Here is a 116,806-nt window from a genome sequence, read left to right as displayed (position 1 = left end):
GCACTTAACACTTCATTCACGTCTGGTGTGAACGCACCATTAGAAGCTCCGGTTCCAGTCCTGCGCATGCGCATTAGCTTGATCCAGCCTGAAAAATGCTGGGGTTTTTTTTCATGATTTGAGCGTTTAGAAACAAAATTTATGAGACAGTTGTTATCAAATTTCACTGGTGATTTCAAATATGAAATTTAATTGTAAGCTTGGCGAACAACTTTGAAGAATTTGATGTTTTCCCATTTAAAGAGGTAGGAGCTGCACTTGCATGCCAGAGAGGCGTTTCAAAGATGGCCGCCGATTGAAATGACTTGTCTGGTATCGTTAATGCAGTGAGCATAAAATTCCCGATATGAGAAGGGATTTGGAATGGTCTTATGTCAATCTAGCTTTACTATTTACAATGACAGATGTTGCAAGATTTCATAGTACAAAGAAGTTTGGTATAAACATTTGTCTGATTTTGTTAACTGTTGTACATAAACATATAAAACTGAACTGTGTTTCACTGTCAACACTGAACTCCTAATTTACTACTTTTTAATAGTAGGTAGTTGTTGTAGTGTTTAAGTTTAGGTATTGAGTAGGATTAAGGGATGTAGAATATGGTCATGCAGAATAAGGCATTAATATGTGCTTTATAATTACTAATAAACAGACAATATTCTAGTAAAATCTAAGCTAATAAGCAACTAGTTAAAAGTGAGAATTGGACCCTAAACTAAAGTGTTACCCAGAACACTTCTTTTTTCTTTTTTTCTTTTTTCTTTTTTTAAACAAGGAGAATTGTGCAAGAGTAGTATCACAGACAGCAACTGAACTTTAGCCTACATGATCTGAAGTATAGGCCTATGCGTACAATCAGCTCTATCCTTATCTCTGGCTTTTGCTCCTGCACACTTCCTAATATCAATATTGAAGAACACATTTGTAATGTACGCTAGCTTGAATGAAGTTAAGCATATTGACAAGCTATAGCTTGATTTTCCTCTGAGGATGGAGAAGCTGAATTTTCTTTTGATATTTTGGTTAATGAAACTGGTTAACTAATTGATATTTACACAGTACTAATTCAGCCTACAAATGATGAATTATATTTTTCTCAGTATGTTTTTGATCAGTGCCTTGAAATGTTCCTCTTTCAGTAAGTGCGTTAGGTTTCAAACTGGTCTTTGATCACATTGTAAAGATGAGATTTTGCTGATGGGATCAGAATTGCTTGGTGGTTTTGAGGACTAACTGAAAAACTCTAACTCTCATAAGTTTTTAATACACTGAAGAGAATGATGTGACGAGAACACTTGCCCTAAATTATATTTCTCAAGCAATACGACCTTCTGCTCTATTTTTTTTTAAAACCTTGCAACATTTATTGCTTAGGATTATTTATAGGGCAAAATGCCAAAATTGTTTGTTCTTTTTCACCTTCAGATATTTGGGCCACTCTCATGAAAAACTCAAAAATCCATACTTTAAAAATTTCTACTTATTAAAACTTTTAAAAAGTTTCAGTTGTAATTAGCATTTCAACTTAAATTAGTCTATATTAAACTGACTTTTAAAAAGGCGAGTTGAATCTCGTGTAATTTAGGCTATATAAAAAAGTTGAAATTGTTTAAATTAATTTGATGAGTTAAAGTAGGCTAACGTAAAAACATGTTGGCATGAATTATTGATTAGGCTATATCATTTTTAGGTCATATAATTTACCTCAAAACCAGAAAAAGCTGCATGATTAATCGTTGATCTCGCGATGTTGATTCAAACACCCACGTGATCTCATTCGATCCCAACTTTTGACCAGTACGACAGTGTTGCCAAGTCTGCGGTTTTCCTGCGGAATTGGGCTACTTTTACACTGTTGCTACGGGATGTTTTTCATGTCCGCGGGTTGAAGCGACCCCAAATAACATGATATTTAGCCCCTGGAATGCGAATTTAACCCCACCAAAATGTGGATTTTACCCCCCTGAATGCGATTTTTACCAGGAGACCACCCTGAAATGTAACAGGGCTAGTTTTGAGTATCAATTGGGCGGGTTTTGTTGTGAAAACCTGGCAACCCTCATCAGTGTTGATATCTGAACTTTTATTCCAGTACTGTGATAATGTGAATTATTGTAACACAGAAATAAGAATAGCCTATACTGTTATGATAGCTACTCTCTCTGGATCAATGGCAGCGCAAATGCAGATGAATGTGATCGTACTGCAGGGTTGCCAGGGTTGTTGTTTCACAACAAAACCCGCCCAATTGATACTCAAAACTAGCCCAAAACTAGCCCAATCACATTTCAGGGTGGTCTCCTGGTTAAAATCGCGTTCAGGGGGTAAAATCCATGTTTTGGCGGGGTTACCCTTGTTAAATTCGCATTCCAGGGGCTAAATATCATGTTATTTGGGGTCGCGGACATGAAAAACAACCCACGGCAACAGTGTAAAAGTAGCCCAATTCCGTGGGAAAACCACGGACTTGGCAACACTGACACTGATATAAATGGTAGCGATCAAAAGAATAAATCACCTTCTGAAAGTAACACTTTAAATAAAGATTGTATTAATTGCATCGTTTCACCAGTAGGTGGCGACAAGTGACTGTTAAAAATGTATTTGTCATTAAATCATTCAAGAGATATGTACAAAAACGCTGATTCAACTTTTTATAAGCGAGTCATTGAATCATTCATTCAAACAATTCTTTTAAAATAATTAATTCAAATTAATTAAAACATTTTTAAACAGACTGCAGCAATTAACATTTTGTCAGAACCTCTAGTAAATTACATGTTATTTTGTTTAGTTTTCTATTCAGAGTCTTGGCAGAAATTTGGTCTCTATTAAAAAAAAAAAAAAAAAAAAAAAAAAAAAATCGTGATTCTCAGTTTATCCAGAATAGTGCAGCTCTAATTTACATTAAGACAATGAAAATGTTTTAGGTCCATTATTATCGTCATAAATACCATTAAATTGAAACCATTAATAATAGTTTCTTAAAATAGTTTTTAACTGTATTACAACAATAAATATGAGATTTGTTATTTATTATTTATTTTATAGTTTATTTATTCATGTATTTTTGCTCTGATTTCTTTATATTAAACTCAAGTGTTGTCCGAGGGTCATATTTCACTCTTGATCATGGTTTATTAACTATTAAGACTTCTGCAATGGGTTATGGTAAAACTCATAGACATGCAACAAATCGTCTAATCCAGTTTTAAATAACTTTAATCAAACTTACAGTAATACATTGTTATTGCAATGTAATTCATTACCAGTATGTGTTAAGAATGTCAATACATTTGTGAAATCTGAAAGTGATTGCATTAACGTGATGACCGCTGATACTTCATGATCAAAGACAGTGGTTTACATGCCTGAACTGATATTGAGAGTGATTTGTGTCATGGTGACAGAGATCAAGTGCAGTATAAGTTATCTTAACTTATCCTTGTGTGCCCCATACTTTCACCAGAGTTACAAACCCACGAATGCAAGTGACACATTATTACTGACGCCTCATTGTCATACACTAAAAATGCTGGGTTAAAAATAACCCAAGTTGGGTTAAATGTTTGAGTAACCTGCTGGGTAGTTTTATTTAACTCGATTATTATTTAAAAATGACTATATGGCTGGCTTAAAATGAACCCAAAATAGGTTGGAAATTAAAAATCAGACATAATTACTAGAGGCAACAATAATAATCAAAAGATGAACATTTATTAATAAGCAATTTAATTATTAAATAATGTTAATTTATTAAGCATATTAATAAACGTTAATTTCCAACATACTTCGGGTTCATTTTAAGCAAGCAATACAGTAATTTTTATTGTCACAGCTTTAAAATTTCATGACAACTGCAATATCTGCACAGCTTGTCTCTCAGACCATATTAAAAGCCGACACAAGTACATCCCCTTTCTAAAGCCCAGCCCTTCACTTAATGAAGATAAAAGTTCTTATCAGAAGAACTCTGTCCCTATGGTTCATTTGATCACACACACACACACGGCTATAAAAGGCTGTGGCTCTCCTCATCCTATTCTCCTTACACACATACACACACAACATCCAGCTTCACAATGCCGGCTGATTACAATGGAACGTGGGAGATGGTCAGCAATGAGAACTTTGAAGATGTCATGAAGGCTTTGGGTAAGTGATTTTCTTTTACTGTATGCCTAAACAGAAACATAAAGTTATCAACACGACACCAGAAATGCAGATATATCTATATACAGGTTATGTTGTTCTTAGTGGATCGAGCTCCCTGTAATCCTGCATAATTGACAGAGCAGTTGTTGCAAAATCTCAATTTTAAGAAGACGATTTAGTGCAAAGTAATAGAGTAAGATGTTTCGTGCATCATGCCTGCACTAGGGAGGCAAATTATTCAGTCTTACATGAGCAATATTTATTTTGCAACATATTTGAATGCATGTATTCATTTTGCTTAATATGTAAGACTTGATCAGACTTTATATAGGCAACTTAAAGGGATAGTTCACCCGAAAATGAAAATTCTGTCATCATTTATTCACCCTCAAGTTGTTCCAAACCTGTATGAATTTCTGATAACACTTTATTTTAGGGTCTTTTAACTAGTTGCTTATTAGCATGCATATTACTAGAATATTGGCTATTTATTAGTACTTATTAAGCACATATTAATGCCTTATTCCACATGACCTTATTCTAATCCTACCCAATACCTAAACTTAACAACTACCTTACTAACTATTACTAAGCAGTAAATTAAGAGTTTATTTGAGGGAAAAGTCGTAGTTAATAGTTTATATGTGTTCCCTATACTAAAGTGTTACCGAATTTCTTTGTTCTGCTGTACACAAAGGAAGATATTTGGAATAATGTCTGTAACGAAGCAGATCTTGCCCCTCATTGACTACCATAGTATTTTTTTTCCTACTCTGGTAAATGGGGTGCGAGATCTGCTTAGTAACCAACATTCTTCCAAACATCTTCCTTTGTGTTCAGCAGAACAATGAAATTCATACAGGTTTGGAACAACTTGAGTAAAAGCTGACAGAATTTTTCATTTTTGGGTGAACTATTCCTTTAAGGACAATTATCATTAGGGTGACCAGATGCCCTGTTTTTCCCAGTCCCGACTTATTCTGAAAAAACAAAAACAAAAAAAAACAACATGTTTTGTCCTGTATTTCTTCTTTCCTAAATGGTCTTTGCTAGGTGATCATATTAAAAGCGAGTATCAGTCTTCTGTCACGTGAGAATAGCCTAATCAAAGGTAGCTAATCTCGTCATAGTCCCAGACAGAAATATAGTGTGGCCCAGATCCGGCCCACATCTGGTACATGTGGATTACACACGGACCAGATGTGGGCCAGATCTGGGCCAACACTATGTTGCTGTCAGGAGTAAATACAGTCGATTATGGCTTAAGATGTTATGGCTTAAGTGAACGTATACAGCTCGGAGAAAACCGGATATGTGTCAGTAAATTCTAGCATTCGGTTTTAAAGGGACAGCAGCCTAAAATACATGTCCTTAATCAAACAACAAAAGATGTTGAATAAATATATACATTTTAAATAAACCCACTCTAGCCTACCTGAAAAATGTAGTTTATTTAATTTGGAACTCGTATTTGTCCGATTGTTTGTAATTTGCTTCCTAGTTCTTTTATATATATATATATATAAAATAATTAATGATATCCTTATTATGAAATACAATTTCTCAAAATAAAATGAAATATATGAAATGAGAAATCTGGTCACCTCACTTATAGTAAAATAAATAATTAAATAAATGTTAATTCATTACTAATTAATAAATTAATTGAATTAAATATTGATGAGTTGTAGTGCTTGTTCCAGGGTCAAAGTTCATGCCAGGTCACAGTATCTTATCAGTGGCTTTGATAAATGTGAGAGATGAGCGAACCTGAACACATCTGTCACCTTTGTCCCAGTGTGTGAGGTCGTTCTGTTGCATCATGGGATGAAATATGGCCCTTTTTCTCCACTGATTCCAAAGCGCCCTTTCTCTAGTTTCACACATTCATACTTAAACAATCAAGGTTTTAATATATGATTCTGTTCCTGCCCTACAGACATCGACTTTGCCACCCGTAAGATCGCAGTGCATCTCAAACAGACTAAGGTCATTGTGCAGAATGGAGACAAATTTGAGACCAAAACTCTCAGCACCTTCAGAAACTATGAGGTCAACTTTGTCATCGGGGAGGAGTTTGAGGAGCACACAAAAGCCCTGGACAACAGAGTTGTTAAGGTTGGTGTCCAAAATGTAACAAGTCCAAAACAGGATCACACATTTTCCTCTTCTTCTGGCATCTTTGAAATAAGAAAAATACAGTAGATCAGAGGATAATACCATGTTAATTTGCTATACAAGTCAAGTCACCTTTATTTCGCTTTATACAATACAGATTGTTTCAAAGCAGCTGAATAATGATTCAATGGTGCAAACAGAATTCAATTCTGCTGTAATGCAGATATAAAGACAATAATCTCATTGTTCAGCTGAAGTCAGTTCGGTGTTGATTCAGTTCACATCAGATTCAGTTCAGATTCAGTTCAGATCAGATCAATAATTCAGATCATCAATTATGAAAGGAGTTCAATTCACCTATAAAGCAGCTCTGGGGAAAACAGTGATGTCATCATCAGCTCAGTTCAGTTCTCATCCATTAGTGTCAGTGCAGTCAAATCAATAATATTGCTAAATATAAAGTACACCACTCAAAAGAAATAAAAATATTTATGTATTTGAATTGCATATAAAATTTCCATCCATTCAGATTACACAGTTTTAACATAAACAAATAAACTTAATGTGATGCATATTTGTCAGTAATACGTAAGTGAAACAGATTTCTTTAATAGTAGCAATAAACTGATTGTGTTTTAAATACACAATAACCAGATTTATATATTTATAATAAATAAATACAATTTGTTTTAATCTCATATTCTTTTTATATTGCTTGTTCCACAGCTAGCCATATTTTAACCAGGTTCGTACATTTTAACTGAATACATTTAATTGTTTTCACCATGAACAGATTTACGCTGAAGTGTTTTGAATAAGACATTTTTAAATGTATGATTATTAAAATGTACGGAGCCCCGCACATGACATGCAAGAAAAAAGTAAATTGTGCGCAAGATTTACTAATTCATTCCCTCGATTTGCTAAATCGTGCTCACCATTTACTATTTCGTTCCCTTGATTTGCTAAATCTTGTGCAAGATTTACTATTTCGTTCCCTCGATTTACTAAATTTTGCACACAATTTACTATTTCGTTACCGCGATTTGCTAAATCGTACACAAGATTTACTGTTTCGTTCCCTCGATTTACTAAATTTTGCGCACAATTTACTATTTTGTTACCTCGATTTGCTAAATCTTGCGCAAGATTTACTATTTCGTTCCCTCGATTTACTAAATTGTGCGCACAATTTACTATTTCGTTGCTTCGATTTGCTAAATCGTACACAAGATTTACTATTTCGTTCCCTCGATTTACTAAATTTTGCGCAAGATTTACTATTTTGTTCATTCAATTTGCTAAATCGTGTGAACGATTTAATAATTTGTTCCCTCGATTTATAAATTGTGTGCCCGATTTAGTGGTCTATTTTTTTCCTGCATGTCATGTGTGGGGCTCCATAAAAATGAAATCAAATTGGTAATAATAAAACATTTTTGAGTGCAGAAATCTTTCCTATCTTAGCGTTTCATCTGACAAATATGCATCACAATTATTTATCAGTCTATTTCAAAACTTTGTAATCCAAATCGATGGAAATTTTCTGTACATAACTCTTAAAGGTACATTATGTAACTTTTGGCCCTCTAGTGGTTAAAAAACAAAACTGCATGCATTTTGCAGAAGAACATTGTTTTGGTTGTGCTTCAGCTCTGTGTGACTGTGCAGATGAATATGAGCAATGAACTCTGTTAGAGCTACATATAACAATTTATCTGTTCAGTTAAATAGTTTACTCACCTTTTGAGTAATAAAAATGCCATCTCTGCATTGCCATCAATTTCAACTCCCTCAGTTCTTGCCATCTCCGAAAAGCCAAGCCAATGTTGATTCTTGTTTTATTATGAGCTCTGTCACGTACCCTTTTTGTCAGCAGACTCTCCTCTGTTTGAAGTTTGTTTAAAACAGGTGATTCCCCGAAGGTTGGAGATTTAGCTGCTCCATGTTAACCTTTCTCACTCGTTGTGAGAACTAACCTATGTCACTCCCATATTACAACTTTTCTCTATTTACGGATATGACGAGAAACGCATGAGAGTGACTCTGCTGATGCATATTCGCACTTTCCCGTGAAAACCATCCGTCAGGTCTAAAATATAAACACTTATAATCAGCTTACCATAGTGATTCAGGGTAAGACAAAAACACATTTTGGAAGAAGGATTGAAGATGTATTGACTGTTAAAATGTGTTAATTTTGAACAAAAGTTACATAGTGAACCTTTAAATTTAAATTTAGTGCATTGTTATAGATGATACAGCATATTTTCTCCTTTAATGCCCTTTAAGTTCAAGATAACAAATTTAACCATATAATAATTGCTTTTATGTCATGAATGTGCAGATGGGGTCCTATACATCTTTTACATCTATTGAAATATTTGTTTCCAGACCCTGGTGACGTGGGATGGTGATAAACTGGTTTGTGTCCAGAAGGGAGAAAAGGAGAACCGCGGCTGGAAGCAGTGGATTGAAGGAGACCTGCTTTACCTGGTAAACAACAAACTCCATCCATCAGTACAAGAATAAACAAATCAATAAATCTGATTTATTAATTATTAATGTGGTACTGAATTATTAACAGATTGATGTACCATTCTATTTATATATTTTTGAGGATATTTCGCCGTACATACCCAAATAAACATGGTAATACCATAACACATTATGTTACAAAAGAACACTTAAAAAGAAATTGGCAAAATTGGCACTTTTTCAAGTGGGTGGTAATAAATGTCTGGTCACACTTTAGACATTCTACTGACTATAGGTAACTCTGCAACTACATGTCAACTAACTCTCAGTAGAGTATTAGTAGACTGTTAGTAGACTGTTAGGGTTAGTAGAATAAGTTGACATGTACTTTCAATGTTACTTATAGTCAGTGTAATATCTGTTGGGGAGCATCAAAATAAAGTGTTAGCAGATATTAAGTAGACCATCTACAATGAACCATCGAAATAAAGTGTTAGCAAATGTTTCAGTCTATGTGGGAATAGTTATTATCATACTAACTAACATACTGTCTCTCTCTTTTGTAGGAGATACATTGTCAGGACAAAGTCTGCCATCAAGTCTTCAAGAAGAAAAACTAATGCTTCCTAAATAACTGGATATTCACTCCTGGGTTTGGAGTTGTGCTGTGCATATTTATTAAAGCAATTTTAATAAACAGCTTCAACCAAAAACATTCATTTGGTCCTCCATGTCGGAGGATTTCAATGCAGCAAATAAAAGTGCCCAATAAAGGGATTTCTGATAACCTTAGTGCTAATTAATAATTAATAATATTTTCACAAGGTGTATGCAGTTTGATAGGTGTGTTTTATTGAGAACAGCACATCAAAGTTCATATGAATCACATGTTTTGATGGGATTGAGCCAGAAGTGTGTGTGGGTGCACTCTCACTTTCAGACCAAGCTTTAACATATACTATATGAATGTAAATTGCACCTCTAAATATGCTTTGGCTATAGGGAAAGAATAATATATGACATTGAATTTAAACAAAATCACAAAATTGGTATTGATATTTTTCAATATTTCAAGAAATGTTGATGATATATTGACATATATTTTTAGTATATAAGAATATATAAAATTACTTATATATAATACTTAATAAAAAAAGTTACACATAAGTCCATAGTGGACAAAAATGTCTGTCAAAAAACTATCAAAACATTTGAAGCTTGGGAGCACAGATTTAAGTTTGGTCTCATTTTAAAGAAGACCCTTTGCAGAATCTTGTTGAAGTAAAAAAGTTTAAAAAGTGAAACAACAACAAAAAAAAAGTTACAGAGGTTTAAAGGAACGTGCCACTTTTTTTGAAAACAGGCTCATTTTCCAACTCCCCTAGAGTTAAACAGTTGAGTTTTACCGTTTTCGAATCCATTCAGCCGATCTCCGGGTCTGGCGGTACCACTTTTAGCATAGCTTAGCATAGTTCATTGAATCTGATTAGACCGTTAGCATCTCGCTCAAAAACGACCAAAGAGTTTCGATAATTTTCCTATTTAAAACTTAACTCTTCTGTAGTTACATCGTGTACTAAGACCGAAGGAAAATGAAAAGTTGCGATTTTCTAGGCCAATATGACTAGGAACTATACTCTCATTCTGGCGTAATAATCAAGGAAATTTGCTGTCATACCATGGCTGCAGCAGGCGCAATGATATTACGCAGCACCTCTCACAAATGTCTCCATGGTTGCAAGGCACGCTCCCTGTGCAAGCAGGGGGTCACAGGCGCTGCGTAATATCATTGCGCCTGCTGCACCCATGGTACGGCAGCAAAGTTCCTTAATTATTACGCCAGAATGAGAGTATAGTTCCTAGCCATATCGGCCTAGAAAATTGCAACTTTTCATTTTCCGTCGGTCTTAGTACACGATGTAACTACAGAAGAGTTAAGTTTTAAATAGGAAAAATATCGAAACTCTTTGGTCATTTTTTAAGGAGATGCTAATCAGATTCAATGAACTATGCTAAGCTATGCTAAAAGTGGTACCGCCAGACCCGGAGATCGGCTGAATGGATTCGAAAACGGTAAAACTCAACTGTTTAACTCTAGGGGAGTTGGAAAATGAGCCTATTTTCAAAAAAAGTGGAGTGTTCCTTTAAGTTTATGAAAATGATTTATGAACATTATTTTATATAAAATATATATTTTATGAAACATGTTGAACTCTAAAACTGCTAGAAAATCAAAGCCATAAATCTAAACAAGTTGTGTTGAAAATTTGAGGTTGGTATCTCAAAAAATGAGCTTTCAGTAAGATTTTGTTTGGACGCAGTACCAAATTTTCCCCATTAGATGCCAGCAAAACTCCACTGGTACACACAGTGGTTGAATTTGTGATTTGCAGTAGAGTTTTTCTCTCTCAAATATTACAAACACACACATGCAAATTTTTTTATTAAACATACAAACCACACTCTCACTTCCATACCAACACACACACTCAATTATAGCTGCATAATTTATCCAACTGGCTCTATAATATGCATAAGCAGAAAACAAGAATAAAGCAAGTATTTTCTTTATAGGCCAAACCTAAGAAAATGGCACCATCTGGTAAAAAATAGTAAAAATTAAAATTTTGAAGCCTTGCCAAGAAAATGAAAGCCTATAAGCAAAGATTGCAATATTGTATAATTAAAAATCCCCTAGGATTAAAAATGGCAGTTTTAATGTGTTTCAATGGGGACATTTTTGTTCAAAAGGTCCTGAGAGAAACTATTTTGTGTACCTAGTGTAAAATAGATTTTTAAAAGGAAATGGGGATGAAATAGTAAAATTCCAATAAAAATACACACCTGTGCCAAAATGTATGCAGTTGGCATTAACACAGGCAAAATGAAACTGAAAAAGAGAACAATGTCAATAAGGTCCCACAAGGGTTAAATAGTCTGCTGTATAGGCTAGCCCTACAGCGCGCTATCAGAGTTCCTCTGAAACCCTCCACCACCCCCAGCTCCACCTGCTTAGATCTACTACGGGATTCATGTATGTCCATTCTTGCAGCAGCAGCATATCTTACATACTCACAGCAGCGTGTATGTATATCTATTAGCAGTAACAAGTCCATACATGCTCTGCAGCAGCAGCAGCAGCAGTGACATAGCAGATCTAGTCCACCAAGACCAAATACATTGCCATACACAAAAACATGCTAAAACTATTTTGAGTTGTCATGATTGAAATGGCTAGCTGATGCTATGGGGAATGTGTACATTCACACCGTGTTACTGCGAAGGGCGCTCGGCATAAGCAGAGACGTTAATAGTGTTGCATAAGCAGTAACCACAACACATGGTACAGCCACTGTCCATAAGTAGGATGAGCAGCACATACCTGACAACAGCTTCTCACTGGAGCTAGACACACAGCTGTGGAGCTTACCGGGATCAGATAAACACAAAGGCCTTGGGATCCGTTGTGTTACAAGTTGGTAAGTTGGCAGCAGCGCCAGTGCCGCCTACTGCAGAATTTTTTTTTTATGTCAGCGGACCTAGTGGAGTGCGGGAGTGTGGAGCCTGCTTAGCCGCTGTATGTGCAACAGCAAATATAGAAATCGGTGAAACTCAGTGCTTATAACTATCCAAAAAAAGCTGCCATAGACAATATCACAACAAATTCATCCACAAGCGACGAACCCGGCGCTTGGTGTACACTATTCAATGATCCTTAATAACACTGCAGCCATTTAGTAGAACGGAATAAATGCAGTGAACATATTGCTTAGGGGCCAGCAGCCGCTGAAGCTACAATGCAAAATGTGGTGAAGCTCAGTGTTTTAGAGGGGATTATAGATAGAAACCAACAGCACTGTGGGCTTGTTGTATTGAGTGCATAGGAGGTGAGGGCGCCGACGCTGTCACACAATATTGTAAGACCCTAGTGGACTGAGTGGAACCCCGCACCCAGGAGAAGGGGGCAGAGTTTACCGTCCTCTCTAAGTTCATTGCACACAGCAAATCCAAGACGCATATGCTGTAGCAGAAGCTATAATGAATGAGAGCAGTAAAAATTGGGCTTACCTTAGCTAGCCTTCTTGCACTGATAGGACTTGAGAAGCTAGTGAAGAAACATCCATGTTATAGAACCTGACAAAAGTGTACTGTGAAGCCCGTCCTGCGGCTGAGCAATGTCCTGGATAAGACATACTCTTTGCCCATGCCCATGAGGAAGCCATACTCCTTGTAGAGAGGGCTCGCACACCTATGGGGCACGACACATCCTGTGAATCATAAGTCAAAGCTATCGCATCCTCAATCTAATGGGATTGTTTTGATACTAGTAGGCCTTTAGTGCGACCACCAAAACACACAAAGAACTGTTTTTAGAGAGCCTAAACTGTCTGGTACACTCAACATAATTACGCAAAGCACGCACAGGGCAGAGTGGCTGTGGAGGGGGATCTTCCCTGGCCTCGCTTGGGGGGAAAGCTGAGAGAGTTATCACCTGGGCTCTGAACTGCGTTGAGAGCTCTGTAGGCACATAGCCCTTTCTCAGCTTAAGCACGACTTTACAATCGTTAGAGCCGAAGTCCGCGCAGGACTCGCTGACTGAGAGAGCATGCATGTCGCCGACTCATTTAACAGAAGTGAGTGCAAGTAAAAGTGCTGTCTTGAAAGAGCTGTGGCAGTGAGACTGATGCTGGTGGGCTCTGTTGAACGGCCAGACATGAAGGGTCCACAACTCAGGGTTGGGGTGCCAATTGAGCCATTCGCTGGAGAGAGGAGATCCCTCCTCAGTGGATTGGTCCATGGGGGACCTGACAGCATCTCAAGCAGGTCCAGGAACCAGGGCTGTGTGGGCCATTTCGATGGAACCTGAAGCGTGTAACTGCTTATGATTGTGTTTAGCACCCACCTTGATATTCCTTGGAAGCGCTCATCACGCCTCGCAAATTGCATGAGAGGTTTCAGCGTGGCTCACAGGGTGAGATCGGTGGCACTGCGATGCTCTTTGAAGATTTCTGGATTAGGGCCCTGCTTATCTAGGTGATTGAGCATCTTCGCCTGAAAGAATTGCTGAATAGTCATCGAGTGGAGGGCTGACGCTGCCTGGACTGCTGACGCATACGCTTTCCCAGCAATGTTAGCAGTGGTGCGACATGGCTTGTTGGGGTGCACAATTGTGGACTTTACCTTCAGCACCACGGAGAGGGGCAAAGAGGGGTGGCAACAGCTTCCTCAATCAGGGGGGCTTGGAATCAAATAGATGTGCCACATCCCGGAGACCTCGTCGTGCACCTCAGGAAAGAATGAGCCCCCTTTGGGGGTTGGCACAGTGGCGATGACTAGCCTGGAGAAACCACTCATCCAGCCTGCTTTGCTCTGGCTCAGCGGGGGGAGACCATTCCAGGCCGAGGGTTCCGCGGCTGAAGTAGGGCGGCTGACTGGAAGCAGATGCTTCATTGAGCAAGAGGGCTATCCTTCTACGGCGTGAGGGCAGTTAGGCTTCACAATGGCAGCTTCCGTGTGGTCGTTGCCCAGACAAAGGATGCACATGTCATGGTCGTCAGGGGCTCTATGGGTTCCGCGCAGACCACACAAAGCTTAAAACTCATGATGCAGATCTCACCGGAACGTTTAAAGGGATTCTTTTTGTAAAATAATCCACTTTCTGCAATATTTCAACACTGAAGGAAAGGCTTCTGACTTGCAATTTGAAGGAGAAAGATTCTGAGGAGTGTCACTCAGCCCCACCTTATGTAGGTTGCGTGAACGCATCTATTTTGCGCACTTGAGCACCATTAGCCATTGTGGCTTCAATATTTCTAGGAGAAAGGTGTTTCCTCATAGTGTCAGCTAGCTGTATGTAACGTTGAGAAACCGTCTTGAAAGGGAACAAACAGGATGCGCTTTCTGCCATCTCAGTCTCCGTGAACTGCTTTCTGGAGCGTGTCACAAAAAATGAATCAAAACACAGTGAATACTTTTTTCACAAACATGAGAAATACATCTATAAAAACCTTTAAGTGTCTAGGTTTTGCTTATTTGACTTTAATTGCCTTATATAGGCTAAGTCAACCATAAATCATAATTAAATTGCAGCATGTTTTAGATTATTAAAAAAATGGACTTATAGTCCAGAAAATATGGTAGCATACAGCAAATTATCTCGTGGTCTCCACTTTGAGAAGCCCTGAATTAGAGAATTGAGATGTCCTCCAAGATGGCTTACTTTGATTGGTTTCCAGGTCACAGGCTGAAGGACAGATAAGTGAGGAAATGAGGAAGCATCTCTTTGACTATTGTTCATAACTTTGAAAGAACCTTTGCCAGAACGTTAACCAAAATTCAGAGAACTTTCACTGTTAGCCGGGCAATCTCGTAACTAAATGAAAAAAGTCTAGGGAATATATCCAGTATCCTTGCAGTACTTACATTGCAGACATTTATATGAATAAATAAATAAATAAATAAATAAACAGGCCTACAAATTTTTGTTGGTAGGCAAATTAAAGCAAATGCAGAATGGACTTTAAAGAAAAGTTTATGTCTTTTGAAGTAGGCATATTTGTAGAGAATAATTTAGCTATCATTGGAGTCCAATATATCTGAAGACACTATTAATGATAATTAATAGTCATTTGATTCATCAGTAGGTTTATGATACTGGCCCAGCTTAAATAGGCTGTATAGATTTTTTTGTAGCCTTTGTATTAAGCCTACTTTTATTTCAATAATTAAACACAATGAATTCATTTTGATTTCGTTTCATTTATTTATTTATTTATAGTTGAAAATATAAAATATAGCCTATGTATAAATACATTTAAAGGTAAATATATACATATTTTCCAATTTTGGTTTTTATGTCGACATCTCAGTGTCTTTAATCTTTCAAACGAGCAGACAGTTTCCAAATAAAAAGTAGGCTACTGGTTCTATTTATTATCTTTATTTGATTTTTTATTTATATTTATATAGTACTGCTATATGTGTGGTGTGAAATAAATAAGCGCTGGATTTTTTTCGTTAAAAAAATGGTCGTGATCTCAAATTATCGAGAAATATTATAAAACACTGCCTTTTATTTTAGGGCTTCCGTATCAACTCGCTCATAGAAGCTGAACGCTGTTCAGAGTGAATGCTGTAGTGCCCAATCATGGAGCTCAGCGAAGCTGTACACTATTTTCATTGGATTACAGTGGTGATTGACAGTTCCGGTTCACCAGTAATATTCACGGTTCTTGTCCGGAGGGCGTCACCCCCGCCTGTCCCATTTTCTGTAGTTTTCGTCCATTTCATTTTGTTGCGCGTGAATCGTAACGGGACAACATGGCGACGCAGACGGCCCGCTACTACAGTGAAGGCGGCAGAGCAACAAAACGACAAAAGACGGAAAGCGAGGGAGGAATGGCGACCGTAAGACAAATCTTTGCTTACATACTATCAGATATATTATTAGAGACTTTATCTGACATAGTTTTAGTTAGCCAGCTGGCTGAAATAGCGCTAGTTAGCGAACCAGCTAACCAAACAATTGTGCTACAACATGCTGGATTTTTTCACCGAAAGCATTACAAAAACACAAATATGATAAAATGAAATGATTATGAAGGAAATATTTGCTGCATTAGTGTGAAATTAGTGTATTTTTTACGCCACACATATATTCTGATATATTGCTGAATGAATGGATTGAGTTGCATGTAACCCGTCATCATAGATACACGATACACGTTATTAATCACAATGAGTGGGAAAATATTGTGCATCTTTACAACATACATGACGATTACTACATACAAATTTAGAGAATTTGTACACAATAAGGAAAGTATACACAGCATGTAAAATATGAATAATATAATTTTGTTTTGTCATAAGTTATGTTTGTATATAAGTTGTAAGTAATTATGCCTGTTCACTGGACTAATGTTATGATTTATATGTTATAGGAAGGCTATGATGACCCACACAAGACCCTCCCCTCTCTCGTGGTGCATGTGCGAGGTTTAGTGGATGGGGTTTTGGAGGCAGACATCGTCGAAGCCCTGCAAGAGTTTGGAACCATCAGGTAACTTGCGTGCTACATCTATGTGGAATGTGCCGTACCTTGATTCTACCTGTTGTGAAATGCATTGTGGATCATCCATCTCCATCTCTCTGCAGTTATGTTGTGCTCATGCCCAAGAAGCGTCAAGCCTTGGTTGAATATGAGGATATGAATGGGTCTTGCAATGCTGTTACTTATGCCAACGACAACCAGATCTACATCGCCGGACATCCTGCATTCGTAAACTACTCTACCAGTCAGAAGATATCCAGGCCGGGTGACCCTGATGACTCCCGCAGTGTTAATAATGTTTTGCTTTTCACAATCATGAACCCCATTTATCCCATTACCACGGTAATACCTACAAGACTTAGGCTTATTGATGCTTTTATTTGATAAATTTGTGTTTTCACAATACACTAATATTCTTGTCATTTTATAGGATGTTTTGTATACTATTTGCAACAACTGTGGTCCTGTTCAAAGAATCGTCATCTTCAGGAAGAATGGTGTCCAGGCCATGGTGGAATATCCTTTACTGTTTAAGAATGAAGATCAAAGCTGTTGTCAGATACAGAGAGCCGTCATTTGTTTATGAATCATTATGGTTGTTTCAGCTTGTCATTTGAATCCACTTCCCATGCTTGCTTTTATGATGTGTGGACTAAGAATGTCTTACAAACATTGTTGTGAAGTTTCTATCCAAGCCAATTAACTGAAACTATAGTATGTTGTGTTCCCAGAATGCTTTAAATAATGACATCTGTAGTCATGGCGTGCAAGATTTCCTCTGTATTTCTTTAATTCCTCACACATTTGATTCCGTTCAGAGCGCCCAAAGGGCCAAGGCCTCGCTCAATGGGGCTGATATATACTCTGGCTGTTGCACACTAAAGATCGAGTATGCCAAGGTGAGCTTCATCTAAATTCATTGTGTGATAATGCTAAAACAGTTCTATCATTATTTTTCAGACTTTTGATGATATCCGATATTCATGAATGGTTTAAAGGGATAGTTCAACCAAAAATGAAAAATATCCCATGATTTACTCACCCTCAAGCCATCCTAGGTGTAGATGACTGTCTTCTTTCAGACGAACACAATCAGAGTTATATTAAAAAATATTCTGGCTCTTCCAATTTGTATAATGGGAGTAAATAGAGGTGAGAGGCGTCTAAGCTTACGCTACTCCTACATCCTACGCCGCACATCGGGTCAGAGGTCACTCTTCCGCTGGAAGTCAACTTGTGTACGGCTGTTACCAGAAGCCAGTATTTATAGTTTATAAAGTTATAAATATGGATATTTTTCTTTAAAAAAAATGCATTGTTTCACTTCAGAAGGCCTTTATTAACCCTCTGGAGTCATATGGATTACTTTTATGATGGATGGATGTGCTTTTTTGGGCTTCAAAATCTCGGTTACTATTCATTCTCATTATAAAGCTTGGAAGAGCCAGAATATTTTTTAATATAACTCTGATTGTGTTCTTCTAAAAGAATATAGTCATATACACCGAGGATGGCTTGAGGGTGAGTAAATCATGGGATAATTTTCATTTTTGGGTGAACTATCCCTTTGAAAATGTGGTATCAGAGGCAGTATAATTTTGTAGCCAGTTTTCAAAATCTTGAAAGCAAGAAGTAAAATAGTTAAGTTTAAAATATTATGGCAAATTCCTGATAATTTACTCACCCCCATGTCATCCAAGATGTTTGTCTTTCTTTCTTCAGTCGAAAAGAAATGAAGGTTTTTGAGGAAAACATTCCAGGATTTTTTTCCATATAGTGGACTTCACTGGGGTTCAACGGGTTAAAGGTCCAAATGTCAGTTTCAGTGCAGCTTCAAAGATCACGCGAGTTTGAGTTTGACTCAATCTTTGCCTGTTTGCTTTGTAGACACTGGATCGGTACTTCCGTCTACGTCATGCTTGACCTTTTCAACGTGATTACGTAATGCATGGTGGATCACAGAGCAGTGCAAGACGAGCACTTGTGGTTAAAAAGTATATAATTTTTATTTTATTTTAGAAATGACCAATGGTTTCGCTAGATAAGACCCTTATTCCTCGTCTGGGATTGTGTAGAGCTCTTGGAAGCTGCACTGAAACTGACATTTGGACCTTCAACCCGTTGAACCCCAGTGAAGTCCACTATATGGAGAAAAATCCTGGAATGTTTTCCTCAAAAACCTTAAAGGGTTTGTTCACCCAAAAATGAAAATAATGTCATTTATTACTCACCTTCATGTCGTTCTACAGCCGTAAAACCTTCGTTCATCTTCAGAACACAAATTAAGATATTGTTGATGAAATCCGATGGCTCAGTGAGGCCTCCATAGACAGCAATGCCGTTTAAACTCTCAAGGTCCATAAAGGTACTAAAAACATATTTGAAAAAGTTCATGTAAGTGTAGTGGTTCTATCTTAATATTATAAAGTGACAAGAATACTTTTTGTGCGCTAAAAAAACAAAATAAAGACTTTTCAACAATATCTAGTGATGGGCCGATTTCACTGAACTCACATGGACTGTTTCAAATATGTTTTTAGTACCTTTATGGACCTTGAGAGTTTGAATGGCATTGCTGGCTATGCAGGCCTCACTGAGCCAACGGATTTCATCAACAATATCTTAATTTGTGTTCTGAAGATGAACGAAGGTCTTACGGTTTTCATTTTTGGGTGAACTAACCCTTTAATTTGTTTTTGACTGAAGAAAGACAGACATAAACATTTTTGATGACATGGGGGTGAGTAAATTATCAGGAAATTTTAATTCTGAAGTGAACTAATCCTTTAATTGCACCAATATGTAATAACCATTCAATTTATTTATTTTTACCCAAAAATTTGAAGTAATTACTCAATATCTGCCATCCCTACTCAAGCATTGCCATAGATATGGTAGAAAGCAATTTTATTTTTATTTTTTTTCTCTTAGCCAACACGCCTTAACGTGTTCAAGAATGACCAGGACACGTGGGACTACACCAATCCAAACCTGAGCAGCCAAGGTACCGTTTACCCTACATCTGCTCTGACATTTCTCAGCGCCCTTACTGCCACTGTGGGGGAAATAAATGGGTGGGATTGGGGCATCTTAGAACCGCAGCAGGTTTCCGCTGTTTCACCTCCCCTGTGCTGAGTGTTAGGCATACGTCTATAGGCCAACATCTACACCGCATGTTGTGTATGTTTTCCTGGCTCTCTGAGGGCAAAGTAAAAAGCCGTCTCTGTGTGATCTTGCTAAGGCTTCCTCCGAATGTTGTCCTTCTGATATCTCACAAGCTTCCTTTTCCAGCAAAGCCCGTCACATGTCAGTAATGTGAGGGGCAAGTGGCTTACTGGGTAAGCACCATGTTAGTTCTACTCTGACACATTTTACAGTCAACGTGAAACTACGATTGCAGCTCATTTTACTTTTCCAGGGGGAACTTGATTTTGTCCATTTTTGTCCAAAAATAAGAGGATTGGTGACACCACTCGAAATGAAAAGTGATTTTTTTTTTTCTTTAGAATAACATGCATTGATTAAAAGTAAATGGGCACAATTCTGCTTTCATGTTGACTTTTAGGACAACTGATTACATAATTTTAGCCAAAGGTATTCATGGCCGCCAACGGTGTGCCCAAAGAAACAAATAGCAGTTCAAAGAAACAAAGGCCTATGAAAGAATTGTTCTTTGGTGCTCACGCCAGCCATTTGCTCCTCACATTCATGCGGTACATTTAGAGACCAACACGAAAGCACAGAACCTTCCAGAATATCAAGTGCGACAACAGAACACTCAGTACATCTGGACACTGGGGGACATTTCCTAGATTTCACTGAAGACACAAGTTCCTCAGACTTCCAACACTGTACCAGTCAACAAACCACAACTGCTTCCTATACCTGCGAGAACATTTCTCCAGAAGGACAAACACTCATTTTACTCTCGTGAAACTGCAAGACATCCTGACAAACACCTGATCACGCACCATTTAGCACTCATCACCTCCTACAGAAATGACACTGCCAACGAAGACATTCTTCCTGTTGTACGGCAGTACACATTGAAGGATTTGGGGTTGTCAGTGCGAGTAGTTATGGCTCCCACACCCATCCGACTTTCTCCCGTTGTTTCTTACGGGTCAAGAACAAGACACACTCCACTGTGACACATCACCTTCACCTCACTGCTAACAAGGGATGTTTTTGACACGCATCCTCAAGTGACACCATGACACAATTCAAACAGACCTCTTCTCTTCATTCATGTCAGACTGTTCCATCCACAGACAAACAGCCTTCTCTGAATCTTTCTCTGGGCTACGTCGTCTTTCTCTCGCCGTGCCGATCGTTACAACACAAACCCCCACACCTACAAATCGACATGCCTGACTCTTCACTCGTCAACAGCTGATGACACTAAACCACTCGAGACACCGAAGACACTGCAGACAACATTTCGACAAGCAGACGCACTGACATGCAGACAAGTTTTTTTTTTAACTCAGTTAAGCCATGAAATTCTGCCCTGGAAGCTGGTGTTTCAGATACGCTCTCTTTCCCCAACATGTCTTCCTCCTCTAGTCCTTCCCTTTCACGATTCCTCCTCTCTCTTTCTGTCAATATGTGACGTTTTTTCCCTTTTTTTTCCAGTCGTATGACTACTGTGTAACACCTTCCGTATGATGCAGGTTGGCTTTGTGTCTCTAGTGGAAGTACCAGTCAGTCTGAATTGAGCATAAATTGCTCCAGCTTTTCGACCTCCATAAGAAGACAGGCATTGAAATGTGAATATGGAACAAATGCTGGCATCAGTGGAGCTTTGAAACCCTGTCTGAAACAAGGAAGAGTGCTCGGGAAATCAGTGGAATTGACTGAAATGGACAGTTCTTAAGTGCGAAATGGAGGAAGAAGCTCAACGATGGCTAATTTACGGCATGTTCTACTTGCCCCATCCTTCAACCCCCAACCCTTACGTTTGTACTGTAAGTAACCCCAAGCTTCTGTTGTCTTGGAGTGATACGCTCATAGTCTAATGTTTCATGGGGATGTGTGACCAAATGTTTGACTAACTTGACCTTTTCCTTTTCAGTTGAGTGTTTTTTGTTTTTTTGTCTTCCCTCATTGGGCTACAAATTTATGTAGTTCAATAAGGTGCATTAAAATGCATTCCTGGGTTGGGATGTGCTTCTGTGAGCAACAGTTTTATACTTCTGTGATCCTCAGAGATGTTTTGAGGCAAGTTTAGTACCCCTTTTCCACTGACGGGGCAGTGGTCCCCCATCTGGCACTATTCTGTGTGTTTACACAAAATACAAGGCGGCCGCTGTGTACAGACCCTTTAAACAAGGGATGCACCAATCCGATATTCAGTATCTGCTTCGATACTGCGATTTTTGTTGGATCTGGTGTCAGTCAGACAGGAACGATCTAAATCTAGTACGGTGTACTCAGTTGTTTAAGCTCCACAAAAGGTAAAAAACATTATAAAGCACCATAAAAGTATTTGTGCACTATATTCCAAGTCTCTTGCTTAAAGGGTTAGTTCACCCAAAAATGAAATTTGTCCTTAATTACTCACCTTCATGTCATTCCACATCCGAGACCTTCGTTCTTCTTCAGAAAACAAATTAAGATATTTTTTTTTTTGATGAAATCCAAGAGTTTCTTTTTTTTTTTTAATCCTCCATAGAAAGCAACATAATTACCACATTCAAGGTTAAGAAAAGTACTAGAGACATTGTCAAAATAGTCCATGTGACTGCAGTGGTTCAACCGTAATGTTATGAAGCGATATACTTTTTGTGCACAAAACAAAAATAACTACTTTATTCAACAATCTCTTTACTACTTTTCTGGACCTTTAATGACAGTAATTACGTTGCTTTCTATGGGAAATAAAAACGTCTCGGATTTCATCAAAAATATTTTAATTTGTGTTCTGAAGATGAATGAAGGTCTTACGGGTTGAAACAGCATGAGGGTGAGTAATGAATTTTCATTTTGGGTGAACTAACCCTTTAACGTGTGGAACAGACGAACATATATGTTCACGGAAGCTCTTCCTCTGCTGCGGCAGTCAGTCATATATATATATATATATAAAATTAAATTTATATATAATTTTTTTTAAATAAAAAGTGTAAAATATATCTATTTTTAGGCAAGTTTAGCTAAACGTATACCTCACGTAGTTTTCCATTTAAAATTAATTATATTTGTCCCAAATCTTTGTTACAGCACAAATAAAGTCTATGCTTTATACTGATATAATAATATACAGTGCTGCTTGAAAGTTTGTGAACCACTTGCAGAATCTGTGAAAATGTGAATAATTGTAACAAAATAAGAGGGATCATGCAAAAAATTTTTTTTTTTTTTTTTTTTTTTTTAAGTACTGTCCTGAGTAAGATATTACATAAACAATGTTTACATAAAGTCCACAACACAAAAAAAATAGCTGAATTTATAAATGACCCCATCCAAAAGTTTATGAACCCTTGGTTCTTAATACTGTGTGTGGTTACCTGGATGATCTACAACTTTTTTTTGTGTTTTGTGATGGTTGTTCATGAGTCCCTTGTTTGTCCTGAGGAGTTAAACTGAGCTCTGTTCTTCAGAAAAAAATCTCCAGGTCCTGCAGATTCTTCAGTTTTCCACCATCTTTTGCATATTTGAACCCTTTCCAGCAGTGACTGTATGATTTTGAGATCCATCAACTGAGGGACTCAAACACAACTATTAAAAAAGGTTCAAACATTCACTGATGCTCCAGAAGGAAACACAATGCATTAAGAGCTGGAGGGTGAAAACATTTTGAATTTGAAGATCAAGGAATATTTTACTTAATTTGTCTTCTGGCAAACATTTAAGTGTCTTCTGTTGCTTCCGAAGGGCAGTACTAAATGAAAAAAAAAAAAAAAGAAGATACTTAAAATAAGAAAGATTTGGACGCATCATGTTTCCTTCTGGAGCATCAGTGAATGTTTGAACCTTTTTTAATAGTTGTGTTTGAGTCCCTCAATTGTCCTCAGTGTGAAAAGACGGATCTGAGAATCATACAGTCACTGCTGGAAAGGGTTCAAATATGCAAAAAATGCTTGAAAACTGAAGAATCTGGAGGATTTTTCTGAAGAACAGAGCTCAGTTTAACTGTTCAGAACAAACAAGGGACTCATGAACAACCATCACAAAACACAAAAACGGATCATCCACTTTTGAACGGGGTCATATTTATAAATTCAGCTATTTTTTGGCTATTTTTTGGACTTTATGTAAACATTTTTTATGTAAAAAATCTTATTCAGGACAGTGCTAAATAAAAAATAACATGCATTTTGTATGATCCCTCTTTTGTTAAAATTATTCACATTTTCACAGATTCTGCAAGTGGTTCACAAACTTTCAAGCAGCACTGTAGATCACTATTTTCCAAAAAAAAAAAATTAAAAATAAAGATGCAACTGTATTAATTCTTGAAATAAAGTAAACTTAAGATAAGATTGACCGTTTAGGACTGCCTTGAACTCGAGCATGCGCGTACAGAATGACACATCTGGTGAAGCACGTTCAGCAGCCTCTATATGACACCATATTTATTTTGGGGCTAATAAATACAGTAGTCAACATTTGAAGTGGATCAAAACCTTTCATCAAAGTTGAACTTTGAACTTTTTTTTTTTTGATCCACTTCAAATGTATTATTTTAGGGGGGCTAAAGCCTCTGTAAAATAGCGACGTCCCTGGTATTTAGTGGATTGTGTTTAACACAAAAGATTGATCTTCTGTTCCACACACACACAGAGGTATAGATATTTTACAATGAGCATTCTACTGGTATCAGGGTCGGTATCGGCCAATATTCAGTATTTTGGGTATCTGAATCGGATAGGTTTTGGAAAAAATGGTATTGGTGCATCCCTACTTTAAACCTGGAGTTCGTAAAGCAGGAACAAATAAAGCCCAAAGTATACTTCAGTTTTTATGCGTTCGCTATGGTATTCGTACAGTGTGCGACATAAATTTCCTCATCAGCATTGTACTGTGTGCGCGTACCATATTTTTTCTAACAGTGTGTGCTCTGTGTGCTCAGTTCACACGTGCATCTTACATTTTTTTTCATCAATAAGTTGGTCCTCAAGGTGGCAATACTGTGTTTCACAGTCGAAAAAGAAAGACATGAGGTGGAACAAACCACAACCAACAGGAAGCGGCAACAACAGTCTCATTTCGAAGGGCTGCATTTGTTAAACACATGTAATTTTAGAAAAGTAGTCATTACATTCCAAAGTGAGAAAGAAATTATAGTAATTTACACCTCAAGAGGAATAACTCAGTTTTGTGATGGTTACTTTTCTGAATTGAGACACACGACACATGCAGCCGACAAACGCGACCTCCAGAGGACACAGCATTATAAATGAGATGTGCTTGTGTGAAGGGGTTAAGAGAAATGAGTACAACAGTCGTAACCTCTGGAGTAGGGCTGCACGATATTGGAAAAAACTGACATTGCTATATTTTGTTTTTCTGGATATAAAAAAAAAATGTCACCAGATGACTTAATCATTCTATAATCATTGGCGTGATGTTGTGAGTGAGTACGCATAGAAAATAATGAACAAATTACAAGCATAGATAAAAATATAATAGAACAAAGATACAAATGAAATAAACAGTGCTTTATATTTTTCAGTTAAGTCTAACAGTATTCAGGTACAGAAATTGAATAATAAAATGTAAAACACTGCATAGTCTCACTGTATAAATTAAAATCGCTTGAGTGTTTAAACTGACAGGACCTAAAACACATTCAGATGATAAACTTTCATTGTACGGTGGTCAGACTTTGCAATTAATATGAGAATCACATGCTTTTTGAACCGTGGTGTCCGGTCCGTACGGATTAATGTTCCCTATACTTGACATCGCTCATCCTGTGATGTGACTATCGCGGATACGCACGTCACGATATCGATGCTGAAACGATATATTGTGCAGCCTTACTCTGGAGAGAAACACTGCGGACAGTGGACAAAAGCCTCATTTCCACCGAAATTACCCGGAACAATTTTCCCAGTAATGTTTTTTCCCCCAGACCTGTTGCTGTCTGCGTTTCCATTGTGGTACCGCGAAGATTAAGTCCGGTGACGTAGGACTGCTCGCGACTTTCTAGTTCCCACTGGATTTCGTCCTCCACATATAAGCTTAATAAAGCCTGAACCTCCGGCGTCAGTCCATGAGTCGTAATTTTTAAACTCCATTGTTGATTCGAATAGCAAACAACTCTTACTGCACGCACCGCAACAGACTTTAAAAAATGGTGGTTGAAATACAATGTTGCATGGAGTCAACCAAATCAGCATGTTCAGTGCCCAGGTCCCACCCCCGAAAGTTCCTGAACTTTGAAAAAGTACTACCTCGTGAGCAGGGACTTTCTGAGGGGAAAATTTTTACCCTGAACTTCATTTAGACTCTGGTTCCTGCGGTCGAAACACATCGAGTACCACCCCAAAGTGCCTAGTTCCTGGGAAAAGTCCCTGCGTTGGAAACGCGGCTAAAGATGAAACTTTCTAGTGCATGTGTTAACCATCTGTGTTCGCGCGCACTGTCAAATGGAGTATCCTTTGAAACGCTGTGTTCAGCTGTACGCATATGCTAAGTGTTTGCGTCAAAACTGAAGTATACTTTGGGCTTAAAATCACTAGTTGAAGGACGAGAAAATCTCTTTACCCACAAAAGTTTTCAAAACAGCTAATCAGCCTTCCTAATGCAAATCAAAACAAGATGGCACCTTACTAAATTTCACATGCTTCTCAAGTACATAATTTTATTTGCTATATATTTGAAAAAAAGTATTGGCAGTTACATCAAAGCTAGCTCATGATTACATACATAGTTACTTTTAATGTAGAAGTAAGACTTGAAAGCAAAGTAGTTGATATGCCATATTTGTTTGTGGTCAAGTCATGTAGTGACTTGAGATCTGGCTGTGAACGGTCACCAGCACCATTTTGGTGGTAAAAAGGGTATAGGAGAAGCGTGTCATCATTTTAAATTTTTGTCTTTTGAAATAATCAAAGCGAATAAAGGCATTGTGCCCTACACATTTAAGTTCCTGAATAGAGTAAGAAACCTGTAATGTGATTGTTTAGAAATGTCAGTGAGATTGATGTTTGCACTGTGTGTACCTGAACAGGTGCAGATGCTGATGGCAATGGGGGCAATCAAGGTGTGTGTCTGCAGTAGACATTATGTCCTCGCCCACCCACTCACTCCCAAACATAATATATGACATACTACACTGTCATGGCCATTAGCCAATGAGTTCTTCGCTCTGTTGCTTTATTATAAGTTTGATTGGACTGGTACACTGCCAAAGAAAGACTGTATGTTTGTTAGCCAGCTGACTGTGTGAGTAGTAATAAATAGGTCTTATTTAATGGGTGAATCTCATGAAACATGTCAAAACGTAACATTTCACCTCCTAAAGAAATTTAAATAAAGAAAATGTATCTTGCCGGATTAGTTCAAATTTCCTGATAATTTACTCACCTCCATGTCATCCAAGATGTTTGTCTTTTTCTTCAGTTGAAAAGAAATGAAGGTTTTTGAGGAAAATATTTCTTTTTTTTCTCCATATAGTGGACTTCACTGGGGTCCAAATGTCAGTTTCAGTGGAGCTTCAAAGGGCCCAGACGAGGAATAAGAGTCTTATCAAGAGAAACGAATGGCCATTTTCTAAAAAAAAAAAAAAAAAAAAAAAAAAAATATATATATATATATATACTTTTTAACCACAAATGCTTGTCTTGCACTGCTCTGTGATGCGTCACTTATTACGTAATCATGGTGGAAAGGTCACGAAAAAATGCATTTCATTTTCTCCTCCAACTTCAAAATCATCCGACATTGTTGTTTTACCTTTTTATGTAAATGTCGTTTGACTTATTCTTTGCACGTTTGTTTTGTAAACACTGGATCGGTACTTCCGTCTACGTCACGCGTGACCTTTCTAACGTGATTACGTAATGCGTGACTCATCACAGAGCAGTGCAAGACGAGCATTTGTGATTAAAAAGTATACATTTTTATTTTATTTTTTTAAGAAAATGACTGATTGTTTCTCTAGATAAGACTCTTATTCCTCGTCTGGGATCGTGTAAAGCTCTTTGAAGCTGCACTGAAACTGACATTTGGATCTTCAACCCGTTGAACCCCAGTGAAGTCCACTATATGGAGAAAAATCCTGGAATGTTTTCCTCAAAAACCTTCATTTCTTTTCGACTGAAGTCACATTATGATACATGAAATACCCTACAAAATTGAATGATTTAAAATAACTTCATTTTCTTTACGAATATTCGTACAGAATGTTCATAAAGAAATATTTTCATGGTATTCACCCTAATAGTATCGCCCATTTTTTCCTGGTGTCTTATGTGTCCCCTTCTCTGCTGATCTTAAAGCACACGCCAGTCACATTAACGTTACAAGTGTCCTGTCCTGTCGCCTCTCAGCGAACGAACTCATCTTTCACTCTCTCTCTCCCCCTCTCTCTTTGCCCCTCCCCCTTTCCTTTCTTGGCCTTCTTCCTTCTCTCGCCTCTCAGATATGAATGCCAACCCCAACAAGCGCCAGAGGCAGCCGGCTCTGCTGGGAGACCACCCTCCAGAGTATGGTAAGGCTTGCGGGGTACACGCGTTTACACATTTGCCTCATTTGCTCGCAATCAGGGGAGTGGATGTTAAAACAACAACAACAAATCGGGGGTGCATTTATCACAGTGGCAGCAAGATGGTGCTGTGTTGAAGTTAAAACTTTAACTTAAGTGAAGGGTGTGTAAAATGTTTGTTTACTCCTAACCTGCCCGCAACCCCCACCCCACGTGGTCTGTTTGTCATTTGTGGATTTTCAGGTGGTTATCACGGATACCAAGAAGAGAGCTATGGTGGACCCTATGAAGGCCGACGGATGGGGCCACCCATGGGTGGTCCAAGGCGCGGTGGAACCAGTCAGCGTTACGGTGGACAATACGGTCCCCCACCTCCGCCCCCAGGTGAATATGGCGCACATGCAGACTCACCGGTGATCATGGTCTACGGCCTGGATCCAGTTAAAATAAACGCGGACAGGGTCTTCAACATCTTCTGCCTGTATGGCAATGTGGAACGGGTACGTACAACAGCAATACATGAGTCAGACACTGTCCAAAACCAAACAGCTTCATTTGAAAGCCCATTTTTCTCTTCTGAATGTAGGTGAAATTCATGAAGAGCAAGCCTGGAGCTGCCATGGTGGAGATGGGAGACTGCTATGCAGTGGATCGTGCCATCTCACATCTCAACAACAACTTCCTGTTCAATCAGAAGCTCAACGTATGGTATGTGCTTTTTTCTTTTTTAATTTTGCAATAAGGGCAGGTGCATCGTGCATGGTTCATTACACATTTTGCATAAAAAATGAAGCTTAATAGGATGAACAATTTTGAATATTTCTAATTGTTTTAATCATTAAAGACATATTACACCCATGGTGTTAAAATACTTATTTAGGTCACACTTTAGTTTAGGGTCCTATTCTCACTTTTAACTAAGTATTAAAGGGTTAGTTCAGCCAAAAATGTTCCAAAAACGTTCCACACCCGTAAGACCTTCGGTCATCTTCAGAACACAAATTAAGATATTATTGATGAAATCAGAGAGGTATATGACTCCTCCATAGACAGCAATTTAACCACCACTTTCAAGGCCCAGAAAGGTACTAAAGACATTGTTAAAAATGTCGATGTGACTGCAGTGGTTTTTGGGATTTGTGTCTACATGCCTGCATCAGTGTTGCCAATTGCTTTCAGTTGAAAGTAGCTAAAACTGGTCACTAGATGACGTCATACATCTATATTAATGTTTATATAGATCAGTGGGCGAATCATGGTATCTAGATAAGGTTTGTCCAAGAAGTTGCTAGATTTGTTGCTAGTCTTTTCGGCAGCACTGGCCTGCATGCTTTCTTCAGCGTGCCTGCTCTCCGCAGCAGGATGCATAATTTAGTAGGGATGTAACGGTATTATCAATAATACCACGATATTGGTGTATCCTCGATATTATCATGGTCACATGACTGTATGAAACGATACGTCTTCCGGGCAAAAAGTGCAGTTTTTTTCAGCCCCGTTCTGAAAATGGCTCTGACGTATCCTTCAATAGAGACGTCTCACCTCATGAATATTATAGCAATGAATGCACTGAAAAGCCCTTGCTCTACTCATATACGTCAGATATCAATGCAGAGAGAGATAGAGAGAGAGCGAGCGCGAGAGAGAGGTGCAAAGGCAAGCTGCACCATTAATCTTTGAAAGATCGCATTCTCGATTTCATCACTCACATGATCTAATTCCTAAATAACGATTCCCCCGTGTATATTAAACCATTGAAAAAAATAAAATTGCAAGATTTAAATCTGCGTTCGCGCTGCCGTTGATCTAAAGCGAGTTGTCATGATTACTTTAGATATAAAACAATCTTGTCAAACACACAGTATCATTATTTCTGTTACAAATATTCAAATTATCACAGAAACATACAAAAGTGTATTACTCAGGTATAAACGCTGATGTCTACTTTACCGATTTAAATAGAATAAATCACCTTTTGAAAGTGCTTCTAATAACGACTGTTTCTATTGCAATGTTACGCCACTAAGTGGCAACAAATTACTGTTAAATAAGTATCACTGAATAATTTTTTTTTTTTTTTTTAAACAAACAAATGAAGTCTTTATGAACCCAACTTACAAAAATATTGTTTCACCTGTCTGGATCTTACATGTGTGTCAAGCATCTTATTTGTGTTGAATTTGTGATAACACTTTACAATAAGGTTCATTTGTATTAACTAACATGAACTAACCATTAGCAATACATTTGTTACTGTATTTGTTCATCTTTGTTAACCTTAATTAATAAAAATTCAGCTGTTCATAGTTTGTTCATGTTAGTTTACAGTGCATTTACTAATGTTAACAAATACAACTCTTGAGAATGTTAGAAAAAATAATAGATGTTACCTTTGTCAAGGTTCAGCTGGTGCAGTTATTTTACTTTATAAAGAGGAGTTTAGGTCATTTGACCCATCTCATACTATACCTCATACCTCTAAACAACAGTTATGATTAGAGGATAAAGAAAAGAGGATTGTAATGTTCAATCATTGTTTAACACTTATGGCACTTTTTTCCAAGTCTTCATTTGTCTATTTTTTTTTTTTTTAAATATCGCAATACATATTTATCGTGGACTTTATATCAAGGTATTATCATATCGTGAGATTTTGATATCGTTACATCTCTATAATTTAGTAATTCACCTCTTTCATCTGTTTTTTTTTTTTTTTCTTCTCTTCGTGTCAGTGTGTCTAAGCAGCAGGCCATCATGCCCGGCCAGTCATATGAGCTAGAGGACGGGACCAGCAGCTTCAAAGACTTTCATGGCAGCAGAAATAACCGCTTCACTTCTCCAGAGCAGGCGGCAAAGAACCGCATTCAGCACCCCAGCAACGTCCTCCACTTTTTCAACGCAGCACCTGAGGCTTCACCAGAGTCCTTCACCAGGGTCAGTTCATCACACTAGAGAACTTCAGGACCTTTCTTGTCTTATGATGTTATTTGGTGTGTAAATTTAAAACCATCTCTTTTCAGATCTGTGAAGAACTGGGTGTAAAGAGTCCTTCCAATGTCAAACTTTTCGCAGCCAAAGGTATGTAATATAAATAAATGTGCTGTCTTTAACTGTTGCATTGTAAATAATAGCATAGAAAGCCAAACTCAGCGTAAACCTGTTTAAAGTGCAGCCTTTTTGTCAGTTAGGGAAACTTGAATGTCATCTATGCCCCACTGTTGTTATAATGGCTTCTTTACTTTATTGAACAGGTTCCACATCAGAGAGGAGTTCGTCAGGGCTTCTGGAGTGGGAGTCTGTTAATGATGCTATGGAAGCCCTTGCTATGATGAACCATCACCAGATGAAGAACCCCAGTAAGTGACCTCATTAGTGGTTGACCGTGCATTTACCACACACACTGAAGCACACATGACGCTTGCGGTGTTTTCAGCCTCTGAACTCAAATAGAGTGCAGCTAGCTACAGAGAAACTGGTAGCTAGGCAAACAGACAAGTGACCAATCCTGAGTGGCGATGTCACTTCACGAATTCTACCAGCATGATTCGGCCCAGTCGTCTAATTCCCGACCGAGAAGTTTTTGTAATTGTGCTGTGGAAATACAACTGGAACCATTCTAAAAACCGTACGGCCCGACGGTGGAAAAGCGGCTAAAATGTCTGTTTGTTTTATAGAGGCGTTTGACATTTCCACTCTTCACATCTCCAGCTGTCTCGTTACGAATCAAACAACGGCTCCGTGCTGGACTGGGGCAAAATTAACGCATACCTCTCTGTCAAATTATCTTTGAGAACGATTTTCTTCGTCAACTTTTCTTTTCCTAGAAACTGACATCCTCACCCATACAAACGCTCACTGCGGTGAAGTGTCGCCTGATTACGTCAAACGTCATACGCTCACTGGATGTCATGACAACAGTGTCACACAGGAAAACTTTAAATATCTCGCCTTCGCTTTCATTTCGGACCATCTCCAAAAAAACATTAAAAAAAATAAAAAAATAAACAAATGATTTACAAGTTTAACATGTTTATCAAAGTAGGAAATCCACACTTTTACTTACAATTAGTGCTCTTGAAATATGAAATGGAGGCAGGTCTGGATTGAATTCTCTCCAGGTCCGGATTTGGACTGGAGTTTGGACTTTGAGAACCCCTGGTATATGCTGTCAATTATAGTTCTTTGATAGAAAATCGGAATTGGTAAAAATCTGTATCCACAGGTCAAACTTACAAAAAAAATCGGAAATCGGAATCAGCCAAAAAAATTGCAATCAGTGCATCTCTAATACTCTGGCACTGGCGCTGTCAAAATAAAATTCCCATATCTGACACATCAGCCAAAAAATAAAAAACATATCGGCCATAATTAAAAAAATGCCAAATATTAGCCAATATATGGGTCTTGGAGATACATATATCGATTAAACTGGTTATATAATGGCACCTGTGATGGAAGTCCCATTACATCTGTTCCAAATCCCAGTAAACGTCAACCTAGGCAGCATTTTAAAGCATCATAGGTGCATCTGTCAGCAGCATCACATGTATATTATGCAGAAACCGCAGTTCCAGAATGTATTGCACCACCAAGCTCAGTAAAAACTTGTATTCAGTAGTATTTTTTTTAAAAAGAAACTCTTTGTTCTCACTCCGTTCACACCCTTTTTCCATTGCCATGTTAAAATGTGTACTTATCCTGTTTTTTTTTTTCCGCAGGTGGGCCGTACCCGTATACACTGAAGCTGTGCTTCTCGACTGCGCAGCATGCAAACTGAGCAGCAGCAGCGTCGCTCTCCCATCACTTCACCTTCCTGCTACTTTATTGTCCTTTACGGCTCATTTGTGCGAGTGGGTGTGCAGAAGTGTTGAGTTAACCTTATGTTGATTGAGCCGCAGCACAAGCTGAGAGTGAAACTGACTGAACTCATTGTTTTTAATGGAAGAGGAGAGTTAAAACGCTTTTGTACCAGTATTTTGGTTTTGTTACCGTTTTTGTTCTTTTTTTTTTTATTGCTTACTATGATCGACTGTTAGCTCTGTGCTCAGCACCTCACTTTTAGAAATGTAACCCTGTAAAGAAGATTGCATTTTTTTTTTTTTTTTTTTTCTGATTGTAAAATAAAAAGTGATAATGGGTCTTCGTTGTGATTTGCTTTCGCAAGGGAACAATTGTGACTCATGTTTTAAAATGTTTTACAGCAGTTCAACCCCTCCTTTTTTTTTTTTTTTTTTTTTTTTTCCAAAAGCTGCCTGGATGTTACTGCCTAGTGTATATTTGCAGTCTGGACAATAAAATGTAATCAATTTAATAAAGAAATTTAATCTGCGTATTCAAAATGGGCTCACTGCCGCTTGCTGTTAATTGCAGATCAAGTTTGCACGTACATTTACAGGGTTTCATCAGTCATGGGAAGATTAGACATTAACTCATGGAAATGTGACTCAATTGAAATTTCTAGTGGAGGTAAATTTACCTTGTGCTTGGAGGCCCAGAAAACCAAATCACCCATTGGGCTGCTTTCAAATCAAATTAATATTTAGACCAGAAACAGTGAGGAACCCTGATATGATGAAGACTCATCTAGCATAATTACTTGATAGTTGATTTTGTAAAATTCTGTAATAGACCGTAATGTTTAAACAAAAGAACGAGTTAAATTATTTGTAATGTGTTGACCACTCTCAATATTAGTGATGGGTGCTTTCGAATCACTGCTTCATGAAGCTTCGAAACCTTTACGAATCTTTTGTTTCGAATCATTGATTCGGAGCATTTCAAACTACCAAAGTCACGTGATTTCACCGCTGGGTGCGATGATCTCTGTGAACCGATAAATCATGAGGAGTCAATGAGATTTGCCCAAAGACTATAGATTTTGAAAGAGTGTTCACCTATGGTAATGAATGGGAGAAACTGCAACGCGCGCAGTATGACAGAAATATCTTTTTAAGTAAAATAGCCAATCGCTGATTGATAAAGTTATTGCGTCACTGCAGCTGCCGTTAGATGCTCCGGTTCCCATAGAAACCTGAGACTCTCGCTTAGGACTGCACATGCGCATTAGCTCGTCTAGCCTGAAAAATAAGCTTTTTTAACGCTATTTGAGTATAAGAAACAACGTTTATGTGACAGTTCATTAATTGCGAGTCCGCCACGTAGTTTGAGATTTCAGGATTCCCCATTCAAATAGAGTTGTGTCCCAAATATGCACTTACAATATGTACTCATCCATGTAGTGTATGGATTTTATGTAGTGTATGGAAGTTTATTTTGTCATTAACATCGGTGTCTGATCCCCCCTCCCCCTCCGCAACTTAATTAAAGCTGCCACACTTCATTTTTTTCCATATTTAAAGTGCACTTTTTCTTTTTGGAATTTTCTGTGTGAATGCACTACTTGCACTATTTGTACTTAAAAACTTAATAGAATAGTGCGCAAGTATGCGAATTGGGACGTACCTGGATGCCTGAAATAGAGTACCTCAGGGATGACTTGTTTTTGTAGGCCAACCCGGAAGTTAGCGGTGCACGGGTTCCCTCGATCGAAAGCCTATGCATTTTTCCCATAGACTTTTGAAAAATCGCAAAAAATAAGCTCTGTGTTTAACAAAGGGTTATGACACTTACACGTTTCGTCTATCAAGATAATCTTTACAAGTTAACACAACATTTATACATTTTGAAGCCTAAATAAAGTCGTCAGATATAAAAAGCTAACAGTAGGCTATAAACGGACTACAGCACATCTATGGTTTTTACCTGATCTCTGATCAGTTTTATGCACTTGTATAAGTTTTAATGAGACATTTGTATAATTAAAAGGAACAATAGTAGTTAATAGTGTAACAAAACAAGCCCTGAAAATTGATAAAAGAACACATATTACACTTAATAGTTAATGATATTAGATGATTAGTTAATTGTATTTGATAGATTATACTTTGAATAAAACACTTGAAATAGGGTTTAAAGCTGTTTTTATGCATGTTTGGCCTGAGTTTTTGTTGCATTTACAGTGTTTTGACCGGCAGGCGTCACCAGCGTGTGGCGTTTCAAACGCTTCGAAACAGTGAATCATTTGGCGAAGCAAGTGGTTCAATTGATTCGAAGCTTCGAAAAGCTTCGTTTCTCCCATCACTACTCAAAAGCCTATGCTTGTCTTAATGAAGCTGAGCTAAATGATGACAGATGGATGAATACATTGGCACATGACACCTGCAGTCACAGTGAAGTAATAAGGATGAAACATAATAGATAATGTTACTAAAAAAGATATACAATGTGACTTGTGGTTCTCAAACTTGAATAAACAATTAACGCTAGTACGTTATCGTCGGAAAAATCTTATTCAAAATATCAAATGAAATAAGCATAAAATGTAACACTAAAAATAAGTTTTATTTTATAACTGACATTTGTTTCAGGACCGGAAGTGCAGCATGCGCATGAGCGGAAGTTCACCGTGATGTAATACGCTAGAAAGTTCCCCGGATATTAAGTGTAGTGCGAAGGTCAGTAGCGCACAGACAGAGTAAGTAGCTGCACAGTAAGTCATATTTAACAGAAACTTCAGCAAGTCTTGTATCTTTTCTGGAACTTGTAATAAGAAAGCAACATGCCGAGAGGAAGCCGAAGCAGAACCTCGAGGATGAGTCCTCCAAGGTGAGAGAGAGATTATCATGAGTTACACATTGCTGCTGGTCATGTGTGTGTCAGTCAGCTACTGAAACCACACTATAATTCATCAGCACACATCTATCTACAGCTGCACAAGACGGACACAGTCACTTCGTTTTAAACATATTAGTTGTTATAAATTACGATGATGACTGTAGGAGGACATGTAGCCTACATTTATATGATCATGAATCTTTAAACTTGATTAGTATTTGGATTAGTATAGAACTTGATACTTTGGTTAGTATTTATTTACAATATGAAATTTATGATGTTTCTGCGATCATAATCTATACTGTTTTTGTTGTTCGCTGCTCTAAAATGTTTCTTTAGATGTTTAGTGTAAAGATGCACTGACATTAAAATTGGTATTTTATAATTGCAGAATACTAAAAGTTTTATTAAATTCTTCATGTTTTAAAATATAAGCTTTAACTGTTAGATGAGGACAAAATTGATCTAAATATAAAACATAGAAGAAATAAACAGGCACCAGTAAATATTTATTAATTGGTGACTAATAAATGTCCAATATCTACCGATAGTGACTGCGTTTTTATAAGAATGTAATATCTGTGATTATATAAGGTAATTATATAACCTTATGTTTTATCAATGCGTATTGCACATCCCTGTTTGGCCCCTAATTGACGAAAATAAACACCTAGCAACCACCTAGCAACCACCCAAAACATCCTAGCAACTGCGTATCTATCTGATAGTCTGCATGGCCTTAAACCTGCCTAAGCCGAAGCTTTTAGGACTGCTTCAATCTTTTGGCCAGGCTTTCTCAAGCCAACAACGAAGTTTTCTTTAGTAATTTAAATAGATAAAGTTCATCATGTTTTTAAATATTAACATTAAGCATAAGATGAAGACAAAATTTTATGTAAATGTAAAAAGAGGCACCATTTAATATATTAAAAATGAATTGTTAATGACTACTGTATCATAAAAAAAAAAATCTTATTGGTGATAACCAGTATGTTTTGTGCATCGCTATAGAGTGCAACAGTCGAGATCCAGAAGTAAAAACTCAATTAATTTTTTCCATAAGGAAATTAATTTTGAACTTATAAATCTTTAAAGACAGACCTACTGTGAGCTATGATGTTGTTAATTCATGATATTTGCTTCTGCTGAAGCCATCAGCCTGCATTATTTCAGCTTATTTCTTTTAATAGTGGAATTCCTGGTGAAAAACTACATTACCCATGATGCTGTACAAAAATTACACCAATCAGAGAGTGGAAAAAGCAACAAACTCCAAAACATCTCGTTAGCTCCGCCCACTCCCATGAAGCACTGCAAATGACGTAATCGAGTCGATCTCTACGCTCTCAAATGTTTGTGTATGTATGTATGTATGTATGTATGTGTATGTATATATATATATATATATATATATATAATATATATATAGCATTAAAATTATATTGTTTTTTTAGTATATATTTTTAACATTTGTAAATGAGTAGTTTTATAATTCTCCATTTTTAATTCAATTATTCTGTTCGCAGTGCTTCATGGGATTGTAGTTCTTTCCCTCACTAAAGCCGTTAAGTACACAGTCTTTGTCTGATTTTTAAAAACTTTTTTTTGCTTCAAATCAAAGTTTGTAGTGTTGTGATTCACCTCATAGCTGATTGAATGAAGGCTATTTTAAAATCCCTATGAGAAAAATTAATTAATAAAATACTTTCGGAACCAACGCTGCTGAAAAAGTGGGCGGGCACTGTTGCACTCTATTTGGCCCCTAATTGGTCAAACTGCATAGTAACCACCTAGAGCACCCTAGCAACCACATAGCAACACCATAGAAATTACTCAGAATACCCTAGCAACACCATAGCAACCCCCAGTACACCTTAGTAACTGCCTAGCAGGTAGCAGTCATAAAAATAGCGGTAACACTTTAGAATAAGGTTCATTAGTGAAACATTAGTTAATGTATTATTATCTAACATGAACTAACCATGAGCAATACATTTGTTACTGTATTTACTAATCTTTGTTAATGTTAGTTAATGAAAATACATTGTTTGTTCATTGTTTGTTCATGTTAGTTCACAGTGCATTAACTAATGTTAACAAGATTTTAATAATGTATTAGTAAATGTTGAAATTAATGTTAACAAAGATTAATAAATGCTGTGTCAGTGCAGTTCATAATAACTAATGTAGTCAACTAATGTTAACTAATGAACCTTATTGTAAAGTGTTAACAAAATATCTGCGATAAGATAACCCAAATGTTACAATTATGTGTTGTGCATCTTTATTTGGTTCTTTATTGGTCGAACTGATTCACAAATCAGTTTGAATGATTCAACAATGAACAAACCATTAAAAATAATTTTCTAGCAATCACAAATGATGGAAATGTTGTGGAAATCATTGGTCAAAAAGTGTGAGAACCTCATTTAAAGTGATAGTTCACCCAAAAATGAAAATTGTATTGTCATTTACTGACCCTCAAGTTGTTCCAAATCTGTATGAGTTTCTTTCTTCTGCTGAACACAAAAGAAGATATTTTGAAGAATGTCGGTAACTGAACAGTTTGAGTTCCCATTGACTTCCATTGTAAGGACAAAAAAATACAGTGGAAGTCAATGGAAACTGTTTGGCTACCGACATTCTTCAGAATATTTTCTTCTGTGTTTGGCAGATAAAAGAAATCCATACAAGTTTGGATCAACATGAGGGTGAGTAAATGATGAGAGAATTTTCATTTTTGGTGAACTAACCCTTTAAACTCATAATAATAAATGCATGTTTTCACTCTAGTTACTCCTCACCATCACCTCCACCAATGGCTCGCGCAGCCCCTCCGCGCTCATACGCCCCGGCGCCCGCCGCTCCTCCCCCGTCGGCAGTGGCCGCTCCTGCTGCTGCTGCTCCCCGCCAGCCGGGAATGTTCGCCCAGATGGCGACCACCGCAGCCGGTGTCGCGGTCGGCTCTGCTGTGGGACACACGATAGGTCACGCCATGACCGGGGGCTTCGGCGGAGGCGGACACTCAGATGCTGCCAGACCTGATGTTACCTATCAGGTAAACATGAACCCAAACTTTTGGTTTGAATAGTTGTGCTCAGCTTTCCCTTCTGAAAAAGTAGTAGACTTTAGCGTACCTTTTAAAAAGAGTACTTGTTATGGAAAATATACTATATTAAAAGAGTATATTATACTGTAGAAATGCTTTAAAAATATACTTGCACTACTGTTCAAAAGTCTGGGGTCAGTATGATTTTCTTTTTTTAAAGAAATTAATACTTTTCTTCAGGAATAGGCTAATTCACTTCTGAATCTCACCCCCATGTCATACAAGATGTTCATGTCTTTCTTTCTTCAGTCGAAAAGAAATGAAGGTTTTTGAGGAAAACATTCCAGGATTTTTCTCCATATAGTGGACTTCACTGGGGTTCAACGGGTTGAAGGTCCAAATGTCAGTTTCAGTGCAGCTTCAAAGAGCTCTACACGATCCCAGATGAGGAATAAGGGTCTTATCTAGAGAAAACATTTGTCATTTTCAAAAAAAAAAAAAAAGAAAAAGAAAAATATATATACTTTTCAACCACAAATGCTCGTCTTGCACTGCTCTGTGATGCGCCACGCATTACGTAATCACGTTGGAAAGGTCACGCGTGACGTAGGCAGAAGTACCGATCCAGTGTCTACAAAGTGAACAGGCAAAGACTAAGTCAAACGGCCTTTACAAAAAAAGGTAAAACAATGATGTCGGACGATTTTGAAGTCCTACCACGGTACTTCTGCCTACGTCACGCGTGACCTTTCCAACGTGATTTCGTAATGCATGGAGCATCACAGAGCAGTGCAAGATGAGCATTTGTGGTTAAAAAGTATATAATTTTTGTTTTTTTTAGAAAATGGCCGATGGTTTCTCTAGATAAGACCCTTATTCCTCGTCTGGGATCATGTAGAGCTCTTTGAAGCTGCACTGAAACTGACATTTGGACCTTCAACCTGTTGAACCCCAGTGAAGTCCACTATATGGAGAAAAATCCTGGAATGTTTTCCTCGAGCTTCATTTCTTTTCAACTGAAGAAAGAAAGACATAAACATCTTGGATGACATGGGGGTGAGTAAATTATCAGGAAATTTTAATTCTGAAGTGGATTTCTAATGTATTTTATTAGCCATTGTTGTTTGTGAGTACTTGTGTATTTTTAAATCTTTATACAGTAATTATGGATGACAAATGAATGTATTAAAAACTACATTAATCTCTTATATCTGGTTGATCTTGCTAAATAATTGTAGGAATTCTGCTTTAAAATGACAGAATGATGAATTGCCCTGTTGATTGTGTGGTGTCACAGGAGCCGTATCCGGCTCAGCCCATGTATCAGCAGCAGCAGCAGCCGTCAGTGTTTCAGCAGGAGCCGCAGCAGCAGAATCCCTGTGCGTACGAGCTGAAGCAGTTCATCGAGTGTGCTCAGACACAGAGTGACTACAAACTCTGTGAGGGCTTCAGTGAAGTGCTCAAACAGTGCAAATTCTCCAATGGTATGTACTCTGAACCTGGTAGTGGCTGTGCAGGGGAAATTTACTTTTCAAGGCACAATATGTAAGATTTTTGGATTACAATATCTGAAAGCCACTAGAACAATGTTATATATTTTGTTGACTGGTGTACTTACATTATCCCAACTGTTTCCAAATGTTTAAATCAAGAGAAGTCAGCTATTTTAACAGTCTGTGTCATTGTGTCGCCTGTCTCATAGCAGCCGCCGAGCGAACGCACAGAGTAACGTTAACATAACTTTCATTCATGATTGTTTTGACCAAGTAAAACAGCAATGCGTCTCCCCACAATTTTAATTCATCAGATAAACTGACCTGTATGAGTAGTAATTCAGCATTCACAGTTGTTTCATTAGAATAAAAAAAATTATAATGTGAATTTATGTGATAAAATGTAACTGTAACAAAGTTCAAGTTCAGGGATGAAGGAGGTGGACGTTAAACAACTTTAATCGTAACTTTAGTCATAAAAAATGCATAAACAACAAAGCGAAAGGAGCGGCAGTGGTCGACCACGGCATATAATCATAATAAAAACAGCAGTGTAAAATGACCCAGGCTCTCGGCTCGTCCTGCTTCACAGTAACGTTAATAAAACTTTAATACATGAGCTCATCCATGAACATGATTTGTGCCTGAGTCCTGTAGGATTGCCTTCTATCGGCTGTGGTGAGGATGACAACTCCCATGATTCCACGCTCATTCACAGCGTCGCTACGCCTTTGTTATTGTTTTGAAAGAGTGACCTCTAATGGCAAAACTTGCATACTGTGTCTTTAAAAGTAATGCATTTGCTTTCCTCCCTTAAAAAATGTAACTAATTATGTTACTTAGATACTATTTATGAAAAGTAATGTGTTGTATGAGTTTTTTTTTTTTTTTTTTCTGTTACTTTTCACAGCTGGCTGAGACTGTTATTGGCCACATTTAAGACAACAATGTCAACATCTATACAAAAACATCAGATCTGAGCAAAAATCAGAATTGAGCATTAGGGCTCGCAGTGTGAACGTAGCCTAAGTGACTGCTATGAAGATGAGATTTTTAAATTTAGTAGTATGTTTAAGCAAATAGTTTCAACTGAAAAGTAATGTACATTACTTTTTTTTTTTTTTTTTTTTAAAGTAACTTAAAGGGTTAGTTCACCCAAAAATGAAAATTCTGTCATTAATTACTCACCCTCATGCCGTTCCACACCCGTAAGACCTTCATTAATCTTCGGGACGCAAATTAAGATATTATTGTTGAAATCCAATGGCTCAGTGAGGGCTGCATAGCCAGCAATGACATTTCCTCTCTCAAGATCCATTAATGTACTAAAAACATATTTCAATCAGTTCATGTGAGTACAGTGGTTCAATATTAATATTATAAAGCGACGAGAATATTTTTTTAGTACATTAATGGATCTTGAGAGAGGAAATGTCATTGCTGGCTATGGAGGCCTCACTGAGCCATCGGATTTAAACAAAAATATCTTAATTTGTGTTCCGAAGATGAATGAAGGTCTTACAGGTGTGGAACGGCATGAGGGTGAGTAATAAATGACATTATTTTCATTTTTGGGTGAACTAACCCTTTAAATATTAACGTGTACATTTATAAAATAAAGCATTACTTTAGCCTACTCCATTACATAAAAAAATTAATCTGATTAAGTATTGCTTGTTACTTCTAATGCGTTACCCTCAACACTAGTAAGTGGCATGACATTTGACAAAGTTAATGAATTATCGACTGATATTTATTATCAATGAATTTACTGAACAGCATTTACACTTTTCTGCTTGTAAATTGATAAATGGTGCCATCTGGTGGGTCATTAAAGAATGTAAATTAGTCAGCGCCATATTGAATTTTTGACAGGAATGAAAATGAGGCTGTGAGGGATTGAAGTACAGTGCATTTAATGGATTGTACTGTTGTTTAACAACATACCAGTTGTGCCCTCACAACCTTGTTTTCATAAAATTCAATATGTAAAATTCAATATGGCGTCTAACCTGACTTCAGAAGTAACATTGTTCACTTTAATGACATTATTAATAGTTCTGATAACATTAATTACATTGTGATTACAGAAATATAATTACAGTTTTTCATTGATCTATTCCAGTCAGAAATACTGAAAAATAGCTAAATGAGCAATACCTAAACCTAGATTAACATAAACCATTCTGCTTATACAGAGTTGTTCTCTTGTTGTAGATTATGTAGTGAATTTGCATACATTAATTTGTTGCTTCTTTTTCCCCCTAATGTTTTTAGAGGCCACTGTAATGTTTATGGGTTGTATTGTTGTAAAGTAATTAAAATGATTTTTTTCCCTCCCCCAGGACTGTCATGAGATTTGGATTGGAGACACAGCTATTCCATACCATCTGCTAACTTTTGGAAAAAGCTTCCTCTTAAAATGCAACTCAATCAAATATTAGGGCCTGTGTGAAAATTAAAAGCAGTATCTTGGGAGAAATGCTGTGTAACACATGTGATGCATAGTATTTATGTATTTTGGTGTAGATAACTGCAGCGTTCTGATTTTTTTGCTTGAGTTTAAAGAGATCACAATGTGTATTGCAGGAGATTCTTTGTCAGTATATGTTCTTATTGAAAATGTTAATTCAAATGATGTGAATTGCGAATAAAAGGATCAGAAACATTTACATGCATTGTTATCTTTTTACCCACAATATCCATTCAAATGTATAGCATTACAGGTTGTATTACCTTCTGTACAACTCTTTTTATTACAAGTTGAAAGTAGTGTTTTGTTAATTTTGTACCCTTTGTCTGTTCCCACACAAGCATGAGTGCGCATGTCTAAGTGACTGTTATGGAGAAGAGAATTTTAATTCATTTTAACCCTTTCATGCATAGAGGTCACTACAGTGGACAGCTACCATCAAGCAATATCTAATGAGTGATATCAGTTAAATTTACCAAGTATTGATTTTAGTTTGGGAGAAAATTCCTATTAATCATCTGTCTACTATAGTGGACATCATGCATTAATAGCTATATTTCAGCTACAATTCATACTATTACTGTGACTTTTGTTTTTGAAAATGCTTCATCTGCAGTAACTTTTTTTGACTAAATAAATGTATGTGTGTTATTAGAATGTAATTTGCATTAACATCAAAAAATTAATGTGATTACGTATGCAATATATGTGACTTGTAATGCATTATGTATGATCAAAAAGTAATCTGATTACGTTATGCGCGTTACTTGTAATGCGTTATTTTACTCGTAACATCAAAAAAGTAATCTGATTACGTTATGCATGTCACTTTTAATGTGTTACTTGTTAGATCAAAAATTTGGTTACGTAATGCACGTTACTTGTAATGCGTTACTTTACTCCTTACATCAAAAAGTAATCTGATTACGTAATGCACGTTACTTGTAATGCGTTACTCCTTACATCAAAAAGTAGTCTGATTACATTATGTATGTTACTTGTAATGCATTACCCCCAACACTGCTCATTTCAGAGGAGATTGAAAACACCTGATCGTTAGGTTTTCTCAGAAGAGAGCTGTTAGAAATGTGTCCATCTTGAACATAATCAGAATGATCAGCTATAATAAGGGTAAATGGACACTCTGGTACACTGGAGGAGCATCTGAATTGGGTTTCCACAGTTTTACCTTGACAGGTTGTAGAGATCTCTGATATCAGAACATGAAGGATGTGATTCCATCAAAGATACCCGAACTTGTATGAAGTTTAATTGTGTTTGCAATATTTCACATTTATATTTTTTGTATATATTTCATAGTTTTCACATGATTTTATATAATATTATTGATTGGTTTGTTAAATACACACAATATTGCCGTGTTATTACTGTATTATATTTAATACGTTATTATAATTCATGCATGAAAGGGTTAAAATATGTTTAAGCATATAGATTAAACTGTAAAGTAATGTGCAAGTAACACTGTGTACATTTATAAATGCGTTACTTTAGTCGTTAGATCAAAAAGTAATCTGATTACGTAATGCACGTTAATTCACAATATCCATTCAAATGTAGGCTATAGCATAACCATATGCTTAATTTAAATATCCAGAAATGTATGCATTTACCAGATGCTAAATTCATCTCCTCAGCTTCAATAATATGTGTAATATATATCAAATCATCTTATATATATGGTAGTAAATAATAAAAAAAAAAAAAAAAAAAAAAATCAGAAATAAATGGATTATTTCTCTTTTACGCATTACATTCTAATTAATTGATACAGAAATGATGAACTGTGAACTGGTTTCTTATTAATATGGAGTGTATACCCATAAGTGGTAATGCGATATGGGACTGTCCTGTCTTTAATACGGCTTTTATTTTTGGATCTTGACATTCACAGTTGCCCTTTCGGCGCTGTGTTGTTGAAGGCAGCAGAGCCGTCATATCTCTACCGGGATATTCGTTAGGGAAGACTGGAACATGGACTGACCGCTGCCTGCACGAGCTGAAGGAGAAGAACACTGTTAAACAAAGGGAATAATACTCTAACAGGTATGGGGAATGTAGACGTTGTGAATTCGTGCTTGTAATCCGCTAAGCAGGTTTCCGTCATGCCGCCGTCCATGATGCTGCAGCTCAGATTGATGCGGAGCCGCTGCTGCAGGCGCGACTGTAAACATCGCGAGTTCATGACCGAAGATCCAACCAGCTCATTATAAATCAATAGGTTGAATGTCAAAAACTACAGTAACACGGAAAATAAAGCAGCAGACACAAAACATGCGGTTTTTGAACCGTACTAAAAGTAGCCGGGTGACCACTGTACACTTAAATATACCATGGTATTTACATGGCACGGCACTTGTCAGAAATGGTATTGCCATGGTGTAGAAAAACAACAACATGGTATTACTGCAGAAAACAAACCACTATTGCAGAACAGAAAAGTACCATGTAATGTAATAGGTTGTTTTTGTGCCATGGTATTACCATGTAAATACAATAGCCTAGTATTGGAATATGGTAATCATTTACAATTGTATATTTCAAAGTACCTTGTTATTACTCTCTGATCACTATACCTATAGTTTTATTTGTATTATTATTTATCCTGACTTTAACAAATGTTAACATGTACTAGTTGGTGTGCTGTAGGTTTGTAATAACCCAGTTTTCTTACAGGTGAGGTTATAATAATGGCCAAAGATGATGAAATCCCTGACTGGGCTGGAGCGCAGGACTTCTATCAGAAGTATGATCCAAAGGAGATCCTTGGAAGGTACTGTCATATTGTACACATATTTTAGTGAAGATGGAAAAATGTCCCGGTCATATTCACCCCCATTTACATAATAAACCATTATTATTTTCACTTGATGTTAATAAGAATGCGATTTGTTTACTTTTTTATATCTATGTCTTATTGTTAGATTCACATGAAAATCATCTCAGTAATTTAATGAACAGCAATAGAACTAGAGGGACATGAAATTTGTAGCGCACCATCTTGGGCATGTTTTTTAAAACTGAAGATTCTGTCACGCAATCTACTAGAGAGAGGACCCTGACGCAGAATGAGCAAGGGGTGATATTTATTGACAACAATAGACTGGGAACAAGGAGGAAGGTGAGGCATGAAGACAATACAAACAGCAGGACAGGGCACACGACAGGAGAGGAGGTAGGTAAGGGTGACGCTGAGATCAGACCTGGGTGATGTTAGGCTGGAGAACTGAAGAGGTGAGGCAGCACCAGATGGAGTGACAATACTGGAGATCAGGCAGCGGCTCAAGGAACCAGAGCTGTGAAACATGGAGCCGTAACTGAAGCGGCACCGGTCTAGCTGCCAGGCATAGAGAATCTGCGGCCAGGGAGGATACAGGAAGCAGGGCAGGAACCAACATAAAACCCACAATACACAATACAAGACAAAAAAAGATAAGAACAATAGCTAACGATAAAACTACTAATGATAATATGACTAAAGAAACTAAGCAAGGGAGCTAGAATAATCACTGGAGCTTATTAACCAAGAAAACAAAAAATAACAAACAAAAGAAAACAATAGGGTCATTCCGTGTCAAATCAACCAAATTTCGTAAATTTCCTCAGCTCAAATTTTTAATTTTGTTAATATTTTTTCTGTAGATAGACAAACATAAATACTGATGAAAGCCAAAATATTAAACATCACAGATGTATATTTACTGAGTAATCCACTATTTTGTAGAGGGGGGGTCAAAATGACCATTTTCACCTGAGATTTGGAGTCAAATTAGAGGGGTGTAAAAATGACTTTAGAAAGATGGAGCATCATTATTTTATTTTTACACAGAGATTGGTAGGTCAATTAGTAAATCTGTTGACTTTAGCAATCTTTGTTTCATTATATGCCAACAATGACAGTTCAAAAATGGCAAAAAGCACTTCTTGTGGTTTTTCCTCAAGTTTACATGCCTGTAACTCAAGAAATATTAAAGATATCTTAATATCCTTTTAGATTCTGGTTCTCAAACTTTCCTTTTGGTATCTTCATTTTAAAGGCCCTTGATGGTTCAATCCCAGAGATATGGGGATCCAAGAGTAAATTGTACACATTTTCAGTGGTCGAAAACCAAATGTGGGTCACTTTGCATACAGCTGATACTTTTTTTCTTTTAAAGAGGAATATCTGAAGAACAAATAATGTTGAAACTAGAAATGAATCTTGTGTTTTTCTATCAACTCAATTGTGTAGAACATACCTGCCTGAGTGCCATAAATATTCATTTTCCAAAGTTTGCATGCCTGTTACTCTAAAAGATTATTCAAGATATCTTAATATCCTTCTAGATTTTCGTTCTTAATAAACTTTCCTTTTGAAATCTTAATTTTCAAGGCCCTGTATAGTTCAGTCCCATAGATCTGGGGATCTCAAAGCAGCTCCATGTTTAAATTGTTGAATTTTACACATTTTCAGTGATCGAAAACCAAATGTGGGTAACTTTGCACACAGCTGATACTTACTGCATTTAAAGAGGAATGTCTGAAGAACAAATAATGTTTAAACTAGAAATGTATCTTGTTTACCTCTATCAAAAGAACTGCATAAAACATAACTCTCCAAATACCAAAAATCCACTGAAAATGGTTCAGGTTAAGTTGAGGCACATTAACTTGCTCTCAAAAGTGTATTTATAGAATCTATATTTCAATCAGTTTTAGGGATATTTGGAAGAAGATTTTTAACAGCTTCTGAAGCTACCAAGGGTTCAAATACGCAGTATCATAACTACACGTTACCACATTGACATCCCAATATCTGTGAGATTGAACCATATAGGGCCTTAAAAAAATGAAGATTAAAAAGTTTCTTAAGAACAAGAATATAAAATGACATTAAGATATCTAACACTTCTTGAATTAAAGACATGTAAACAGCATTAACTTCTTGAGCAATTTGAGCTACAGTAGCTCGTCTGTTGGATCGGAATACACGGGCCAGCCTTCGCTTCCCACGTGCACCATTTAGCCTTGGCCGCCCATGACCCTGTCGCCGGTTCACCCCTGTTCCTTCCTTGGACCACTTTTGATAGATACTGACCACTGCAGACCGGGAACACCCCACAAGAGCTGCAGTTTTGGAGATGCTCTGACCCAGTCGTCTAGCCATCACAATTTGGTCCTTGTCAAACTCGCTCAAATCCTTACGCTTGCCCATTTTTCCTGCTTCTAACAGATCAACTTTGAGGACAAAATGTTCACTTGCTGCCTAATATATCCCACCCACTAACAGGTGCCGTGATGAAGAGATAATCAGTGTTATTCACTTCACCTGTCAGTGCTCATTATGTTATGCCTGATCGGTGTATATCTTGAAATATTACCAATAATACAAACGTCACTTTATTTCCATTAATATTTCACAGCAAAAAGAAACATGAACCACGATCTGAAGATGGACGTTTTTACAATTATACTAAAAGGCCTTTTACTTGCTAACAAACGATAAACTATCAGTCAGATGACAGAAGGCATGTAGTAGATCATGTACAACAGGTTTTCAGCAAAGATTGTGTACAATTGATTTTTCATGGCACTTTATTGGACAATGTGTTATATACTCTACAATGTAGAATTTTCTTTTGAAGTCTGTAGTATTTCTCATATTTGATTGTGTTTGTGTTGCAGAGGGGTAAGCAGTGTGGTTCGACGCTGCATCCATAAGCGCACCACTCAGGAATATGCTGTCAAAATCATTGACATCACACCATCAGATAAGATGAGTCCTGAGGAGATCGAGGAGATCAGAAATGCCACAACAAAGGAGATTGACATCCTCAAGAAGGTGTGCGGGCAAGAAAACATCAGTAAGTGTCCGGGGTGATGGAATAGTCGCAGCTTTAAAGAGATCACCAGCATCTTGTTGAGATCAAGTGTATTTATACAGTGGTGGTCGTAATTATTGACACCCTTGGTAAATATGATCAAAGATGACTATAAAAATAAATCTGCATTGTTTATCCTTTTGATCATTAATTCATAAAATTAGCAAAAATCTAACCTTTCATTGAAGGAAAAGAATTGAAAGTGGGGGGAAAATCACTTATGAAATAAACGTTTTTCTCCAAAACACGTTGGCCACAATTATTGGCACCCTTTTATTCAATACTTTTTGCAACCTCCTTTTGCCAAGATAACAGCTCTGATTCTTCTTCTATAATGCCTGATGAGTTTGTAGAACACCTGACAAGAGATCAGAGACCATTCCTTCATACAGAATCTCTACAGATCCTTCAGATTCCCAGCTCCATGTTGGCTCTTCAGTTCACTCCACTCATTTTCTTTAGGGTTCAGGTCAGGGGACTGGGACGGCCATGGCAGAAGCTTAATTTTGTGCTCAGTGACACATTTCTGTGTTGATTTTGATGTTTGTTTTGGATCATTGTCCTGATGGAAGATCCAACCACGGGCCATTATTGGATTTCTAGCAGAAGCGGTCAGGTTTTGATTTTTTATCTGTTGGTATTTGATAGAATCCATGACACCATGTATCTGAACAAGATGTCTAGGACCTCCAGCAGAAAAATAGGCCCTCAACAATAAAGATCCAGCACTATATTTAACTGTGGGCATGGGGTACTTTTTATCCCTGTGTGCACCAAACCCATCTGGTGGGTTTGCTGCCAAAAAGCTCTTTTTTTAGTTTCATCTGACCATAGAAGCCGGTCCCGTTTGAAGTTCCAGTCGTGTCTAACAACTGAATATGCTGGAGATTGTTTCTGGATGAGCGCAGAGGATTTTTCTTGAAACCCTCCTGAACAACTTGTGGGGACGTAGGTGCTGTTTGATCATTTTTTTTAGGCTTTCTGAGACTCAAGACTCAACTAATCTCTGCAATTCTCCAGCTGTGATCCTTGGAGAGTCTTTGGCCACTCAAACTCTCCTCCTCACCGCACATTAGGACAATTTAGACACACGTCCTCTTCCAGGCAGATTTGTAACATCTTTAGTTGATTGGAACTTCTTAATTATTGCCCTAATGGTGGAAATGGATATTTTCAATGCTTTAGCTATTTTCTTACAGCCAATTTCTATTTTGTGAAGCTCAACAATCTTTTGCTGCACATCAGAACTATATTCTTTGGTTTTTCTCATTGTGATGAATGATTAAGGGAATTTGGCCTTTCTGTTTCCTCATGTTTATACTCCTGTGGAACAGGAAGTCATGGCTGGACAATTTTATGTTCATGATCACCCTGGTGTGCTAAAAAAATGTAAATATGAATGGGAATATACTTCAGAGATATTTTACTCTAAAATTCTAGGGTGCCAATAATTGTGGCCAACGTGTTTTGGAGAAAAACATTTATTTCATAATGTGATTTTCCCCCCACCTTTAATTCTTTTCCTTCAATGAAAGGTTAGATTTTTGCTAATTTTATGAATTAAAGATCAAAAGCATAAACAATGCAGATTTATTTTTATAGTCATCTTTGATCATATTTACCAAGGGTGCCAATAATTATGACCACCACTGTATCTGTAGAGAGTCTCGTATGATTTGAACACATTGTTTCTCGCTTCTCCAGTTCAGTTGAAGGATTCCTTTGAAACTAAAGCTTTCTTCTTCTTGGTGTTTGACTTGTAAGTATTGATTTCATACTTTTTATATACAGTATATATATATATTATGCTATATAAAATTATATATATATACACATGATAAAAGTTCAAACACTACACAATTTTTTAATTAATAAAACAGCTTTAACTTATTTATGATGCTATTTGAAAAGTAGCAAAATGCATAATAAATATTGTTCTCACAGGATGAAGAAAGGAGAGCTTTTCGATTATCTAACTGAGAAGGTTACGCTCAGTGAAAAAGAGACAAGGTTAGTATAATTTATAATGACACATGAAACCTGTCAAGAACATGTGCAGGTCATATCTCATCACAAAATAAAAAAAAACGAGGCCAAATTTATGATCGTTACGATTGTTTGGCATTGTGACATTATTTTTTATGACAACTTTGTCACATTGCCTCCTCAAATCTCATTACTTTAAAGGGTTAGTTCACCCAAAAATGAAAATTCTGTCATTTATTACTCACGCTCATGCCGTTCCAGACCCGTAAGACCTTTGTTAATCTTCGGAACACAAATTGAGATATTTTTGTTTAAATCCGATGGCTCCGTGAGGCCTACATAGGGAGCAATGACATTTCCTCTCTCAAGATCCATAAAGGTACTAAAAACATATTTAAATCAGTTCATGTGAGTACAGTGGTTCAATATTAATATTATAAAGTGACGAGAATATTTTTGGTGCGCCAAAAAAAAAAAAAATAACGAATTATTTAGTGATGGCCGATTTCAAAACATTGCTTCAGGAAGCTTCGGAGCGTAATGAATCAGCGTGTCGAATGCGCAGTTCGGAGCGCCTAAGTCACGTGATTTGCAGTTTGGCGGTTTGACACGCGATCCGAATCATGATTCGACACGCTTAATCATAATGCTCCGAATCTTCCTGAAGCAGTATTTTGAAATCGGCCATCACTAAATAAGTCGTTATTTTGTTTTTTTTTGGCGCACCAAAAATATTCTCGTCGCTTTATAATATTAATATTGAACCACTGTACTCATATATAAGGTCTTGTTTTTTGTCTTGTCTGTTTTCATTTTTGCAGGAAGATCATGCGCTCCCTGTTCGAGGTGGTTCAGTTCCTTCACTCTCAGAACATTGTGCACAGAGATCTAAAGCCAGAGAACATCCTTCTGGATGACAATATGAGCATCAAACTCACTGATTTTGGCTTTGCTGTGCAGATTACACCAGGACAAAAACTCCACGGTAAATCACTTCTTCCTCTAACTAGATGATGATGATGATACATAGAGATAGTATCGGAATGTAATGACACGTCGATATGAATCTATGCATCCATCAAATGACTAACGATATAATGTATGCAGGGTTGCTGCACATTTTTTAAAGTCAAATTTAAGGCTTTTTAAGACTAAAATTAATTAATACTAAAAATTAATACTATACATTAGGGGTGTGCAATATTGACAAAAAAAATTATCTAGATATTTTTAAAGTAATTTCAAAAGCAATATTTGCCATCTTAAATTGATTTCCAGGGGCATTTTTACCTAAATAATGACATTTTATTTAAATTCAATTAGAATAATAGCACAGTATAGGGCTGTTATTACTAATCAAATGAAATCATTATCAACAAAATCCATCTTTGCAATGCAGAGGTGACAGAAGCGGCATGAGAAGTGCCATTAATATATTTACACAGCATTTACAGTTTGTCTACATAAATAAAATAAAATTTAATTCAATATTTAAATATGAAATTATTTCTAATTTTAAATTTTTAGTTAAAATGTACTTTAAATATGAAAGCAAGTCACTCTTAATTAGTGAGTCATTCATTCAACCGATTTGTTTAAACGACTGATTCCTTCAGGAACGATTCATTGAATCATTAATAAAACTGATTCGTTCAAAATGCGGATTCTGCTGTTCTTCATTTTGAAATTTTGTTGGCAAAATGAAGAAAAACATTTTCTTCTGCTTTCTCTTCCTTTTGCGTGCAGGAGACAGTAGCCTACGTTATACGCTGTCGTAAATGCCACGAGGGCCGCAAATTGTCACGTGAACAAGCAAATCCACAAAGGAAAATAAAATAAAAATAATATGTACGCTAATTAGATTGTTTTAATTTGGTAAATGATTTAGATATCTCTAAGTCAAATTGTCATCTAAAATTTAAGACCTCTCATAAGTAAAAATAAGACTTTTTAAGGATCCGCGGGAACCCTGTGTATAATATTGATGCAACATGTAAAAAACTATATTTTTAAGATGCACACTCATGTTAGCTACATCTGCACACAATGTCTCAAAGAACCTCAAAAGAGGCCAAAAACAACACTTGTTTGTCTGTTATAAAAAGATACATTTTTCTATAAAATTTGAAAAAACTAAAGTTTACTTTTTGTTGTTGATGTCCCAATTGGGATACAGGATTTGCAAATGTCAGGGAGCTCAATTAAATGTTTATATTTTGGTTGGATTTGCAAGTTAATAAAAGTGTATCTGGTTGTGGAGCATAGGCACATATCATCAATGTATTGATCACAGGCAGTGTTCGGTAAGTTATTATAAAAAAAACGTAATTAATTACTAGCTACTAATTAAATCTTCAACAGTGTAATTAGATTAGTGTACTAATTACTCTCTCTAAAAAGTACTATCTGCATTACCTGTTACTAATTACTTTCTAAATCCCATATCAACCTCGACCAGTTGAACAATACAAGGATAGACATGAAACTTCTCTTTTAATTCTTTCAAATAAATAATATAAAATTGCATAAATTATTCTTGAACTGACCAAAGTATTTAAAGGGAGAAGATTACATTAAAAACATGCATTTTAACATTAGACGTTAAATTTTGATGTTAAATCCACTGTTGTCCTCTGGTCCTCTTTGTTTAGGGGTCACACTTGGCTCCTTTGTGGTCAAAAGTGACCGAAGCCTTGAAATGTAACTATGGAGATTGTAAATATTAATATAAATGTAAATATTTTTTGGTGTTCAGATCCATTCCGAATTGTTGTTTATTAGTTACATTTACAAGTAAGCAACTTAAAATGTAAAATGAGCACATATTCGTGATTTCTTAACATTTGAAATTGCATCCTATGTTTTCACTTTACTTAAAGCCAACAATGATGCATTTATAAAGATTAGTAACTATTATTACTCACAATAAATATTTATAAGAACACAACACAGCTATTTATAACAATATATTCACTAATTTGACAAATAAATCTGAATAAAAAGTCATTGTAACTATAATATAACATTATAGCAATGCAAGCTGCATCTTTATAAATACATTCATGGAACCATACGACTGACTAATTAATACTTATAAATCAGTGTATAATGAATTATGAACATGCATTGAAAGGGAAAATGCATGACTTATAAGTATATAAAAATAATATAAATGTAACTATAACTGTTCTTATAATGTGGTATAGGTCTTAATAAGTCTTTATAAATATGTTTATAGAATAGTAATACTTGCTTATAAATAAGTATAAATGGAGCTATAATTCATTATAAGCATGGTCTTCATAGAAAGTGTTACCGATAATCTTTCTTTACAAAGTGACATCACCAACTACTTGTCTGGCAGGTGAAATACCGTGATTTTAGTCGTTTGCATGGATCTGTGTGAATGGGGATAGTTTTGATAAAGTTGTCATCTGTACAAAGAAAAAACTTTTCTGTTTTTAGTACAGCGTTGTCGTATAAATGTACCCTAAGAGTAATCCCTTACTTTACTTTTTTAAGGGAAATTAAATTACAGTAATTAATTACTTAGTAATGAATTACACCCAACACTGATCACAGCCACATGAATTTAATTGAACAGTAATCATGTCAGGGCATGTTTTGAGGCATCTGCAAATATCATATCATGATCTATATGTGATGAAACGTCAGATTTGCCCCCTTTGGCTAGCTGCCCATTTGTCTATAGAGAGACAGAGAGAGAGAGAGAGAGACGCCACTGCATTTTCTGGTCAGTAGTTGTCAGGTTTGTGCAGCTCTTGGATTCGGGTTTCATACTATCCTTATATGAGAGTTTAACATGTTAGTGGAACTGGAGGAGCTGTTTGCTATTTGGTGTGGCCTCTGACCTTTAACCAGGAACAGAGTAGTTGCCTCTGCTATAAGAATGACCCATCAATTACATAAATGTGTGTTTCATACATGACTAAAGGTGATGATACACAGGGCAACTTTTTGAGCAGTGTTGCCAAGCGATGTTGCTTGGGCACTTTCCCATTGAGAATGGGCAAGAAATTTCTATCTGGATACTTTAGATCGAAATTTGTAGCCCATTCTCAATAGGAAAGTTAAATCTCTTTTTTTTTTTTTGGCTCATTTTGCCTGTAAAAGAAAACCTGCTTAATAATTATGCACACCTGAATATGTGCATAAGTTTTTTTTCACTTCCAGCCTTCATGAACAATTCTATATCACTAATAAATGATTAAATATATAGTTAATAGTAGTTATTAAGATTGATGAGGTTTGGAATTGGTAAAATGTTCTTGGAAAAAAAATATGATTAGAAAATCAACTTGCATAATAATTATGCATGCACTGTATATTCTAATATATATATATAAAATCCTGTCATAAAATATCTAAAAATATATAAAGTAATAATTTATTTATTATTTGTCATTAGATTAAATTATAATAATATAAAATTTATTATTTAAATAATTTTTTATACATTTTGAAATTCTTTATATTTTTACTACCTGCATTTATTCTGATTAAAAAAAAAAAAAAAAGCATTGTGTGTGTTTTTTCATTAATCTATTACACTAATGAGAATAAAATAAAACTTCTTATTCTATTTTATTTTATTTTTGGGTGAAATAAGAACCTAACATGATGTTAAACCGAAAACTGTACATACATAATGCATGCAGTATTAGATAACAGGCACACACGTGTTTCATTAGAGCTTCCTTTGATCTTGTGTCGTCACTCATAGAGGTATGTGGAACGCCAGGATATCTAGCCCCAGAGATTATCGAGTGCTCTATGGATCCTCACCACCAAGGTTATGGGACCGCCGTTGATCTGTGAGTAGACCTTCATATATGCTTTTCACAGCATGGCCAATGACAAGGTAATAAAACCAATTTACATTATACTTTTAGGTTGGACTGAATCGAGAAAAATCACACACCGTTTCTTGTCTTTTTCAGCTGGAGTGCAGGGGTGATCATGTACACCCTTCTTGCAGGTTCCCCTCCCTTCTGGCACAGGAAGCAGATGCTAATGCTGCGCATGATCCTAGCAGGAAGTTACGAGTTCACCTCTCCGGAGTGGGACGACCGTTCAGACACTGTCAAAGACCTGGTGCGTCTGGTGCAGACCTGGGAATATTCAAAATAGTGGAACGCACTTGTTTAGCTTACCAGCCAACGAATACAAGCCTACAACAGATCTACTAACCTGTGGCTGTTTAAACTTTCAGATCTCCAGGTTGTTGGTGGTGAATCCCGAGACACGTTACACTGCCACAGATGCCTTAAACCACCCTTTCTTCCAGCAGTATGTGGTCGCAGAGGTGCGACATTTCAGTCCGTACAGGAAGTTCAAGGTGGGCTCTGTAATAATTGATTTAATTATTCTAATTGTTGACTTATCTTGCATATTTGTAGGAAAACACTTCACATTATTATTCGACAGTCACATTAGTAAAACAAAAAAATGACAATAATGAATGATGAATTAAAATATAATAAATTATATATATATAAATAAATATATCAGGGTTGACTAAAGCTATTTATAACATATGGTATATCTCACATAATTTTTCTCGAATATCAGAACAATTGCAAATATAATATTGATTTTATACAACAGTTCAATAAACAAGAAGTTAACGTTTAGTGAATTACATTTAAACTCAATATTGTCTGTTTTTGCTCTGTTTCACCACTGAAAATAGTTATAAACAAACCAGAGGAGAACTGTTGTTCATGTCCGAGCAACATGCAGTGGTGTTTCATTAATGAATGAACAAATCGCTGCGTTTCTGAACAAATCGGTTGAGTGAACAATTCAGTGACCCAATGACTTGGTTTATATGTACACCAATAATGCAATTATTTCTCATAATCAGAGTAAGGTCTTAATCACAGTAAGATGTTTACATGACATGAGCAGAACACTTCACTCCAGTTCACATGCAGTTTTTATTACTCTGATTATTTGCTAATAAGTATGGTTATTGCCTACGCTGCCGTTGCGTTCTTTGCACCGTTCGGATGAAGATCCAGAGCAGAGACTGCACAGGGAGTTGTGCTGACAGAGTTTACATATTGGAGGAGAAAAAACTTCAGAATAATGTTGCGGAGTTCATTCACAAAGTTGTGTGAACAACACACGGCATCCGTGTACGTCTGAGCACATGGGCACTTTGGTCAGAGTGGTAATAATGCGATTAAGGTGTTTGCATGCATGTTTATTGTGTTTAAAAACGGCATACACCACCCATAATGTGATTACGGTTACTACGATTATGACCTTAATCACATTCGTTTAATCAAAGTATTGCGTTTACATGAGGTAAAGTTTAATCCCAATATTGCTAAAATTATAATTTCATTATGAGGGTGCATGTAAATGCACTCACTGATAAAGACAGGCTGCGTCCGAAATCGCAAACTCTCTCAAAAGTCTCTTGACTTATTTTGAATAAGGAATTACTTTGCGAGCACTAAAAAGTATGTTCTGTATAGTATGAACAACATTTGCCATGTTGTCATTATCATGTGATCTGCGGCGTCAGTTGCATCACTTCGCTGCCATTCACAAATCCTCTCCCGTGGCCTCATGGAATAGTAAAGTGTCAATCATATGCACACTTCAGAATCTCGTCAGAAGTAGTAGGCATTCCTGGGACTTTTTGCCTACTCTTTTATGAGTACTGTGAATTTGGACATGCTTTTTTTGTCACATACTGTTTTTGCCTACTATATAGGATAGTATGCAATTAAGGATGCAGCCATAGTCACTTGGATCATTCCTGAATGAATCAGCCATTATGAACAAAATGGCTGATTGAATAATTCAATAACTCCCTAATGGTGGTTTTAGTTTTTAAAAGTAGACTATAATTTTGTTTTCCCCCAATCATTTCATGTTTCTATATTCATAAATCATTAATCTCATAACATTACTTATGCATTTGTCTGTGTAAATACATGCCTCTGCAGTGCAAAGATGGATTTTGTTGATACTGATTTCATTTGATTGGTAACAGCTGTCTTAATTTTCTAATTGATTGATTAAATGTAAGAATTTGACAAAATATGGTTTGCCCTTAAGAAGGCAAACAATCCCCTTGGAAATCCATGCAGGTTAATTTCAGTCACTTGTGTTTTTCAGGTAATCTGCATGACAGTTCTGGCAACGATGCGCATTTACTGCAATTATCGACGTGCCAAGCCAGTTACCAAAGAAGTGATCAAGAGTGACCCCTATGCAGTAAAACCTATTCGCAAGCTCATCGATGCCTGTGCGTTCAAGATTTACGGACACTGGGTAAAGAAGGGGCAGACACAGAACAGAGCTGCCCTGTTTGAGAATAGTCCAAAAGCTATCTTGCTTTCTCTAGCAGCGGAAACAGATGATTCAGCTCTAAGAATGATGTAATAAATGTAAAGCACTCTACTGAAAACTATATAGGAAAATATGTATTGTATTATGACATCAGTACCTCATACTGCATGACATTGTGAGATGTTTCAAAACTTATAACTATGCGCTTTCATTTCATTCATTTTGCCCTGAAGAGTTGCATAATTGGCCTGCAACATTTAAATGTTATTGAAATCCAGGTATCAACCTGGATACCTGAAGATCTCATGCTAATTCAGGTCATATTTATTTATTCTGTATTATAAATTATTTGAAATATTAAAACAAACAAAATATATGAAATTAAATGTGGATCCAAACTCGTTTTATGGTGTTGTGTATAATGTGGGGTGAGAAAATTTAAATTGTGGGTTACATCTTTGTTACTTTTTTCACCCCTAATGAATTTGCATCCCTGATATTACAAGAGCAAAGAACTTAAATTTGAATTGCAACAGAAAACCAATTAATCTGCTATATTCCTCTGTCCTCTATTTTCAAGGGTAAGATTTCTTTATAAATCATCTACTCACTCATTTGTCTTTATTTTGTGGAACACAAAAGGAGAGAGTTGCATAGTCACCGTTAGTCACTGCTCTTCACTGATTAACCATTGTAACTTGAATAAGGATTAATCTATATTCAATTTATAGTTTATGTGAAGATTTATGTTCACTAAAATTAAAAGTTGTTATACATTATTAAAGCCTATAAATGTTACAAATAATGGATTTCAATTATACTGTAATGGCTATTATAATTAATGGCTAACATTGAGGAAAAAATACATTTATTAGAGATATCAGTAGCACTATTGGTATCAGCAATACTGGCCTTCATCCATATGGAGGACCAAATTACTCAAAATGAAATAATTAAATAAATAATGAATTTAATAAAACAACAATTAAATGTACCAGTTTATTCTGAAATAAATAAGTAATTAATTTAATTATTGATTAAATAAATCTATAAATAAATCTATTTATTTTGTAAACTTCCATTAAAACACAACATTTATTGTTTAATATATTTCACAATATCCTCTTTCACACAAGATTACTGTTTAGATATCTATTTTTTTCATAATTAAATGTGCTTTTTCAAAAAGCTGTTTTTCATAATAATATGCTGCGTTTACGACTGACGACTATTTGATGAATCATGTATTTTCAAAGCACGATTTTCCCAAAGATTCTTTTCATAATAATGAGAGGACATCTCACAAATGTCAATCAACAGACAGTGGGTGGTGCTTGGCGCTAATTGGCTAATCTTGTTGGATGAATTACTTAAAGGTGCAATATGTAAAATTTTCTGTCCGCTAGAGGTCGCTAGAAGCCTATTCAAAACTTAGGCGTAGCTTGATGACGCCAAGTTTGAGCGCGGAATCTTGGGACATGTGGTCTTCACCTCACAGCCGGTGAAAAAGAATCGGGATAGGACTCGGGCAGAAATCACGTTCATGGATGTGATTATTAACGTTACTGTAGTATGAAGCAGAGCAAGACCGAGTGTTGTGGGAGCTGAACGAGGCCGCTGGAGCGATTGCGCAACACACGCGTCACGAGCAGCGAAACTTTTATTATGCCGCAGACGCTGGCGCCGCTTCCACTTTTCCAGTCATGAGTATGAGGTAACGTAGCTCTGTTTATCATATTAGATATATTTGAGAGTGTTGAAAATGATGTATAACTCTGTGCGTTCGCTCGGCGGCTGCTGTGAGACACTTGTTTGAGACACACTGCAGTGAGCTAGATCGATTTTAGAATATCATATTAAATGCTGGATGGCTTGTGTTGATAAATGGCATGCAATTAATTTTAAAACGTATTGTATGATGGAGAAAATTCTGTATTACTGTTACTAAAAATAAAGCTGCATCTGATTATGCTATGTTAGCTACTTCACAAAATAGTGTTTTTCTCTGAGGCATGGTAAATCATGGTACTCGCAAAAAATCAAGAAAATTAGATTTAAACAATAAGACTAAACGTGTTGAGCTATATAACAACAATTAGTTTTCTGTCTATAAATATATCAAAACAGTTGTTCCCTTGTCTATTAAAACATGTACTATATTAAAGCGTCTTTGGTGTTTCCATGGTTTCTACAAAATAAAACCGGAAACTGAGGATAACGCGGGTATGACGCAACTGACAGGCGACTCCTCACACGTCCCAGAGCCTTGGTTAAAATTGCAGTTTTCTCAAGATTTACAAATAGTAGGAAACATTTGGGATATTGTTAGTACTCAAGTGAACAAAATATATAACACTGGCCTAGTGGTTTTTGGATATTTTACTGCAAAATTCTTACATATTGCACCCTTAAGTCTGGCAAGGTGAACTGAAAGGCTGGAAATGAATATGGCTGTAGGACTTGATTATAGACTGGGGACTGGATCAAGTTAAAAACGCACTGCTTTCTTTTGCAGATGAAGTAGAAGGGAATGTTTTGTTTGGTGATGCTCTGTTATCTGAATTAGATGACATAAAGGATCTGCTAGTGGCAAAAAGTGCATCAGAGGATCTAGAAATTGACGACGACATATGGAACACTTTACAAGCGACTGAGTCCCTTTAAGACAAGTCATTTCACTCGGCGGCCATCTTTGAAACGCCTCTCGGGAATTCAAGTGCAGCTCCTATCTCTTTGAATGGGGAAACATCAAATTCTCCAAAGCTGTTTGCCAAGCTTTCGATTAAATTTCATATTTGAAATCACCAATGAAATCTGACAACAACTGTTTCATAATTTGTTTCTAAACGCTCGAATCATGACAAAAAAATTGTATTTTTCAGGCTGGATCAAGCTAATGCGCATGCGCAGTCCTAAATGCGCGTCTCTTGTGCCTCGTTTCGGAGGCGCGCGTCTGACTGTTTCTATAGGAACCGGAGCTTCTAACAGCCACTGCAGTGACGCGATGACTTTAATAATCGGCGATTGGCTCTTATTTAGAAGGTGGGACTTATTCCGACATATTGCACGTTGCACTTTCTCCCATTCAAAATAATACGAGTGACGCGTCTTGTGTTATTCTATAGTCTTTGACTGAACGCAGAGTTCTTGTAGATGAGTAGTCATGTGACAAGCGTAATTTGCATCCCATATCCCACCACATTTTGCCAGGGTTGATATTGAATGATGCACTTGAAGCAACATTCACACAGCACACAGCGTGCACTGCGCTTTCCCTTAACAGTTACTGAGTGCGTGAAGAACAATTCATAGTGCTCTCTACTGCAGTGTTGTGACCTAACAGACACCCAGTAGAAAGCAACATGATTTAGAAATAGCAATAAACTCTAGCAAGATGAAGTCCTTTTATGCAAAATCATAGACCTTTATCTATTGACGCACAAAAATAAGTAAAAGAAGACTCAATTCAGTGGTCTATTTGTGCGCTGTCTGCGATATGGCATTCTGTGTGTGCGCTTCTCTTTCGTGTTATTTCTGCAAGGGGGGGTCTAATGCTATTTCATGTATTCTGACTTATTTACACTGTTAAAGAGTTGCATTCTCATGCTAAACATGGCCAAAGTTTCAAAAAACGAGTTGGATGTATGATGGAGTATTTCTGTGCCAAATACACTCCTTCAGATTTCCTACATGTTTCGGAAAGTTTTTTTAGAGTATGGCCCTGTATTACATAATAAAGGGTGGAATTCCTTGTACAGAAACTTCTTCAGGAAGAGCGCGCGCACACATCGACCAGAGCGGGCGAACAAGAGCACGCCCATCAACGTGCTTCGTTTGGCTTTACAGACTTGCTCGAGAAAGATTTATCACTTTGTTTTTAGACCATGAAATCAACAATGTCATCAAAGAAGTGTGTTTTTGGTTGTGAGGGAAAGATAACCTTGCTTCCTGAAGAATCAGCGTTAAGTGGAGCTGAGAGATTTGTGCTCACGCATTACATTGATGCGCTCTCGATATTTGTCATTAAAATAACCATAGAACCGCCTTAAATTAACTATCAAAATAAGGATAAATTCGTATCTGAAAGTTGCAATCAATTTTTTATTGGTTAAAATGAATGGAGAATATCTTGTGTTTTCCCGTGGCTGCTCGAGCCCTCAGGATTTTTGTTTTATAAACAAGGTCCAGTTCAACGCTGGATTTACAGATCATTTGAAACTGAAAGATGGAGTGGTCACAGCAGTAAAGATCCCTGTTTAGCTGACAACTGATAGCTTGCAGACAATTGCTACACAAAAGCTGCGTGCACTCGTCACTCTTTAGCTTTGCCCACATCACTCCTCCAGGAGCTCAGCTGTTTTCAAAAAGACTCGGTACAGAGTATCTTTTATAAATCTGATAAAACTAAAGACTGCTATACTACTATATAGGTACTCAAGATTAACATGAGATTGACAAATCAGATGATCCTAGACATTCCAGGGACCGAAATTGAGTGACTGAAATTGAGTGGTGACCGGGCATTTGCAGTGGCAGCTCCAAAGCGCTGGAATAATCTACCTCTACATCTTAGACTGGCTCCTTCTCTAGGTTATTTTAAACTAAACCTGAAATTACATTTACTGGATTTAGCGTTTGGTTAGCAAGAGGCTCTTAGCAGATGTTCGTAAGTCATTGTTTGTCTGAAAGTTAATTTTATTTGTGTCATTTTATTTTATTGTGTGATTGTACAGCACATTGGTCAACATTACGTTGTTTCAATTGTGCTTCATAAATAAATAAACAAAAAAATGTTTTAAAATATGCTCCAGATTTCTTCTTCTCATAGATTGTAAACTGGTATCATCCTGTGCTGTCAACTTTGTCTGTCTCTGGTTTCTAAATGCTCACTAGCTCTTGTGGCTCCAGTTCTTAGTCTGAGTCTGATCCACTGAGCTTGATTCACAGCTCCTGTGCTGTGCTGAAGATGACCATCTTCTTATCCATGGATGTGTTAAAATATCCCAGAGAAAAAGCTGGCTAACGTCTTTATCAGTATTGCACCAATCATTAAGCTCATTGCATTCTATATGAATTTTAATGAGAAAGCTGGTTAGTCATGGCCACATAGTTATAAAAATATAGTTAATGGAAGGTAATGTAAACATTTTATACTGAAACATATTGAAGAAAACACTCTATAAAGAATGTTTCTCTGTAATGATATATATGTTTATGTTCCTCTGTACTCTTAACATGTAACATCAGAGAGTCACCGATGAACATTTGAGGGCAATCCCGTGTTTCACGTTTTTTGTTTGTTTGTCGATACTCCATTAACGTTTAGCGGACTGCATTTAGTGTAAACTTCATGAGATTGTACAGAGGACTTGTGTGCTTGTCATTGTGTTGTTAGTGCCATTATCTTACCTGTGGGCACACTGGTGAGGGCTAAATGTGCCACCTGGCTCAGAATACAACCCAGAGACGAGCGAGTCTGTTTAAGGGCCAAGCTTAATGGTATCCGGGTGTCAGGCCTCGGGTGTCCTTCTGGTTCTGTAAACAAGACATGTTTAGTGTGAAGCCAACAGTACAGCAGTGAATCACATTCAGTGGAGAAAGCATAAATTACATATGTTTAGAGGCTACTAGAGGTTTGCTACTTCCTCTCTCTCTGCCCTTAATTTCCAGTCTTTTTCTACTTGTGAGTCTGTCAATAAAATGTACAAAAACGCTAAGAAAACAATCAGTAAACTTCATGGTCGATACACTCATTTGCGGATTGAACTATCTGAGCCATTAGCATCCGCACAACACCCTCTCCTAGGCGTCCACCGTAACGACTAAGGAAAGAGTTCAGCGTTCACAAGGCTCAGGATACTCCATAAACAGAATTGTCTGTTCTGAGTCTTCAAACCACTCAAGTATTTGTATAACGTGGGGGCTGGGAGGTTCCTTCATCAGCTGCATCAGAACCACTTCTAAAATGATTTGGTAGGGATAGCCAGGCTAGAGAAAAAGTGTTCAACAGCAGGTTAGCTGGAGGACATATTCTTGTTATTTTAATATTATTTGTATTCATATATTATCTATACTGTTGTGGATACATCTTTTAAAGTTCTATTTGGTGCTCCAAATATACTATACTTACAAGAACTCATCTTCTTCATATCCAGTTTTATTTCTGAATTTGATGGCGACCTGTGGTTCAAAAGATGGAGAGCATAGATCAACACCTTGTATATAACAAACATGAATTCTTTTAACTTTATCAAAACAGTGGACACAGATCTACACTGATCCGCAATCACTGTACTCACAAAAAAGAAAGGAAGGTCTACCTTTCTGTGATCAGACTTCTGAATTCCCATTTTGACACAGCCGAAGGATCCCCGTCCCAGCTCACCAAGCACATCATATTTTGAATGTACTGAAAGATAAATGACAGCATGTTAATGTAAGTATGATTCTTGTTGTGCCTGAGCAGACAGAATAAAAAGAATGTGGATGGGTCTTTTCAATTCAGATCAGCTACTATAAGATGAAGTAATCTGAAATCAGAATCCACATTACTTTGCACTTTATGTACTCTGCACATATGGCTCAGGCAGGTAAATGAATCTAACTGTCAATCAAAACATTTTTTTAAACATGGAACATCGCCAGGCGATGGGCCGATTCTGCTTGAACCTGACTGAGGCAAGGTCTCGATCCCTGATGGGCCTGGGACAGGATTAGGGTCAGGCGTTGGTGTCAGACCTGTGAATGGGATGCACAATGATACTTGTTATCAACCAGTTATGTGCTTGACATAATTCATGATTAACTGGTGATTCGGTAATAACAAGATGAAGCTTTAAGCCGTTTTTTTGTGTAAATGATATGGTTCTCCTCTAATATGAACATTAGGGATGTGACGAAATATTAAAACGTGACTATATGTTTTTGTTGAGGTGAAAAGCTGTTAAATGTATAAACCCTTGCTCCCTTGTTTGCATGTTTTGATATCCACATGTTCTTGTTAAAGAACTATATTTCTATCGTAAAGAAGTTGCCAAATATTAAAGATTAAGTGGACACTTGAATTAGCTACATGTTGTTTGGCCAGTGTAACAACAACAACGACCAGGCCGTTGGCACCCTCTGCAGGCATTTGTTATTATACATAATGTTGATTATTATATATATATATTATATTATGTATTTTAACAGTGTTGTTCAATAAAACCATAACATTACTTGCTTTTGATACTTTATGTAAACCAATTATTATTGCCTCGTTGTTGTTATTATGTATGTATTTTAAGTCATTTTAAAAGGTATTATTCACTTAGGTCTATTTTTATTGCCACAGAAAAAAAAAAAAAAAAGATTACTCAATTGTCAAAATAATTGACCAATTACTGGATTAATAATTGTGTTTCTGATAAACTGGATGTAATTTAAGTTCTGTTGCTTTTATATGAAAATGAATACGATGAACAAGACACCAAAAAGTACTTATTTATCTCCATTCGAAAGACGTGTTTCGAAAGTCATTTTTACTTTAATACAGACATGTTTATATATACAAATAAAATAAATCTCACAAATGATCAGATGAAATGTCAAGGTTTCGATAAATATCAGAATAACCATTCAACAAATATGTTGAAATTAGATTAATTAACGTTACGCCATGCAAGTTTGGCCATGAAAACTGTCGCTGAATTCAGGCAAGAAGTTTCAAGCTTCATGAGAACATCATAATATCGAAGTTTTCCATCATTCTTTATAATTTTGGTCAAGTATCAATCACTACTGACACTTTATTTCTTTTAAATCATTTTATTTCTTTTGAATCATTATCATTGAAACAGAAATGTTTATGAATGACAGTACGCTTTTAACCTCGAGTCGATTATGATCGTCGAGCTCCGTGTTTGACATCAGAAGTTGTAGTAATCGTGACATGAAGCTTTTGAAAGAAGAAATGTTTTAAGATAAAGTTGATAAATATATTTATTTTATGTGTAAACAATAGCAGTTATCGTTTGTATCTGTATATTCTCGTGACCAAAACATTCGAAAAAATCCCTTGGCAACCGGCCGACGCGTCAGCACTTGTGACGTCACTGCCCAAGCCTACATATGGAACTCCGCGAGCGCTGAATTTTAGTTCATTTGTTTCCTGCTGTATCAATCGATCTGACTAGTATTGTAGTACATCTGTGGTGAAAAGTCGCTCAAATTGTGTTATATCACTCTGTCTGTGTGTTATATCACTTGATTTGTAGTTTTTCACTGATCTGTGTGCTATAAAAGTTCAGTCGATTTGCGATAAAAGTTTGTGACAGAACATCAGCGAGTGATCTGACGCAATGGGGCAGTGCACATCTCACAGCTGCATTGCAGTCCAAGATCCTTCTGCTTGTATGTCACCAACGCCTGTCCCTGAGAGAGTAGAAAAGAAGAGAGGGAGGCTTTATAGATGGGCTTTTTCTAGGAAATCCAAGAAAACGCCCATCGAAGCCCAACAGGTTCAGTGCAGAAATGGCAGCAGCAAACCACCTCAGAGATGCTCTGATGGTGAAGATGAACACAAGAACAACACCCAGAGCATCAACACTCCCAGCAACAACAACGTTGTTCATTCACTGAACAAAGCTGAAGAGAGCAGTGACACTAACACTTCAGTGTACAGCCTGCGTGTCTCCTTCAGCGCTGTGGAGAAAGTTAATGAAGATGTTCCTAAAGCTGAAGAAAACAGCAACACTTCAGTGTACAGCTGGCACAGCTGTGTATCTACCCTCAACACTGTGCAGGAGGCTGATGCTCCCAGACAAGAGCAAGAGGACATCAACGTGAACAACGGTACTTTTCCAACTGTTTCATCCATTACTGAAGGGGACCTCAGCGCTCCTTTGCTATCGGACGACATTTTTTGGAAAACTGAGGATGAAATTATCAATATAAGTTCAAATGCAAAGAGAGGTCAGTTTACTACCACATACCCCAACATTAATGTCTTCTTCTGGACATTTTCTTTCTTATCCTAATGAAGATGTGGACTGAGGATGGATTTTGGTTGTGTGAGGCCCCATAACACCACAATAATGTGTCCATCTTCAAAGTGTTCTTTAATTTTATGGTTTATACTGTTTATACCTCATATATCCTCTCTCTCTCTCTCTCTCTCTCTCTCTCTCTCTATATATATATATATATATATATTCATACATACATACATTTAATCTTTCTTTTATTTTTTACAGGGGACATCTACCAGGACTATAAAATTGGTAGACTTCTCAGTCAAGGAGGATTTGGAAAAGTGTATGAAGGAACGCGATTGTCTGATTCACGAAAGGTTTGTTTCTTTCCTCGCTAACAAAAGTATTTGGTACTCTTTAAGTTTATTAAAAGTTACATCAAGTTTCATTACTAGAATCATGTGACCTCTGCACAGATAATTGTAACCCATTCTCACTAAAAAAATCGTTCTGTTTTTGTTTCCCTTGGAGAACAGGTGGCACTCAAATATGTGGCGAAGGAAGAATGCTATGAAAGTGAGCGACTTGTAAGTAGGCTGCTGCTCCCTTCATTTTCTTACTCTCAGAGTACACGGTCACATTAGCGATAGGATACTTTAACAAAATTTTGTGGGCAAAAAAGGTCCATTGTCAATAGAGTATTAACTTTCAAACCAAGCAGCTCTCTGAGGGTCAGCACGGCAAATTCACATGACCAACATGAACGAGCTTTTTCACCCTCACGCAAAACTCCAGAGCGTGTGGATTCCTGTTAAAATGACTGAATTTTTCCCCGCAAAATTTCAACAATCAGCTGTAAATGTGACCGCAACTTCAGTAACTATTTCCAGTTGAATTTGTTTAAATTACAAGACTTCAAACCTACTTAGGACATAATTCTGTTGTAGTAATTCAGATGAGTTACATCACGTCCTCTAATTATCTCACTTTCGTGTAACTTTTATCTCTCCTGTAGGGTCTATTTGGCAAATCGCTTCCAAATGAGGTCGCTATGATGATTCAGGTGAGCAAAGGCCCCAGCGTTCCTCAAATAATAAAGCTGCTGGACTGGTATGAGACACCGAATGAGTACATACTGGTCATAGAGCGGCCCACGCCTTGCAAAGATCTGCGGCAGTATTTAGTGCAGCATGGGTGCAGAATCAACGAGTCGAGAGCACGAGCTGTGATGCATCAAGTTGTTACTGCTGAAAGAATATGCTTTGAAAGGGGAGTCTTCCACAGCGACATCAAGCTTGAAAACCTGCTAATCAACGAGAACAGCTTACAGGTCAAATTAATCGACTTCGGTGTTAGTAGAAGCTTGAATATGTTTGGTTATACGAGGTACAATGGTACGTATTATTCCACAAATCTATGGTGACAAGTTATATTGAGCTTTCTAGACAGAGCCAATAACAGCAGAAATCACTTGTTGAATAAATAGACAAAAAGATGTAGAAATACAAATTCATTGTAATGGACAAAATCTTGTTCTTTCTTTCAGGCACAAAACTTTACGCTCCCCCTGAGGCTTTCCGCAGAAGATGCAGGTACTACGCCAAGCCGGCAACAGTATATTCTTTAGGTGTACTGTTGTTCGTGTTGCTGTTTGGGAAGTACCCTTCCAAAATGAAACCTAAGATCTTTGCCAGGACCTTGAAAACAGCAGAAATTTCCAAAGGTAAGAGCATGTGGACGGATCCTACAAGAACTTTTATTACAGCTTAAGATAATGTGATCAGTTACACAAAGTATAAAACTTACAATAATAATCAAACATCTCTCCCCACTTTCTTCACAGAATGCAAAGAACTGATATCTTCATGCATGGAAAAAGATCCAGCCAAGAGGATTGACTTGGACAAGATCCTCGACCATGACTGGTTCCAAGTTTTGCACCTGAAGCCGGAGAGTCAAAACAAGGAGTGAATTCCCATGTGTGGATTCATGCGTCCTGAGAAAAAAATAATCCTCGCGTGCTATGAAAAAAACGTACATGTACATAGGTGCAAATACGGGTCCAAGCACAGCTTACATGCACTTTGCAAAAGAATAAGAAAAGATTTAAAAAAAAAATATTTATATAAATAACGGATGACTGCCACATAAACTAAAACAAAACAACAACATAAAATCCAGGCCTGGTCCTCCTGGTCATCTCTCCTCCTTTTATCCTTCCGGAGCTCCTCCATAGGACTTATAACGTTTAACATGGCGCTTATATCGCTCCGTTCCCATGGCTCTCGTCTCCCCCCTTTTTTAAAAAAAAAAAAAAAAGATTTATTATTTTTAATAAATGCTGCAATATTTCATAACTATTATAAAATATATATCAAGTATCATATTTCAAGTATTGTCAGTTTTGATTTCATGGTGACTGTAAAAATGTTTTTGTACTCATCTAGCAGCTGTGGTGGTTGCTAAGAATTCATCATAAAAAATATGGTGACATTGTTTCAGGTATTATGGGATGGCATATTGATGCCAGTATATTTTACAACCTATAACTGCATATTTCATCAAGTGATATAATGTTAAATCATTACTGATAACAAAAATGAGAAGCAAAATTATATATATATACAAAATAATCATTTTGTGATGTGGAACATCACATCAGACTTCTTCTGGGAATGTCTTTTTACTGTTTTTCATTGGGACTTATACATCAGTGCATTGCTTTCACTTGTTAAACCATTTACAGTGTTTCACTGTATATTAGGGATATTCAGTTAAAGTTCCATGAGGTCCAGCCTCTCCACATTTCATTTCCAGAGGAGGTCCAGACTATTCTTTTGGAATAGTTATAAATGTCCATGTGGACAGCAGTAGTACTTTGTAAAAGAAAAAGAAAGTCAAAATATCAAGGATAAGGATATTGGGAGCAAAGCATTTATAGCGACAAGCACCAATGAGCCATTAGCGATCCAGCTGAAGTGTGTCTTATTATGTGGTTTTTACAGCAAAGTCCACCTTGAATCTTCACTGAAAGTTCAGGTTTGATCATTATATATGTGCTGTATGTGTGGACTCGTTCAACATTTAAATTTAGATGAAACTCATGTGATAGGATGTCACAGGACAATTTCAAACAAATATGAAGATATCATTTGCAGCTACCTGAAGCTAAGCACTGTTAATGTGAAATGTTTTGTAGAACTAAAATTAAAACCAATTAAACAATTAAAAAAAAAATAAAGAAATAAATTTGGCTTTGACCCTTCTTGTACACGGTCTCCATGTGGCTCTTCCAGTCCAGCTTGTTGTCAAGCTGCACACCAAGATATCTTTGACTGGAGACCATGTCCACTTCAGTGTTCCGGATGGTGATCAGAATTGACTGTGTCCTCTTCCTCCTAAATTCCACAACCATCTCCTTGGTTTTTGGGATGTTAAGGTGGAGATGGTTGTGGTCGCTCTGAAACACAATGCCCTTAATTGTTCTCCTGTACTCCTCCTCTCACCTCCCTTAATTAGTCCGACAACTTCTGTATCGTCAGAAAATTTCTGGAGGAAGCAGCTGCCAGTATTGTACTGGAAGTCTGCCGTATAGATGGTAAAAAGGAACGGGGCCAGAACAGTTTCTTGCGGTGCCACGATATAACTCAGGATAGTATTGGAGACACTGTTCTGCAGACGTACATACTATGGTCTGCAAGATAGTTAGTTCATACACCACTAGACCAGTGATTAATCTACCTGCATTCTCCTCATCTTCTCACATAGCAATCGAGGCTGGATCATATTAAAGGTGCTTGAGAAATCAAAGAATGTGAACCTCACAGATGCATCAGGAGTGTCCAGATGTGCATAGGTCCTCTGTAGCATGTAAATGAGGGCATCATCTACACCCATGTTAGACTGATATGCAAACTGTAGAGGATCCATGTAATTTGACACGCTAGCCTTGATGTAGGAGAGAACCTGTCTTTCAAACATCTTCATAAAATGTGAGGTGAGCACTACAGGTCTATAATCGTTGTGGTCAAAGGGGTGTCTCTTCTTGGGAACAGGAATCAGACAAGACATTTGACTGACATGTAACGCAACCAATCACAGTTTGTTTTATTCCACGTCATGTGTAGGGGCGTGAAAATGTAAAGTCGATGGCCCTTACAATAACAGACCAGCGTGCATCTAATAAATTATTCATTCAAGAACGTTGCGCAAGTTTACTGCAACAATGGAGCCGCGAACTTCACATACTTTTGAAAATCCAAAGTTTAGTTGATCCTGGTAAGCGCTCATTGTCACACTTGTAAACACGACGGCTTTCTTCTTCCACAAGGGGGTTTGGCGTCACGGCATTTGTTTCCAGGTGGACCGTTAAAGAACGCAACACACACATGATGTCATCATTACAGAATTTAATGTAATGGGTTATGCATTCTGTTAATCCATCAATGTCATCCCCATAATCCTCAAAAACATCCAAAACAGTACATTAGGGCTTCTTCTCTCCCCGTAGATTAGTATTTTGATGTTCTGTTAATGACAGGCAGCCTCTTGACAACTGGAGTGCAAAGCCCGGAACACACCAAGCCGATGCCGACGAACTAGTGGCGATGAAAGCATGGAAAAGGTGTTGGTTTCATCAACTTTACAGCTGATTGAATTCAAAATGTCCCAAGAACTTCAAAGAAAATTACAGATGATTTGAATTACAGAGTGATATACATATACTGTATTAAATCAGTGCAGCGAAACCAAAATAAAATTACAATTTCCTAAATATATTAATTTCACCTTTGAAAGGTCTCTGTAGGAAGACTTAACTTGTTCTCATCCTCAGGTTCTGCAGATCTGCAAACATAAAAATAGAAATTTTGCTAATTACTATTGTTTTCATAAAACAAATTAATTGTGAAAATTGAATGCTAATAGCCTAGTACAGGGGTCGGCAACCGATAGGTTGACATGTATGCCAACATTTGCATGCACAGGGTCAATTGCTGGCACATGAGCAAAAGTGAGAGAGGTGTATGCATTTCATTCAGATAAAGTACCTTGTACCTGCTTACAGATCTACATTTTGATATAATCATTCCTCATAGGATTTTAACACTGCTTGTTTAAAGTTAGGAACTATAAGTAAGGTATAATCCACAGCTAGCTGTGCATTAAATAATTTTATTGCACACCTTCCAGCCAATCAGAATTGAGTATTCAGACAGATCATGGTCCAAGTCAAATGAAAAGATGTAGCTCCTCTGACAAAACATTAGGTGTGATAGATGCGGATCACACACACACACACACACACGCACACACACAAGTTAAGTCCGTATGAATGACATCTTACAGCTTATATTTAAATCCGATCACTCAAACCACTTCAGGAGGTGTTTTGAGAAATTCCAAATGAAGCTAGACAAGTATAAAAGCATCTTGTTGAAGCCACATGTAAATTTTACTTCTCCCAGAAATGTAAAAAATAAATAAATAAAGGAGAGTGAGCAATGTTATACAGATATGACAGTACTATACTGCAACACACATTGCCACAGATGGGCTATGGCCTGCCGCAGATAGTAACTGAGTAGCTCTCCAGGCACAGTGAATAACTAGACACCTTAAAAATGGCACTTTTTGACAAAAAAGGTTGCTGACCCCTGGCCTAGTAGATGTGATTACTGTAATCCAAGTCTGATGCATGAATCTCAATGATATCACTATCGAACATGTTCTTGCACACTGGACATTAAGCAGTCTGATGCAAAATTAAAATGCAGGTGAATTAAAATAAACATAACATATACCAAGGCAGCATCCTCCAGAAATTTGCTTAAAGTAATTGTGGTCACACTTTATATTCGGTGTCCTTAACAACTATATACTTACATAAAAAAATAAGTACAATGTACTTATTGTGCTCATATTGTATCGCAAAACACTTGTGCTGCTATTGAGGTGGAATATGGGTAAGGTTAGCAACATGTTTGATGGTATGGTAGGGAAGGGTCATCAAGATTAATTATAGATCTATAATACATCTATGTAAATATAAATCTACATCTATGTAAATATAGCTGCAAGCAGCAATTATCAGAGCCAAGCACAAGGACAACGATACGACATGCCAACATGGCTGGGCGTGTCAGACCAACTGCAACAATGAACAATTTAAGACATTAAGATGTAGACAAAATGTAGGAAAAATCATAAATATAGTCACTGGTAAAATGATTTAATAGTTTATCACTTCCGACCAATAAGTGGCGCAGTTATGAAATTGATGTGGTGTGGTCAGAGTGAGGTGACAATGACACATGCAAAGTTTGCAGAGATATTAGGCTTGTTAGAGATGCATCGGCACTGCGAAGACCAGTCGGCGTATGACATCAAAGTACACAGAGAGCGTTTGGAGAATATACAAACCCTTATGCTTTTAAATCATCTGCACAGCACCGATGCATCTCGAACAAGCCTATAGACTCGAGTCATTTTGGCGTCATGCCTCAACCATTACAACTGGTGCCTTTGCACCTTCGGTGCTTGGCCACTAATTACATCAATTAATTACAGTTGTAAGTACATGCAGGTATTTTTTAAATTATTAGTACGTATGTAAACATGTTTGTACTCAATAAGTGCATCGTATCAAATGATTCATTTAAATGTTAACACAGTAAAGACACTTAATATAAAGTGAGATCAGAATTGTATAAAAATTCTGCCATTATTTACTGTCACATTCATTAAATGTCACATTTTGATGTCTGGGTGTACAACTCTGCATGTACATTACAAAAAAAACAAAAAAAACAACAAAAAAACCCTTATCACCTTCTCTGTCCAGATGTCAGAGGTGCCTGATTCTAAATTTTCCATTTCTGGGAACTTCTCTAATTCCTACTAAAGAAGTAGCATAAACATCTAACTGGTGTTTTGAGAGCTCATAAAACATAAATGTAGGGATGCAACAGTTTATAAGATGTAAACAAACACAAGGATGTTCATAAGAAGCAAATCTTACTATAAAAGGACTCTGGTAAATGAACACATAACAGCACTGGGATTTTTGGTGTGCAAGGTATTTTTGAATCCAATTGAGAAGAGTTATATTAAAGCCTTTAAATGCTTTTTTTCCCCCTGCAGATCAGATTACTTCAGGTCTACACCACCCCTTTCAAACCAATTGAAATTAAATTCGAATCAAGCTCAGTCGGATTGATTGAGGTGTTTACATAAAGACACTTCAGTCCGATCAATACAATTATTAACGGATTATTTGGATGCATGTAAACATAGTGTGGCAGATAATTTTCTCATGCTTCTTCAGAATGACTTCACAATGAGTTTTGATCCATAATATAAATGACACTTACATGAGGCTTTTTAGAATTCAGCCAATGTTAATGAGAGTTAAAAATATCCAAGAAGTTAAGAAGTTAACAAATCTAATTTAAAGGGTTAGTTCACCCAAAAATGAAAATAATGTCATTTATTACTCACCCTCATGCCGTTCCATACCCGTAAGACCTTCGTTAATCTTCGGAACACAAATTAAGATATTTCTGTTGAAATCCGATGGCTCAGTGAGGCCTCCATAGCCAGCAATGACATTTCTCTTTTAAGATCCATTAATATACTAAAAACATATTTAAATCAGTTCATGTGAGTAAAGTGGTTTAATATTAATATTATAAAGCAACAAGAATATTTTTGGTGCGCCAAAAAAACAAAATAATGACTTATATAGTGATGGCCGATTTCAAAACATTGCTTCAGGAAGCTTCGGTGCGTTATGAATCAGCGTGTCGAATCATGATTCGGATCGCGTGTCAAACCGCCAAACTGCTGAAATCACGTGCCTTTGGCGCTCCGAACCGCGGATTCAACACACTGATTCATAATGCTCCAAAGCTTCATGGCGCTGCGTCCGTTCCGTAAGTAGAAAGTTCCGTAAGCATAAGCTTTTTGAAGAATACGAAAGTACGGTTTTGGCGGAAGCACTTGGAAGGCGATCATTTGTTTATATGAAGCATATACATTTACATTTTTTTCGAAAATGACCTATCGTTTCGCTAGATAAGACCCTTATTCCTCGTCTGGTATCGTTTAAAGCCCTTTGGCCCTTCAACCGTTTGGAGGCCTTTGAAGTCCATTGTAAGGAGAATAATCCTGGAATGTTTTCATCAAAAACCTTGATTTCTTTATGACTGAAGAAAGAAAGACATGAACATCTTGGATGACATGGGGGTGAGTAAATTATCAGGAAAATTTTAAATGAAAGTGAACTAATCCTTTAAGCACCACTTTTCTTTAGTTAGTGTAATAAATTAATAACTTTAGGTTGATGCCAAATTAAATTTTATTAATGAAAATTAACATTCAATTAAAACCCTGTAGTACTTTAATTTTCACAACATGTCAGAATGTTCTAGACCCCCCGACAAACAACTCTGGAAGACATGTTGTGAAAATTAAAGTAGTACAGGGTTTTAAATAAGCACGACCTATTGAATAAACAATACTCCAATCCTTCACAATGATATTTTCATTTATGATTTAAATTTAAATATGGTGTCTGCTCTGACAAGGGTTGTTTTTATGTGTGGTGACATACTAACACATTTAAGAAGACACTGACAACACATCGACAGACAAGACAGAGCAAGTTACTTATGATATTAAACAAAGTCCCAGCTTTCAAATTGTGTAATTAAGAAATTCAAATGATAAATGCCGTTTTGTGGCTCTTTAATGTGTCGTGACAGATTGCTGTGGCGCCTCAGCTCAAGCGTGCTCGTGAAACCGATCATCTCTTCCTACTAGTTCATTTATAGCGTCAAATAAACATGAATGAGCATGAGAAGTAATGTTGCTTCAAACGCGGAAAGACGTCAGTACACACCATTTTTCAAGTTCAAGTCCACCGAAGTTAATCTTCTAACTCCTAACTGCTTTGTCGGAAAAAATGGCGGATTCTGTGTTATGATTGGTTAGATCGCTTGTCAATCAAACTCCCAGCGAATGGTCAATTGTCTCCCTATCTCCCGCATTCCATCTGTCTGACGCGGGTGCACGCGCCGGCGCTCATTCAATAATGCGAAATGGAAATGTTCACTTAAATTTGCAACATTTACAGGTAAGGATATAGGCGTAGAATGAACGATTTTTTTTGCACACAAGTATTTTCGTCGCTTCATAACATTAAGGTTGAACCACTGTAGTCACATTGACTATTTTAATAATGTTTTTACTACTTTTCTGGATATTGAATGCGGTAAGTTTGTTGCTTTCAATGGAGGATAAAAAAACCTCTCAGATTTCATCAAAATATCCTCCAGCAGGGGCTGGCGAAAAATGCGGCATCGTCAGCAGCACTTCCGGCGGCATCTCCAACAGCCACGAATTTCTTCGGTAGCTCTCGCTACAGCGGCATCTCCAACAGCCGCAGCATCTGCATCTCTAGCAGCCAGGGACCTTATTCAGCAGCACCTGCCACTGGCCAATATAATTTGATGTAATGTTTTTTATTTTAAAAACTACATTTCATCAAAATAACATTATATATCACAGGACTATCATTTGTAAGCATTTATCATAAATTTTGTTAATAAAGTTCTGATGCTCCACTACATAAGAGAAAGCTGAAATTGTTGCGTGTGTGTATTTAGGCTATATATCCAGCAATAAGTGTCAATATCAGTGTTTCAGTGCTGACGAAATTAGTAAATCACATCTTGATAAAATAAAAATGCTTTGAAATGTCATTACATATGAATATAAACTGATATTCCGTTAATACAGAAATTAATTTCTGATACATGCTGCACAAAGCTGAAATTGCGGCATCTCGTAGTGGCATCTCCAGCAGCCACAGACTTTCTTCATATTTTAAAAAGCTACATTTGAACAAAATAGCATTATATACCACTGGACTGTCATTTGTAAGCATTTATCATAAATTCTGTTAATATGTAGTTAGTTAGCCTGCATCAAAGAAAGCTGAAATTACTGCGTGTGTAGAGGCTATATATTGTTTTGTGGTAGGCTATATAATGTACTGACAGTCCTGTGGTATATAGCCTAATGTTATTTTGTTCAAATGTAGTTTTTAAAGTGAAAATATTAAATCAAATTAATGTAATTGGCTAGCGGCAGGTGCTACAAACAGCGACAGCTGCCGGAGAAAGTCTGTGGCTGCTGGAGATGCTGCAATTTCAGCTTTGTAAGCCTAATTCTTAATTTCTGATAGGAATACAAAATCAATCAGTCGTTTATTTATAAAAAAAAAAAAAAAAAAAGAAAAAGAAAAAAGAAAGTCCATGGCTGCTGGAGATGCCACTGTAGCTGCCGAAGAAATCCGTGGCTGATGGAGAAGCTGCCAGAAGTGCCGCTGCGAGATGCCGATGCCACATTTTGCGCCATCCTCTTTCTCCTCCATTGGTTGCCTGTCCAGTACAGAATTGATTTTTTTAGTTCACTTTCAAATGAAAATTAGCCCAAGTTTTACTCACCCTCAAGCCATCCTAGGTGTATATGACTCTCTTCTTTCTGATGAACACAGTCGTATAAATATTAATAAATATCCTGACGCTTCCGAGCTTTATAATGGCAGTGAACAGGACCAATGAGTATGAACTGAAGAAAGTGTCTCTATCCACATCCATCCATCATAAACGTACTCCACACGGCTCCAGGGGGTTAATAAAGGCCTTCTGAAGTGAAGTGATTTGTTTGTGTAAAAAAAAAAAAATCCATATTTAACAAGTTATGAAGTAAAATATCGAGCTTCTGCCAGACCGCCTTCTGTATTAAAATTACGGAAAAAACTGAACTGGCGTCGTGTCGGTTCCGTAAGTTGAATAGGGAAGGCGTAGGACGTACAGCGTAAGCTTTTTGAAGAATACAGAAGGCGGTCTGGCGGAAGCTTTATATTTTACTTTGTAACTTGTTAAATATGGATATTTTTTTACAAAGACGCATCGCTTCACTTCAGAAGGCCGTGTGGAATATTTTTATGATGGATGGATGTGGATGGAGACACTTTCTTCAGCTTCATACTCGTTGGTATCGTTCACTGCCATTTAAAGCTCAGATGCGTCAGGATATTTATTAATATTTCTACGATTGTGTTCATCAGAAAGAAGAAAGTCATATACACGTAGGATGGCTTGCGGGTGAGTAAAGCTTGGGCTAATTTTCATTTGAAAGTGAACTAATCCTTTAAATGATTGATTATTGTATATGAAGCATTGCATAACTTGCCCCCACCATATTTAGTACAACTCCTTCATATTCATAAACCATCTAGGTCTCTCAGATCAGCAAATCAGATGATCCTAGACATTCCAAGGAACAGATTTAAATTGAGTGGTGACCGGGCATTTGCAGTAGCCTCTCCAAAGCGCTGGAATAATCTACCTCTACATCTTAGACTGGCTCCTTCTCCTTCCTTACTGGAATTAGCGTTTGGTTCAGTAGGTTAATTAGCAAGAGGCTCTTAGCAGATGTTTGTCTAAACATGATTGTCTAAGCAATGTAAGTAATTGTTTGTCTAATTTTGTGTCCTGTTATTTTATTGTGTGATTGTACAGCACATTGGTCAACATTATGTTGTTTTAATTGTGCTTTATAAATAAATAAATAAAAATGTTTTAAAATATGCTCCAGATTTCCTCTTCTCATAGATTGTAAGCTGGTATCATCCTGTGCTGTCAACTTTGTCTGTCTCTGGTTTCTAAATGCTCACTAGCTCTTGTGGCTCCAGTTCTTAGTCTGAGTCTGATCCACTGAACTTGATTCACAGCTCCTGTGCTGTGCTGAGTACGACCATCTTCTTATCCATGGATGCGTTAAAATATCCTTGAGAAAAAGCTGGCTAACGTCTTTATCAGTATTGCACCAATCATTAAGTTCTTTGCATTCTTTATGAGTTTTAATGAGAAAGCTGGTTAGTCATGGCCACATAGTTTTCATCTTATAAAAATATAGTTAATGGAAGGTAATGTAAACATTTTATACTGAAACATATTGAAGAAAACACTCTATAAAGAATGTTTCTCTGTAATGATATATATGTTTATGTTCCTCTGTACTCTTAACATGGAACATCAGAGAGTCACTGATGAACATTTGAGGGCAATCCCGTGTTTCAGGTGCGCTGTTGTCACGGGGGACAGGGTGGTCAGGACCCCCCCAGTTTTAAAAAGACAGAACTTGACCCCCGCACTTTTGATAAGGGCTGCTTAAGTCAGTATCAAACTAAAACAGTATCAAAAAAAGCTACAAACTAGCTTAGGATATTTTCTTTCAAATGAGACCATTTTCACGTTTCCGTGAGCTTTCATTCGTAAATAATCAACTGTTTTGTTGCGGATGGGCAGAACAGGAAATGCGTCAAAGTGTGCTAATGTTTTCTGAGGACATGTCAATGGTATATAAATCATGCCCGAAAGTTAGTGTTCGTGGGGACATGTCAATCAAGCCAACCGTCCATTCAGAAACCGAGAAATTTGACACAGGCTGATCTCTCACATTCAGTTCCGGAGCTGGCTTGACTGAAGTATTTGTGAGTTTTTGTGAGGATTTAAAGTTTATGGACTGTTTTGATTTCGATAATCACATCTAGCAACAGAAAAGCATTGATGGCATTGATAAAAGAGATCTTTGAAAGCGAAACTAAAGTGATTATTGCCTCGGCCAGCGATGCAATGGGGAGGACGCACTAGAGGAGAGGACTCTGCGTTTGGTATGTATAAACTGTATTACTGCATTTACAATGCTTATACTCATTTTTTAATGAATTATTATTATTTTAAAAGTGAAAGAACAGCAACCAATATGATAAACTATTATTTGAATTATACAAATCTGGAGGATGTTCTAGATTGTAATTGTAAGAGTCTTGTATCTCCTGAAAGAATAAAACTGATCAAAATCATAAAACACCTCTTTTTTTGTTAGTTAGTTTGTTTGTTTATTATAGCACAGACAAAATATACTATAATATATATCACTTTCAGCAGTGTTTTATGTATTTTCAAAGGGTTTTCTGTAAAATAACACTGCGATATTGGATTTATACCACTGTAAATGGTATGGGGAGACTTTTTATTTAGGTATACTATATACAATATATACTATAATTTTTTTTTTATCACTTTTAGAAGTGCTTTATGTAACTTCAAAGGGCTTCCTGTAAAATGACACCACGATTTTGTATTTAGAGCACTGTATGTGTGTATGGGAAACTTTTCAATTTGGGTACGCCAAATCCAGGTGGAAATCCCCAAAATGGTCCCAGTGCTTAGGAGGTTAAGGGGAGACACTACAGGCAAAAACACTGTTTTTTCAGGCACCTGTCAATTTTGAGATTTTGCACTTTTTGGCTTTTCATAAAGTGTTTTTTCAGACTAGTGGAAAGAAAACATCCAAAATACATTTTTAAGTGTATATCTTATAGCACTTTATCTATTTGCGTCTAAAGATTTCAATTACAGTAAATATCTTTAAAGGCCGTTTTCTCAAAATGAGTTTTTTCTCCTGCTCCGAGTCAGAAATCTCCACTTCAGCAGAACTTATATACACCAAACTTTACAGTTTTATTCCTATCTATATTCTGAAGGCTTTTACAGAGGGATTTGTTGATATATCATTCCTATCCTGAGTTATAGGTCCTTTTACTCAAAAAAACATGACGAAAATAGATTTTTAAGGCTATTGTCAGTATTTTCTAATTTACTAAAGCACAAAATAAGATATCCAGAATCCCCTCTGTAAAAGCCCTTTCATCTAATATGTCAACAAATAGAACCAAGAATTTTAAACCTGGACCTTTCCAATTTCCAGATTTTGTTTTTGGAAATGTATGCAAATGAGCGTATATTTAAGTATATAAGGCCTCATTTGCATATTAAAACATAAATTTACACAAAACTTGTAATACATTTTTTTTCTTATGTTTATGCCAGTAATAAACTGGAGAAGTTTCACAGTGATATCTTCTAATTTAAAAAAAAATCCCTATTCACCTGTAGTGTCTCGCCGATCAGGCAAGTTTAATATATGATGGTGGTCCGATGGTGAACCTGAAGTGGTGGTCCGATATCTGGAAAGGATTGTACTGCTGATCTTACTATCTGGGCTTTTGCTTACAATTTGGTCCCCCCCACTTTGAAAATGTCTCCTGCGCCCCTGCCGTGTTTTACACGTTTTTTTTTTTTGTTTGTTTGTCGATACTCGATTAACGTTTAGCGGACTGCATTTAGTGTAAACTTCATGAGATTGTACAGAGGACTTGTGTGCTTGTCATTGTGTTGTTAGTGCCATTATCTGACCTGTGGGCACACTCAGGGGCGCAACTGTACATTTGCTGAGGGGTATGCAAGATCATGGTTGGCGCCCCCCCTAGCCTACATTGTGTTTTGTCTACTTGTGACTTTAATGAATATGACATTGAGCAATTGATATGATCAATTAATCCAGAAAATCCAAAGGATTCACATTTTTCAATATTCTTGCCACTCTATATCCCCTAACCCTCACACACAGAAAACTTCCTGCATTTTACTGTCGATTTAACACATTAATTAGATTAATTAATTACGATAAAAAAAAAAAAAAACTTTAAATTTTTTAATGCACTTGCCCCGCCCCAAACCTATGTAGGTCATCTGATGAGGAATATAATGCAGGGCAACAACTCACTATGCGATGGATAGAGCTTACAGAATGCAGTTAGAATGGCCATAAAACTCAAGATACTGGAGCAAAAATGCCCCTTATTGAGTTTTTGTCTCATATTTATCATATAATAAGCAGTATCACAAAAGTAACGGATTTCAATATTACACAAGTGCTGTTTTTGTCCCAAATAAAATGAGTGCAAAATGCAATACTTATTTTATACGTAAGTTTAAAATAACTTTATATTGTGTTATTTTAGACAAAATATTGTCTGGTTTGTTCAATTTTGCCAATGAAACTATAAAGACACATGCAGAACTGTTCGTCTCCACGCAACACACAGCAGTGTTTCATTTCTGAATCTGCGTTTTGAATGTAACAAAAGTGATTCAGCGGACCATTCATAAAAGACTTGAAGCGGCGCTACACACAGACCGACCGGTTTATGACATCAAAGACTTAGTGATATAGGTTACGCTTACCAATTTCTTGTTATCCACATTTTAAGACACTGTTTTTCATTTTCATTTTCTTTTTTTGCGTTTTCTGTTTTCTGTTCTGCGCCCCAGAAACGCTTCCCTCCTTTGTCCATTTTGGACATGTGACTGTCCGTAACAGAGCAACGGCTCTTGTCGAAATGGTGAGCAGTTGATATCACTTGAATTTAAAATGCTAAACAAACATTATTTTTCAACAAACATCATTTTTAAATTTATTTTAAACGTTTTATTCAAGATTTTCAAAGACGTTTTGGCACAATGGCGCCCCCCTCCGTGCGGCGCCCCTATGCACTGCATATACTGCATACCCCATTCTTGCGCCACTGGGCACACTGGTGAGGACTAAATGTGCCACCTGGCTCAGAATACAACCCAGAGACGAGCGAGTCTGTTTAAGGGCCAAGCTTAATGGTATCCGGGTGTCAGGCCTCGGGTGTCCTTCTGGTTCTGTAAACAAGACATGTTTAGTGTGAAGCCAACAGTACAGCAGTGAATCACATTCAGTGAAGAAAGCATAAATTACATATGTTTAGAGGCTACTAGAGGTTTGCTACTTCCTCTCTCTCTGCCCTTGATTTCCAGTCTTTTTCTACTTGTGAGTCTGTCAATAAAATGTACAAAAATGCTAAGAAAACAATCAGTAAACTTCATGGTCAATACACTCATTTGCTGATTGGACTATCTGAGCCATTAGCATCCGCACAACACCCTCTCCTAGGCGTCCACCGTAACGACTAAGGAAAGAGTTCAGCGTTCACAAGGCTCAGGATACTCCATAACCAGAATTGTCTGTTCTGAGTCTTCAAACCACTCAAGTATTTGTATAACGTGGGGGCTGGGAGGTTCCTTCATCAGCTGCATCAGAACCACTTCTAAAATGATTTGGTAGGGATAGCCAGGCTAGAGAAAAAGTGTTCAACAGCAGGTTAGCTGGAGGACATATTCTTGTTATTTTAATATAATTTGTATTCATATATTATCTATACTGTTGTGGATACATCTTTTAAAGTTCTATTTGGTGCTCCAAATATACTATACTTACAAGAACTCGCCTTCTTCATATCCAGTTGAAGATCTACACTGATCCGCAATCACTGTACTCACAAAAAAGAAAGGAAGGTCTACCTTTCTGTGATCAGACTTCTGAATTCCCATTTTGACACAGCCAAAGGATCCCCGTCCCAGCTCACCAAGCACATCATATTTCGAATGTACTGAAAGATAAATGACAGCATGTTAATGTAAGTATGATTCTTGTTGTGCCTGAGCAGACAGAATAAAAAGAATGTGGATGGGTCTTTTCAATTCAGATCTGCTACTATAAGATGAAGTAATCTGAAATCAGAATCCACATTACTTTGCATTTTATGTACTCTGCACATATGGCTCAGGCAGGTAAATTAATCTAACTGTCAATCAAAACATTTTTTTAAACATGGAACATCGCCAAGAGATGGGCCGATTCCGCTTGAACCTGACTGAGGCAAGGTCTCGATCCCTGATGGGCCTGGGACAGGATTAGGGTCAGGCGTTAGTGTCAGACCTGTGAATGGGATGCACAATGATACTTGTTATCAATCAGTTATGTGCTTGACATAATTCATGATTAATTGGTGATTCGGTAATTACAAGATGAAGCTTTAAGACGTTTTTTGTGTAAATTATATGGCTCTCCTCTAATATGAACATTAGGGGTGTGACGAAATATTAAAACATGACGATATTGTTTCGTTGAGGTGAAAAGCTGTTAAACGTATAAACCCTTGCTCTGAGTTTTGATATCCACATGTTATTGTTAAAGAACTATATTTCTATTGTAAAGAAGTTGCCAAATATTAAAGATTAAAGTGGACACTTGAATTAAATGTTGGGGGGGATGTTTTGAAAAGTTTTTTTTTTGGTCTTTTTTCCCTTTTGAAAATAAATCACAAACCACAGTGGAGCTATATACAAATTTTTGGTAGCTGCCTGTTACAGAAACATTTTTACAATAAATATTCTGATTTAACCTTGAGTTTTGAAGTATTAGACAGATTAGATAACTTCGATATTTGCACCACTATTTACAATGACACTAATAAATCTTAATTTCTAATAGGAATGCAAAATCATGCAAAAACAATCAGTAGTTGTTGATTTTTTTTAATAGCATAACGAGACACAAACCTCTACATTCAATCACGTTTGCTCCTATTTATTTTTGATCACAGTGCATACACAAACGTTTAGTCCCAAAGTGCGCACATTTGGAGAAATACAGGGCCGTACACAGGGTTTCATAATTACCGAGGTCACAAAATGTAGTTTACTAGTCTAGGGGGGTATAAGGGCATGCTCCCCCGAAAATAATTGATTTCCTTGGTGTAGACATGTGCATTTTAAGACGTTTTAAGGCCAACAAATTGGATAACAATTGCTTTGAAACAATGTCAACAAATAGCCTATGCATGCATAGTTTTGAGGCAGCTTTAATCGCATGTTTGGTAATTTCATGACTTAATTTACAACAGAACAACGACGGTGCATGCTCGTAGTTTCATTTGCGCTTTATTTAAGCTATAATAAAGTAATGTACAGCGCGCGCCGCCTCATTTGCGCGTGGAATTCTTGAGTGCGCGCCGCGAGCACAGTATAACGGCTGATTGGACAGTCATGTTCATTTTTCTGAGTTTTACTGACATAGCCTGACAACATCTCGTCTGACTGTTGTTCAAGTAAAGCTCCCTCGTCCTCACCTATCTTTTCCGCGCTCGTTTGACTTGAGTCTGGCGATGAGGCGAAGTCGGAATGCGCGTCTGAAATGTCCCGTTTGTTGTGATCGTAAAGAGACAGTTCTGTATAAACGCAGCGTTTTACTTGCCGATGTTTCAAAAAATATTTTTATTTTTGGTATTTTATATGCTCTGTTGGTGGTTTGTGGAGTAGCATCAGCCGGGGGTAATATTTTTTTATCCCCACCGGGGATAAAAATAATTCAGCAGAGGCAGGGATACATAGACCAGAAGGGGGGAAATCCCCCCATCCCCCCCTACAAATCGCACCCTATATATATAGCCTATATATATATATATATATATATATTCGGGGGAGCATGCCCTTATATATAATAACAGATTATTCAATTAATTGTCAAAATAATTGACCAATTACTGGATTAATAATTGTGTTTCTGATAAACTGGATGTAATTTAAGTTCTGTTGCTTTTATATGAAAATGAATATGATGAACAAGAAACCCAAAAGTACTTGTAATTTATCTCCATTCGAAAGACGTTTCGAAAGTCATTTTTACTTTAATACAGACATGTTTATATACAAATAAAATAAATCTCATAAATGTTCAGATGAAATGTCAAGGTTTCGATAAATATCAGAATAACCATTCAACAAATATGTTGAAATTAGATTAATTAACGTTACGCCATGCAAGTTTGGCCATGAAAACTGTCGCTGAATTCGGGCAAGAAGTTTCAAGCTTCATGAGAACATCATAATATCGAAGTTTTCCATCATTCTTTATAATTTTGGGCAAGTATCAATCACTACTGACACTTTATTTCTTTTAAATCATTTTATTTCTTTTGAATCATTATCATTGAAACAGAAATGTTTATGAATGACAAAACGCTTTTAACCTCGAGTCGATTATGATCGTCGAGCTCCGTGTTTGACATCAGAAGTTGTAGTAATCGTGACATGAAGCTTTTGAAAGAAGAAATGTTTTAAGATAAAGTTGATAAATATATTTATTTTATGTGTAAACAATAGCAGTTATCGTTTGTATCTGTATATTCTCGTGACCAAAACATTCGAAAAAATCCCTTGGCAACCGGCCGACGCGTCAGCACTTGTGACGTCACTGCCCAAGCCTACATATGGAACTCCGCGAGCGCTGAATTTTAGTTCATTTGTTTCCTGCTGTATCAATCGATCTGACTAGTATTGTAGTACATCTGTGGTGAAAAGTCGCTCAAATTGTGTTATATCACTCTGTCTGTGTGTTATATCACTTGATTTGTAGTTTTTCACTGATCTGTGTGCTATAAAAGTTCAGTCGATTTGCGATAAAAGTTTGTGACAGAACATCAGCGAGTGATCTGACGCAATGGGGCAGTGCACATCTCACAGCTGCATTGCAGTCCAAGATCCTTCTGCATGTATGTCACCAACGCCTGTCCCTGAGAGAGTAGAAAAGAAGAGAGGGAGGCTTTTTAGATGGGCTTTTTCTAGGAAATCCAAGAAAACGCCCATCGAAGCCCAACAGGTTCAGTGCAGAAATGGCAGCAGCAAACCACCTCAGAGATGCTCTGATGGTGAAGATGAACACAAGAACAACACCCAGAGCATCAACACTCCCAGCAACAACAACGTTGTTCATTCACTGAACAAAGCTGAAGAGGACAGTGACACTAACACTTCAGTGTACAGCTGCGTGTCTTCCTTCAGCGCTGTGGAGAAAGTTAACGAAGATGTTCCTAAAGCTGAAGAAAACAGCAACACTTCAGTGTACAGCTGGCACAGTTGTGTATCTACCCTCGACACTGTGCAGGAGGCTGATGCTCCCAGACAAGAGCAAGAGGACATCAACGTGAACAACAGTACTTTTCCAACTGTGTCATCCATTACTGAAGGGGACCTCAGCGCTCCTTTGCTATCGGACGACATTTTTTGGAAAACTGAGGATGAAATTATCAATATAAGTTCAAATGCAAAGAGAGGTCAGTTTACTACCAAATACCCCAACATTAATGTCTTCTTCTGGACATTGTCTTTCTTATCCTAATGAAGATGTGGACTGAGGATGGATTTTGGTTGTGTGAGGCCCCATAACACCACAATAATGTGTCCATCTTCAAAGTGTTCTTTAATTTTATGGTTTATACTGTTTATACCTCATATATCCTCTCTCTCTCTCTCTCTCTCTCTATATATATATATATATATATATATATATATATATATATATATATTCATACATACATATAATCTTTCTTTTATTTTTTACAGGGGACATCTACCAGGACTATAAAATTGGTAGACTTCTCGGTCAAGGAGGATTTGGAAAAGTGTATGAAGGAACGCGATTGTCTGATTCACGAAAGGTTTGTTTCTTTCCTCGCTAACAAAAGTATTTGGTACTCTTCAAGTTTATTAAAAGTTACATCAAGTTTCATTACTAGAATCATGTGACCTCTGCACAGATAATTGTAACCCATTCTCACTAAAAAAATCGTTCTGTTTTTGTTTCCCTTGGAGAACAGGTGGCACTCAAATTTGTGGCGAAGGAAGAATGCTTTCAAAATGGGCGACTTGTAAGTAGGCTGCTGCTCCCTTCATTTTCTTACTCTCAGAGTACACGGTCACATTAGCGATAGGATACTTTAACAAAATTTTGTGGGCAAAAAAGGTCCATTGTCAATAGAGTATTAACTTTCAAACCAAGCAGCTCTCTGAGGGTCAGTTTAAAAACAAGACTTCAAACCTACTTAGGACATAATTCTGTTGTAGTAATTCAGATGAGTTACATCACGTCCTCTAATTATCTCACTTTCGTGTAACTTTTATCTCTCCTGTAGGGTCTATTTGGCAAATCGCTTCCAAATGAGATCGCTATGATGATTCAGGTGAGCAAAGGCCCCAGCGTTCCTCAAATAATAAAGCTGCTGGACTGGTATGAGACACGGAAGGAATACATACTGGTCATAGAGCGGCCCACGCCTTGCACAGATCTGCGTAAGTATTTATTGCAGAATGATGGCAGAATCAGCGAGTCAAAAGCACGAGCTGTGATGCATCAAGTTGTTACTGCTGCAAGAATATGCTTTGAAAGGGGAATCTTTCACAGCGACATCAAGCTTGAAAACCTGCTAATCAACGAGAACAGCTTACAGGTCAAATTAATCGACTTCGGTGTTAGTAGAAGCTTGAAGAAGTCTGGTTATACGAGGTACATTGGTACGTATTATTCCACAAATCTATGGTGATAAGTTATAATGAGCTTTCTAGACAGAGCCAATGACAGCAGAGATCGCTTGTTGAATAAATATAGACAAAAAGCTGTAGAAATACAAATTCATTGCAATACAAATCTTGTTCTTTCGTTCAGGAACAAGAATTTACGCTCCCCCTGAGGCTTTCCACAAAACATGCAGGTACCACGCCAAGCCGGCAACAGTATATTCTTTAGGCATACTGTTGTACTTGATGCTGTTTGGGAAGTACCCTTACATTATGGAACCTAAGATCTTTGCCAGGACCTTGAAAACAGCAGAAATTTCCAAAGGTGAGAGCATGTGGACGGATCCTACAGGAACTTTTATTACAGCTTAAGATAATGTGATCAGTTACACAAAGTATAAAACTTACAATAATAATCAGACATCTCTCCCCACTTTCTTCACAGAATGCAAAGAACTGATATCTTTGTGCATGGAAAAAGATCCAGCCAAGAGGATTGACTTGGACAAGATCCTCGACCATGACTGGTTCCAAGTTTTGCTCCTGAAGCCGGAGAGTCAAAACGAGGAACCCAGAGTAAGTGAATTCAAACGTATGGATTCATTCCTGAGAAAATATAATCTTTGCGTGCTATGAAAAAAACGTACATAGATGCAAATACGGGTCCAAGCACAGCTTACATGCGCTTTGCAAAAGAAGAAGAAGAAATATTTATATAAATAACGGACGACTGCCGCATAAATTAAAAGAAAACAACCACATAAAATCCAGGCCTGGTCCTCTCTCGTCTTGCACTGCCGTCACTCCTCTTTTATCCTTCCGGAGCTCCTCCGTGGGACTCGAGACCATTGTGGTGGGCAGGTGACGCTCATTAGCACTCGCTTCGTTCCCACGGGTCTCGGCCCCGTCCTGCTTGTCACTTACCCCCATTACCTCTCGCAGCACCTGGGGGTAAGGACAGATGAGGCGAGAGAGAAGGAGATGGAAGGATGAGGAGAGACAAGAGACGAGAGAGGGGAGAGAAGAAAAATAAATCTTGGACCGGTTCCCAAAGCGCACTGCCGTCCGGTTCTCTACCAGCTGGGTGAACTCCTCCACGATGCCTGGCGGTGGCGCCGGATACCCCTTGGTGGACTTGGCAGTGGGTCCCCTTTTCCCACAGGGTTGAGGGATCTTTGGCAGTGCGTTCCTCCTTGCTTCTGGGTTTCTGCTCAGGGAAGAAGGAGGTGGGGACCGGCGAAACAAAACAAAAGTAAAGCGGCAGTCGTCCTCATGAATGAAAACAAAACAACAACATTAAATCCAGGCCTGGTCCTCTCCTCCTTTTATCCCTCCGGAGCTCCTCCATGGGACTTATAATGCTTAATGTGACGCTTATAAGCACTCACGCCACCAACTCCGTTCCCATGGCTCTCGTATTTATTTTGTTTTAAATAAACAAATAAATACATAAAAAAACAAGTATTATCAGTTTTGATTTATGGTGACTGTAAAAATGTTTTTGTACTCATCTAGCAGCTGTAGTGGTTGCTAAGAATTCATCATAAAAAAAAATATGTTGACATTGTTTCAGGTTTTATGGGATGGCATATTGATGCCAGTATATTTTACAACTTTAAACTGTATATTTTATCAAGTGATATAATGTTAAATCATTACTGATATCAAAAATGAGAAACAAAATTATATATATGTCGTGTCTCTTAAATAAAGACTCTGGATTCGAACTGTATTAACATGTTTTACTTTCTTCAGGCAACGCCATACATACAACTCACTGGTACTAGTCGCCCTCTAGTGACATCATATAACATCACCAAAATAGAACACATAGCAACATCACCACATCTCCCCTTTCTAGAGAACAAAGGGTAGACTACCTTTGTCTCAACAGACCTTAGAGGATTATTCTGCCTCTTTTGCTGGAAGGTCTGCTCCTACCAAAATTTTTTAAACAAAACAAGCAATTAGAACAACTGTCCTTTCCTTTTTGAACAATTTCTTAGTTTTTCTTCATTTCTCTTCAATTATGTACATTCAGTGGTAGTGCTTCCTAAACGCTTATGCAGCTGTGAAACAATCTGTTTACAGGTTCAGCCTTACTGGTTTCACAATTCTCCTCCCATACTTTGATCTTGGAGTAGACACCATCTCAGGAAAGTCTTGCTTCTCTGATTCCTGAGAGACAGGGTGAGATTCAGTGAATGTTTCCAAGGACTGATCTTGTGTTTCACTGTTTTCATCCTTTGACACTGTTTGCACTGGTATCAAATGGTGACGGTTACGTCTCACAGATCCATGTGCCGTATTCACAATGTAGGACCGTGGAGAAAAATGACTGGATACAACTGTTCCTGATTCTTTAGCATCTGACACCCAGACTTGTTCTCCTGGCCGTAATGTGCTAAGTTGTCTAGCTCTGTGTCGTTCATTAAAGCGCTCTGCATCTGCACGCTTTCTTTCCTTTTCCTTTGAGAAAACTGCAACACAATCGGGGAGTGCTGGATCTAGCAATGACGAGAGCATGGGCACGGTTGTTCACAGCCTTCTGCCCATAAGAAGCTGAGCTGGACTGTACCCATTCTGCAAGGGTGTAGCTCGATATGCTAAAAGAGCAAGATAAGGGTCTTTGGCTTTCTTGGGAATTGCCTTCACGGTTTTGACCGCACGTTCCGCTTCACCATTGCTCTGGGGAAACTTTGGGCTGCTGGTAACATGTTGAAATCCATACGAGGTAGCAAAGGATTCAAACAAACGCCCAGAGAATTGTGGCCCATTATCTGTTACCAAAGTTTCTGGAACTCCATGCCGTGCGAATATGGACTTCATGTGAACAATGACATCAGTGGACTTAGTAGTTGATAACTGAGCAATCTCCACATATCTAGAATAGTAATCTACAACTAGCAGATACGTTCTAGTTCCCAGCATGAACAAATCCGCTCCTAGCCTTTGCCAGGGCCTGTCAGATAGTTGAGTAGGCATGAGTGGTTCTTTTGGGTTTTTTCTCTCCTTGAGGCATGTTCTGCAGTTGAGCACCACTTCTTTCAGCTGATGACTTAACCCTGGCCACCACACTGATTGTCTTGCTCGCTCCCTGCATTTCACAAGTCCTAAGTGCCCCTCATGCAACTTGGTAAGGACGCTGTTTCTCATGGCTGCTGGAATGACCAGCCTCGTGCCTCTCAGCAACAGGTCGTCCTGTACAGTTAGGAGAGCACGTTCTGCCCAGTATCGTTTCAGCACTGGATCATGCTTGCTGTGTTCTGACCATCCTTCAACACACAGCTTCATCACACTAGAACATACATTATCACTCTTCAGCTCTTTTCTCAGCTGTTCCAGGTACGTTGTACTTGCTGGTAAATTTCCCATGATAGAGTCTACATATATGTTAGAGTCTTCCCAAAACTCTCTCTCTTCTTCTTGTAGCTCACTCCACTTCACCGGAGCGCATGAGAAAGTGTCAGCCACCCACAAACTCTTTCCTGGTACATGAACAATGGAGTAAGAGTAACGCATCTGTCGCATTCTGAACCTCTGAATACGAGGTGGAAGTGCATCCAAAGCTTGTGAGCCCAAGAGACTCAGTAGCGGCTTGTGGTCTGTTTCCAATTCAAAATGCTTACCGATGAGAAAATCCTTGAATCTTTCGCATGCCCATGTGAGACCCAAGGCTTCTTTCTCCACTTGTGCGTATCTCCGCTCTGTCTGAGTAAGAGATCTTGATGCATAAGCTATTGGCTTCCAACCTTCTGACCATTTCTGCATAAGGACAGAACCCAGTCCATAAGATGAAGCATCAGCCGAAACTTTACAGTCTCTGTTTGAGTCATAGATAGCTAGAACAGGTGGGGACGACAGAGCATCTTTCAGAGCTTGAAACGCCTTGGCTTGTTCAACTCCCCAAATCCAACAGTTCTTTTTCGACAACAGATCACGGAGAGCTTTGTCTTTTTCTGCCAACTGGGGGATAAACTTCCCAAGCTGATTCACCATCCCCAAGAAGCTCCGCAATTCACTCACATTTGAAGGCTCTTTCATATCCCTGATGGCTGCTGTTTTCATTGGATCAGGACTTATGCCATAAGCAGAGATAATGTGCCCTAAGAAGTGAACTTTCTGCTTTGACAACTCACACTTCTCAACATTGAGTGTCATGCCTGCCTTTTGCATTTTCTGCAACACTGTATGCAGACGAATGTCATGCTCCTCCTTTGTTCTCCCCCACACCAGAACATCATCAATGTGACACACCGTGCCTTCCAGCCCTTCAGTGACCTCTGTAGCCATCCTATTCTGGAAGTGTTCTGGAGCGGAGGTTATTCCGAAAGGAAGCCGTTTGAAGAAATATCGGGCAAATGGAGTTATAAACGTTGTGTACCGCGCAGAATCCTCTGACAACGGTATCTGCCAGAATCCCATATTGGCATCTAACTTACTGAAGATTCCTAACGTCTGTTCCACAGATGGCAGGATGTATTTTTCCCTGCGAACTGACTCGTTCAACTTGGAGAGGTCTATACATATTCGAACAGCGCCTGACTTCTTTGGGACCACAACCATGCCAGCACACCAGTCTGTTGGTTCCTCCACTCTGCTGATTACTCCCAACGACTCCATACGACCCAGCTCTTCTTTAACTTTGCCCATTAAAGGTAACGGGATTCGTCTCAGGGTTTTAAATGAGAATGGAATAGCTCCCGGTTTAAGCCTAATAACGTATGGCTGTCGAACTTCTCCCAGACCGCTGCACAGTTCTGGATAACTTGACTTTAGTGTTTCCATATCGATGTTATCTAATCGTGCCACAAGCTCAAGTTTTGCGATAGCCGGTCTGCCCAGAAGTGCAGTGTGTAGATTTCTGATGACGTACACATCTTCCTCAGACTGTTTTTCACCTCTCTTTAACAACAGATTTGCTACTCCGACGACATCCAAGGGAATTTGTCCCAGACCAAGAAATGGCCTTGTCGTGTTCCTGAGGGCTGGTAAGTCTTTCTTGAAAATCTCCTTAAACACATCTACTGGCATGACAGTGACATCCGCGCCGGTATCAATCTTAAACGGTACGCGTTTATGTCCAATGTCCAAGTCCACCATCCATTGTTCACCAGTTTCTGTGATGCTGCCAAGAAATATAGGATCGCCCTCACACACTTCACGCACAATTTTAGATGATGCACACATCCGCTTATAGTGGCCTTTTTTTTCATAGGAGTGACATTTTACATCATTTGCTGGACAGTCACGCTTTGCATGTGCTGGGGAGCTACCACACTTATGACACTGGTTGCCATTCGTCTTACTAAAGTGTAGTACATGTGGTTTTTGTTTAGCACAATTTCCTTTTTGAGCTCTCCCCACATTACACTTTCCTTTGTACACTCTGTCGACAGAACCAGCATCTGTACTCACAGCGTCTGTCGCACTTCTCAGCGCAGCTTGCTGTCGTTTCACCTCCTCGCTTTGTCTTGCCATTGCAATTGCTCTTTCCAAGGTCAGTTCATGATCCAACTGCATACGCTCAAGAAAGCCTTCTGTCCGCCAATCCCACGACGAGTCTGTCACGAATCAGCTCATCGTGTAATGCAGAATAATTGCAATGTTCAGCCAGAGCATACAAAGCTGTCACAAATGAATCAACAGTCTCATTTACCTCCTGTTTACGCATATTGAAACATGCACGTTCATATATTACATTTCTCTTCCCAACGAAATGTGTTTCAAAGCCAGCTTTTACTGCGTCATACTTTGTTCTGTCGGCGTCCGCCAGTGGTAACCCACGGAGAATATCATCTGCGTCATCTCCCATGCAGTAAATTAAAGTATTCACCTGGTTTTCTTCCGAGTTTTCATGCAAGTTGCTCGCCAATCGGAACCGTTCAAACCGCCGGATCCATTTTGCCCAGTCTTGTGGTTTAGAAAAGTCGAACGGCTCGGGCGGCCGTATGCTGAATGTAGCGCTCGGTCCCACTGCTCTCGGTGCAGCGACCGCCATATCTCCGCCATCCATTTCAACTCAAGCGTTCATCCCAATACACGGGCTTCACGAGTCAACTGCAGCAGGTAACATGTCTACAGCACTTCTGACACCATGTCGTGTCTCTTAAATAAAGACTCTGGATTCGAACTGTATTAACATGTTTTACTTTCTTCAGGCAACGCCATACATACAACTCACTGGTACTAGTCGCCCTCTAGTGACATCATATAACATCACCAAACTAGAACACATAGCAACATCCATAGCAACATCACCACATATATATAAATAATCATTTTGTGACATCACAACTTCACATCAGACAGACTTCTTTTGGGAATGTCTTGCTTTCACTTGTTAAACCATTTACAGTGTTTCACTGTATATCAGGGATATTCAGTTAAAGTTCCATGAGGTCCAGCCTCTCCACATTTCATTCCCAGAGGAGGTCCAGACTATTCTTTTGGAATAGTTATAAATGTCCATGTGGACAGCAGTAGTACTTTGTAAAAGAAAAAAGGAAGTCAAAATATCAAGGATAAGGATATTGGGAGCAAAGCATTTATAGACACAAGCACCAATGAGCCATTAGCGATCCAGCTGAAGTGTGTCTTATTATGTGGTTTTTACAGCAAAGTCCACCTTGAATCTTCACTGAAAGTTCAGGTTTGATCATTATATATGTGCTGTATGTGTGGACTCGTTCAACATTTAAATTTAGATGAAATAGGATGTCACAGGACAATTTCAAATAAATATGAAGATATCATTTGCAAGTATTTATCTTTTAGGCCCTTTTTAATTTTTATTATGTATTTATATAATATGTGTAGCCTTTTAATCTTGTATTTGTGCAAACTGTTAGTGTGAAATGTTTTGTAGAACTGAAACCAATTAAACAAATAAAAAAAATATATATATGAAATTGTTATAAACATGAATATAATAGTAATAAATATGAATAAAAATAAATCATATTTTTGTAGTAATTATAATAATAGGATGCAAAAATAATACAAAGATCAAACTGTCATATTATTTAAGACAGCATGTTAGAAAAAAAAAAGAAAAGAAAAAAGAAAACATTGAAGGACACTTATTTATTTAAAATAAATCATGGTGTCAGGTTATATGAGAATGTGTCATCTGTAAGATTACTCATGCTTGCAGTTTAACACAACACATTTGTTTTATTATTCATACCACAACAGTACTTAATAGAAATGTTATAATATATTATCTTGAATAAAATAATCTGATATTTCTGTAGTAATATAAATAGACCTAAGCAAAGACCCAAGCCTTTAAAATGACTTAAAGGGGTGGTTTAGTGTTTTTTTTTTCTAGGCCTGTTTGTGTTTTTGGGGCGCAGCTTAACATGTCTTAATGCTTCGTTTTTTTAAAAAAGCCGTATTTTTCATATATTTTACCTTTATTCTACACCGCTGTTTCCACTGTCATTTGAACGGCTCGTTTGACTTCCTGCTTCTATGAAGCCACTCCCTCCAAAATACGCAATGTGCTCAGATTGGTTAGCAGGCCCAGTGTATTGTGATTCGCTGAAGCGTCCGGAAACGTCACGCCCCTTACCATTAGTTGTTACCAGAGCCGTTAAATATGATGTTTTTCAATGGCTCTGGTTGTTACATGTGCGTCTGTGGAAATGTAAATAATGGCGTCTATATTGCTGTATCAAATTGAGCCTGAATCAGACCCAGATGAAGAGGGTCGAGCAGAACCTCGGCAATCGCGGCTTTTAAAGGACGTTTATGAATGGTATTTCATTTTGCATTTGTGTCAAAGTGTTCAGATATGCTGTCACTGCTGTTTGTTAGCTTTCAATATACGGTTTTATCCTGATTAAAGCTTTACTGTAGCCGAATACATGACTGAGTAGTAGCATTTTTGTAAAGGTAGCGATTAAATAATAGCATGAACAACTGTTTGTCTATGAACATAGAAGTTTGTTGGCGTTTGTTGGAGAAGTATGCAACAGAATTTAGCTAACTGGCTAGCGAAGCAAAAACGCGTTGGTCTTTGTTTACGTCCTTGATGCAACCAAAAAACAGCAACAGAACTATACATTTACAAGACATGTACAAACAATAAAACACACTTACAGTTTGAGGCACATAAACAGCAGCTTCTGCTTTTAAAGTTAAAAAAGTGAAATCGCAATGAACCACCACATATATAATAATAACAATGAGACAATATTTGGTTCAAATAAAGTATCAAGAGCAAGTAATCATATGGTTTTATAGAACAACACTGTTAAAATGCATAATATACATAACTGAGTGTTCGCAAAGACCCTCCCCTCTTAGTTACTGTTGCTACGTCCGACAAGCCATGCCGCTCTTACGCCACACATCATGTTCTCACGCAGTAAAAAATACATCGCGGAGCAAAGAGGAAACTGACAATGCATCGACAGACAAGAGCAGGTTACTTTATACCTCGTATAACCATAATTTAAGTCTCAAATTTCAAATTTTGTAATTTTTAAAGAACAATAAATAAATACCGTTTTGTGTCTCTTTAATATGTCGATGGATCGCTGTAGCGCCTCGTGAACCGATAATCTCTACTAGTTAATTTAGCATCAAATAAACAAATGAACATCAGGTTGTTGTTACAGCCATAGAAAGACACACCATTTTTTAAGTTCAAGTCGACATTGATCTACTAACTCTCCTGACTGCTTTGTCGGACAAAACGGCGGATTCGGCATTATGATTGATTAGATCGCCTGTCAATCAAACTCAATTTAAACAATCATCCTATGTACATTTTGTATTATAACAAATGTCTGCAGAGGGCGCCAACGGCCTGGTGATTATTGCACTTTACAGCAGATCAAATCCTTGTTTAATATTGGCCAGAGATTGTCTTATTTTTGGGGAGATGAGAGGGTCTGTGGCTGCGTTTACACTGGCACAAAAAATCCGATCTTTTGCTCACATCTGACACAGATCGGAATTAGTTGCACACGTGTAAACACAAAAATCCACAGGAGATCCGATTTTTTTGCATCCGATCTGAGCCACTTCCAAATGTGGTTTTAAATCCGATACATACCCGATCTATGGACATGAGACCTACGTCTAAACACGCATATCCGATTCCCATTGGAATTCCAAGCCGCCACAAGGCGAGGGCGACACATTTGCTCACTAAAAGTTAGCTTCAATGTTGTATTATGAAGCAGACGTGCTTGTATGCACTCGCACAAAAAATTTGCAGCTTTTTTTTTTTTTTTTTTTTACAGCAATTCGCAGCAATTTCAACCTTTGCCCGGTTAATTTAAAAGAAACCGCCGCGTTGTTGTTTTTCTTATAAGCCAAAAGCTTCACTGTAGCTATCTCTCTCTCTCGCGCGTGCGCGCTCTCTCTCTTAGCTCGCTCGAAAAAAATGGAATTCTAAAACTGTAGATAAAATATCAAACGCAAATTACCTTTTTTCCGGTCTGTATCCGTTCAGTCAGATTTTGCGCTGCAATTCATCCATGACACTGACAGCTGTTAACTTATCCATTCTGACATGTAATCATGGCCACTCGACATGAAATAAATAATTTTTATTCAAAACCCGAGGATCTACCATGTGCATGTAAAACTATCAATGACAATCATTTTGGGGCAGGAAGTAATGTAAACACAGATATCGGATACCAGTCGCGTCTAAAGTGAATGTAAACACACTGGCCAAAAAAATCGGATATGGTCAAAAGATCGGATCTGTGCATTAAGACTTGCAGCGTAAATGCAGCCTTGGATCACATGATGAGGCACCTCAGCCTATCATATAATGGCAGTGACGTCAGTGCCCGCCGTTTAAAGTTTTATGCCAGTCGGTTGCAGTTTATGTTAATCAGTTTCTTGTGAATTAGCTCATTGGTCTTATGAATAAATGTTAATATTTGGTGTTATATTGCTAGTAAACGTACAGTAGGACTGCATTGTTTGTGGAATGTGCTTTACTGAGGGAAAAAAAGAGCGCAAATATCTCTATTAGCTGCAAATTAGTCACTGCAGGCACATAACTACATTTAAGATGACACCAAAACTTAATTGTAATTTAATACACATTTAGTTCATTTAAATTATATGTATTCACCTTCATTCATTAAAAAACATTATATCATCATCATTAGGCACACAGCAGTCATAAATCATTACAAGTCTAACCTGGTAGCGATAGTAAGAACACTTCATTTTTTTTCATTAAACAACATACAACACAATGTTTATAATTACATTATTAATTTTCTCTTTATTCATTAAAATGCATCAGCATTATATGCATACATGCAGTTATAAAAAGTCCTATAATAACTGGTAAAACCTGAAAGCCAAAGAAAGAAATCATTGGTATTTTTTACTTTCTTTAGACAATATACAATATCACTCAGTATTACTATTAAATACTGTGGTAATGCCGTAAATGAGTCCTACCTGTCGTGACATTCCCTACTCTGCTTTCTCTTATAAAATAACCTTTTCATCATGGTAAAATCTTCATATATTTCCCCTCAAACATGTTGGAGATTAGCGTTCAGTCAGTCGATTCATTAAATAAGCGGTTTACTCACAAAAAAGGTTTATTCAGTGTAGTGAAGCCTCTTCTCCACTGACATCCAATAAAAAAATTTAAAAAATGCCTCTGGTCTCCTTTCCTGCGTACCGATAAAGCCGGAGCATTTGCATTAGCCGTTATGCTTTTTTGGCTAAAGGTTGCAGGCTTGTCTTCCAGTGGCTTTGATATTGACCAAATGACATTTAATTCTAATTCTTTGCCGAGCTTAATGGCTCTGGCTGAGCTGTGATATAAACTAAATGCTATTGGCTATTTTTAAAAAGGGGAGGAGCTGCTCGATATGTCCTGCCCTGTCTTCCTGTTTCAGTGGAAATTACGACTACTCACTGAATAACGCTGTGTGTTTCATGGCACTTCAGTGGGCCTTTAAGTATCCATCATATTAGAGGATATGTTAGGATGACCACAAAAAAATATACACAGGGTTCCTACACATTTTCCATTTTAAAATTCCATACTTTTCCAGACTCAAATTTCCAGACCTCCTTCCAAACGATTTTAAACATAAATGGTTCACACAGTATTATTTTTGGTAAATAGTAAAGTCATCTGTAAATATTTTTATTTTCTCATTTTTTCATTGGTTTTCTCAAAGTGATAACATATGTGCTTGCATGACGAGAAGAAACCTAAAAAGCTTTATAACCTGTGTTTGTTTATTGAAGTTCAAAAGAGACTCGCTTATGGTAAAGAATTCATTCAGTCAGTCATGTTCGACAATCAAACAATCCCTACAGACTGTCAGTCTTGAAAACACTCTGCTTGTAGGGCTGGGTATTGACAAATTTCACAATTTGATTTAGATTCTCAAGCTTGCAATTCAATTCACTTCCGATTTTGATTCAATTCAATTCGATATTGATTAATTAGGGTATGTATCAGGTAGAGTACATGGCAAATTTTCAAGGGAAAAAAATGTCTCAACTAATTCTGTGAACTATACAGGGAACCCCAGTTGGTACATTACTGTAATATAACAGGTTTAAATCAACTGATTTGTATAGGTTACTTACATTTAAATTATACACAAGGAAATTTTCATAATAATGTTATAATAACTATTTAATGGCATAATTATGTTTCTACTTGAGTCTATGACTGGATCATTATTGCAGTGATTATTATGTTTCTAGCATGTTATATGTTTGGCAACAGTGCTTCTAACCCTAACTGATGGATGGTGTAGCTTTTCATTTCTTAAACAACCATGTAGGAAGACACATCATGGCCAGATTCCAGGATTACAATGTCAAGATTCATCAGGCTCAAATTGTGAAAGAATGGTTGTGAGGGAGCATGAAGAATCATTTTCACACATGAATTACCTCCTCTGAGTCCAGGCCTTAAATTTATTGAGAGTCTTTGGGATATATATATATATATATATATATATGTAGCAAAATGCTCCTCTCAAAAGTAAATTTTTCTAGCTAAGAAGTTTATGGTCAAATGGGCATTACCTGACCAATTAATTAACTTGTATCTTTGCAATTGCCAGGAATGCAGCACTAGCTGCTGTGTGTCTATTTGACTTTTAAAGGGGGGTCTAATGCTATTTCATGCATTCCGACTTATTTACATTGTTAAAGAGTTGCATTCTCATGCTAAACATTGCCAAAGTTTCAAAACACGAGTTGTACGTATGACAGAGTATTTCTGTACCAAATATACTACTACTGGTCGTGGACATGTTTCGCCAATTTTTTTCGAGTATGGCCTGTATCACGTCAAAAAGCCAGGCAGAATTCCTTGTATAGGCACTTCTCCCTGATAAGCGTGCACGCACACATCACCCAGAGCAAGAGCAAGAGCACGCCCATCAACGTGCTTTGTTCGGGATACAGAAGCCGAGAGATTTGTCCCAATTCAGGGGCTGCACCCTTTGAAGGCTGCATACATCATCGAGGCAGTCTCATTTAAGAAAAATAACCGTTAGATTGCAACGTAAGAAAGAAATTACAGTACTTTACACCTCACAATGAATATCAGTCAATTTTTTTACGGTTACTTTTCTTAAATATGACATCCTTGATGGCGTATGCAGCCTTCAAATGCGACCTCCGGAGGACGCAGCCTCCAAAATGAGACGCAGCTCCTGTCACCAAAGGAATGTGTTTTTGGTTGTGAGGGAAAGATGACCTTTTTTTTTTAGCTTTCCATGGAACCCAGTGTTAAGGGAACAGTGGATGAAGTTTGTTTTTCTGGGGCAGCAACGGAGTTGTGCACTTATATTTTCTTTTGTTCCTGGGATTTTGTTGATGAATGCTTTGTAAACAAGTCCCAGTTTGGCCCTGGATTTGCAGATGTTGGGTGGTGAGTAAAACTGCATCAGATGTCTGTGTTTTGTTGGCAATCGCCGCGCAAGTGCATAAAATGTAAACACGAACGTTTTTGTTCTCTTTTTATTTATAATGATGTCAAAGCTTGCAGAAGTTCTCTACGCAAAAGCTGCAGGCGCTCGTGATTCTTTAGCTCTGCCCACGGCAGGCACGCCTCCAGGAGCTTGGCTTTTTTCGGAAAGACTCAGTACAGCGTATCTATCTTTAATAAATATGATAAAACTAAAGACTTTTCGGAGATATGAAGGATGCAGTATTACTCTATATGTACTCAAGATTAACATGAGATTGGCAGAAACTGTGTGTGATACCCTCCTTTAAGAAAATTCAAAATGGTGGAAAAATTAACAAAGAACAAAGCACTGGCCACCACTGTCTTGTAGAGATTGCACAGTAGGGGACGGCAGATGTTAAATGACCTCAGCATCCTTAAGAAATAAATTCGGCTTTGACCCTTCTTGTACACTGTCTTCATGTGGCTCTTCCAAGTCCAGCTTGTTGTCAAGCTGCACACCAAGATATCTGTGACTGGAGACCATGTCCACTTCATGTCCCGGATGGTGATCAGAATTGACTGTGTCCTCTTCCTCCTAAAATCCACAACCATCTCCTTGGTTTTTGAGATATTAAGGTGGAGATGGTTGTGGTTGCTCTGAAACACAAAGTCCTTAATTGATCTCCTGTACTCCTCCTCTTCACCTCCCTTAATTAGACTGACAACTACTGTATCCTCTGAAAATTTCTGGAGGAAGCAGCTGCCAGTATTGTACTGGAAGTCTGCCGTATAGATGGTAAACAGGAACGGGGCCAGAACAGTTTCTTGCGGTGCCACGATATAACTCAGGATAGTATTGGAGACACTGTTCTGCAGACGCACATACTATGGTCTGCAGGATAGTTCGTTCATACCCCACTAGACCAGTGATTAATCTACCTGCATTTTCCTCATCTTCTCACATAGCAATCGAGGCTGGATCGTATTGAAGGCACTTGAGAAATCAAAGAATGAGAACCTCACGGATGCATCAGGAGTGTCCAGATGTGCATAGGTCCTCTGTAGCATGTAAATGAGGGCATCATCTACACCCATGTTGGACTGATATGCAAACTGTAGAGGATCCATGTAACTTGACACGCTAGCCTTGATGTAGGAGAGAACCTGTCTTTCGAACATCTTCATAATATGTGAGGTGAGCACTACAGGTCTATAATCGTTGTGGTCAAAGGGGTGTCTCTTCTTGGGAACAGGGATCAGACAAGATGTTTTCCACAGCCCAGGGACTGGTCTGGACTCTATCACAGCTTTCATTTGCCAAGGACTGCCCAAGAGGACGTTTGACTGACATGTAATGCAACCAATCACAGTTCGTTTTATTCCAAGTCATGTGTAGGGGCGTGAAAATGTAAATTCGATGGCCCTTACAATAACAGACCAGCGTGCATCTAATAAATTATTAATTCAAGAACATTGTGCAAGTTTACTGCAACAATGGAGCCGTGAACTTCACATACTTTTGAAAATCCAGAGTTTAGTTGATCCTGGTAAGCGCTCATTGTCACACTTGTAAACACAACGGCGTTCTTCTTCTACGAGGGGGTTTGGTGTCACGGCATTGTTTCCAGGTGGACTGTTAAAGAACACGCACATCTCCTGGACATCCTTTAGAATTCAACCAGTCAGATGACGACTTAGAAAATCCTGAAGTGTTTCCAGTTAAGTGTGTTATATCTATCATACATTCAGCCAACGGTCCGTGGGCATGATGTCTGAGGCTGAGATTACCAGGTAGCAGACCGGATGTGACGGGCTGGGGTGACGTGGGGTTATCAAATCTATTAAAGAACCTGTTCAGATTGTCAGCCAGGTTCTGGTCACTGTCAAGCAGCAAACCCCCTTTCTGCTTTATGCCTGTGATCTGTCTCATGCCAGCCCAAACCTGCTTCACTCCATCCTGCTGCAACTGTTGTTCTAATTTGCACCTGTATGCTCCTTTCCCCTCATTAATCTTCACCCTCAGTACTCTTTGAAGTTCTTTGACTTTTTCCCTGTCACCCTCTCTAAAAGCCTTCTTCTTCTCATTTAACAGTACCTTCAGACTTCTAGTTACGCCGACGAACTAGTGGCGACGAAAGCAGACTGCGGGGTTGGCTCACGTCGGCAGTGTCTTGGTCCAAAGTTGCCCTGACACACCAAACCAACGCTCGACATCCGACGGCCAATTAGCACGTCCATTCTGCGCCTGCGTAAGAAGAAATGCCTTTCTGTACCAGCAGGTGGCAGTAGCTGAACAGCCAATCAGAATGATCAGATGGACCGACTGACCGACGAGCTCCAACGCAGATTCAACATGTTGAATCGGCCGAAAAAAAGCAGTCTAGGACCAACTTCAGCTGATGGTGCAGAAACACACTGAGAAAACTTAGTCGGCTGATGAACAAAAACTGCCCAAGGGCCGACCATCGGCTTGGTGTGTTCCTGCCTTAAGAGGGAGAGAGTTGTACCATGTCATGGTCAGATTGACCAAGGGGGGGGGCAGTGCAGAACATTTTTTATGCATCTTTAACATTGGCATACAGAAGGTCTTACATTCTTGCTGTACAACGACATAAACAAGCAGAGAACGGAACAAAATGGATTATTAATATTGCCTCAGAACAAATTTGTCTCCGAACAAACATAGCAAGTGCTCTACATTGTGTCGACTTTTTTAGTCTGAAACAATTATCAGCAAAATCAGTTACAAGTAACAGTGCCGCGGATATTCTGTATCATAGCAACAAAGATTCTCAACTGAAAAAAAACGCTGCGATGCCGAAGCGCTCTCAATCACTCACAGATTCAGCAGAGCATCTAGCATTTTTAGCCAGCTGCAATGCCGAAGCGCTCTCAATCACTCACAGATTCAGCAGAGCATCTAGCATTTTTAGCCAGCTGAAAATGCTAGATGCTCTGCTGAATCTGTGAGTGATTGAGAGCGCTTCGGCATTGCAGCGTTTTTTTTCGTTAGCTTGTACCGGGCCCCGTACCGTCCTCTTCTCTCGCACGCTCCTTTTTCTACGACTTGAGTCCATCAAATAGTTGTGGTAAGTCGGATCACTCTACAAATACGGTGAGTCATGTCATCCTTTTCCCATTTGTTGTTACTTGCACTGCCTGTCACATGCATAGTATAGCTCTCTCTGTCAGTGGTGAGATTTACACATGTGATAAATGCAGGGAGATAGTCAGGCTGACAGAGAGAATCTCAGAATTAGAGACACGCATCCAAACTTTAATTGAGGATAGCAAGAATTTAGATACTGTTTTGGATGCGACTAGCTTAGTGAACTCTGTACATTGTTCGGCTCCGGCTGTAGAGCCCGTGCAGCAGGGCAATTGGGTGACGGTGAGGTGGCCTAGTTAGGGACAAAACACCACTCTTCCATTATGATTAGAACATCAAACAGGTTCTCCCCACTCATTGACGCACCCACTGAGAATCCTTTTGAAAGTGCCCTAGTAATTGGCGATTCTATTACACGGAACGTGAAAATAGAGACACCAGCCACATGTTTGCCGGGAGCCAGAGCACCTGACATCAAAGCAAATTTAAAAGTGCTGGCTAATGCTAATCGTAAATTCTCTAAGATTATTATTCACTTCGGCACAAATGATGTTCGACTTTGCCAGTTAAAATTAACATTAAAGAGGTGTGTGAACTCGCAAGTACAATGTCAGAAACAGTAATTTGCTCTGGTCCCCTTCCTGTTCGTCGGACTGATGAAATAGTTAGCAGATTATCATCACTCAATGGCTGGCTGTCTAAGTGGTGTCCGCAGAATAATATAGGTTTCATAGACAATTGGAAAAGTTTTTGGGGCAGACCTGACCAGTTGAAAAGAGATGGTATCCATCCCTCCTGGAATGGTGCTACTCTTCTCTCTAGTAATATGGCACATAGTCTTAGGGTGTACTCACACTAGGCACGGTTGCCTTGAACTGAGACGAAGCGCGCTTGTCCCCACTCCCCCACTGGCCTGCACTCATATTGCCCTTAATGTTCTGGGCCAGAGCACACTTACATCATATACGATGCAACTTTTCGAATGGAAGAAAACAGGAAGAAATGCACTTTCGCTAAGATACTGCCTAATATATTTGCCATTTATGCCGCGCAACGATTTTCACGTGCACGTATCAGAGGATTATTATGAAGGCAGCTGACGTTAATGGAGGAATTTGCAGCTTTACTCGCAAACTACAATTCCTGTTCATCAATACGGTGAGAAGTAGACCCGTTATAAACCCAAATACACTCAAATTAATTACATGAATTGATCTATCAGAGTAGTAATAAAGATGTTTGCCGTTGTAATGATGACAGTAGCGCACATAAAAGTAGTAGCTGTTCCGTGCTCAAGCACGGTTCACGTTCACACTGCATGCGAACCACGCTCGAGCCCAACCAAACCGCGCTCTGGCCCACCTCTTCCAATTGGGCCAGGGATGGCTAAACGAACTGCGCCAGGGCACAGACTGGAGTGCTCACACTTGTCAAACGAACTGGGCTTTGAGGGTCAAATGCGCTCGGGCATGGTTCAGAGCACCTAGTGTGAGTACACCCTTAGAGCTGAAACATGACAAACTGGGGCCCAGGTCAGGAAGCAGACATACTGGCTAAACTGTCCATCTGCTAGCTGTCTCACGTCACAAAAGTCAGATAATTCCCAACACATAGAAACTCTTTCACCCAGATATTATCACATAGAGACTGTGTCTGTACCCCGAATTAGTAAATACAAAAAACTTCCAAACTCATTTAAGGGTAAAAATTTAATTGATGTTCAACAAATAAAAAACAGTTAATACTGATAAACAAATGATAAAGCTTGGGTTGCTGAATATTAGATCCCTTTCTTCAAAAGCACTTATTGTAAATGATATTATCACAGACAATAATCTAGATTTGCTGTATTTGACAGAAACCTGGCTAAAACTAGATGATTACATTACTTTAAATGAGTCTAGCCCTCAAGGTTACGATCATCGACACAATCCTCATCAGAAAGGCAAAGGGGGAGGTGTTGCTGTAATTTATAGTAATATCTTCAGTATTACTCAAAAGTCTTTCAAATATAATTCCTTCGAAGTGATGGTACTTTATATAACATTGACATTTGTGCTGGCTACTGTATACAGGCCACCAGGGCACCATACAGACTTTATCAAAGAATTTGCTGATTTTCTATCGGAGCTAGTACTAGCTGTGGATAAAGTCCTTGTTGTTGTTGGTGATTTTAATATCCATGTAGATAATGATAAAGACACATTGGGATTGGCATTCATAGACATTCTAAACTCTATTGGAGTTAGACAACACGTGTCAGGACCCACTCATTGTCGTAATCATACTTTAGATCCAATATTGTCACATGGAATCGATATTGATGCTGTTGAAATTCTGCAGCAGAGCGATGACATCTCAGATCATTATTTAGTCTTGTGTATACTACATTTAGCCAAGGCTGCAAAACTGGCACCCTGCCATAAATATGGTAGAACCATCACTTCTACCAATAAAGACTGCTTTATAAATAATCTTCCTGATCAGTTTCATCGCTTTAACATACCAGATAGCTTAGAAGACCTCGATGTTGCAACAGAAACTATTGACTATGTCTTTCCCAGAACATTAGACTCAGCTGCTCCTCTGCGCTAAAAGAAGATTAAGGAAACCAATCCAATGCTGTGGTACAACAAGCACACTCAGGCCCTTAAGAGAGCTGCCAGAAAAATGGAGCGCAGCTGGAAGAAAACAAAACTAGAAGTTTTTCGCATTTCATGGAGAGCGAGAGTGATTGAGTACAGAAAGGCCTTAAAGGGTTAGTTCACCCAAAAATGAAAATTCTGTCATTAATTACTCACCCTTGTGCCGTTTTTACACCCGTAAGACCTTCGTTGAGCTTCGGAACACAAATTAAGATATTTTTGTTTAAATCCGATGGCTCCATGAGGCCTACATAGGGAGCAATGACATTTCCTCTCTCAAGATCCATAAAGGTACTAAAAACATATTTAAATCAGTTCATGTGAGTACGTTCTCAAATCTTACGTTATCAGTTTGTAATAGTAAACGAAGAGATGTCATATTGATCACAAGTTCAATATGGAGTACCACAAGGCTCAGTACTAGGACCGTTGCTTTTCAATCTGTACATGCTACCCTTGGGAGATATCATTAGGAAGCATGGCGTTAGTTTTCACTGTTATGCTGATGATACTCAACTCTATATTTCTTTGAGCCCTGATGAAACTTACCAATTCACAAAATTAACAGAATGCATAGCTGATATAAAAAATTGGATGACCAGTAATTTCTTACTACTAAATTCAGAAAAAAACAGAGATTCTAATTTTTGGACCAAAAACTTCTTATTCTACTTAATAACCTAGAATACTGTCTAACACTTGATGGCTGCTCTGTGTAGTCTTCGTTGTCAGTTAGGAGCCTGGGTGTGCTCTTTGATACCAATCTTTCATTTGAAAGCCATGTTTCTAGCATCTGTAAAACCGCGTTCTTCCATCTTAAAAAATATATCTAAACTACGACATATGCTCTCAATGACAAATGCGGAACAGTTAGTTCATGCGTTCATGACCTCAAGGCTAGATTACTGTAACACTCTACTGGGTGGTTGTTCCGCTAGCCTGTTAAACACACTACAGCTGGTGCAAAACGCAGCAGCTAGAGTTCTTACTAGAACCAGGAAGTATGACCATATTAGCCCGGTTCTGTCAACACTGCATTGGCTCCCTATTAAACATCGTATAGATTTTAAAATCTTGCTACTTACTTACAAAGCACTAAATGGTTTAGCTCCCCAGTACCTGAGCAAGCTCTTAATACATTATAGTCCTTCATGTCTATTGCGATCTCAGAATTCAGGCCAGTTGATAATACCTAGAATATCAAAATCAACTGCAGGTGGCAGATCCTTTTCCTATTTAGCACTTAAACTTTGGAACAGTCTTCCTATCACTGTTCGGGAAGCAGACACACTCTGTCAGTTTAAATCTAGACTAAAAACAGATCTGTTTAAACTTGCATACACATAACACATTATTTACTTCTATAATTCAATTCATGTAAATTGTTAGCCTGCATAGATTAGGTCAGCCGGAACCAGGAACTCTTCCCATAACACCTAATGTACTCGCTACATCATAAGAAGAATGGCGTCTACGCTAATATTAGTCTCTCTCTGTTTATCCCGAGGTTTGCTGCAGCCTGCCAGATTCAGGCCATATCCAGATGAGATAAAGGACCTGCGCCTAGACATGATGATAACGTAGCCCTGACGTTTCAACTAAATTATCCCCTGCAAAGGCCTCCTTCCCTTTCCTTTCCCTATGTATATATAAAACCTTATCAAAATTATTCCAGTTCGCATAGATCCGCAGACACAACAAATTTTTCTGTATTATGCGGACCAGACAAGTAATTTGGCAAATATCTTTTCTTTTTTTTTTTTTTTTTTTTTTTTTTTTAAAAAGACCAAGCTTCTGCGCACATACACACTCAAACACACAAACCTATAGACTAAACATGTAAATGAACAGCAAGAATGCATTAAAGGTATTCAGGGGTTTTTTTGAGTAGGAAATGTGTCATTTAAGTGGCCCCTAAGGTAATAATTAACAATTTTTACACAGGAAGTGATTCAATCAAAAACCAACTTTAGCTTTATGTTTACCTTATGTTTACCCCTTTAGCTTTATGTTTACCTCGTGTAAATAAGAGGCTGCATTACAACTTATTTCCACTAATTTCCATATTTTTAAAATGACATCCATCATTTGAGATAAAATGCAAGACAGAAAACCATTTCAACTATAGTGTGTCTATCTTCCTATTTTCAAACAAGAGATTTAAATAATCACATAATAAATAGCTCAAACCACCAAAGACTCTGTTTGTTTCTCCCTGCCTGGTTTGTCGTCATGGTCACTGATTTGATTTTGTCATTGTGTTCAGGTGTGCAAGTGTCATTATCTCCCTTATTTAAGTTCAGCTCAGTTTTGTGTGTCTTTGTCGGATCTTGTCAGTATGTATGTTGTGTTAAACTGCCTAATGGTGTTGGAGTTTGTGGACTAAATAAGTCTGTTATATCTCATCTTCTTTGTCGTGTATTGTATCTTACTACACGTGTGACAGAATCCGATCCAAGAGAGTGAAAGTTTGGCTGTTTTGATCTGTTTTTTCTTTCTTTTTATATGGATATCCCCACTGTTCGCCTTCTGTGTTTGGAGCAGGGGAAACTTTAGAAGACCACACACGGATCTTTTAGAAACTGCCTATTTGACTCACTACCCGGACGACTGCCTCAAGCAATTTTCACATTGAATTTTAAGCAATATTCCCTAAAAATCGCTTAAATGTTTGAGTATTGCAGCAAATGGTTTTGCTCAAATTTATTGGTTAGTGTAACAATATTTTAAGTAGTTTTTATATGACAAATTAGTTATTTCTACCTGAAAAAGTTTTGTTTACCCAATTATAAAATGTAAGCTCATTTAGATTGATAATTTTTAGTTCTTGAACTTTAAAATACCAAAGGCACTAATCAGTTAATTTACAATTAGTAATACATTACAATGAGACTGCCTAGTTCAAGCAGGATTTCCTGGAAAAGCTCAAATGTATACCTCAGTGGCTTAGGGTAACTCAGGTTTACATCAGGCCAAGAAGAGCACCACATGCATTTGCAACACTGGACAATCCTCCCAGAACCTTAACACTTTCTAAGATTATTCCTGCTGCTAAAGGACTCCAAAATGGTCACAGTTTTCAGCGTGTGCTCTCCAATGTCTTGTTGGTCCACTTCCCCATTAGTGTCCTGAAACAAAACAATAAAACAAAATGCAAATTGTGCATTGTTTGTTCATAAATGGAAAAAAGTCAGGCACAGCTCATTTTAAAAAACAACAGCAAACACATGAAACCAAAAGGACAAGTCAGATCGTAAAATAGCAAATTTTATACAATACAGGCTGTAAAATATTTATTTATTTAGTTATTTTCATTTATTCAGACAGACTGACTGAATAAATGAATGTAAAATCGCTTCAGCGGAAGATTACTTGCTTTCAGATCAGTTCTCTGACGGCCTTACCGTAATAGCCAGTGTATGCATGAACCCCAAAATATAGTGACGGCTAGATTGACTGTGCATTTTGCGGTGGTGGCTGGCTTGACTACAGTCACTCTGCAGCCGTGCGGCCCATGCCTTGTTCACACAAAGCTTCAGCTAACGATGGCAGGGGAAACAGACCGATTTGAAAGTGTAATTACATTGTAGCCTACTAGAAACCCACATGGCCTGAAAATCCACCAGGCCAAGATGAGATGCGTGCGGATGGTTCCTGTATCACAGCGCTCAGGGAACACCCCTGGTGAGACGCAGGAGGAGCTAGGCCCGGAGTCAAACCACAGCGCCCAGAACCTCCGAGTGACACAAGTCCCGAACCCATGCAGAACATCAGAACATCGTAGGGTAAAATGGCCCCAAGCTAACAAAGAGAAGGAGTGGCTCCAGTTTGACGAAAATGCCGATACCATCTTGGAAGCAGTTGCCAAGGGTGACGCTGACTGACGCCTCCAATCAATGACTACCGTCATTATCAGCCTAGCAGCTGAGAGATTTGGGCTGGAGGAGAAGAAAGTAGTGAATCTACCCTACACTATGAACAACAGGGCGAACAAGATCCACCAGCTTAGGCAAGAGCTGAAGAGTCTGAAGAGGAGGTTCAAGGAGGCGAGGGAGGAGGAGAGGGGCCCTCTAGCAGAGTTGCGTGTCATCCTCCGTAAGAAGCTTATGGTTCTGAGGAGAGCGGAGTGGCACAGGAGAAGGAGGAAAGAGAGGGCCAGGAAGCGGGCTGCCTTCATAGCGAATCCCTTTGGGTTCACAAAGCAGCTGCTTGGGAAGAAGTGGAGTGGCCGGCTCACTTGCTCCAAAGTTGAGATCGACCGTCACCTCAGAGACACCTTCTGTGACAGATTCAGGGAGCAAGATTTGGGCCACTGCCAGCACCTGATTGATCCACCTGCACTAACTCTGGACTTTGACGGGAAGGAGCCCAGCTGGAAGGAGATCCAGGAGTTGATCAAAACGGCTAGAGCAAGCTCAGCCCCAGGACCTAGTGGGGTACCTTACAAGGTTTATAAGAACTGCCCGAAGCTACTCCACAGGCTCTGGAAGATCCTGAAGGTCATATGGAGGAGGGGAAAGGTTGCTCAGCAGTGGCGGTTTGCAGAAGGGGTGTGGATTCCAAAGGAGGAAGAGTCAAAGACCATCGACCAGTTCAGAAACATCTCGCTGCTCAGTGTTGAGGGAAAGATATTCTTCAGCATTGTTGCTAGGCGGCTGACCGACTACCTCCTGAGGAACTCGTACATTGACACCTCTGTTCAGAAAGGAGGGATCCCGAAGGTGCCGGGGTGTCTGGAGCACACAGGCATGGTCACACAGCTGATCAGGGAAGCCCGGGAGAATAAGGGGGACCTGGTGGTGCTGTGGTTGGACCTCACAAGCGCCTATGGATCCATACCCCACAAATTGGTTGAGGAGGCCCTGTGCCGGCACCACATCCCAGACAAGTTTAGAGACCTTATTCTGGACTACTACGACAGTTTCAGTCTGAGAGTCTCTGCGGGGTCTATAACATCAGACTGGCATAGGCTTGAGAAGGGTATCATTACTGTATGTACAATTTCAGTGATATTATTCGCACTCGCCATGAACATGCTGGTAAAGTCTGCAGAGGTTCAGTGCAGAGGTCCCCTCACCAAGTCCGGTATTCGCCAGCCGCCCATTAGGGCTTTTATGGATGACCTGACGGTGACAACACCACACGTCCCAGGGGGCAGGTGGATCCTGAAGGGCTTGGAAGAGATGATCACCTGGGCTCGTATGTGCTTCAAGCCAGCAAAGTCTAGATCTCTGGTGTTGAAGAAAGGAAAGGTTACCAACAAGTTCCACTTCACACTTGGCACGACCCAGATACCATCAATCACTGAGAAACCAGTGAAGAGCTTGGGAAAGGTGTTTGACTGCAGCCTGAGAGATACAGTAGCCATTCATGCAACCAACCTCGAACTGGAAGGCTGGCTATCTGTAGTGGATAAGTCAGGCCTACCTGGTAAGTTCAAGGCCTGGATTTACCAATACGGCATCCTCCCACGGATTCTCTGGCCCCTCCTGATTTACGAGGTTCCAATCTCCACCATCAAGGGCTTTGAGAGGAGAGTCAGTAGGTTTCTACGGAAGTGGCTGGGCCTACCTCGAAGCCTGAGCAGCATTGCTCTGTATGGCCAGAACAACAAGCTGAAGCTCCCCATCAGCAGTCTGAATGAGGAGTTCAAGGTAGGCCGTGCTAGGGAGGTGCTGCAATACAGAGAGTCACAAGACCCGAAGGTCTCCCAGGCTGGGATCAAGGTGAGGACAGGGCGGAAGTGGAGGGCAGCAGAGGCGGTGGATGTGGCTGAGTCACGACTACGGCACAGGGCACTAATAGGAGCAGTGACTCGTGGAAGAGCTGGCCTGGGTAGTGGCACAACATCTTGCTACAACAAGGCACAGGGGAAGGACAGGAGATCACTGGTGCAGTAAGAGGTGCGGGTAGCATTAGAGGAGGAGCGGGCCAGCAGGATGGTTGGGATGTGGCAGCAGGGAGCCTGGACAAGATGGGAGCATGCAGTGGACCGTAAAATCTCATGGGCAGAGCTGTGGAAAGCAGACCCCCATCGCATACGGTTCCTGATCCAGGCTGTCTACGATGTACTGCCAAGCCCATCCAACCTGTTCAGCTGGGGATTGGTGGAGTCACCAGCCTGCAGCCTCTGTCTAAAGAGGGGGACCCTGGAGCACATCCTCAGCTGCTGTCCGAAGGCCCTGGGCGAGGGGCGCTACCGTTGGCGCCATGACCAAGTTCTGAAGGCCATAGCGAATACCATCAGCTGTGGAATTGGCCACTGTAAGCGCCTCCGCCCAGTGAAGAACACCATTGCTTTCGTCCGGGCTGGGGAGAAGCCATCATTAGCTGCCAGGGCCACCTCATCTGGCCTGCTAGCAACAGCACGAGACTGGGAGTTGAAAGTTGACCTGGGGAAGCAACTGAAATTCCCAGAAGCTGTCGCCACCTCGACACTGCGGCCTGACATGCTACTCATTTCAGAGACCTCCAAGCAGATCGTTCTCCTGGAACTCACCGTACCCAGGGAGGACCGTATCGAGGAGGCTAATGAGAGGAAAAGGGCAAAATATGCTGAATTAGTGGAGGAGTGCCGGAACAATGGGTGGCGAGCTCGGTGTGAGCCCATCGAGGTGGGATGCAGAGGGTTTGCTGGCCAGTCTCTCTGCAGGGCCTATAACATCCTGGGCATCATAGGAGCCAGTAAGCGAAAGGCCATCAAGGAGGTCACGGAGTCAGCAGAAGTTGCCTCAAGGTGGCTGTGGATAAGGAGAGGAGAACCATGGGTGGGGTAGGGCTACCTGGACACAAGCTGGGGCCTGATCAACCCCAGCTGGGTCGCCTGGGTGAGAGTGTATGATGCTTGAAAGACCCGAAACACTCAGTGACCCCAGGTAACATCACTGATGATGTGTCCAGGGTGCATCGAGTCGATGTATGTTACAAGAATTATTGCCGACCATGATTATCATACGTGCAACAAGTTGCATGTGAAAGTAGAAACATGTGTAATTCAGTTTTGAGAAGGTGCTTAAAAAGTTGAGCCATGTATTATTATTATGAATTAGGCTACTAGATTTTTTGATTACCTGTTTTGTGTATTTAATATTTAACGTATACCTACATTATTTATTTAAATTATACAAGTGTGCTGATTGGAGAGGCTTGTGTTAATCAATAAATGTTTAAGCAATTTGCTGTATCACTTCTTATTACTTAGGCTAACTGTTAGATTTTAGAGATGAAGGGGGAAAAAATTAAAATCAGCCAAACATATCAGCCCAAAAAAACCATATGATTAAATATATTAATATTAATAGAAAATTAATAGAAAAACATGATTGATGTGCACTCGACACAAATTATTAAATTACTGTTACTGTAACATTTTTAATTGTAAAACATTGTTCAAATATTGATGTTGGAATCTTAAGTCTTTAAGTAAAGGCCAAACGTTTGCAAGTTTGGATCGCTAAATCTTGAATGACTGTCACGTCCCGCTTGTTTACTTTGAAACCGGAAGACGGTCCCACTTTTGACGCAAGGCCTCATGGGGCGTAGGAAACTTGTGGATAAAACGCATGCAAAGTATAAACCTTCGTGATGACAATGAACTGCAATGTCACGCGAGCGTAGCCCTGTCTACCGATACATACCTGTACTCCCAGAACAACCGCTTAGATGTTAACAATATCTAGTAAATTGCCATCTACACTTATTTAACAGAATAGGAACGTGTATATTCAGAATATGACATAAAGGGAAGCTCTACTTATATTACCTATTATTAATAGTAACTTACCCTCGCCACGGATGACGATCTTCTCCTGTTTTTTAAAATGGCCACCACAAATTGCGCGCTTCATGTCAGTCAGTTCACGTGGTACAGCGTTACGTAGTAATGTTAAATTGATTAAACTCCAGATTATTGTTTACTTTCTCAAAATTTCTAGTTGTGTTTCTTTATTAATTAAAGTAAACAGTAAACTCAATACGTTATGTATTGTAGTTTTAAATTAAGGAATTTGCAAAACTAAAATTAAGTAAAATCTGTTTTAATTTAATGAGCTATATTTGCTGAGGGCAGACATCATTTTTTACAGTGAATGTAGATTTTCACTAAAAAATATAATTCGTACTTTTTACTAAAATTAAAAGCTTCTTTAGAACTAACAGTACAAAGATGATTTTTTTGTTTTTTTTTGTTTTTTTAATTGGAAACAATTTATAGATGACATTAATGAAATACAACTTTGCATACATTACACAGAATGTATCAACAATACATCCAAAGTCATCTGAATATATGGAAGAGAAAAAAATAAATTGACAATGACCGTTAACAGAGAAAGATACATTTAAATAGCTTTTTAGGAACATAAAGAAAGGTAGGAACAGAACAAAGAAAGTAAAGAGGATAAAAATTGAAAAACAAAAAAAAAACAAAAAAAAAAACACCAAAACAAGTATTAATCACGGTACATTAAAGATCTCATCATATCTCTTCAAAAAAGAAATGCTTTTTTTGTTATTAATTAGGCTACTCTTAGTGATTTGATTAAATGTTCTACTTTACATAAGAAATCTATAAAAGTAGGTATTTTCTTAAGAAACCTTTGTTTGTGAAAATAGAATTTTGCCACAAGGATAAGAAAGTTAACAGTGGATTCTAAAGATTTGTTTTGGTTTTCAAAAAAGCAAACAACATCCTTAATGTGTAAATTACAGTTCATATTAACTTTAGAAAAACAACAGGAACTCAAATCTTTCCAGAAAAGTGATGAAACATTACATGAGAAAAATAAATGACAAATATCTTCACTTTCTTTTTTACAGAAGGTGAATATATCAGCTACATCACAAAATTTCGACACAAAAGCATTACACAAGGTATATATTATGCAAAATTTTAAAATGCACTTCTTTTACTTGATTGGGTATACGGTATTTATATAACCATGTTTTCCTCCACTGAATGCTATCTATTTTAGAACCCCCCAAAAAATTCCCTTTTGGAGAAATTGAGTTTTGAGATTGAGAAAGTTGACGAATAAATTTATTATTACATTCTTTACTTAAAAGCGAAACACCTCCCAAACATAACTGTGAAAGTTGTTTTGAGCAGGACTCATGGGTAAGGGAAGCTTTCATCAGACATATTAATCCATCAAGAATCGCCTTTATAACAGAGTTAAATTCTTTAAATGGAACAGGACATTGATGGATATTCATAAAACATTCATAAGTAACAAATCACCATTAGAGTTGAATAGATCAGCAACAAAAATTATGTTTTTATTAAACCATTTATCAAAGAAGACTGATCTATTTCTAATTTTAATATCCGAATTATTCCATAAGATGGTTTTGTGGGGGGAAAAGTTGTGATTGTAAAAACCATGCAGTTTCCATGCAGGCTAACAAAGCTTGTTGATGAAATCTGGCCAGTTTAACAGGTAATTTACCAGTGGAGTAATTGCATTTCATCAAAAAAGAGAGGCCACCCAATTAAATATATTATTAGGAATAAAATACCACATAGAATCTGACCCAAGCAAACATCTTTTTAACCAATTAATTTTAAATGTATTCACTGTAAACCCTAATACTCAAAATACTTAATTGTTTTGAGTAGGACAAACTTAAATTTAACAAATTAGTATTTAGAACTTTCTTTTTCTTTTGAGTTCACAGAACTGATATATTTTAAGTAAACTG

The 116,806-nt window shown here is 38.0% G+C and overlaps 5 protein-coding genes and 2 long non-coding RNA genes across 11 annotated transcripts; 5 read left to right on the top strand and 2 right to left on the bottom strand.

The window, feature by feature from the left end:
- The first annotated feature begins 3,970 nt into the window (after positions 1 to 3,970).
- rbp2a (retinol binding protein 2a, cellular) lies at positions 3,971 to 9,538 on the top strand. The gene is made up of 4 exons (XM_051863858.1): positions 3,971 to 4,155; positions 6,095 to 6,273; positions 8,668 to 8,769; positions 9,318 to 9,538. Exons 1-4 carry the CDS (start codon positions 4,083 to 4,085, stop codon positions 9,369 to 9,371), a joined length of 408 nt encoding a protein of 135 aa, XP_051719818.1. The 5' UTR covers positions 3,971 to 4,082; the 3' UTR covers positions 9,372 to 9,538.
- Positions 9,539 to 15,990: 6,452 nt separating this feature from the next.
- On the top strand, positions 15,991 to 33,700 carry hnrnpl2 (heterogeneous nuclear ribonucleoprotein L2). 3 transcript variants are annotated; one of them, XM_051862064.1, is made up of 14 exons: positions 15,992 to 16,158; positions 16,695 to 16,813; positions 16,909 to 17,146; positions 17,235 to 17,322; positions 17,609 to 17,703; positions 19,736 to 19,808; positions 26,985 to 27,017; positions 28,398 to 28,466; positions 28,704 to 28,960; positions 29,047 to 29,168; positions 31,193 to 31,394; positions 31,481 to 31,538; positions 31,712 to 31,816; positions 33,179 to 33,700. In XM_051862064.1, the coding sequence occupies exons 1-14, from the start codon at positions 16,072 to 16,074 to the stop codon at positions 33,235 to 33,237; spliced, it is 1,605 nt and encodes a 534-aa protein (XP_051718024.1). In that variant the 5' UTR covers positions 15,992 to 16,071; the 3' UTR covers positions 33,238 to 33,700. The 3 variants fall into 3 exon arrangements, with proteins under 3 accessions (XP_051718025.1, XP_051718024.1, XP_051718026.1); XM_051862065.1 differs by lacking the exon at positions 26,985 to 27,017 and having other exon boundaries at positions 15,991 to 16,158; XM_051862066.1 differs by lacking the exons at positions 26,985 to 27,017; positions 28,398 to 28,466.
- A 2,199-nt stretch (positions 33,701 to 35,899) lies between these two features.
- chchd2 (coiled-coil-helix-coiled-coil-helix domain containing 2) lies at positions 35,900 to 43,348 on the top strand. The gene is made up of 4 exons (XM_051862595.1): positions 35,900 to 36,125; positions 38,928 to 39,192; positions 40,481 to 40,667; positions 43,022 to 43,348. The coding sequence occupies exons 1-4, from the start codon at positions 36,079 to 36,081 to the stop codon at positions 43,030 to 43,032; spliced, it is 510 nt and encodes a 169-aa protein (XP_051718555.1). The 5' UTR covers positions 35,900 to 36,078; the 3' UTR covers positions 43,033 to 43,348.
- A 1,696-nt stretch (positions 43,349 to 45,044) lies between these two features.
- phkg1a (phosphorylase kinase, gamma 1a (muscle)) lies at positions 45,045 to 58,732 on the top strand. The gene is made up of 10 exons (XM_051862573.1): positions 45,045 to 45,216; positions 45,847 to 45,943; positions 48,835 to 49,013; positions 50,736 to 50,790; positions 50,976 to 51,041; positions 51,839 to 52,002; positions 55,762 to 55,852; positions 55,979 to 56,132; positions 56,251 to 56,376; positions 58,173 to 58,732. Exons 2-10 carry the CDS (start codon positions 45,861 to 45,863, stop codon positions 58,437 to 58,439), a joined length of 1,185 nt encoding a protein of 394 aa, XP_051718533.1. The 5' UTR covers positions 45,045 to 45,216; positions 45,847 to 45,860; the 3' UTR covers positions 58,440 to 58,732.
- LOC127495652 (uncharacterized) lies at positions 55,960 to 85,293 on the bottom strand. Of its 3 annotated transcripts, XR_007925155.1 has the most exons (6): positions 65,016 to 66,975; positions 64,667 to 64,755; positions 64,477 to 64,526; positions 63,756 to 64,334; positions 56,229 to 56,383; positions 55,960 to 56,149 (listed from the first exon to the last, which is right to left on the bottom strand). It is a non-coding gene; the product is annotated as an uncharacterized LOC127495652 (long non-coding RNA). The 3 variants fall into 3 exon arrangements; XR_007925154.1 differs by lacking the exons at positions 64,667 to 64,755; positions 65,016 to 66,975 and adding an exon at positions 83,602 to 85,293; XR_007925153.1 differs by having other exon boundaries at positions 64,667 to 66,975.
- On the bottom strand, positions 71,692 to 75,375 carry LOC127495654 (uncharacterized). Its single transcript, XR_007925157.1, has 2 exons — positions 72,086 to 75,375; positions 71,692 to 71,972 (listed from the first exon to the last, which is right to left on the bottom strand). It is a non-coding gene; the product is annotated as an uncharacterized LOC127495654 (long non-coding RNA).
- A 1,460-nt stretch (positions 85,294 to 86,753) lies between the features above and the next one.
- LOC127495533 (serine/threonine-protein kinase pim-2-like) lies at positions 86,754 to 88,840 on the top strand. The gene is made up of 3 exons (XM_051862452.1): positions 86,754 to 86,789; positions 88,053 to 88,435; positions 88,590 to 88,840. The coding sequence occupies exons 1-3, from the start codon at positions 86,754 to 86,756 to the stop codon at positions 88,804 to 88,806; spliced, it is 636 nt and encodes a 211-aa protein (XP_051718412.1). The 3' UTR covers positions 88,807 to 88,840.
- Positions 88,841 to 116,806: the final 27,966 nt, after the last annotated feature.

Source organism: Ctenopharyngodon idella, chromosome 15 (assembly GCF_019924925.1).
Source record: "Ctenopharyngodon idella isolate HZGC_01 chromosome 15, HZGC01, whole genome shotgun sequence".
NCBI classification, from domain to species: domain Eukaryota; kingdom Metazoa; phylum Chordata; class Actinopteri; order Cypriniformes; family Xenocyprididae; genus Ctenopharyngodon; species Ctenopharyngodon idella.
The sequence above is the reverse complement of the archived record's forward strand: the minus strand, read 5'-3'. Positions and strand labels throughout refer to the sequence as shown.

Excerpts from the sequence above, each read along its gene's own strand:
- rbp2a (XM_051863858.1), top strand. The coding sequence starts at position 4,083 with ATGCCGGCTGATTACAATGGAACGTGGGAGATGGTCAGCAATGAGAAC. Across the intron at positions 4,156-6,094 it reads AGATGTCATGAAGGCTTTGG|ACATCGACTTTGCCACCCGT; the intron begins GTAAGTGATTTT and ends CCTGCCCTACAG. Across the intron at positions 8,770-9,317 it reads AAGGAGACCTGCTTTACCTG|GAGATACATTGTCAGGACAA; the intron begins GTAAACAACAAA and ends TCTCTTTTGTAG.
- phkg1a (XM_051862573.1), top strand. The coding sequence starts at position 45,861 with ATGGCCAAAGATGATGAAATCCCTGACTGGGCTGGAGCGCAGGACTTC. Across the intron at positions 50,791-50,975 it reads TTCTTCTTGGTGTTTGACTT|GATGAAGAAAGGAGAGCTTT; the intron begins GTAAGTATTGAT and ends TTGTTCTCACAG. Across the intron at positions 52,003-55,761 it reads ACCAGGACAAAAACTCCACG|AGGTATGTGGAACGCCAGGA; the intron begins GTAAATCACTTC and ends CGTCACTCATAG.
- hnrnpl2 (XM_051862064.1), top strand. The coding sequence starts at position 16,072 with ATGGCGACGCAGACGGCCCGCTACTACAGTGAAGGCGGCAGAGCAACA. Across the intron at positions 17,704-19,735 it reads TAAAGATCGAGTATGCCAAG|CCAACACGCCTTAACGTGTT; the intron begins GTGAGCTTCATC and ends TTTTTCTCTTAG. Across the intron at positions 19,809-26,984 it reads TCCAAACCTGAGCAGCCAAG|GTGCAGATGCTGATGGCAAT; the intron begins GTACCGTTTACC and ends GTACCTGAACAG.
- LOC127495533 (XM_051862452.1), top strand. The coding sequence starts at position 86,754 with ATGGCAGCAGCAAACCACCTCAGAGATGCTCTGATG. Across the intron at positions 86,790-88,052 it reads ACCTCAGAGATGCTCTGATG|GGTCTATTTGGCAAATCGCT; the intron begins GTGAAGATGAAC and ends TCTCTCCTGTAG. Across the intron at positions 88,436-88,589 it reads TATACGAGGTACATTGGTAC|AATTTACGCTCCCCCTGAGG; the intron begins GTATTATTCCAC and ends TTCAGGAACAAG.
- chchd2 (XM_051862595.1), top strand. The coding sequence starts at position 36,079 with ATGCCGAGAGGAAGCCGAAGCAGAACCTCGAGGATGAGTCCTCCAAG. Across the intron at positions 36,126-38,927 it reads TCGAGGATGAGTCCTCCAAG|TTACTCCTCACCATCACCTC; the intron begins GTGAGAGAGAGA and ends TTTTCACTCTAG. Across the intron at positions 39,193-40,480 it reads GACCTGATGTTACCTATCAG|GAGCCGTATCCGGCTCAGCC; the intron begins GTAAACATGAAC and ends GTGGTGTCACAG.